Raw genomic sequence first — 141,200 nt, 5'->3', positions numbered from 1 at the left:
ATGGTCACTAAGGTGGTTCATTGCATATTATAAGAAAATATTCTTGTATTAATATTCTGAAGAGTTTACATAAAAAGTGCAGTTCCCATGCAGTTCAATGCTACTGACCCGGACACACTTATGAACAAGTGTTGCCCTTTCCACTGGGGTCAGGATTAATTTGTTCTGGTGTGGGTGTGTGTGACAGCCCCTAAAGTTCAGGAGGGGTCATATCAAATGGCCCATCGAGTTGAAGGAGATCATTAAAGCAAGAGATAGCTATGACGTTTAACCTTTTCCTCCCCCACACATACCACAAATACCACTCTACAAAATGTGCAGGGAGAAATACTTGTATGACCTGATGGGTGAAATGGAATACTGGCCAACCAGCAAGAGAAAAAGCAGGCTTATTGCACACGAGTTCGGCATTTTCTGCCTGTAGAATTGAGTACTAATTTGACTTTTACTTTGGAAGTATATTGAGGGAAGGAGGTTCAGTAGTTTGGTTTTAATAAAAAGTGATTCTAGAACCTTTATAAACTCCCTAATATTATTAAATCAAGCAAAATAGTGAGAGATGTAGAACTTTTAACAAAGAATGACCTCCACAATGGGATGATGTTGTTGCTTCAGGGAAGAGATAGTCATTTTGTACTTTTTACTCCCACACAAACTACAAGTTCCAAAGGAATATGTGTGTGTGCATGTTAAGCACACAAATTGGCATTGAGGTGTTTAAGATAATGTCAGGACAACCTAAATTTCTTAAGTAAAAATGGTTTATATATATATATATATATATATATATATATATATATATATATATATATATATATATCACTGTAGGACTTACGGTTTTCGAGGTATGTGCCAAAATGTAAAACACTTCCCTATAGTGCCACCATTAGGCCAATTGGACTCATCATATATATATGATGAGTATATATATGATGAGTATATATCTTAAACATCTTTACATATATATATATATATATATATATATATATATATATATATATATGTAAAGATGTTTAAGAAAAGATAAAGCAAGTGAGACTGAGAGAGAATGAGTGAGGTGCAGACATTCAGTCATTCATCTTTGAGTATGTGTGTGTGGCTGTTGTTTGTGTGTGTGTAGGTCACCTTTGACTGCAGACAGCCAGTGAGAGGAGGAGAAGCACAGAGTGAGATAGAGAGCAGGTCCTATGCGGTTTCAGGGTTGTCAGAGCAGTGGGAGAGCAGTGGGAGAGCAGTGGGAGAGCAGTGGGTGGGTGGGTGGGTGGGCTTGCGTCTTGAGCTGAAGCAGGAGCTGGAGGGGTAGTGATGGTCAGTCAAAGCCAGAAATCAGAGGGAGGGAGAAGGAGGTGTGGGAGTGAGAAATGAAGAAATGAAGAAAACACAAGACTAGAAGTTGAATGTATCAACCATGTATGGACCTTTTCTTGCCTTTGTATCCTGAAAAATAGAAAAATATGTATGTAGAGTTGTATTCCAATCCATTTAGACACATTTAGCTATAGAAAGCCTGGTTAAGTAATGTGCTAATTGAGACATTGGTTTGACACGCCAAGATGAGCCCAGACATGTTGAAGTCAAAGGCACATTTCAATACCTGTCCAAAGTGTCTCATACTGACTGGCATTTTCTCCACTTTTTTCATGCATCAATATTTTACAGTTTTTTTTTTACTTAACATTCCCTAAACTTTTGTGAAGTTGTTTTGGGGTTATTTTCTTTGAGGGTGGATGCTAGATTGAGCTTCATTTATCATCTGCCATCACCACATTACCTTCAGATTGTATGTTTCCCCAAAGAGGGTAATCTGTGAACAGAATAGATACACAAACATGGCATGTTTTCTTCTTCAGTAACACAATGCAGAAGTGGAACACTGAAGAGCATCAGAGGGGCAGGTGAAAGGATGAACAGATAAATAGGATGTAAGGAAAGGAGGCACACTTAGAGAGAGCCTGGGAAAGAGTGTGGGAGCAGATTTCCTAAAAAACCAAATAACTCATATAACAATTGTAGGTATCATATGTCTAAAACAGCAAAATTATGCTTGACAAATCAGCTGCATAATATGTACATTTGTAGTGAGCACCGCAACAAAATTGGCTTCTGTAAGTGACTGTACTGCAGTATCACAGAGTGTTCAAAGACAGTGTGTTCTCACTTTTTAAGTCTAAGACTCCATTTGTGAATAGTGTCATTGCAGCCCCCAGTTCTTTGGGCGCCAAGCACATAGTGCTTGGAACCTTCTTGTTTTCGTTAGTCCATTGGTCAGTAGGTAGTACTCCCTCCTGCTACTCAGGCAAGAGAGATGAGTCCAATTGGCCTAACAGTGGCACTATAGGGAAGTGTTTTACATTTTGGCGCAGTGATAATTCTTTTCCCAACGTATCCCGTGGGTTCTCCATAAAAAGGCCTATTTAGCTCTGCCACATAGTTTTCTTGCTAATTTGCATAATATTCAAAACCTAGGTTTGAGAACTTTAGGATTTTTGTCCTATCTTCATAATATGTGTTAAAATCCATATGTCTGCTGAAATTTGGTACACTGGATCTGTATGCTATCTGTAATCTGTAATATGTATCTGTAAGTGTATGTTTGATGACGTCCTGGTTAATTAAAAAACACAATCAGCTATCAGCAAACATTTGACAGGGTAAACATTGAGTTATTGTCACAAAACTTGAAAGTTTGGTCCCCATAAGAACCTCCTTGCTCAAAAGTCAGAGAGAACATTTTGTTCATTCTGATGTCTGATGTGAATATTACTTGAAGTTCTTGACCTATATATGCATGATTTTTTGCATTGTGTTGCACTGTGATTGTCTGATTAGATTGAGAGATATATGCTATGCTATAATCTCTATGCTAATCTGCAAGTGGATCTTTAATGATGCCCCTGTTACTTAAAAAATATGGCCACCATTGGCCAGTCAGATTTCAGCAGGCATTTGACAGGGTAAACACTGAGCTACTGAAACAAAAATTGAAAGTATGGTCCCTCTAATAATTGATACAGACTTACTCAACTTGGCCTCTGGGGGCATTATTCATGTTTTTGAACGTGAAAACAAGCATATCTTTTGTACATAGATAAATATAAATATAAATATATATATATATATATATAATATACTTTTGAGAACTTGTATTAGGATTTTTTGTCCAATCTTCACAATTTTGGTGTCGAACTACTCAGCAGAGTGTGCCCCTCAGTAATTCTCAGAAACATGTTGACATTTATAAACAACATGACCACCACATGTCAATCAATTCTAATGAGGTGGAGTCCAATTTACTTAATAGCTGGAAGGCAGGGTTAAAACTGAAATATTGCCACCAAATTTGGTAGGTAGGTCCCATATCACACGCCCTCATGAGGCAAATAAAATAACCCATACCCACCAGGAGGGGGTGCTATAATAAATGAATTTACCTTTTCATTTATATCTTCACAGAATAGAGTAAAATTTAAAAAAAAAAATTTAATTCCTGAGTCCTCCTGCATCTTTTTGCCATATAGTTTAATTACTTTTGGCTGATATACCTTTGGTCATCTTTAATTACCTAAAAAAAAATTCTTTTTCAAACTAGCCATTCATCTGATCTGCATAAAATAAATAAAATGAAATCTAGCAAGTAGAGAGTTTGTTCACAAAAACATACTGAAAGAATTTTGACTGACCAAACCCTTTGGCAGCTACAGGTCAATGAATTTTAGGCCATTGCATGCATTGCATTTGACATACGAAGATGAAATTTGCTGTGCTTTTTATTGATCAAAACTGAAAACTTTATTTCACGTTATTTTTCTAATTAATACATTTGGGGAAGAAATATAGCCTTCCAAAGAAATATAGCCTTCCAAAAACTACATACACAGAAAATGGCAAACTTTTGGACCCTGGTGTGTGTGTGTGTTCTTAACAGGAAAAGAGAGACATGGGAGTCTATGGACATGTTTGTGTCCATATTTATATGATCCTAATCTAGACATTATGGAACCATAATCTAGACTTTTGTGTTTTTTGTATGTAAAACTATCCAATATGTGCATGCGTAGAGTGAGGTTTAGGGACATTTTTATTTGAATCAGTTAACACCAATAACACACTCTGAAATCCTATAATACAGTAGTTGTACAAGAAAACTCAAAAGTTCATTGTACAGATTTTAACAGGGGATGGGATTAGATTCAAATAAATGTTTCTCAAGCCATAAATCCAATCAAGCAGAAATCTGCTGTACTGCATAATTGTGATAATATATCAATGGATTTTTACTGTTGACTAGGTTACTTCAAAAACATAAAGGACATTAGCCAACCACATTACAGCACACACTTCAAAGTTTTAGCATTAAGCTACTGCTACAAAATTTTAACGGTATTTTCATCTATGCTTGCTTTAGTGTTCTATGCAAGAACTAGCTACCTGTGGTGCAGTCTGCACATAATGCTTGGCCCCTGCTGATTGAAAAATAATAATTTATTATTATTATTAGGATTTTTCTTTTTTTTTCCCATATATATTTATTGGATTGGATCTTTCGTTAATAAACAATCTAATGCTGAGCAAAGAGCAGAGATTTCTTTGAGTTTTCTAGTGGATGGTTTTTTCTGATAGTCTTTTTTAGTTTGTTTCAGTTTGGCTTCCAGAATCTGCCTCTGTTCAGCTTTTTTACGTCTTTTGCTTTTTGTATAGGAGATAATAAGACCTCTAGAGTAGGCTTTGGATGTCTCCCACAACAGGGATGGGTTATCTGTAGAGGCTGCATTGATAGACAAAAACTGTTTAAATTCATCTGCAAAGTCAGCTACAAATTTTCCGTCATACAAGATGGAAGAGGCAAAATGCCAACATCTATCTTGAGTGGTTGGATTCCCAATACTACATTGAATGAAGACTGTAGCATGGTCAGATATGACTATATTGCCTATTGAGCTAGATATGACTGATTTCAACATATGTTTTGGGACAAAGAAATAATCTATTCTTGTGTAACATGTATGTACTTTCGAGAAAAATGTGAACTCTTTATCTAAGTCCTAGGATTTTTGACTGATCTTCACAAACCTGGAATCAAACTGTTCAGGAGAGTGTGAACCTCAATAATAATCAAAAACATGTTGACATTTGTTAAAAATATGGCCGTCACATATCTATCAATTCTAATCAGGTGGAGCTTAATTTAATCAAACAGCTGCACCTCATGAATGCCTGTATCAATTTGCATGAACCTTGAAAGGAATATGCAGGACAAGAATCTGAGGAAATGTGCAAAGATGGGGATGTGGTCATACACAGGTGAGGAGCTAAGGTCAGATAACTCTTTCTCCAGAACCATAAGTCAGATCAAGATGAAATTTAGTATGCTTAATCTATGTACTAATCTGTAAGTGGATCTTTAATGATGACCCAATTAGTTAAGAACATAGCAGCCACTGGCCAATCAGATTTCAGCAGGAATTTTACTGAGTTAACATTGAGCTATTGTTTTTGAAACTTGAATGGTAGGGTTAGGTTGTGACCCACAACTATCAGATGCAGTCTCACTCAAATTGGCCACTGGGGTCACTATTCATAAAAACAGCCATATCTTTACCATAATTGAATCACCACATTTCAGCCACCAAACAGCCAAAACTGGGCCAGAATCATTCCTTCGTTGTGCCAGCTCTAGTGTGGCTTGGTTTATTTAGTGTGATTTAATTCAATTTCATCCAAATTGATTCAGTTTGAATGTTGGATGACAACTTCCAAAAATGAATATACAAATCAAAATAACTAAAAGCCTCATGAAAGAATACAGAATACAAATAACCTAAAATACATTGATGGCTAATCACAATGCTGGAGCAAAGAGGATGCAGATCAAGTCAATAATCATTTAATTTAGAGGTTGACCTTTGGGGGGAAAAACAACAACAAGAAGATGTACAGTAGCCTGTTCAGTGACTGCCCTTTTATAGACTTTTGGTGAAAGCATAAGTATATTTAGAAATAGAATCTACAAATAATACATTTTGTAATAATAATTTTGTTAATAATATTTTAATAATAATTAATAATATTCATACTGAACAATGTTTGTAGCATCTAGACAAATAAAAATATTTAATCATGACTACTCCCAGTGACTGAAAAAAGGAGCATGCTATACAGGAAACCAAAGACATTTCATAAAAAGGATTCAGAGGAAATAAATGTCATAAAATAATAAATTTAAAGGCTATAGTAAACATATGAAAACAGAAAGAATATCTTTTTGAATTATTAAATTATACATATATGTATAAACATACCTAAAACCTTGTAGCTATTTAATAAGAACACAATATACAAATACATAAAACATGGATAGGCATGATTATTTGAATATTTGGATATAAGAACTCATCTTATTTAGTACTTATTTGTATTAGTGTACTTAATCTTATAGAGTTGGGTAGACTAGCCAAAAACTTTACTTAAATACTGCCAGCTAACAAATAAATCACCTAAGTAAATATAAACATTCAGAAAAATGTCTAATAGCTTCTAGAGTGAGGGTAAAAAAAATACTGAAATAATGCACATTACATGTTACTAGCAGGATCAGTTGATTGATGAAATAAAAAAATTGTTCTATACATACAGTACATAAAGGTAATTTACACTAATCTATAAACATGTATTACATCAAACAGAAAGTATGCTGTTTTTTTTTTATTTATGTACCCATGGATATGATCTTCAATTAATTTTTATGCAAAAATATTATTTCAACCAACCCAGTTAGGCTGAATCCCACATGGCTTCTTTTTTTACTACAAATGTTATCTACATATAGAAGTTTAAAGGCACTCCACCCTACATGTCACAATACTCGAGAAATAAAACAGCACCTGGGTTAAAACCTCAGAAAAAATTATCAGAAAGAATACAGCCAGTAAGAGTTCATATCTGTAATTAAAAGGGTGTTTTAGGCTCTATGTCTAAGTCAGTTTGAAACTTACATCATTGTTACTGCAGGACAAGATAAACCAATAAACTTTCTGTGTTTTTAACAACATGAATTATTTTCTTGTTCAGTTATTGACTTTAAACTATTTTAGACAATTTTTACCATGGAGATTTTCAAACAGTAATATGACCATCCCTAATGAAAAAGACTTCAAAAATAACAAACAGATAGCAATATAGTTCAGGCTTACTTTTTTGCCAGACTTTTTTGGCCAATGGGTATTTTTGTGTTCATTGTGTCTTGTAGTGTTCAGTGAGTATTTTAGGGTTTTGGAAACCTTAGACTTCTGCATTTTGGAAACCAAAACAGGTTTCAATATGTAGTCATTTTTTCCCCAAAAAGTACACCAACATTCAGAAACCAGGTGGGGAAAAAATAAGTACACCCTTCCTACTTCCACAATCATTAAGAGTGTAATTAGAAGCCAGGTGTTACAAAAGAAATGCACAAGATTAGGTAATCATCAACAAGTGTGACCACCTCAATAAAAGCAGAACTTTTGTCAGTTTGGTGTTCTGGAGCATTGAGGTATGTGTCTGCATCATGCCAAGAAGAAAGAATATCAGACATGAGCCATCAGAGAAGCAATTGTTGCTGCTCAACAAGCTGGGAAGGGTTATAAGTCCATCTCCAAACAAATTGAAATTCAACATTCTACTGTGAGAAGGATTGTTTACAATTGGAGAACCTTTAAGACAGTTGCAAATCTTCCCAGGAGTGGGGATCCCAGCAAATTCAGTCCACTTAATTTGCAGTCCAAACTGACACTATTTAACTCTTTTTACCAGAGGCCAAAAAATGGAATTTCTGCCTGTTAAGGGGATGCCCATTTTTGAATTTATTTGTGATATCACACTCCACAGTAGAGGTTACTGGCTCATTTGAAAGTAAACAAGCCACGGCCTAAAGAATTTGCAGTTTTTCAGTATTAAGTATTTTTTTACCTAGCCTTCTAGGTTTAAATATATTTTTTAATTTTATTGTGGCAGTTGTATACAGTGTTTAACTATAATAAAAAGCTTTATGCTTTTTGCTGCACGTTTTATCTCTGTACCATTGGTATTTTGAAGAGGTGTGAATTGTTTCCCATTGCGCTGTTCAGCATCAGCTAAACAAAGAGTCACAATACTCTATACACAGAAACCCAACACTAATCCTAGTCCAACACTAGTCCTGACTAATGGCGATAACAGACTTTTGGCGGTAAAATAATTAATTTGTTTATGCTAATTGAAAATGTCTGATAAGTCAATTTCCATTCCGCTGGCAGAATGGAACGGTGTTGTACTGTGAGAAAAGGTTAATGAAAAACCTAAAACCTATAAAGAAAAACCTAAGGGCTACATGATGTGATCTACAGGTCTCTATACATTAAATGTTTATGTTCATGACAGCACAACAAGAAAAAGACTGAACAAGTATGGCTTTCATGGAAGGGTGGCTAGGAAAAAGCCCCTTTACTCCAAAAAGAATTTGGCAGCCTGATATAGGTCTGCAAAACTGCATTTGAACAAACCACAAAACCTCTGAATATCCTTTGGACTGATGAGGCCAAGGTGGAGATGTTTGGTCATCATCATGGAGATGTTTGCCCTCAAACAGAAACTCCTACAGAAAACATTTACTTCAAGTTATTGCTGCTAAAGGTGGTTCTACATGGTACTGTATTATAGGGTGTACTTATTTTTTCCTGCCTGGTTTCTGAATGTAGGTTTACTTTTTTGGAAAACATAACTACATATTGAAATCTGCTGTGTTTTTTTTGTTGTCATCTGAGGTTATTTGTTTGTTTACAGAAGTTGGTCAGGACCACACAGTTGTTATTTAGGTGCTGGTAAATAAAAACATAGAATTGAAGGAGGGTGTACTTTCTTTTTCCTATGAATGTACATTGGCAAGGACTGGCCACTGGGGGCGATGTTTACTAATACTGCAAGGACCCCACAGATCACTCACAACTCAAATTACCATGTGTCTCATGGCCTGCATATCCTTAACATAATATGTGACTATTCAGAAAGAAAGCTGACCAATATTCAAAAGTAAGATTCAATTTCAGTTTACAGATACAGTCATGGGAAAACAAAAGTACTTTCTCCTTCATTTCTATGTTTTTATTTATCAGGACCTAAGTAACAACTGTGTGGTCCTCAGCAACTTATATAAACAAACAGCAAGGACTGGCCACTGGGGGCGATGTTTGCTAATACCGCTAGGACCCCACAGATATATATTTATATTTAGGGGTTCAAGTGCAAAGCACTAAAACCCTATTGTTTTTTAGGGATTATTATTATTATTATTATTATTATTATTATTATTATTATCATTATGCCCTAAAACTGATCGTGCAGACCAGGCCTAGAGACTTGAAACTTTGAGGGATGGTAGTACTGCTCCAGTCTACACAATGTCTTGTCCCAATCGGGCACACAGTGGTGCTATAACAATCAAATGAAACTATCAAGTTTTTCATGCACATAAATGGTTTTATATACTGCAGTGTTTCACACAAACACAAGTAACTCATACCATTTGATGGAGCTCCTCATTCTGAATAACTTTGCCTCAAGAACCATTGGAGTCAGTCAAATTGTTCATTAAATGTTTGCGATTAATTAAAAAATATACTTTGTGAACTAGTCCTGGGTCCCTAGAGGTCTAGTGGTTAGGCCACAGCATTCTCAGCGCTGCGGCCAGGGTTTGATTCCTTGCCTGGGAACCAACTCCAGCCACTGGAGTTGCATGCAACTGTGCGCTCTCTGTGCCAGTCCCAAGCCCAGATAAAACTGGGGAGGGTTGCATCAAGAAGGGCATCCGGTGTAAAAACTGTGCCAGATAGGTGGACCAGTGATCTGCTGTGGTGACCCCTAACGGGAGCAGACGAAAGAGAAACAACAGCAACATACTTTGCGAACTAGGTTTTTCACACAACCAAAATAAAACCAGTGCAGGACAATTGTGTGGACTCCTTAGATCAATAATTCTGAAATAAAATGTTCAACTTTTGATTTACTCTCGTGACGGCTCATCAAAACGTTTGAAGAGGGCGTGGCCTCTTTTACTGAAATGGCTATAACTCTTGAACAGAATGAGATATTTTCACCAAACTTGGCAGACTTATGTATGGGCTCAATCTGAGGTCACACGCTTAGAATGACAGAGCTTGGCCACGTGGTGGTGCTATAACAGGACAAAACATGTAATTGGCACTAAATATGGAACCATTGGTCCAATCAACTTGAGATCTTGTACAAACTGTCTTTGTCCACGGTACCATCAGTGTCTGTGAGGACAGTTGGGATTGAAAAATATGGCCACCATCCGCCAATCAATGTTTTGGCTGTTGGCCATTTTTAATTGTGTGTTAAGCTATATTTTACAAATGCATTGGAATATTGTTCCGAAACTCAGTACGTGTCATCATCCCCATGCCCTGAAGGTACTCAGAAAGTTTAGGGGCAGCTAAAAAAAATATAGAAAATATATGTTCTTATATTTAAAAAAAAAAAAAATTCTAAAAATGCTAATAACTTTTCATTTCATTAGCCTTTTGTCATGCACCCAGTCTGGTTATATTTCGTGGATCATGTGAAAAAGAATGATACCAAATATGCCTTTGTTGGCAAAAAAATTATTCAAAGATTTTTGATAGACCAACCCGTTCATGTATAACGTATCAACAAATATGATGGTGATCATGCCAAAATGAGTTATTGTCACAAAACTTGGTAATCATGTTCATCAATGGACTCTGTATTTTTCTATGTATCTTGTCAGGAACTGGCCACTGGGGGTGCTATTTGCCAAAAGTGATTGTTCCCCACAGATTGGCACTTGAGACTATATTTAGGGGGCCAAGGAAGTGAAGCATTTTATGTTTTGGATCTTGTCTTGAATATCATAAGTCCTACAGAGAAGTTTCTTTTTGTTCCTTATTCTTTGAGTTCTCAAGAACCATTTTGCACTGACAACTTAAAATTTTAGCTAATTTGCATTATATGCAAAATCTACTTTTGAGAACTTGTCCTAGGATCTTTGGCCTATCTTCACAAATTTGGTGTCAATCTACTCAGGAGAGTGTGAACCAAAAAAATTATCAAAATAAATGTTGACATTTGTAAGCAGTATGGGAGCCACATGTCACTCAATACTAACGAGATGGAGCCTTATTTACTCAAACAGTTGTAACTTATGAGTGCTTGTATGGATTTGCATGAAACTTGAAATTCGTGTACAGGAGGATATTGAGGTGATAGGCACAGTTTTGGGTGTGATCATACATAGGGGACAGAGCTAAAGTAATATAAATGTTTCTCAGCAATCGTAAGTCTGATCAAGCTGACATTTGCAGTGGTGCATCTGTACTGTGCTAATCTGTAAGTGGATTTTTTTTTATGATGACTTAATTCATTTAAAAACATGGCCACCATTGACCAATCAGCTTTCAGACAGGGTTAACATTGTAGCTTCAGGTACTGACCTCCTAATAACTAATGCAATATCACTCAAATTGGTCAATGGAGGTGCTATTCATATTTTTGCACAGTAAAACAAGTATATCTCTTGGACAATAAGGTACAGAAAGAAATTTCTTTTTTAGCTTGATTCTATTACTGAAACTATATAAAATTTTGTAGGGTGCATCTATGCGCTGATCTGTAAGTGGATTTTTCATCCCCCAATTACTGAAAAACATGGCCATCATTGGCCAATCAGATTCAGGGAGGGACCTACTAGTAGCTTATGCAGTCTCACTCAAATTGGCCACTGGAGGAACTATTCATATTCATAAGAGTTGGAGTTAACATCAAGTAGCTGTTTCTCAGGAACCAAAAGTTCAACTGAGCTGAAATTTGGTGTGCTGCATCAATCTGCATTTTAAACAGCTAACATTGATTTATCATCACAAAACTTGATAAGTATGTTCATGTATGGTCTCTTAATGGTTCTGTGTATCTTGGCAAGAACTGGCCACAATACACAGTGCTATTTGCAAGGAGTGCTTGGACCCTGCAGATCACAGCTTGCGGCTATATTTATTTACTTATTTTATTCTTTGTTAAAATGCGATGGGCACCCCATAAGTCATAGAGACATGAAACCTTTTCAATAGATACTAGTCAATAGTACTCCCTTCCGCTACTCAGGTAAGCGAGATGGGCCCCACTGGCAAAATGGTGGTGCTATCTTCATCTATTTTCACAAACTTTGCACTATACTATTCAGGAGAGGGTGAACCTCAATTATTATCAAGAACATGCTGAAATTTTTTAAACAATATGGCCACCACATCTCAATCAATTCTAACAAAAGCATTTGTCAATAGCAAGGTGGTATTTTACATCAACTACCAAGGGAACATAAAATTACAAGGGATGTTGATGTGGGTTAACAAGCTCTAGAAGTGGGCAGATGTTGGTTTTTGAGACCCTACCAGGTTGATACAATCAGACAGAAGATTTACTGTCTCTATGCAAGCTATGCGAGCCCAGTGACTCTCAAACCAGTCAGGATATGGGGGAGGGAATTAAACTATTAGGGATGACCAATATTTCCTGAGGTCTCATTGTTAGTAATAATAATAATAACAATAATAATAATAATAATAATAATAATAATATGCTGAATGGTTTGTTTTGTGGAAGAAAAAGAAGAAGATGAACCATAGCTACAAGCGATGATCATCAGGGTCTAAGCACTGTCAACATAAATATCGCCTCCCAGTTGTCAATTCTTGCCAAGTTACATAGAACAATATAAAGTCTATAGATGAACATACTTATCGAGTTTTGTGGGGATTGCTCACAAAAATTGATAAACATGAAATGTCTAAAATTGTGTAATAACCACCTTGACATTATCAAGGGCATAATGTCATCAATGCAAGAATTGTTGGCTGGCTTAACAGGGAAAGTCACCTCAAACCAAACCTGTCTTTTAGATGTCAAAGATAGGATTTATACACTGGATGACTCTGTGGGTACCCAGCAGCCTGTGATTACTATACTCCCAAGGTGAGGTTGAGCAACTACAAGCCAAATTTGACAATTTGGAGAACTGGAGCCAGCACAAGAATCTAAAAATAATTGGTCTCCCTGAAAAAACTGAGGGCTCTGATTTGGTGAAGTTTCTGAAAGATATGATGCCTGTCTAGATGGAATTCCCCATGGTTCTTCACCTGAATCTTCACTTGAACGGGCACATGAATCAACTATGAAGCTTTAAAATGCGCGTCCGGCACAACAGAACATCACAGTGCGTTTTCAAAGCTATAACGACAAAGACGCTGTGCTCCAGGCCACACAGGTGAAAGAACACTTCCTGTACAACAACAGCAGCCTACATTTTTTCCAGGACTTTTCAACAGAGGTAATGAAAAAGCATCAAGAGTTTGATATGGTAAAAAATCTCCTGGTTGGCCAACAGATGTATTGGGGCTTTGCTTACCCTGCAAGATTGCAGTGCTTTCACAAAAAATACATTTGTTCTTGACACCCACAGCGGCTCAAGATTTTATCAAGACCCTTGAAAATGCATAACCACCCAGGTCTGTGGAAAAAACACTGGAATAACTTTCATGTTTTTAACATGTTGAATGACAAATAAATGAACCTTGGACCTTGTACCTTGTAAAACACACTGGGGTGACTATTTTCACACATCTCTCTGGAACTGAGGCGTTGTGTACTAAATTGATCTGAAGCTAATCTGTTAAACTGGCTTGGTGGTTAACTCACGTGTCATTAGACACTTATTGAACATTTCTGTTTTATTTTGAAGTGCAAATGTTTGTTATTGTTATTGTTATATGTTACACTTTTTTTTTTTGTTACAACTTTATTAATTATTTCAGACTATAGTTACAACTTGTTTGAGGTATATGGAAGCCATCCTTATTTTTGGCTAACTATGGGAGATGCTAGATTTTATTTTGGCAGATGGTTGGAGCCTGTCTAAAAACCTGTGATTATCCTTTAGTATAATTACATCCCCCATTCCCCCTTCCCTGTGCCACTAAAGCACTCTGATTTTTCTGTAGTTAATGTGCCCCTAGAGGGGGTGGTGAGGGGTTCTATTCTGATGTTCCTTGTTTGCTTTACAAAATGCACTCTGTTCGATCTCTCACATGGGTAAGATTTAATTAAATCATTTGTTTTGGTTACATCAAGCCATGAATAGCTTATGTAAATTTGTAACTTGGAATGTGAAAGGGTTGGGCCATACAGTTAAGAGATTTTACCATTTTTGAAAAAAAGAAAAAATTTATATTGCAATTCTCCAGGAGGCACATCTTTCAGATAATGAGCAGCTAAAACTTAACAGAGATTGGTACGGGCAGTTTTTTTTAAAAAAAAATATCTTATTTCTTTAATATAAACAGACAAGGTACTTAATTTTGAACAAAATACTGCAAAACTGAACATCGGCTGAATGATCCTATACATATATACTGTATATATATATATATATATATATATATATATATATATATATATATATATATATATATATATATATATACTTGGTGTTTATGCCTCTAATTAAATTTTTCACCTAAATTTATGTCCAAAAGACATAAGAAGAATCGATTATGTTTTCATTCCATGCAGCTTCATTCATTTAGTACAATCATGTTATTTTGTCTTATGTGATCATGCACCTCCTTCTGTCTGATACCATATTTTGTTACTTAGCCAATCAATGGATTAAAGAGTACTGGCATTTTAATAAAAATTGTGAGGTCTCAGTGGGAAGCCCTAAAAGCCATGATACGAGCACACATGATATCTTACAACATAATTACAGCAAAAGATAATAACATTCCAGATTATTAATTACTTATTATTAATGCCCCATCACTCCTAAAGATATCTTGGAGGCTATTCAGTTAATGGCATCACAAAAAGCGCCAGGAACCAGTGGCTATCCTATTGAATTTTATAAATTATTTTGGCCTGAACCTCTGAACACCTGAATATTTAGCCAGTCATCACAGACCTGATCAGTCAAACTACAGTGCCTGATACATGGCTTAAATATGTTTAATACCCAAAAAAAGACAAAGACCCAGAGAATTCTGCCTTCTGTAGGCCAATTAGTTTACTTAATGTATGCTGCAAAATATTTGCCTTCCTTTGTACAACTATTAGAGGCTGCGTTGTCCAAGCTTGTTAATCCAGATCACCCAGGTTCATCAGGATGCGATATATCTTTGACAACATATGCAGACTGCTGAATATTATAGATCTTGTTCAGAAACACAAAGATCCTGCCCTTATATTCTCTCTCGATGCGGAAAAGGCATTCGATAGGATTTAATGGCCATTCCTATTTGCTGTCCTTGAAAATTTTAATTTGGGCCCCAAATTTATACGTTTAGTTAAATTACTATATTCAAACCCCTATGCTACCAGTAACACAAATGGTTTACTTTCGAAGCGATTCCAAATAGGTAGAGGACTGGCCATAGAATCGTTAGCAGAAGTAATAAGGCGTTGTCAAGACATCACAGGCATAGGTGCAGATGGAGAGGATCATCGAATCTTGCTATATGTGGATGATGTCCTTTTATATATGTCCCATCCAGAAATAATGACATGCATTTCACAATATAGTAGATTTTTGGCTACAATATAAATTTTTAAAATCCCTAGCCGTACCTCTTAATGTACCTTTTGGCTCGTCCTGGGTGGGCACATCCCCCTATCAGTTAGCTACGGCAGGCTTCAAATACTTAGGCATTTACATCACCTCAGATATTAAATTGCTTGCTGACAAGAACTATTCTCCCTTAGTTGAGAATATAAAGCATGATCTTAAAATATGGGATCCCCTTCCCGTCTCTGTATTTGGTAGAATAAATGTAATAAGAATATTCTCCCTTGTATATTATATTAGTTACAGTCAATTCTTTGCTATTTGTTTAGTATTTATTTATCTATTTATTTATTTATTTTAAGATATTGAGAAAACTCTTTCAAAATTTGTGTGGAATAACAAAAGGTGCCTGTGTACCTAACTTGCAGTTCTATTATTGGTCATCTCAAGTTAAGCATCTGATTAGCTGGTGTACTAACAGATTGGACTCCTGTCAGGTAACTATTATATCTGAGTCTCCCCATACCCCTTGAAAGTTTACGATTTATTAATATTATTATGAAAGTAAAAGGTATCTCTGAATTTTTTTTTTTTCGCTTTATACAACACCAATGCTTGGTGTTGGACTACAGTCAAATACTCTGGGATCTCTAAATTATTTTAATGTGTCTTCTCTCATAGCCCCCAATCCTGACTTTCCACTGCAGTTGAACAATATTGGGCTTCTGGCTTGGACTAGGAAAGGGATCAGGAAATTTTCATGTTTGTTTTCAAATCATTTATACAACTGCAAGAAGAATATGGGTTACCCAAGACAGATTTTTTTGTTTGTTTGTTTCAGATGTCTCCTGGGCTCTATCCTCTTGGTACACGGTCAACACACATATTTTGTTCAGACAGTAAATTCTTGTTCTTAATATTGTCATATTTGGCAAAAAAAAAATATTTTAACTTTGTGGGCCAGTCCGGATGTTCCATCCGGATGTTTGGATTTTCCATATTTCTATATTTTTGTATTATGGATTGCTTTAATTTTAATTGTGGGACTACCCTTCTTTACTCATTTTTAAAATTGTATGGCTTCCAACCAACTTGAATAATGTTAACTAGTGCATCCCTAGAGAAAACTAGCATTCCAGTTTCATGACAATAGATCAGGAGCAACACTGTTAAATGCCTGCTGAAAGTTGGTTGGCTGATGGAGGCCATGTTTTTTAAGTAATCAGGTCTTTATCAAATTAGGACATATATACACTCTACCAAAGTTCAGCTCAATAGGACTTAAGGTTCCAGAGAAACAGTTATCTGACATTAGCACTGCCTCTTATGCATGACCACACCCCAAACTTTGCACATGACCTCAGAATCTTGTCCTGTATATATGGTTCAAGTTTTGTGCAAATCCATGCAAAAAAGTAATGAGTTAGAGTTGTTTGTCTGTAGGACCTTCAGTTTGGTCTGTATGATTAGTTTTGATGAAGAAGAAGAAGAAAAAGAAAAATCCTAACACAAATAATAATGTTCCAAGCATTACATGCTTGGCCCCCTGAAAATCCCAACAAAAACAATAGGGTTCCAAACACTATGTGCTTGGCACACTAAAATAATGATATAAATAATGATATAACAATAGTGTTCCAGCACTTTATGCACTCCTTAAGCAATTAAGTGATGATTAAAGTTTCAGTTTCAATTCAGTTTAACGACTTGATGCAGTACACCAAATTTCAGCTCAAAAGGACTTTTGGTTCCTGAGAAACAGCTAATTGAACCTAACTCCACCCCCTTTCAATGACTACGTGCTAATGATATATGCCTTTGTCAGTCAGAGGTTACTAAGAGTAACATTGTGGAGGTGCGTAAATTAGCAAAGGTGATGTCTGATGAAGTAATACGCTCTGGCCTCACTGTAGCTTACAGCAGCCTATGGTTGCTGAACTGCTGGATGTCCAGGGGTGCTCCAAAAACAATGTGGGCTTTATAGATAATTGGAATAATTTTGAGGGCAAGGCTGGTCTGTTAGGGCGGGATGGTATCCATCACACTTGGGAAGGCGCTGCTCTCATTTCTTGCAGCATAGCTCATAGTCTCAGAACAGGCCTACCTGACTGGTGACAATCCAGAGCCAAGACCAGGCTGGAAGCGGGCTTGAGTCGTCAATCAGCTTCCACAATATTGAGATTGTGTCTCTTCCCCGAGCTAAACAAAAATGTAGAAACACTAAGAAAGTTTGTTTTAGTAACCTAATTAACATAAAATTAGATCATACTGAATGCTGAGCATTCAGTATGATCTAATTTTATGTTAATTAGGTCATACTGAATGCTCAGCCAGCATATTTGATCTGAAGCTAGGACTGCTAAATCTTTGATCTCTTACATCTAAAGTGCTTATTGTTAATGAAACTATTACTGTTCAGCAGATTAAAGTACTTACTTTAACAGACATGTGGATTAAACCAAATGAGTATGTAGCATTAACCAAAGGTAGTCCTCCCTGATACAGTTACATACATTAGCCTCATCTAAGTGGCAGAGGAGGAGGCATCACAGTTATTTATAATGATACCCTAGGCGTCACACAACAACCTGGACATGAATTCAATGCAACTGAAGTTCTTTATAATAACATACCATACATAGCCACAAAAAATAACTATACCCATTTGATTCCACTAATTATTATTTACAGACCACCAGGTCTGTATTCTGAATTTCTTTGTGAATTTGCAGATTTCATCTCAAACCTGGTTGTTTCTTTAGACAAAGCATTATTTGTTGGAGACATTAATATTCATTTTAACAGTCCACAAGACCCTCTGAGAGCAGCATTTTTGACCATTCTAGATTCAGTACGGGTTAATCAGAATATAACAGGACTCACTCTTAATGGTGGACACACTCTTGATTTAATATTCAATTCAATTCAATTTTACTTTATTTGTATAGTGCTTTTAACAATGGACATTGTCACAAAGCAGCTTTCGAGAAATATATAAGTTCAGGATATAAATTTAAAATTTATGAATTTATCCCTAATGAGCAAGCCTGAGGCGATAGTGGCAAGGAAAAACTCCCTGAGATGATATGAGGAAGAAATCTTGAGAGGAACCAAACTCAAAAGGGAACCTCATCTGAATCCTCATCTGGTTGACACCGGATAGTGGAATTATAAATTATTCCCTTCTCTGACTCTATACTATATGGTCAAATAGTGCAACTGTGTGAACACAAAAGTTCACACGTGAAGTCTATTTTGTCAAAGTTATTAACTGTTCACTGATGGAGACTTGAGTGCAAAACTATTCGTGGGAATTGCAGTCCTAAAGTTATCAAAGCAATTGTAGTCCTAAGCCATCATAGAAAAACTGTTCATATAAACTGAATTCCAAAGCCATCTTCATGGTTTCTGGATGGTACCATCCTCAGTAATCTCATGTAACTTTAGGCTGTCCGTTTGGGGCCATCCTCAGCAGCAGCGAGTGGTTTCCAAGTCATGACAAATCCAACCAGAAGTAGGGCATAAGGATCAGACAGGTCTGGAGAGCTGAAGGAGTCAGGATAACTGGCATCTCAGGAGTAGCATGTGTAGCCCGAGAGAGAGGGAGGGAGATTGTTAGGTATGCTAATTATCACATAATGGTTAAAGAATATGTACATTGTCTGCAGAGTGCAAGCAAGGACTCCAGCAAGACTAGCTATGACAGCTAAACTAAACAACTAAAAGAGAGAGCCAGAAGGTAACACAGACATGAGGGCACCCTGGGTGGCCAGCCCCTCTACAAACCTGAGTGAACACGTGAGAGTAGGGGGCAACAGCATCCAAACATCCCAGGTCACCACAACACTATATGCCTGTGAACCCTCCAGATCTGCTCCTTTACCTAAGAAAAAACTATTCACAAAAAGATGTAAATACTGAGACTGTGTCTGAGTTCCGTACACTAATTGGAAGGCTGTTCCATAACTGTGGGTCTAGCTCTGCCCCCTGCTGTAGCCTTCACTATTCAAGGCACCAACAAATAGCCTGCACCTTTTGATCGAAGTAGGCGTCGCAGATCATAAAAGACCAAAAGTTCGCTCAGATACCGCGGCACGAGACCATTCAGTGCTTTATAGGTCAATATTAGTATGTTATAATCAATGCAAAATTTGATTGGGAGCCAATGCAGTAAGAACTGCTGCATTCTGGACTAACTGGAGCTTGTTTATGCACCTACTGGAACATCCAGACAGTAAGGCATTAAATAATCCAACCTATAGGTAACAATGCATGAACTATTTTTTCTGCATTGTATGGTGTCATTATATTTCTTATCTTAGCAGTATTTCAGAGATGAAAGAAAGCTATCTTAGCAATATTATTTACATGAGCTTCAAATGAAAGACAGGGATCACTGATCACACCAAGGACTTTTACTACTACACATGATGAAACAGAAAGGCCATCCAGAATTATTATGCAGTCAGAAGGCTTACTTCTAGCTGCATGTGGTCCTAGTACAAATACTTCTGTCTCGTCAGAATTAAGTAGAAGGACATTAATAAGCATCCAGTGTCTAATGCCCTTCACAAATTCCTCAACTTTATTAAGCTGATTTCTCTCATCTGGCTTTGCTGGAACATACTTTAATGTGTGTTATCAGCATAACAGTGGAAGCTAATACCATGTTTATGAATAATTTTACCCTGAGGTAGCATATATAAAGAATAAAGCAGTGGGCCTAAAACAGAACCTTATAGAACACCAAACTTTACTTTAGTATGCATAAAGAAGTCAACATTTACATCTACAAACTGACAATGATCAGTCAAAGGGCCTTTCCCTTAACTGCACAATATTTTCTACTCTATCAAGGAGAATAATATGATCACTGGTGTCAAAAGCTGCACTAAGGTCAAGTAACACAAGCAAAGAAGACACAACCCTGATCAGAGGCCAGTAGTAGGTCATTTACCACTTTAATCAGTGCTGTCTCTGTGCTATGATGAGGCCTAAATCCTGAATGATAGATTATAAGAATGTTATTTCTATGTAGGTATGAGCAAAACTGCTGTCCTACAACATTTTCTAGGATCTTGGAGATAAAGGACAGGTTTGTTTTTGGCCTATAGTTGGACAGCTGACAGGGGTTAAGGTCAGGTTTTTTTAAATCAGGAATTTGATAACTGCTAGTTTAAAACATTTAGCTACATAGTCAGTGCTAAGGGAAGATTTGGTTATTTTTAGAAGAGGTTCAATTGCTTCTGGTAGTATCTGTTTGAAGAAATGTGTAGGTAAGGGATCCAGTACACAAGTTGATTTTGATGAAGAAATAAAAATATTCTAGTCACTGATCTGATATAGTTATATTGTTATCTACAGGGTTAGTTTGCCAACTGTCTGGCATTAAATTTATAGTCTGAATTCCTTGCCTGATATTTTCAATTTAGTCATTGAAAAAATTCATGGTGTCATCACTACTACATATTGACAGTGTGCATGCTTCTGTGGTGGTCTTACTCCTAGTTAGTTCTGCTACAGTATTAAATGAGAATCTAGAATTATTTTTATTATCTTCTATTAGGGTGGAGAGATACTTTGATCTAGAAGCACTAAGAGATTTTCTGTAGCTCAGGAGGCTCTCCTTCCATGCTGAAATACTACCAATTCAGTTGGATGACATTTACATTCTAATTTTCGAGTGGTATATTTTAAGGTGGGTGTGTGCTAGTTTTTTCCCTCTAATTATTTTTCCTTTTAAATGGATCTACATTATCTAGAATATAGAGGAATGTGGAGGCGGGGGCGTGGTCGAGCGATGGTTTCTGAATGGAGGGCGGCGCTGGGAAAAGTGAGTGGTAAGGATCTATACCTATAACACTTGGCAGCATATCCGGGGGCAGGAGAACCCCCCCCCTTTTCTTCTCCCTTTTTTCCCCACCCTCCCTGCACCAAGGAAAGAGGGGCCAATTCCCCCGAAACCAGCTCCGCAGTCCCAGGTCCCCAAAATAAAACAAAACAAAATAGAGGAGGCAGTTCCCTGCCTCACCCATCCACTGATGTTGGGAATGAATTGGCTGGCATTTCAGACATTGTTGAGGGAAATGTGTGTGGATGGGTCCTGCAGCAGTGTGGGGAGGGAGCAGTTGGCTGGGGAGGCTGAGCCAGAGCCGTCTATGTCAGCTCTGCGTCAGGAAGACGCAGAGGGTGGGGAGGGTGGGGAGGGCCCTTCAGGGGGAGATGAAACCCTCAGGCATGCCTTTGACCAAGTGAAAGTAATTGATGATCAGCAAGTTCAGCCTAACGTTGTGCTCTCCTTCGCTTATTTCATGATTATTAAAGAAGCTGTCAGGAAATGTGATTCCAGGCGGCTCACCATAATCTGATGGCGGGACACTTAGGACAGGATAAAAAGGGCAGGATAAAACATTGAACCGACTCATGGCCCATGGTGTGTGGCATGTCACGAATGTCAGCTGGTGAATCTGCTGGCCACACCAAGAGTGTCATTGCGCCCTCTTACATTAATCCACATCCCTTTCAAAAGAGTTGGTTTGGACGTCATCTGGGCCATTGGAATGGACTGCACAAGGGCATCATTTTGTGTTGGTCCTGGTGGATTACACAACGCGATACCCCGAAGCCGTGCCTCTTCGCCACATCTCATCCTGCAGTGGTGCAATGCCCCTATCGTTTGCCCGAACACAAAAAACAAGGGGTGCAGGAGGAGCTCAAGACTGTGCTGAATATGGGGGTAATCAAGGAGTCCCACAGTGACTAGTCTAGTCCGGTGGTCTTGGTTCCCAAGGCAGACGGTTGAGTCTGGTTCTGTGGGGACTTTAGAAAGGTACAGCTCGCTTTTACTTGACACTGGATTTGACAAAGGGATATTGGCAGATCCCCTTGATCCCATGTCTTGGGAAAATAACGGCCTTCTATTAGGTTGTTTGGAGCCCCAATGACGTTCCAATGACTCATGAACTGAATCTTCCGCCCACACATTGCCTATCTAGATGACATCATTGTTTATATTAATGATTGGCAGCGACACATTCAACATCCGAGGGCCGTACTGAGATCGTTGAGATGGGCAGAACTCAAAGCAAACCCAAAGAAGTGTGCAATTGAGTGGGTGGAATTATGGTATCTGGGCTTCCACTTGGGCCATGGGCAGTTTTGTCCCCAAATTGATAAGACCACAGTGATTGTGGCCTGCCCATACCCCAAGACCAAAAATGAAGTGAGACAGTTCCTGGGGCTGGCTGGGTATTATCGTAGGTTTGTGCCTAATTATTCAAATGTCACCAGCCCGTTGACTGGTGGTAAAAGCAGGTAAAAGCTGCACTCTGTGGCCTACAACTCTTACATTCTCCTGACTCCTCTCTCCGCTTTGTTTTGCAGACTGATGCATCGGACAGAGGGCTGTAAATCAGCCACAAGCTCTTGGTGCAAGAGAGTAAGTACAGCACATCAAGTGTATTGCCATCAAGTGGGTGGTCTTCACCCTCTTAAACTATCTGTTGGCATGGGCCATCACTCTGACCATACCCCGCTCTAGTGGCTCCACCGCATGAAGGAGGCCAAAGCACAGATCACGGTATCTGACACTTAAGTTCGAGGTGGTCCACAGGCCGGGGGCACAGATGACTGTGGCAGATTTCCTCTCTTGGCATGGGGATGGAGTCGGCAGCAGGCTGGACAGCTCCCTGGCCTGAATTGGGCGGTGGAGGTGGGAGCGTGGTCGAGCACTGGTTTGTGAATGAAGGGTGGAGCCAGGAAAAGTGAGTGGTAAGGATCTACACCTATGCGGGATTGCTCTAACGTGTTCTGTGTTTCAGTGGGTGGCAGCAAGGATATAGGTGGGAGAGACGTGAGCTGCGAGGGAGAGAGAGAGCTGAGCAGCACAGACCTGTGTGTGCATGCACACGTGTGTGCAGAGTGAAAGATAATCGCTGAAAAGCAAAAGTAATAGATTGGAAAATAAAGAGCCCCTTTTTGGGTTGTTTCAAGCCTGCCCCCCATCTCCTGCTCCTTTTCCGGACCACCCCGTAAAGTGTCACACAGAACTTTGACTCTAAGAATTCAGTTATCTGATCAAGTTCTGTGGGGTCAGACAGTGATCCAATCTAAATTGGTAACTCTGCGAGATTATTGATAAAACTATGTGCAGTAGCTGTATGTTTGACAAGGTAGTATGGCAAGGTGAATGTATTGTGACTAAGACACATTTTAAATGAGATGAGGTTATGATCTAAGATAGCTTCAGACTGTCGAGATACAACTATGTTTTCTATATTAAACCCAAACGTTAGTATTAGATCGAAAGTGTGACCACCATTATGAGTGGGTCCTATTACATTCCGATTAACCCCTACTGAATCTAGATTAAGATTAAATTATCATTATAAATAACTGCAACACCTCCTCCTCTGCCAGTTAGGCTGATGTACAATCCGTAAGCATTTTATTAGGAACACCTGTATACCTACTCATCATTCATACAATTATCTAATCAGCCAATCATGTGGCAGCAGTGAAATGCATAAAATCATGCAGATATGGGCCAGCAGCTTCAGGTAATGTTCATATCAACCACCAGAATGCGGAAAAAAAATCTCAGCAATTTTGACCATGGCATGACTGTTGGTGCCAGACAGGTTGGTTTGTGTACTTCTGTAACTGCTGATCTCCTGGGATTTTCATGCACAACAGTCTAGAGTTTACTCTGAATGGTGCAGTAAAGAAAAAACATCCTTTGAGTGGCAGTTCTGCAGACAGAAATGACGACTTGATGAGATAGGTCAACGCAGAATGGCCAGACTGGTTCGAGCTGACCGAAAGTCTACAGTAATTCAGAAAACCACTCTGTACATTTGTGGTGAGCAGAAAAACATCTCAATGCACAACACATCAAACACGTCAACATGTCCACTTCTGTCAGCCAAGAACAGAAAGCTGAGGCTGCAGTGGGCACAGGCTCACCAAAACTGGACCGCTGAAGACTGGAAAAATGTATCCTGGTCTGATGAATCTTAATTTCTGCTGAGGTACACAGATGGTAGGGTCAGAATTTGGCACGAACAGCATTAATCCATGGATCCACTTTGCTTTATGTCAACATTCAAGGCTGGTGGAGGTGGTATAATGGTGCTGGGAATGTTTACTTGCCACACTTTGGGCCCGTTAATACTAATCAATCATCGCCTGAATGCCACAGCCTATTCGAGTATTGGTGCTGACCGTGTGCATTCCTTCATGGCCACAATTTACCCATCATGTATTGGCTACTTCCAGCATGATAATGCACCATGTCATAAAGCAAAAGTCATCTCAAACATGGTTCATGTGAACAATGAGTTCAGTGTTCTTCAGTGGCCTTCCCAGTCACCGGTTGGTTTAGCCTGCTTGCTGCTGAAAATCTTTGAAACCCTATGCCTTGCCTAAGACCGTAAGAATACCTGCTACGTCTGGCGCCCTGGCTCTCAGTATACACCTAACCAAAGCTGGTGGTGCCCCTAAAGTCCTAGCTAATTTCACATGCCTTAAGATAGTGCCTCCTATAACCATAACGAAACTACGCTGCTCTCACTCTCACTAACCCTCTCTAGCATCTGGATGCGCACTTCTAATGCTGCAATCATCTGTAACAGAGAGCTAACTAATATACACTCTTCACAAATAAAGCTATTACTAATGACTATACATCCTGCAGTCAACACACTGAACAAGCTGAATGTTTGCCATGTTGAGTGTTAAACGTACCTTAGCTTCTGCTTGCTGTCTTTAGACCACAAAAAAAAAGTTCTTTGAGAAAATGCAAATGCGGCAGAAGCGGAAAGAGAAAAATAAAATAAACGATAGCACAAAATTATTGATTAAATAAACGGTATAGTCTAAATGCAGACACAAGGAAGAATCTACCGGCAGATTTGTAAACAGGAGCCACGTCACTCAATACATCACTTCGTCCCTCAAATGCCTAGGATGTAAAAATTCTACACACAAGATAAATCATGTCATGTATTCTCACCTTTAATGTGCAATTGGAGATTATACAAATAAAGTGAAATACAATCAGAAACTTTTTAGGGAAAAAAAGAAAAATAAAAAATTTACAATAACCTAATTGCATAAGCGTGCACAGCCCTAAACTAATATATTGTAGAAGCACCTTTTGATTTTATTATAGTACTCAGACTTTTTTGGGTAAGAGTCTATCAGAGTGGCACATCTTGTCTTGGCAATATTTTCCCACTCTTTCTTGCAAAAACATTCTAGACCCGTTAAATTTTGAGGGCATCCGCTGTGCATAGCCCACTTCAGGTCAGCCCACAGATTTTTAGTTGGATTCAGGTCTGGGCTCTGGCTAGGCCATTCAAAAACTTTCATCTTCTTTTGGTTAAGCCATTCCTTTCTTGATTTGGATGTAAGCTTTGGGTCACTGTCATGATGAAAGGTGTTGCACTAAAATCGACTGGTATTTGTAGCTATTCATTATTTCCTCCACCTTGATAAAAGCCCCAGTTCTGGCTGCCACCACCATGCTGTACCATGGGCGTATGCTTTTTTTGCACCTAACATAACTTTTGGAATTAGGGAATTTATTATAATTTTTGGAATTATCATATATTACTCATCAGACCATAACACATTTTGCCACATGGTTTGGGGTGATTTAGTGGGGCTTGCATGTTTTTTTATGAGAAAGGGCTTCCGTCTAGCCACCCTACCCCATAGCCCAGACATGTGAAGAATACAAGAGATTGTTGTCACATGCAGAGAGTAATCAGTATATTCCTGCAACTCCTTTAAAGTTGCTGTAGGTCTCTTGGTAGCCTCCCTGATAAGATTTTTGCCTTGGTCCTTTTGTAAATTTTGGAGGGACATCCTGTTCTTGCTAATGTCACTGTGGTGCCCCATTTTCTCCATTTGTTGATGATGGTCTTCAGAGTGTTCCATGGTACATCTAATGTTTTGGAAATTCTTTCATAATTTTCCTCCCCTGATTGATATTTTTCAACAAGTGAGATACAGAACATGCTTTGTAAACTCTTTGCGGACCATGGCTTCAGCAGTTAGATGAAACCAAGAAGATGTCAAGAAAATCTTACAGAAACAGCTGGTATTTATTTGGTATTAATCAGAATAATTACTTTTGAACATGAGATGATGTGAATGAATGTGAATGAATGTGATTGGTTCATTCTGAACACAGCCACCTCAGGGTGTGCATATTTATGCAACCAGGTTATTGTAACTTTTTTATTTTTCCTATTTTTCCCTAAAATGTTCTGATTGTTTTTCACTTAATTTTTATATGTTGTAATTTCACTTTGAGGGTGGAAAAAGTTTTGACATTATTTATCTTGGTTTCAATTTTTTTAACACTAAAACCTAAAATAACTAAAATCACTAAATCACTAAAACCTGCCAATTTAACAGGGGGTGTGTAAACTTTTTATATCCACTGTATGTAAATAGTTGTGATGCCTTAAGTATGGAATTTTAGGGAGACCAGCACTTTCCCGAGTGGGATGGACAGCCCTAAATTTTTAATAAAGTCTGCTTTTTGGAGCACTAATTAAACATCCAGCAGATCAGCAACCATAACCTAATTTACACATGTCTATAAAGCTATACTGAGTTACCACTGACTGCCACTGACTGATTAAAGCAAATATAATTAGTTCCTGCATTGGCTGTGGCCAAAGCCAGCATTCCTACAAAAGATGTTGACACTGCAGTATCTATAAACCTATCAGCCTATCTGCACTTGCATGTGAGAATATGCCCAGGCCAGCCCTTTCTCTGGCCCTTTCATGTGAGAGTTCTCAAGTACTATGTGGATGAGGCTATGTGGATGAGGCTGCCAGCTGCAGGTTACTGGGCTTCACTGTCTAAAGGACATTCTTGAACACACTTTTCCCTTAAATGCCTTGTAACGCTATAGCTATGCTATAGCTACCTCCAGGAACCATTAAGAGGAGTGTCACTTGTGAAGATGATATTTCTGAAGATTCACAAGATTTTACAGACGGAATGTTGCCTCAAACAATGTGGTCTCTGTTGAGTTTCAGTGGTCTTCACCCTCATTAGAATACAGCCTTAAGACTCTTATCCTCAAAAGTATATGGGCACCATGATTAATTTTCACCTGCAATAGAAACAAGTATCAGAATGTTGAGTGATACTTATCCTCAATAAAGAAGAGTACAAGAGTTATTTTCATCCACAATAACCTAACGAACAGTTTCAACACTTTAAATAGTTCTCTTCAACATGATGCAATATTAACATTTTGAGTTTGGTATTTGCACTATTTGTGACTACTATCTGTTATCATCTGGCAGGGGTGGAAAACACTTGAGTAATTACCATTTTTATTATACTTACATAATGTTTTTTAATATTTATACTTACATATTATTGCTTTATTACATTTCCAAGGGAAAAAAGTAACTTTTTACTCTTTACATTTTCAGATTCTCATTACAAATCACAAAGGTCTTTTCTCATCCATCAATTGAGTGTATGCCATATATCAATCACATTGGCTCAGTTTAGCAGCCAATCATTTCAGTTTATTAATGTAGGAAAAAAACTCTAGATCAAGAATCATGCTAATTTCTCATCTGTGGTAGTCTCATGCTACACAATGCAGTTAATTCTGTGGCTATCAGTGTGTGTTTGAAAATGGATAAGTGGTCTGCAGTGTTCAACTTGTGAATAAAATATCTGGCCCTTCCTCAGTAAAATATTTCAATATTAGACTGGAATAAGCAAAGACTCATATAAAATTAGGTGACTTCTTAGCCTCCCAAGAAGACATGAACTCCCCAATTTGGTCTTGCCAATTCCCACCCATTCACTAGCTAACTCTTCCCTATCACATGACAACTACCAACTGGAGAGGGTGGGGCAAGCATGTGATCTGCATATTTTTAGAACTCACAGTCACAGGGCAGTGTAACCTATTCTGCATGCATGAGCTCACCCACAGTAGGCTAGTGTTGCTCTGGTTGTCAGGGAAGAGAGAGTAATGCCATCCCTCCCACCCTGAGAGCACAATCAAATTTTCTGTTGCATCACTTGGGAGCCCAAACTCCATCAGTACATCCCCAGTGTGTGAGGGTATGGAGAAAGACTCGGGAGGCAAGCTGAATCTTAGCCAAGCTCTGGGCTTGTGTTTATTTGGTCTGAGGTTTCAGGGCACTTTCAAAAACTCATCGAAAACAGGATAACAAAAAACAGATCCATCCTGGACTTGCAGCTTTCACTCTGTCAGGTTCAAGTTCACTCTGTGTGTGCGTGTACACACGTCTTGCAAGCTCTGAAATCTTCACACATTACCTGTCATTTCGACCCACCTCCTCTCTGTCCACAGCTGATGCTCAACCACACCACCGCTGCTACATACCCCCACTACCCGTCTTGGGCCTGACCCGTCTTGGGCCTGACCCGTCTTGGGCCTCACCCCCCCCGCAAGCCAACTTGCATGGCTCCATCCACTGGTCTGGATCTGGTGCTCCCTTTTTAGTTAGGTCAGTTAGAGGACTAGTGACATTTGAATAATTAGTCACAACCCTACTATAATAGCCAGCCACCCCCAGTAACTGTCTCACCTCCTTTTTGGTCTTGGGCAGGCCTGGGGGTCTCACTTTGAGGACACACTTGCCCATGGCCCAAGTGGAAACCCAGATACCATACTTCCACTCATTCAATTGCACACGTCTTTGGGTTTGCTGAGTCCCGTCCATCTCAAGGATCTCAGGACAGCCCTCAGATGTTGTAAATGCCGCTGCCAATCATTCCTATTAATGATTATGTAATCTAAATAAGCAGCAGCATATGCATTGTGCAGGTGGAGTATTCAGTCCATGAGATGTTGAAATGTAACTGGGGCTCCAAACAACCCAAACTTAAGGATGACAAATAGATGTAACCCAAACAGAGTGGAAAAGGCCGTTTTTTTTCTCTCGAGCTATTGGAGTCAAGGGAATCTGCCAATACCCCTTGTTTAAGTACGGTGTCAAATAAAAGGGAGCCATTGGGTATACATCAAATTTAGACACTGTATTGACTTTTCTAAAGTCTAGACAAAACCGGTCTGACCCGTCAGTCTTGGGAACCAAGACCACCGGGCTGTTCTGATCACTGTAGGACTCCTCGATCACTCCCATGTTAAGCATAGCCTTGAATTAATTTCAAACCACACTTTTTTTGTGTTCAGGCAACTGGTTTTGGCAGCTGCATACAACCACCCCTGGAGGAGTCTCAATGTAGTGCTCTATGAGGTCTATGCAACTGGTTAATGGTAAAAATCCATCGGAAAATTCCCCTTGCAACCTGGCAACCTGTGCTCTCTGGGATGGGGAGAGCTGGTCTCCACAGGGTTCTGGGGTGAATTGGGCTGCACTTTTTAGACTTGCGTCCAGTCCCAGCTCCTTCCTCTTGGGAACCACCATCACCAGAGCCACAGGAACCACCTCTCTCCACGGTTTCAGGAGATTGAGGTGTATATATAAAGTGCATCACCTCTATCCATTTGCCTGACGTCATAGTTGACTTCTCTGACTCACTGTGTGACCTCAAATGGTCCTTGCCACTTTGCAAGCAATTTAGAGCTTGATGGGGGTAGTAAATGAGTTCCTTATCTCCCGGTGAAAATTCCCATAGTCAAGTACCCAGTCATACAGTCGGGATTGTCGTTCTTGGGCCTGACGCAAATTCTCCTGTGTTAGACGACTTAAGGGGTGGAGTTTTGCGCTCAACCTGAAGATTTTTTCTTTAGCCCCGAATAATTCTCCACTTGGAGGGGTTTGTCACTATGTAACTGAATGTCAGTAAAAGATGACGGGAGTGTTATAATTTTGTAGCTTCAGTGAACGGGTCAAGACCAATCAGACAGGCTTTACGGGAACATACGTGGAAATACTCATGTCTTATTGGCTGACAGGTCTCTGCCAAATTCTGCCAAACTCTAGCTCACACAGTCATTTAGTGGGAGGGGAAAAACAGATATATGCCGATTTTTTTTTTTTTTTAGCAGTAAAGGGGTTGAAACTGAAACACTAACATCATCTCATGCTGAGCCAGGAAAACAAGGTGTGTAAAATAGCCTAGTCTTGTTTTAGATAGCCAAAAAGTAAAAATTTTTATCGGTCTGGTAGTCCTACAAACAGTGATTCCATTTAATTTTAACTTTGTCTGTTTCCCTTCTCATATTGCAGCCTGGACAAGTTGGGTCGTAACAATACTGAAGTAGGCTAAATTTAACCAGATAATACAACTTTTAAAAGACAGAATTCAGTGATTGTCTTCATTTTATATTTAATATTTTCTCAAGCTTTACTATCTGTACCATTTAGGTGGGAATTGTAGTTCATATCAAGTAGGTCCATCAGCAGTAATTTTGCAACCAGATTATGAAAGTTTACTCTCATTCATGAAATTGTCATCGTATTACGGATTTTGAGGACATTCCATTATATTAGGCCTTGTAATAATGGTAGTAGATATCTGATATGATGCTGGTTTGAGACATTTGAGTGGCTGGATTATTCATGTTTATATGGTAAATCAAACCCTTCCTTCCTTCTCCAATCACATTTTTTAAGCAATTAACCCTCACATGCAAGAAAAAAAAATACATGGAAACAGTCTATTTAGAAATATGTTTTTAAAAGTTTTTTGATGGATGATTTTTTGGATGATTAACAGTCCAGCTAACACCCCTGGCCAAAGGGCTTGTGCCCGTACAATAATTCAAATGGGGAAAACCCCATGGAGGCTTGCGGGACCTCTCGTACTGCAAATAACGGGGTTCAAGCTACAACACTGCATGCTGTTGCACAGAGGCACTGCTTCCTGATAATGCATTGCATAATCCACCAGGACTAACAAAAAGCGATATCCTCATGTGCACCTTTCTAATGGCCTGACAAAGTCCATGCCAATTCTTTTGAAGGGGACCTCAATTAAGGGTAATCATCATAATTATGCTTTTGGGGTGGCCGGGGGATTCACCAGCTGACATTCGTGACATGCTGCATTATCACCTGTGAACAATCCCACAAATGCCCATCCAATAAAAACGAGCCATTAGATGGTTTAGAGTTTTATCCTGCCCAAAATGCTCAGCCATGGGATTATGGTGAGCTGCACAGAACAGAAGTTCCCTATGGCTTTTTGGTACCAACAACTGGATCATCCGGATCAGTGTTCCCACTTCCATGAGGGAACGCTGATCTTGGAAATGCCGAGGGATAAAACCGTGGGATAAAAAGGGAGAGAAGAGAGAGAACAAGAAAGACCAAGGACACCTGGACCAGGAATCTCCGCCAAATGATCCTCCACCAGGTGCACAGCTTGGTCCTCGATGACCTGTCCTACGTCCCACTCCTCTGCCAGCAACCACTGGTAACAGGAGTCCTTCAGATGCTGCACGTAGGGAAAGTGGCGGCTGACCTCGGGGAGCTGCAGCGACCGGAAGCATCGGTGCTCCTCAGGTGTCCGGCGAATGTGCTGCAAGACTGCCCCCTTGACACTGGAATAGTCCAGCTGTGTCTCTGGTGGCAGCTGCTGGGCAGCAAGCTGGGCAGCAAGCTGGGCTTCCCCCTATAGCAAGGGGAGGAGTCACAGAGCCCATTACCATTTAGGCCATTCCCACAGAACTGCTGAACACTCAAAAAACTCCAGGAAGGCCTCCGGACTGTCCGTGGAGGCCATCTTGAGGCCCGCCGGCTCTTGGCCTGCTCCTGCATGAGGGCTTTGAAGTGCAGCTTCTGCTCGTGGCACAGGTCGAGGAGTGCTTGGTGTTGGGTTTGGTGGAGGATGGTGAGTGATTTGACAACCTCGCAGAGTGGGGAGGCTTCCATGGCAGCATCAGAGTCTTCCTCCATTCCAGGTTTTGGCATCACTGTAGAACCCCTGTGTGTGAGGGTGTGGAGGAAGACTCGGGAGGCAGGTGGAATTTTAGCTGAGCTCCGGGCTTGCATTTATTCAGTCTGCGCTTTTCAGCACGTTTTCAAAATCTCAACAAAAACAGGACAACAACAGAAAATGGGTCCATCCCAGACTCGCAGCCTTCGCTCCGTCAAGTTCAAGTTGACACTCCATGGCCTGTGCGTGCGTGTCTCGCAAGTTCTGCCAGCTGTATGTCTCTCCCTCTCTCTCTCTGTCTCTCTCGCTGCACAAAAAAAAAAGCATAAAGAGACACCAATAAGTAGACTGGCAGTAATAAGACACAGGTGTGAATCATTCGATTCAATTCGATTCAATTTTATTTGTATAGTGCTTTTAACAATCATCACGTGTTACCTGCTGGTTCGATCCGCCTCCTCTCCGTCCACAGCTGACGCTGGACCATGCCCCCGCTGCCACACCATCTAATTTGAAAAAAGGCAGGGTGAGGTACTGTATGTTTCCATAAATTTGTTCGTGTTAGACAAGTAAGCCTGTTTTCTCTGCTATTGCCAAATTAGACTAAAATTGCTTCTCATAACTAACATATTTGACACAGCAGCAAGTCAAATTCTAGCTAATCGTAAATATTCATTATTTACATTATATTCTACTTCTGATTAATTCATTAGCAAACTGTGTATAGTCATGGATAGTCATCATTATTAAAAGAAAATATTCCCAGAAAATCATACAGGCACTAAAATGAAATCGCTCTTAAAGGACCCCATTTTGACTAGTAGCAGCATTGTGCCTTAGCTTCATAGTAGATTCTTATAGCATGTCCAGTGAACTTTTCTGATTGTTCTGAAATTGTTGTCAACTATAAACACCAATTAGAAAAAGACATTGTTGATTTGAAAAAGACATTGTTGATTTGAAAGATAGTTCCCCAGCAAAGGGCATCTGGTTGAGACCAATTATGAAACTGACTGAAGTAACTTAGGAACTATAGAAATTAATTTTTTTCCAGTGTTCAACTGTCTTGTGGATGATAGATAGATGCTTTAGACAGATGGATGAAGGATGGGTAGATAGATAGAAAGATAGATAAGCAGAGGGAAATTATGTAATGACACTGCAGATATAACAAAGCTGATTTTTCCCCCTATTTTTTTAAATTTAATTTATAATAGCTTTCCCAACATTGATCACTCACTTATTGATTCTCAGTACAAAGAGAATTTGTAGGGACATTAGTTCAAGTACCTGTTTCTCATATCTTTTAGTATTATGCCCAAAAGGTATTACCTTGATCTCATCAGACCATAAGACATTTTACCACATGCTTTGACAAAATTTAGGCAAGATTTGATGTTTTTTTTCATGAGAAAGTGTTTCTGTCTAGCCATCCTGTCCCATAGCCCAGACATGTGAAGAATATGAGAGATTGTTGATACATGCAGGGAGTGACCAGTACTTGCTAGATATTCCTATGGCTTCATTGTCATAGGTCTCTTGGCAGCCCCCTGATAAGTATTTGTCTTGTCCTTTCATAAATTTTGGAGGGGTGTCCTGTTTTTGGTGATGTCACTGTGGTGCCCCATTTTCTCCATTTGTTGATGATGGTCTTCAAAGTGTTCCATGGTACATCTAATGTTTTGGAAATTCTTTCATACCCCTCTCCTGATAGATACTTTTCAACAATGAGATCCTGTATCCTTTGCAGACCATGGTTTCAGTAGTCAGTTGAAACCAAGAAGATGGCAAGAAAATTCTATAGAAACAGCTAATCTTTATTTTTGGACAATCAGAATCAATTCTTTGATGACAGCTGTATAATAATTACTTTTGTACATAAGTTTGAATGTGATTAATTCTGAGCACATTCACATGCCCCATTATACCAAGGGTGTGCAGACTTATGTAACCAGGTTATTATAAGGTTTTTCTTTTTCTTTTTCCCCCTAATTATTTGTTTTTCACTTTATTATTATTTTTTTTGGTTTCTATATCACATAAAGATGGAAAAAGATCTGACATGATTGATCTTCGTTTTATTTATTTATTTATTTTACATCATGAAACAGGGTGTTTAAACAAGTGTTTATTTCCACAGTCAAAAGGCTCACTCAGTAATAAATATAATAACTTTGATGATAGTGGGTTGTGATTTTCCCCAATGTAAGGGATCCATTGGCTATGCAAAGACATGTCCACCTTCAGCCAATCAGCTTTCAGCAGGAATTTCACGGGGTCAGCATTGAGCTACCATCATGACACAAACAATATATTCATCTAAGTTCTTTTTAGTGTTCTATGTAACTTGGCACGGACTAGCCACTGGGAGCGCTATTTGCAATGGGTTCTTATTGGACCCCGCAGATAGCTGCTTTATTTATAATTATTATTTGTATTAGTAGCATTAGCATTAATAGTAGTAGTAGCAGCAGTAGTCGTCTTCGTCTTTTCTAGCATACTTTGTTTTTCACAGTGTGGAGGTTGGGCTGTGAGTTAAACTGGAGCTGTCCACGGTTTGACGTGTCTATTCACTGTGCCGCCGTGCGGCTGAGAGCGCGTGCTCGCCCTGCCTCATTTCCTGTGGCTAAGACTCGAGAGAGAGAGAGAGAGAGAGAGAGAGATGGGTTCCTGATACCGAAACGCGGAAAAGCAGGGGTGGGAGAGTTTGAGGGAAAAAAAAGAGACAGGCGGAGAGAACGGGAATTTTACACTGACAGGAGCGTTGGGTAAGAAACTGAATTTCTGAAATCTTTTGTTTCTCACACTTTCACGTTGAGAAATTGAAGCCCGACGCGTCGCCAGCGCTCGAACCCAGAACTCATGGGTTAACAGGTAGGCTATGCGTCTCACCCACCCTTTAACACTCGTTTTTACAGTAGTCTATTTGACCATAATACTGTTATCCTCAATGGTATCCGCTTATCGCTTTATAGCACACACATGGACTTCAGGGTCTGGACTTGAAATGTCAGGTAGCTACTCCTCGGACAAGGTGAAATGAAGTAGGAAGTCCTCACGAGGGATACGAAAATTGTCGTGAAGCGAGTTTTGACAGCTTATGGGTTTGTTCGTTTTTACCCGCGAAATTGTAAACTGTTACCGTCTCTCCAAGCAGCTTCTTTCCACGCTGCCAGGTGAGACGCTTGACATCCGCGCGGACAACAAACCTTTCTTAGGTGAGCGCAGGATGTTGGGCTTGTCGGTGGTGTTATAGCTGATCAGTGGACATTGTAGCGCAGCCTGTTTCCCTCTATTTATGCCCCTTCAACTCAACACATTCAACAGCATCTCTTCACAAGTTTAGATCGTATTGTGACTCTTTGGCCTCGCGGAGCTCCGGCGTCGAGTTGCCGGCTGTTCTGCTTCCGCGACTGGGAGAATGCGTGTCGGGCTGTCTCGGGGATTTAAATAAAAAGCTCGCGGCTTAGGGCTTAAACCTCACATCCCTTTCGTCTTCTCCCCTCGTTTAACCTAAATGAGGGGAATTTCTCCTGCTGGAAATTTCTGCTGCGTCAACACCTCCTACCTTAATGCACTGGACAGAAGAAGGGTTTTTTTTTTTAAAGACTCTTTTATATTAAATTTCCCCCCGCTTGCCATAATCCTTTTGTGTAACACTTCTCGCAACTTAATAAAGTGTAGTGTGTTGCGATAATCGCCGGGTAAGAATGAAGCATGGGTTTATGTGTTTTCGATCTGTATTCGGGCTATTGTGTGGGTAGTGTGAGTGTCTTTCTCCGCACGGTGTCCACTTAAGCTGGTCAGTTCCGTTTTCCTCCATTTTGTCGCTCGGGGTTGTATAAAAGGAAGCATGCCACTTGTTCAGCACTTGTTTAATTTCAGCCGCGACGTAAACCGTCGCACGCGTTAGTAAATGTACTTCCAGCAACGCTGCTGGTGTAACTACCGTACCGCAGACGGTTTAGTAGTGCAAGGATTATCTATTTTATGGGCGTGTCTGATGGTGCTAGAGTATTTAGAGAGCACTTTTATAAATAATAAAATTGTATTAATATTATAATGACCAAAAGCGCAACTGGTGCATTATTCTGACATCTAGTACTTGGTGGGCCTGCGGTAGCGGGTTTGTCTGTTCTGATTTTGTTTTATCGTTTCTGATGCCTTTCACGTTCTACTGGGACACTTTATACTAATAATGTCCCAATATCTACCGCTATCAAAGTTCTACATGGCTCACGCTGTACGGCAAGCCTCAGTACAGGTGCACCTTAATGGACGAAAGTATTTGGAGCCCTGAAATGTAGCAGCTGGTTGGTCAGTGTTTACATATTCTTAATAACTTTCATTAACCTTTTTCATTAAAGCCATAAATGTAAGTGCTCTATAAATAGTTATAATTTATAATTAAGTAGGCCTATAGTATTAGTATACATAGCCTAAGTGCAATCCTAAAAATATAATTGTACTTACAATAAGCTGCTGTTATTCTGCTAAACACAGTGTGGCACAGAAGTCTGAATGGTTGCACAGTCCAAAAATTGGTCAACTGGTTAAAAGCTGAATTGAGCAGACTAATGTAGCTTAAGGCAACTGACCTGATGCACATTTTCTAACATGGCATAAATGTGGCTGAAAGTAGACACATGAGGTTTCCACCTTTTTTTAAGATGTGCTGGGGTATATCTTTTTTTCTTAATCATGGCCACATCAGTGCATATTAGTATAAATACATTTGCACCATAGACACATCCTTCCAGTCTACAGTCCATCATAGACAGCTGAATGTACAGCTGATAGTTTTCTCTTGTTGAACAGGGGAGTTAGTATATGCTGCAGGCACATGTCTGTTAAAACATTAAGTGTAAAACATACATACTGTCCACCTTTCACTCCAAAACTGAAAACATAAATTCTGGGATGACTATCAGGGCAAAACAATTTGACTTACAGTCCCCCTCCAAAAGTATAGGAATGGCAAAGCATTGCTAAGACATTTGGGTTTGAGATCATATGATGAGTATGAGAAGACAGGTCAGAATTTCAGCTTTTATTTACTGTTATTTACATCTAGATATGTTAAACAACTTAGAACATGGCACCTTTTGTTTGAACTCACCCATTTTTCAAGTTTTCAAAATATTGGAACATGTGACTGACAGGTGTTTCTTGTTGCCCAGGTGTGCCCTATTATATTTATTTTTTAAATATTGAATAGCTCTAAATGTCTACTCTTGGTTTGAGTCCTGGGTGTCGTCTGTGAAGACTACATTTGTTGTCAAAAGGATAAGCCAACATGAAGACCAGAGAGCTGTTTATGGGAGAAAAGCAAGCCATTCTGAAACTAAGAAAAGAAGGAAAATCAATCTGAGCCATTGCACAAGCATTGGGCATAGCCTATAAAACAATTTGGAATGTCCTCAAGAAGAAAGCAGCTACTGGTATACTAACAACCAGACATTGAACAGATCGGCCAAAGAAAACAACAATTGATGACAGAAATAGAAATGAGAGCTGTAAAGAAAAACCCAAAAACAACAGACAGTGACATCATCAACAACCCCCGCAGGCCACAGGCAGGTATCACAATTCACCATTTGAAGAAGACCGGGAATATAGAGGCCATACCAAAAGACGCAAACCACCCATCAGCATTAAAGAATCAGAAGGCCATATTAGCGTTAGCAAAGAAATACATACATGAGCCACAAATGTTCTGGAACCAAGATTAACCTTGGTTAAATTGTGGAGAAAGAAAGGACCTGCTCATGATCTGCAAGACACAGAAGACATCGCTGAACTCATCATTCAAGCAGGGTGGAGGTAGTGTCATGGCTTGGGCATGCATGGCTGCCTTTAGAAAGTGCTCTCTAATCTTTATTCATGATATAACTCATGACGGTAGCAGCAGAATGAATTCAGAAGTCTACAGAAACATTCTGTTAGACAATTTACAGAGAAATGCATCCATTCTAGTTGAGAGGAACTTCATCATGCAGCATGACAATGACCCAAAACACACTGCCAACACAACAAAGTACTTAATCATGGGAAAAACAGTGGAAGGTGTTAGACTGGCCAAGTCAATCACCAGACCTTAACCCAATTGAGCATGCATTTCATGTCCTGAAGAGGAGACTAAAGGAAGAAACCCCCAAAACAAACAGCAACTGAAAGAAGCTCTGGTACAAGCCTGGAAAAGCATCAAAAAAGAAGAATGCAACAGTGATGTCAGTGAGCTGCAGGCTTGATGCAGTAATTGTAAGCAAGGGATATGCCACCAAATATTAAGTGTTGTTTACTTTAAGTAAACTGAGACTATTTGTTCCAATACTTTTGGTCACCTAAAAATCGGGTGGTCTGCTACCAAAGGTGCCATGTTCTAAGTTGTTTAACACATGGAGGTGTAAATATCAGGAAACCCACGTCTTCAGTGTATAACAAAAAAAAAAAAAACAGAATTGGCCTTACCTTTCCAATATTTCAGCGGAGACTTTATATTTGATTAAGCATTATAAAAACTTAGATGTTTTCTGCAATGCAGTTAACATGTTTCTGTCATTAAATGTCACAAATTCTTCTTTCTCTCATCCTGTCACCGTTTTTATGCAAGTAAATAAGAGTTTTATGCAGACATTTGCACAGAGATCACATTAAAACACAACAAAAGGTTTCAACTTAGAAGTATAGTGTGTAGTCTGCCTTAGCTGTCAGGGATGGTGTAGCCTATGCTGGCTGACTTCCTAGCAGGTGTGGTATTGGTGTGTCAACAGTGGACTTAGGAGTGAAACAGGTTTTCAGCATAAGGAGAGAAGCAAGAGGTTTTCACAAGAGAGAAATAGAAAAGACTGTCAGAACAATGCCACAACTTCTGAAGCATTATATATTGCTACATTCTTTAAAATGCAGCATTTTGTATAATGCAGTGGTGGTTGCATTATTGATATATAGTTTAAAAACATGGCATTCTAGTATAGTTTCTGAAATGACTTTTTTGTAAAAACTTTTGTGAAACTGCTGCAAAATGAGGTGTTAAAGGTGTCTATTCATGTTTGCTCAAAACAAAAAATACAAAACATTCTTGCTTAGACAATGTAATACTGCCTGAGATTTTATTCTTATGTTTACAGTCATTTTATAAGGAATATCAATGTGTGTGTGTGTCCTAGAATGAGAGAAGTCACACACACAGAGCATATATGTATCTGGAAAGAAGGCAGATAGAGTTGAATATAAAGATTAAATTTAGTGAGAGTGGTTGCATGTGATCATCTGCACAGTAAGGGGAGTGTGTGTAGGTGATCAGGGGTGAGGAGATGGAAATGAGAGAAAAGGAGAGACAGATATGGAAGCGGGGGTGGTCGGGCTGGTAAACTGGTCTTGTGTGTGTGGCATGGGCTAGTAGGATGGAGGTGCAGGCTGACACGACACACAGCTGAACTCTAAGTGTGTGAGTGGGTGGAGTGTGTGAGTGTATGTGAATGAAAGTTGCCCTCCCCAGGCTGTGGAATGAGCTGTGTGGATAACAGGTTAGGATGCCTGCTACAGTACTGACTTGAAAAACACATAAAGCACAAAGAGAGAGAGCGAGCGAGTGTGTGTATATGCAAACAGTCATTTTCTTACTTCTCTTTAGACAATATCAATGCATTTATTTCCTTACATTCACTGCATAGTATAAAATACAGTAGGGACTCCTGGAATCTATGTCTTACACTGTATACATTATATGGCTGAAAGTTTGTGGACACCTGACCATCACACTCAAATGTGGGCCTTCCCCAAATTGTTGCCACAAAGTTGGAAGCACACAACTTCTGTCCGATATGTGTACTCATCATTGTTTGAGTCATACCAGGGTAGTATCATCCGCAAACTTGATGAGCTTGATGTAGTAACTCTGAGAAGTGCAGTCATAGAGCAGGGGAGAAAGCACGCAACCAGTGTGGCACACCAGTGTTGAGGTAGAATGGGTCTGAGATGTGGTCACCCATTCTGATGTGCTGTTTCCTGTTGGACAGGAAATTGATACTCCAGCAGCAGATGGAAGGAGATATGTTGAGCTGCCTAGTTTATCCAAGAGAAGGTCAAGGATGATGTTATTGAAAGCAGAGATAAAATTCACAAACAGAATGCAGGTGTAGATGTAAAAGCTGTCCAGATGCTGCAGGATGTACTACAAAGCCACGTTTATGGCATCGACTACAGACCTGTTAGCGCTACATGTAAACTGGAGTGGATCTTGAATGGCATCAGTCATGGTTTTGAGGTGATGCAGAATCAGTCAATTATTTAAGCAGGAGATGTTTATTGGGTTTCTTGGGAGTCTGTTTCTTGGGAACTTGAGTGATGATGGAGGATTTGAAGTAGACAGTCATGATACACTAGGCTAGGGACTGATTAAATAGATCATTTAGAATAGGAGACAGTTGTTCTGAGCAGTTCCTTAGGCTCCGTTCACACCTGGCATTAACATTGCATCCTGGGTGATGGGATCGTAAGTGGTCAGCGTTAAGTACAGATGTGATGCATCGTGATCTGATCACCCAAACCACATTCAGAAGTGGACTGGGAATACCACATCATATTTGTAGTGTGACTGTGAATGTGCCTCAGTGCATCCCAGACAGCAGTGAAGGACCAACTAAATGACTGCATCATTACCCTAGCTGGAGAATATGTAATAACTGCGAAACTGTGTTGAAATCCACAATTTTGAACTTTTTCAAAAACAGTTTTTTCACTTCTTCTCACTTTTATTAGATTGTTGATGTATGGGATGGTTTGTCTATAACATACAAAATTAATCTGATGGCAAAGTCACCAAACAAGACGTGAGGGCATATCTCGGCAAGAGTGTGCAGTATACAGACCAAGATTTGTAGATGCCTGAAGGACCTCAACCTAAGGGAATCCAACAAGATTTGTCTAAATTCACCTCTAGGTTGTGCTATAATTCACAAATTCATAAAAGTGTTCAACATTAAATCAAGATTCTTCTGTCTGTTGATTGGATGGTCCCAAATGATTTTGATCTTTTGGTTTTACCCAGTGATCTGCCATTATCTGTCATTGAAACTGGGGGATTCCGATGCAGTGAAGACAATAAAATGTACATTACTTACAGCTGTACAGAAATGTTTTTCCAAAGTGAAACAAAACTCATTTGATCCAAGGTAAATAATGTAGCTAGCTAATGAACTTCATTTAAAATCGGCTAGCTAACTTTATAAAGAAGGAGCCTAGTAGCATATGTGTGTGGACATGCACATGTGTCCTTTTCATGGCCACTCTTTAAACTGGGGAAACATAAACAGAGGTAAATCAAGGATGACTGTGACAAAAAAAGGCCAATTCACACCCGGGTACATCACGTAAAGACCTCATTCAATTTCACTTTATTTATTTTATTTTTCATTTGCATGCTTGAGTGAATTGTAAAGGCCATTAAAAGAGATAGAAATCCACTGAAATCACAAAACCACACTTTTTTAAAAAATAAGTTGTACACTTTATTTAAAATCATAATCTACACCGATGTGCAGATTGTGCAACCTGTAGCTGCATAGCAAAGGGTTAGTATACTATGATGCTCATTTTACACCAGCATAGGGAAACAAAATAAACACTGTTTATTCACTTTCCCACCATCTCGATGTCTATGGACAAAATAGTCTGTTCTGTTAGCGCCCTCTTCATGACAGTTTGGCAGAAATGTTCAGTAATTAGTAAATTCAGTGAACTGAGAGTTTATCTCATCTCATTAATCTCATTAAACAGTTAATCTCTCTCTCTCAAAACAAGAAAAAAATCACTGGAAATCACCCACTTATAACAACTGAATGCTGGAGTTGCTGAAACAGAAGTGCTGGTTGGAGTTCTCATCACTTGGAAATCACTCGTTGTTGCTGAGGATGGCCCCACATGGACAGCCTAAAGATCAGTGATATTACTGAGGATGGTACCACCTAAGAACTAGGAAGATGGCTCTGGAACTGCAATTGATATGAACAGTCTTGCTACAATGGGTTAGGACTACAATTGCTATGATAGCTTAAGGGGCCGTTTACACAACAACGTTTTCAGCCAAAAATGGGAAACTTTTTATGCGTTTTGCCTGTTCGTTTACACGACAACAGCGTTTTGGGGACTGAAAACGCATATTTTTGAAAATGCCGCAGTTATCGTCTCCATGTAAACACCCAATACGGGAATCTTTGAAAACGGTGACTTCATGCGCGTGCGCAGTACGTGTCTATTGTAAAGGCAAGCGCGAACAACTACTGGCCTGGCATACGTAATACAGCGTTTTTGGCCGTTATCGCGGATATGTGTAAACGCGAATCGTTTTGAAAACATTGTCGTGTATACGTGAAACTTTTTGAAAACGCAAGAGAAAAACTTTTCCGTTCTTGACTACATTGTTGTCGTGTAGACGTAACCTTAGGACTGCAGTTCCCACGAACAGTTTTGCAGTCAAGTCTCCATCAGTGAACAGTTGATAACTTCAACAAAATAGACTTAATGTGAAAACTATAATGAATTTCTGATTTACACAGTTGCACTTTTTGACCATGTGTTACACAGTTATAGAAGGGAATTATTTATAATTGCACTGTTCATTGTCACCCAGATAAGGATGGGTTCCCTTTTGAGTCTGGTTCCTCTCAAATTTTCTTCCTCATATCGTCTCGGGGAGTTTTTCCTTGTCACCGTCGCCTCTGGCTTGCTCATTAGGGATAAATTTATACATTTATAAGTTTAAAATGTATATCCTGAATTTCTGTATTGCTTTAATGCTGCTTTGTGACAATGGCCATTGTTATAAAGCGCTATAAAAATAAAATTGAATTGAATTGAAGCGCAGTGTTGCTCATTATACCTCTTTAGTAAACGCCTTTTTTAGTAAACATTTAAAATGATTTTCCTGGACATAAATTGACGGTTAATCTATTTCTTTCTGTCTCTCTCATTGTCACCCTCCATCTGCTTAGTTTGGATTAAGATGAGGCTTTCTTGGTGTGGCCTAGTTTGCTTAGTGATTTTATTGCCTTGCTTCTTAACCTTTCTTTTTTCTGATAGTCCTTTTTTAGTAGTTCACCACACATACTCATATGCCTGATCCTCTGTCTTGAGCTGGATCACTTTTGACCGCATGTGGTTTTAAACACAGGATGTTTACACACAAGCAGGCATATTATAATCATTGCCAGTTCAGCTTGAAGGCTTTTTTTCTCCTCAGACATCTTACACATGGCAATTAGTGGTTTTTAGTGAGTGCACTCCATTTGAGATCTGCGATTATAAACTTCCATATACAAATCATATACTTTGATTTGGTATAATTATGCGACACCTGATATAGAAATGAGTGCAGTGCCTCAGTACTTTATGCTGAATTTGTATCAAATAGATAAGCCTTGTTCTCCTCGCAGTCAGCAGTTCCCAGAACCTCTATTTCAACATGGTACACATTTAGGTAAGTCTCTAAGTTGGTGACCTGTTAAACGCTATCTTCCTCTTATCCTCATCTATTTTATGAAAAAAAGGGAAACACATCTACAGTAAATTCACAGGTGAAGAATTATAGGATTGCATTTTCCACTGTTTTAGCATACATGGGTATCCTTGTTCATCATAGGCCCCACAAGCTTAATGGACAGTGGTAGTCTTTTGTCTTTTTAAATGCTTGGCATGATGTTTGATCCGCATTAGCCCATTATCAAGGGTTTGAAATCCAGGGAAGGGAGTTCATTGGTGAGTGCTATAGTGCTGTTAACAAGGCCTGTTTAACAATCAGCTCTTCCCCCTCAATGTAGTACAATTACACCGCAGCAGCTTTTAGCATGTGGAGTTTGCCCACATGTTTCTAACTGAGGGGATTGTACGTATGCCCCATCAACTTGTATTCATTAATTAGTTCTGTCTTAAAAGTGCCATCAGGACATGAAATATTCATCAGATTGAAGAGTTGCATTTGCAGAGTGTGCATGGTCGATGGATGAGTGTCTCATGATTATGTAAGCAAATTGCTAGAAATGAAGACCCTTGTCAAAGTTGTATAATTATTCTGTTTAATTTTTTTTTTATTTCAGGCAGAGTGCACATTCTTGTGAGATTGGTGTTGTCTGTAGTACAATATCCACCAAGTCAGCAGTTGTCTGTGGTCTTAGTGCTGTGCATTTGGCTTTTCAGATCCACCCTTCTATCCCCACTACCCTGCAGTCATTTTTCAGTTATCCCATCAAGGGGTGCTGAAAGTGGGACAGGCTCCCCATGTGGCCTCCAGTTTCCCTTTCTCAATTTTACAGAGGCAAAAAAGAGTAAAATTCATTCTGACTCCAGATTCCACACACTGCCACTGTTGCATTGCATCCCCCCCAACCAAAAAAAAAAAAAATCAGTCAAAAATGATTTTTGAAACTTGCTCCTTTGTCCTTTATATTCAATTAAATATTTAATAACCTACTCATGAGTGGCATGTGCATGATGACTGTGAAGACTGCGAGGTTAACTGAAGGCCAGAATACTCCAGGTGGCACTTTATAAAACTGAGCTGCACCCACATTCTCTTTCTGTGGGTGTAGTTCCTGGTCACATGGGTGTTCTAAGGTTGTTTCACATATTTGCTCTTACCTTGCACATTTTCCTCACTAACCATCCCTCCCCATTTCTACTTTCTGCTCATAGTGTATGTCAGAATGTTGGCTGGTCACTCAATACTGACACTTCTCAGTGTGGGATTGTGTTAGTTTTAAAATTAGGCTTCTAATGTAGGTGGTGTCATTTATAAGGTTGGCCCTTTTCTTGTTTTGTTTTTATTAGCAGTTTTTTTTTTCAAAATTTTGTTTTGTTCTATATTAGCGACAGGTTTAGTTTGACTGTAGATACTTGAGCTATTCCCATTAAGATTAAAATAAAGAAAACTCATGATAGCTCATGAGTGTATTTCTGGATAAACCAATGCCTCACATCCATGCTCATGCTACCAGCACAAGACTACACAGTATCATGGTACATTTGATTGAACATACGTTAATGAATACCTCACTTATTCAGTTATTCATTACCTGTCCATATCAAAACAGAAATTGATATGTGGTATTCTGTAGGTTTAGGGGGAAGGTATTTATGCCTTTGAACATATACCCATGGACATAAAAAATAGTGTTTGTGAATGCTGATCAATGGCTTAATTGATTTAATACTTTAGTATTTAGTGTATTGATGAACTTTTAAAATGTCCAGCTGGACTCATGAGCATTATAAGTATTGATTCAACACTGGGGATGTTGTCGTTTTCTGTCTGTCTGGTCATGCTTAATGTCAGTGTGCTGAATAATACGACCAATGATGCAAGATAATATAGTGCAAAAATTTGTATTGCAGAATTTTTAGATACGTATTGAAATGTATTGCCAAATCGCAACGCATGATACTTTGGTATGTTTAAGCATACCACATTGCCTATTTTTTTTTAAAACTGCATATTCTTCAGTTTAAAAAAAATAGCCTTCAAAAATAATGAAATTAAATGTTTTACATCAAAAAATATTATAAGAGCAGTAAACAGGAATAAATGACACAAAGTCAATATTTGGTGTGACGACTCTTAGCTTTAAAAAAAAAAAAAACCTGTAGTCTCAGGTACAATTTGTGCAGCTTTATAAGGAAATTAGCTGGTAAGTTTTACTGAGCATCTCGCAGAACCAGCCACAGTTGTTCTGGAGACTTTGAGTGTTGCACTTGCTTCTTATTTTTGCATGCAGAACCCAGCAGCCTTCATTGTTTTTTGTCTGAAAGTGATGTCTTATATAATATGCTGCTTTCTTTACTGACATACAAACATCTTTTTGTAACATTTAATTTTGTGCTGGAAACTAATGTTTGGAAAATGTTTTTGTACTGACTCAATAATGTAGAAGTCATAAAATAAAAATCTATAACAAAGTTTATAGCACAGTACTGTATATATGTATATAAACTGTACAGCATAAAACCACTGACAGGTGAAGTGAATAGCATTGATTATCTCATTATAATGGCACCTGTGGGATATATTAGGCAGCAAGGGAACAGTCAGTTCTCAAAGTTGAAGTGTTGGAAGTAGGAAAAATGGGCAAGTGTAAGGATCTGAGTGACTCTGATGAGGGCTAAATTGTGATGGCTAGACGACTGGGTTAGAGCATCTCCAAAATGGCAGGTCTTGTGGAGTATTCCCGGTATGCAGTGGTTAGTACCCACCAAAAATGGTCCAAGGAATGACAACCGGCCCATGGGGAGCGAAGGCTAGCCCGTCTGGTCTAATCCCACAGAAGAGCTACTGTAGCACAAATTGCTGAAAAAAGTTAATGCTGGCTATGATAGAAAGGTGTCAGGACACACAGTGCATTGCTGCAGCTTGCTGTGTCAAGGGTTCTGTAGCCGCAGACTGGTCAGAGTGCCCATGCTGACCCCTGTCCACCACTGAAAGCACTTACAATGGGCATAAGAACTGGACCATGGAGCAAGGGAAGAAGATGGCCTGGTCTGATGAATCACGGTTTCTTTTATATCATGTGGATGGCCAGGTGCTTTTGTGTCGCTTACCTGGGGAAGAAGCCAAGCAGGCGGAGGCAGTGTGATGCTCTGGGCAACGTTCTCCTGGCATTCATGTGGATGTTACTTTGACACATACCTACCTAAATATTGTTGCAGACAAAGTACACCCTTTCATTGCAACGGTATTCTCTAATGGCAGTTGCCTATTTCAGCAAGATAATGCGCCCTGCCACACTGCAAAAAATGTTCAGTTATGGTTTGAGGAACATGACAAAGAGGTCAAGGTGTTGGCTTGGCCTCCAACTTCCCCAGATCTCAATCTGATAGAACGTCTTTGGGATGTGCTGGACAAACAAGTCCTATCCAAGGAGGCCCCACATTGCATCTTATGGGAATTAAAGGCTGCTAACATCTTGGTGCCAGATACCACAGCACACCTTCAGAGGTCTTGTGGAGTCCATGCCTCGACTGGTCAGAGCTGTTTTGGTGGCACAAGGGGGACCAACACAATATTAGAAAGATGGTTTTAATGTTATCGCTGATCAATGTATATATATTTTAAATAAAGGCCAGTTCTTTTCTTTTGTAAAAAAAAAACAAACTATTGGAACAGGTAATCTTAAAGTAAGTAACACTTGATATTTGTTTGCATATCTCTTGCTTGCAATAACTGCATCAAGCCAGCGACCCACTGGCATCACTAAACTGTTTCATTCTTCTTTTGTAATGTTTTTCCAGGTTTGTACCACAGCTTGTTTCAGTTGCTGTTTGTTTTGGGGGCTTCTCCCTTCAGTCTCTTCTTCAGGGGGTGAAATGCATACTCAACTAGGTTATGGTCTGGCAATTGACCTGGCCAGTCTAAAACCTTCCACTTTTTTTTAATTTTTTTATTCAGTTTGTCTGGATTATGTATCATCAACAATAGTAATCAATTTTAATTTAAAGCCTGTCATTCTCCTACTGGGACTTTTGTAACAGTTTTGAATATAATTTGTCACACCACATGACATTGTCATATCAATGGACACCATAAAAAAACTGCGTAAAATCTCCTTTTGTTACTTACACTGTAATTCAACAAAAGTTTTATTAATGTAAATTCATTAAAAATCAGTAGAGATAAAACATCTTTCTAGAACTTTTTTTTTCTTTTTAAAAAAATCATTCACATCCATTATTACCACACACATTAATGACCATATACATAGTGAGGAAAAACAAACAAAAGCTAACCAAACAAGAATTTATTTTTTGAAAATTTAAATTTCTCCACATCCATCATATAGCCTGTAGTGTCTGAGACTCGCATTGTGTGTGTGTGTATGTATGTATGAAATAAATATATATTTATAAATTCACATACATACGTATGTGTGTATATATTATTCAGACCTCACTGAACAGTACCCAGTCGTACTTGGTGAACTGTGCAGCATGCTGGTGCGGCTCTGGCTCAGATATGGAACCAACAATTTCGTCTCTGCTGTAGAAAATGCAGTCTGTATGTGAACCATGATGTTATCAGCATGTACTTTTGTGATCTGGCCAATGAACAGCTTATTGTCATATTTCGCTATGACAAATATTCCTCTAGTGTACTCAGGGTCTTAATCATCACTGGGACTATCAGGATACGTCTCCTAGAGTCTTTCAGGATATGGGTGATGAGGCTGTGCATTGGAAGTATTGTCAAACCCGCACATCTCTGGGTAGAGGCAGACAGCTGACATCTCTTACCATGGCCCCTCTCTGAGTGGTTCGAACTTATGCGCTTGAGCCCCTGACTATAGACTACACTGCGTATGAGGAAACAGTTAGCTCTATGTTGATACTGTGTAACTGTGCCATCACTCAATGAAGGGTATCGATCTTGTGGGCTGAATTTTGCATCATATCATCTACTACAGATGGGATATTGGCCCATACAGCACTGATACCTGCAGCCAATTTCCCCCAAAATGAAATTACTGTATTTTGGAGAAGTGAACATGTAGAACCAATTCATTCTGTTTCATCTTTCAAATGTTTGAATATCTGCACCTGGTGAAGCCAGCTGAAATGACTAACAGCAATATCCTCCAGCTCTCTGTTGAATGTTTCAACAATTTGACCCACTGTGCCGGGTTCTGTGTTCTTCACCCAGTTTTTAAATGTTGTGTCCCCAACCACCACGTCTTCCTTTTGCCACTGTTCCCATTTTGCTCAATCATCTTGATTATACATTGTAAACTGGATTGTATGAAAGCAGCACATGGGACACGTTCAGCCCATGCACATAATGTCTTCTTATTACAAGTTTTGCTTGCAGAGGAGAGATAATAGGCATTTGTGGATTGTGATAGATTTTTGTCACCAGTGGTCTGTCTTTGGATAAGGTGTTGACTCTGTCTTCTGAAGTGCTACATACCAAAAGGCCCTGGGTGGGGTGTTCATTGACATATTCACAATCAGAAGTTTGATCATGTGACTGAGGTGACTGCCGAGTTAGTTCAATTATAGCCTTATTGGCCTTGTACCTTGCCCTACAACTCCTTTTTTGACATTGTCCATTTTTCTTGCAGCTGCGTTCTCTTTGCTGCGTACACTGACTTCACACTGGCTATAACAATTTCTCCTCATGCTTTTTTTCTCCTGATATCTGCAGAAAATATGCACAAGAAATAATGCAACTAATCATTGTGAGATAAGAAAGCATTTATGATCCTTGTATCATCTGGTGCCTGTTAAATTTATTTTCTGCATCTCTCTCTCAAGACTTCTTCTCTACTCCTGGGGTCTGCATTCAGCTTCTCCCTGTACTTTTTGTTACTCTCTTTACTGGTCAGTATCTGTCTGGCTCTCAAACCTCCTGCATGTCCCACAAACCTCCTGCCTAGCTCTTAAACCTCCTGCCAGGATCTCTAAATGAGTAAGCCAAACATAGTCTGAATATTTCACTTGTTGTATCCTCCAATAATGAGATACAGTATGTGTGTGGGGGGTGGGGGGTACCACACATATATCTACTAGGACATAGCTATCACACCAGTAGACATTTTCAGGTAAATGGTACATTTTCGGCCTATGCCAGGGAATCTTGACTGTCAATGTCACAGTGTCCTGTTTTAATTTACTTTTTAAAGTAAAACAATAAAAGTGTGTAAAAAAAAAAATCACACCATAGTTAATTGTGTCACACCAAAGGAGTGTGTAATTGATACCACCAATGGAAAACTGAAATATTTTGATTAATATTTGAGCTTAAACTTACCTTCTGTTCTGGTGATGTCTTCTGTACTTTCTGGATGAGGAAGGACCCTTCTCAGTAAAGGAATGCCCAAATTAATGCCTGATTCATATTCATAGATTGGGGTCACACTAGGTGACCCCAATCTATGAATATGTTTTACAGAAAAAAAAAATTAAATGCATCATAATCCTTTCAAGCGGAACATGAAGGCAACCTACACTTTTTATAGTTAACAGTGTTATTATATATATAAAAGTAATTTAATTGAATTGTACTTTTTTTTCTTTTTTTTTTTTTAAATACAGTGGTTTGAAGATAGGGAATGTTACCCTGAGCAGTCACACCAGGGGACTTGAATTGTATTTCTCATGAATACAACTTCACTTTAAAATAGCTTTTTAGGGGGTGTGGCAAGGTCATTTATGTAGCAACTCAGTAGGATACAATAAGTGTCCCAAAATGTCCACACAAACTCTATGTATATATATATACATATATGTGTGTCTGTGTGTGTGCGTGTGTATGTGTGTGTGTGTGTGTGTATTGTGTGTCTGTGTGCCAGATTGCTTACAGGAATGCAGTGCTACTGTGCACTGCCAGAAGGTTGGTTTGTTGTGACACCTCTCGAGGCGCAAGCTCCAGGAAGGTGTTAAAGATGATTTGTTGATTCGTGAGTAGCAGCAGCCGAGCTGCGGGGAGTCATCGTCGCACCATTTGGTGCTCTTGAAATGATGACTGTGTATGTGTGTATAAACTTGTAGGGATAAAAATGTAGGAGGGAAAAAGAAAGAGAAGAAGAGGAGGAAGAGGTGGAGATCGTGTTAGAATTTGACTCCTACTCAGTAGCGTGGCCTGATCCAAAATCATCAACCTTCTCCCCTCAGGAGAATTTCTGCGTGGTACCCAGATTGAGATACTCAAGTCACACTCTTTAAATACACCCTGCTATCGTACTGCATTCAACACTCTGTAAACATGTACATGCAGCACATAAATGTGTGACACCCAAGCCACCATGGACAATGACTGGATTCTCATTTATGATGGCTAATCCCCAGCCCTGTACTAATTTACATCTACACTCACTGTTTCAATTTCCGGATTAGTATCAGCTGCTTAAATCTATTGTAACAATGCAATATGTATAGGGTTTGGTATAGCAAAAAGGCTGGTTAACTATAATATATTTATATATTTTAATATAATTTTTTTTTTTTTACATATACTCAATTGAAGTATAAATACTGTTTACTGTCCAGCTCTTGTTTGTGTGTGCTGGTGTTTACTGTAGAAAATTCCAGTGGAATGCACCTGTTTATTTTACTGCCAAATACAAGTCTGACTTCCTCTGTACAGTGAAAGCTCTTATAACAAAAGACACTTTGTCAAGTTATTCTCCTAAAGCACCCCTCTTGCTCCCTCATCTCCTACAGTGGTAATGAGATGTTTCATTATTTGCATTTCACAGCTTTTAATAGTGAGTGAATTTAGGCTAAGCCCTGGGTTGTCAGAGAGGCAGCCTCCACTGACTGGCTTCAGGGTCTCTGAGGCAGTGAATAGCCCAGAAACAGAAGGAGTAAAAGGAAGAAAGGGGGAGCACAAGATAATGTCCATAGACTACACTGTCAAATAAGGTACTTACAAGAGGAAGTACCTCCACAATGTATGGTTTAGTGGGTGAACAGTTTAATTGCTTTCTATCTGACTTCAGCCTTTGCCACTCTCAACAAATGAAGACTAGAGAGACTTGGGGAATGAAAGAGAAAAAATGTATTATAAAGAAAGTCAAGGTGATGTCTTATTGCCTTTTTGTTGTGCAGAAGAAAGGGAAAAGGTGTGAATCTGACAAAATTTAGTGTCCTCAGCAGGTGGCTGTAAAGCTTAAAGGTTTTTTCATCCCCGGGGGCATCTCTGTAGTGAGAAAGTTGGTCAGACAGATTTCCGAGGAGTGAGAGCACAGCACACAGTCTTGCGCCAGCTAGCATTCAGGAGCATGGGGACAAGGCTTTTTACCATTGAGGCTTGTGAACAAGGGAGGATTAGAGGGTGAAGAAAAGGTCTGAAGCTTGATTTAAGTTTGCTAAGGAAAGACTTCAGAGTAAAGCTTTTGTATACACATAGATTGCATGTGTCCAGGCCTCACTTTGTTCACCCTCACTCCCTACTGAAGCTGACCATGGAATTTCATTAGTTTGAAATCGTGACCTTAGTATTATAAGATTATACCTCCCATTCATTCTTTACCCAGATAGAATCTTATAGTAATGTCACAGAATGTCTTGTTGTAGCATCGTAAGGCAACTAAACTCATTTTGCCCCTCATCTGTGAGACTTCATCATTTGCAATGCTGCTTCTATTTATTAATACTAGGCATTTCTGCCTAACTAAAACACATGGCCACAAGTCCACAAGGAAGCAGGTGCCTAAGTGGAGGTCTTAAGCTGTTCAATGCCTTTTAGAACCGCTCAGGTCACAGCATCTGTGGTGTGATGTGGATTTCAACTGTGTCATTAGCTTTATGATGACCTATAATGAGAGTTGCTCTGATGTATGTATGAATTACCAATTTTGTGTCTTTCTCTATCCCTCCATTTTCATGCAATTCTCAAGCTCCAAGGTTAGAATTTCTGTAATAATAATAATAAGCAGAAAAAGGAGGAAAAAGGTGTTTAAAAAAAAAAAAAAAAAAAAAAGGGCTTCACCACCACCAGTTTGTGTGTGTGTATGTTTGTGTATAAAGAGGGGCCATAGACATAAGCCTCTGAAGCTGACAGAGGTTTAAATCTAGCACTATTTACTCTGGCTCTGGTTTGGTCATAGCATGATATGTTTCAACTCTAGTCCGAAAGGCAGACACTGTGTGCTGAGCAATAACACATGCAATTTGCCTACTCATCTGGCAGTAGTGATCATCTACAACTTTTGTGTGATGTATGAGAAAATCTTCGCACAAAAGTCGTGAACAATCAAAACAGTATGAAATCTGTTTTTTTATTAAGAATATTATTGTTGTATTGGAAAGACATGGGTTTACATGGGTGTCCCTGACAATTTAAGAAGCTTGCTATAACCCTTTTTATTCAGCTGAGAGATGAGGTAAAATGTTTAGATTGAACTACTAGCCTAATTTCTTAAAAGTGTGTGTGTGTGTGTGTGTGTGTGTGCCCATGTGTGTTGCCCTAGATTAAAGTGTTTTCTTTCATTTTAACTTTTGTCAGATAGACATTTGTCAGAGAGGGAAACATATTCACTTGAGGATCAAATTTTGACTGATGACAACAGCCAACCTACTGAAATCAATCCAACATGTCTCAGTTATTGTGCTCAGTACTCAAAAAGACCCTAAAGTCATTCAAGGATATTCTTAAACCCAGGAAGTTCAACGCTAAGACCATTACCAAGATGATTAAAACCTCACTTGTATTTTGAACTTCCTCTTCTAACCAGAAAGGTGTATCTTATCAAGTGGACATGGGAAACATGGAGGATTGATTTAATCATATAAACCATCAAGTTGAAAAGAGCTTGCCTAAACACGACCTGAAGTGTGAAAGCCTGTAGCAAACACTGGTGTCACTCTGGAGAAACCAAGCTGTCATGCTTTACTCAGTCCAATGCGAGTCAGGAGTCTGAACTCCTCAAAAACAAATCACAGCTGCCATTTGATAATAGCTATGTTATTTACTCGTGCACTGTGCCATTGTGCCACTCTATATCTCTTTTACACTTCTGTAAGCATGGGTGTTTCAGTGTCTGTGATTCCTCTCTATACTCTGGTTAGTTTCTGAACAACTCATAAAGAATCCTTCTGCTACTTTCTGCTTTCTCTTTTTCTCTTTCAGTATGATTTTCACAGGTGTTCATTGTTCAACTAATAATGTTTTGTTTTAGCTTATTAGATTAACAAAATTACCCTGTGCCTGTATAAAACACCTTGACTAAATCAGTGCCTCCTCTCTGCAGAGCTCCCTATTTTTGTTTTGAAATGGTGAGAATTAATTAGCATTTTGTCAGTTAGTGGTGTGATGAAGTGGAAAATGTGGCTGCCAAACAAACGATTCATTTTGAGCAGAGATGTTCATGACTTCAGCCAAGCTGGCTGCCAGTCTTGAGCTTCTAGCACTGGCCAAAGCATGTCACTTGCATTGGCATTGCATTCCCACTGACACATCGTATGTCAACTGGTCCTGAAAGATATGGTGTATATGAAAAAGAGTAAACTTTTATTGAGAAGAATTGACTGTTTTTTTATGCTTGAAATGAAACTGCAATAAATGAATGTTGAATGTCGATTTCATAGCACTGTTTATCAGAAAAATATTATGTATAGGAACGACTGTAGTCTAAATACATAATTGCATTGTATGTATAGTACCTTGGACTACCCCGCTAAATGTGATTGACTTTATATTGGCAATAAAGCTGTTTCAGAGTGCAATAGTGATACATAGTGTTATGTATATTATGCTCCCCTCTCGCCTTCCTGATGCATACACTTGGCAAAGTATTCTGTTATGTATGTAGAGCTGAGATGGATGCAAATGCAGTTAAAGCATTTATTAGAAAGTCATGCAGACAAATCCAAAACGTGAATCAAAATCGTGAGAAGAGGCAAAGGTCAGGCAATCAACAGACAACAAAGACTAGGCAATACAAGGGCGTAAACAAGAAAACAAAACAATATCAAGAACCAGGAAATAGGAACACAGAACAAAGGCTCGGTAATGACAGATGGACAAACGCTGAACAAAACATCGGCCTCAGGCAGGAGCATGATGTGGAAGGCTGCACCGTTCGCCTCAGGCTTGAACTGGACAGTGGAGGCCGCGTCGTTGGCCTCAGATAGGAACAGAACTTGGGAGGCTGCTCCGCCTGCCTCAGGCAGAAACAGAACTTGGGAGGCCAACCTGTCGGCCTCAGACAGAAGCTGGACTTGGGAGGCCGCCTTGACGGCCTCAGGCATGAGCAGGTCTTGGGAAGCCTCCCCGTCTGCCTCAGGCAGGAACAGAACTTGGGAGGCTGACCTGTCAGCCTCAGACATTAGCTGGACTTTGGAGGCCGCCTTGACGGCCTTAGGCATAAGCAGGTATTGGGAGGCCGCCCCGTCTGCCTCAGGCTTGAGCAGGATATGGGATGCCGCATCATTGGCCTCAGGCTGGAGCTTGGGTTAGGAGGATGCCCCGTCAGCCTCTTTAGGGAGCTCGGTACGTGAGGCCGCCCATCAGCCTCTGGCTGGAGCTTAGGTGAGGAGACCGCCCTGTCGGACTCTGGAGGGAGCTCTGCAGGTGAGGCCACCTTGTCGGCCTCTTCATTTCCAGCCCACTTCTCCTCGTAAAAGCTACTGAACTGCCGAGTGGGTTCATCCGACAGGCTAGCCCTCCCCCAAAAATTTTCCAGGTTGAAGTTAAAGTTGCCCTCCCGGTAAATCATTCTCAGTAGACTAATGATTTCAGCCACGCTTCCAAGGCCGATGGTTCCCGTGGTTATCAGAAGCTCCGCCCACCAGCAGGCCCTGCCGGTCAACCAGGACAGCAAGAACATGATCCACTTCTTCTTTTCAGGCTTGGGGTTCAACAGGCTATCAAAATATATTTGGCTCTGAAGCAGGAATCCTTTCATGAGGTCTTCAGAGCCATCAAACGGGTCCGGAGGATACATGAAAGTCTGCTAGGGAAAATGGACTGAGTTGAACGCTGGAATTGTCATCCTGGCGTAGCTCCCCTCTTGCCTTCTTGCTGCTGATGAAGTATTCTATTAAGTATGTAGAGTTGAGATAGATGCAAATGCAGTTAAAGCGTTTATTAGAGAGTCAGGCAGATAAATCCAAAACGTGAATCAAAATCATGAATGGAAAACAGGTGGAGGACAGGTGATCAACAAACAACAAGGTTTAGGCAATACAAGAGCATAAATGAGAAAACAAAACAATATCAATAACCAGGAAATCGCAACACAGAACAAAGGCTCTGTAATGACAGATGGGCAAATGCTGAACAATACTTCAGACAGGACAAAGACACACGGGGGTTTAAATATACAAACTAATCAAAGGGAAAACTAAGAACAGGTAAGAGTGATAAAGACAGGTGAGTGACACAACCAATTACAATACAGGGGAGGAGACAGGACATGAACCAAAACAAAACACACAAGGCAAAGTAAAAAAACCATGACAACACAGAAACGCATGCTGTGGCGCTGAGGGCTGCTAATTCGCGCTGAGTGCCACGAGGGGGAAATCCCTGACATTGGATACCAGTACTGAAATACTACAAATATACTGAAAATGGTTTTAAAAAAAAAACCCTACAGCTTTTCAGTAACAGTAATAATTAACCTACTACTAAAGTCACTGCATGTCTGTGTCTATCATTAGGACAGACAGCATTTGGTTTAATGCCACTGTTATTAGATAAGCGCAGCTGCGTCGTGGCGACAGAATGCTATTAGTGTTAGATTCCAATCATATGTTTTTATGCCAGATTGTAGTTGGTCACATTCGGCAAACATGAGGTTCATTATCAATGACTTGAGCGACATGAGTCATTTAGCCATTATATTCCATTTTCTATTCTCTATCAATGGCTCTGGTCTTTTTGAAACCAGGTCTGTGTGGTAAAATTAGATTACAGGTAGTTACTATTTAAAACTAGCCCAGTGGTCAATAAAACCAGTCCAAATACAAAGTTCAAAATTGGAGGCTCTGGTGGCATCATACAATGCTTTTTCAAGAAGCCTTATTAAAACCATACTGTTTTCTAAACAGTTCTGTCAATACAATCCTAAATAAACGGTTCTCATATTATTATATGTAGCTATCGTAATAAATAAAAAAAGTGAGATTGAGTTATGAACCACTAACACTCAACAAGCAGATTTATACAGGAAAGAATACTCTGGTATTTTTCATTTTTCATATTTATTGGGTATAGCCTGAAGTTATGGAATTAAATTTGCTCCAAAAGTATTGAAAGTAACTTTTCAAGAAACGATCAAATTTATACAATGAGAGAGAAGAAATACACTCTGAAACTGAAAACAGTGAACTTGGTGGCAAAAATTTAGCATGGTCTTCAAATAAACAGCATTCTTTGTTAACAGTTTTCCAAGCTTCCTTTTCGCTAATCATGGTTTATGAATGCGCTGCCAGAGTTTTCGAATGCTTTCAAAGTTTTTGTTTACGCTCTGCAAGTTTACGTTGGGCTTAACAGTGATTTACTCTCATTGCTTAGTGAGATTTGGATCGACAACTTACCAACCTGGAAGTAGAGACGCGAATTTTGGAGAGCGTTCTGGATGCAGTTCTCTGTATAGTTTTAGTGTTTGAACTTTGTAGTGGAAATTACTTACTTACTTCCTTACTTACTTAGTTAGTATATTAGTTCATAATTAATATTTGAGGTTTGGGTAGTCTCATACGACAATTTTTTTCAAGGTGAGCTCTCAGGAGTTTCTCTGCTTCTAGGTGAGGGAGCTGTCGATCCAAATCTGACTAACCAATGAGAGTAAATTGCAAATGGCGAAGGTAAACTTGCGGAGCAAAAACGAAAACTTTGAAAAGGTAAATGAAAACTCTGGCAGCGCATACACAAATAATGATTAGTTAAAAGGAAGCTTAGAAAACTTTGTTAAAAAACGGACTTGAAGTCTAATCTAAAGAACTTTCCGAAGTCCACTCTTCTACAAAGCAACAATGGTCTTTACATGTCTCTACAAAGATAACACTTTACAAAGCCCATGGTCCTACCTGGAATGTCAGCCTACAGTAAGGAGGATCATGAGCCTAAGAGCCATGAGGACCCATGGCCAAATGACTACAGCTCACTTCAAGTCAAAGAGGAGCAGGGATCACCATCCAATGCTCAGGACAGGACCAGCCAAGAGGCACAGGGAACACCCATAGAGCAGAGCAATGGAGGTGAAGGGAGCTGGCAAGCACCTAGTTCAAGACGAAGGAAGAACCGAAAAAACAAGGACACAGTTAGGCACATCATGCAACAGAATGAGAGCAGTAGTCATGGAGGTTCTCCGATGTCTTCCATGATTTCCACAACCAGTTGGAGCTTCAAATAAAAGCTGTTTATTTGAAGACCATGTTAAATTTTTGCCACCGAGTTTTCAGTTTCAGAGTGTTTTTCTTCTTTTTTATTGTATATTTTTGTTCATTGCTTGAAAAACTTTTGTCACAAATTCCATATGAAGTCATCATGTAACAAAAAGTGAGCACACTGAAATACAAACACTGGGGTAGCATACAAATTCTTTGACCAATGCAGAGCCATTTTCACAATGTTTTCTTCATCAAAGAATCAGTGGTTATGCATCAGAAGTCGTAATGTTTATGCCAGAATAGCTACATCATATACCCAAAAGTTTGTGGACACCTGACCATCACACCCATATTTGCTTTTTAAACATCCCATTCCAGATTTAGTCCCCCCTTTGCTGTTATAATAACCTCCACTCTTCTTCTAACTTCTTCTAAATTCTACTAGATTTCTGAACATGGCTGTGGGAATTTACCCATTCAGCCTCAAGAGCATTAGCGAGGTCAGGCACTGATGTCAGGCGAGGAGGCCTGCGGCGGAGTCAGGGTTCCAGTTCATCCTAAAGTTGTTCAGTGGGGTCAGGGCTCTGTGCAGACCGCTTGTGTTCTTCCACACCAACCTTGGCAAACCATGTGTTCATGGACCTCACTTTGTGCACAGGGGCATTGTCATGCTGGAAGATGTTTGGACTAGACCCCTAAGTTTCAGTGAAGGGAAATTATAAAGTTACAGCATACAGAGACCTCCCATACAATTGTGTGCTTTCAACTATTGCAATAGGTTGGAGAAGGCCCACATATGGGTGTGATGGTCAGGTGTCCACAAACAAGGGGGCAGTGGTGGCTCAATGGTAAAGCTTCTGGGTTACCGATTGGAAAGTCAGGGGTTCAGACCCTAGCACTGCCATTGTTGGACCCTTGAGGAAGGCCCTTAATCCTCTTTGTACCATAGTTGACTCTCTGCTCTGATCCCAGCTTCTTAGGAAGTTGGGATACATGAAGAAAATAATTTCACTGTACTGTAATGTGACAAATAAAGGCTTCTTTTTATAAACTTTTTGCCATATAATGAAGGGAACGATTTTGTTCTTTTTCTCATCTTTTCTTGGGAAACAAGTTTAACAGTGATATACATTTATGATTTGCAGTATTTGCAATATGCATCCACTATACCTGGCAACCCTGCTCATGGAATAAAGATCAAGTTCATTAACATTATATGAATCGGAAATACACTATTCGTCTTTTTGTCAGTGGTTTGCTCCAGTAGCCTGACCAAAACACTGCCTTACTGAGCTCCAAATTCAAATCATATTTGAATATATTAAATATATTATACCATATATCTGTAAAAACAATAAAAATATTTTTATTTATAGAGCTGCTGCCCCATATAGCCCATGAAGACCACATGCTGTGCACAGGGCAGCATGTCTCGGCTGGTATCTATAGAAATAATCATTTAATTGATTTCAAAAATATAAACTTGTATGTTTATTGTATGTGTTTTTGTCAATCTTAAATGATCATTCGCCTTCTTGATTAAAATAAAATCTTCTCGGAAAATTATATGGCCATCATAATGAAATGTTCATTAAAGGATCGCATTTCAACTTGCGGAAGCACTCCAAATGTGTACCAGCCTAATAGATGATTCTGACTGTGTGTCCAGTGAACTTTTCTGGTCTTTTCAGGAATGTAACAAACCCAAAACTAAAGTAACTCTAACATATTATTCGACGGCTATCGTCAACTGTAAATAACTTTCTTGATTTGTGAAAGACATAGGCCCTGTTCACACTTGGTATTAACATCCATCCCGAGTGATCTGATCACAAGTGGACAGCCTAAACGCATCACTGTTTACACCTAGCATTTTGAACGCGTCTCCTGTGACCCCTTGTGATCAGGTTTCATATATATTATTGGTGGAGAAAGGGTGTCGTGCATTTATTATGTCAGTCTTCTGTTGCATTTGTTTTCAGGCAGAAATGTCTCACCAATCCTATCTCATGTACATGTATGGGCGATTTCAAACAATTTGATCATGTGGTCTAGTAACAAAACTTAATGAATAAATGAATGGGAAATGAGACAGCGAAAGAAGCTATGAAAAAGAGCTGATTTAGTCTCTGCTGTCCTAGCATTGCCTTTATCCATTGGCCTAACTCTGGAGAACTCTACCATTCAGCTCAATTTCCAAACAATCTCACAACAATTATGTATTTTCCTGCTAGGGTAATGATGCAGTTGATTAGGCGTCATTCATAGCTGTCTGGGACGCATCGAGATGCTTTTATGTTCAAAACTACAAATATTATGTGGTCATATGTGTCACAAACCACCTCCAAAGGTGGTTTGAGTGATTGGATCACAGTGTTTCTGTACTTAGTGCTGTCTGCTGATGATTGGATTGGTTGTCTATTATGGATCACCCAGGACACATATTAATACCAGGTGTGAACGAGGCCATAGTTGGGGTTGCTGACTCAGTCACATTAGATAGAAAGCTTTCCAGAGAAGTTCATCTATCCATCCATTTTCTGTACTGCTTATCCTACACAGGGTTGCGGGGCAGCCTGGCGCCTATCCCAGGCAACTTGGGGCACAAGGCGGGGGACACCCTAGACTGGGTGCCAACCCATCACAAGGCACAAACACACACATTAAGGACAATTTGGAAACTCCAATCAGTCTACAATGCATAACATTCTACTGGGGGAGGAAACTGAAGTAGTCGGAGGAAACCCCTGAAACATGGGGAGAACACGCATACTCCATGCACGCAGGGCGGAGGCAGGATTCGAACCCCCAACCCAGAGGTGTGAGGCAAACATGCTAACCACTAAGCCACCATGCCCCCAGAGGAGGTCATATAATAAAAAAAGAGTAAATAAAAACAAAATAAAATTGTTATAATTTGTGAATGAACAGTGGCATCTTTTTCCAGCAGCCCTTTTTTATTTGACTGTTTCCATGGCCTTAGTTCCAGTGAAAGGAAATTGAAATGCTACAACATACAAAGAATTTACAGTTGTGTGATTCCAACTTTGTGGCCACAGTTTGGGGAAGGCCTGCATGGGTGTAATGGTCAGGTGTCCCCAAACCTTTGGCCATATAGTGTATTATGTTTCATTATTATCTTAAACAGATATTCAGAATGGATGTTTAAGTTTCTCTTTAGTGCTATAATGCATTTCTTTATTTATGTATGTCCATTAACAATTTTTTTATTATCTTTACATGACTATTTTCTTGCTCATTGTATTATTTCAGTACTGGTATTTCAGTACATGATATCAGTAGTGCTGCTGTGCTAAAGACTCTTGTGCTAACTGGCAGCTGGTGGGTGCTTTTGTCTCTCCAATGCAGAATCTATCCAGAAGACACAGCCACTCAGTGATCCAATGAACAACCGTAAGGAAGATATGGAAATCGCATCACACTACCGGCAGCTCCTGCGTGAGCTTAATGAGCAGCGGCAGCATGGCATCTTGTGTGATGCTTGTGTGGTTGTGGAAGGTAAGATCTTCAAGGCACACAAGAATGTACTGCTAGGCAGCAGCCGCTACTTCAAGACACTCTACTGCCAGGTGAAGAAGGGAACAGAGCAACAGGCTACCATCACACACCTGGACATTGTGACAGCACAGGGATTCAAGACTATTCTGGACTTCATGTACTCTGCACACCTGGCACTCACCAGTAAGAATGTTATTGAGGTGATGTCTGCTGCCAGCTACCTGCAGATGACAGAGATTGTACAGGCATGTCATGGCTTCATCAGGGCAGCGCTAGATATTAGCATTCGTTCTGAGCTGGCTGACATGGAGCTGGCCAATATAGAGATTAGTGGCATGGTTGGAACGGGTACTGCTGGAGGAGCCTCTGAAGCACTGGTTTCCATGATCTCAGCTCGCAGCTCCTCACCATGGCTGGTACGTCGTACCAGTCCTGCCAACTCGTCAGGGGACTCGGCAATTGCCAGCTGCCATGAAAGTGGCAGCACCTACAGTAAGGAGGATCATGAGCCTAAGAGCCATGAGGACCCATGGCCAAATGACTACCGCTCACTTCAAGTCAAAGAGGAGCAGGGATCACCATCCAATGCTCAGGACAGGACCAGCCAAGAGGCACAGGGAACACCCATAGAGCAGAGCAATGGAGGTGAAGGGAGCTGGCAAGCACCTAGTTCAAGACGAAGGAAGAACCGAAAAAACAAGGACACAGTTAGGCACATCATGCAACAGAATGAGGGCAGTAGTCGTGGAGGTTCTCCGATGTCTTCCATGATTTCCACAACCAGTTGGAGCTACAACAGTCAGGCTGACATTCCAGGTAGGACCATGGGCTTTGTAAATTGTTATCTTTGTAGAGACATGTAAAGACCATTGTCACTTTGTAGAAGAGTGGACTTCGGAAAGTTCTTTAGATTAGATTTCAAGTCCGTTTTTATAAGACGATGTTCCACAATTCCACTTGCTAGAACTTCAGCGTGTTTGGAGAATTAGTTCAGTGATGGTGTAAAGACAAAGGAAATTCTTCTTTTAAATGTTGGACAGTTACAGCTGCTTATAGGTGGAATGGGGAGTGTATGGTTGAAAAACTTATCTTAATATCCAACAGACACATGAGACACAAGACAGCCGCATCAATCTAAAAACAAAAACATTCTGTCGTCTTTAGGATTGAGAACATGCTGTTGTGGGGAGAGAAGCCTTACTTGTCTGGGCAGCATTTAGCTGCTGGCGCTGGTAGTTATATAGATCATTAAAAGTGAGGCAATGCAAATCTCTAGTGTATTTAAGGAGTCTATAAAATTGGCACACATACTCTTTAGGAATACAAGATAATTGAATTGACCTTAGTGTCAGAGTGAGGATTAAGGTGTTCGTGTGTGCGCTTGTCTGTGTGAACATGTTTTATATCTTGCAGATGTCCCCACAAGGATAGGAATATTTAACAATTTTGACCTTGTGGGAGCATGTGGCTGGTCCCAATAAGGAAAACTGTTTTTTTATTCAAAAACCACAGCTTTTAAAAAAAAATAATAATAATAAAAAAGAGCCAGAGGATAAGGTTAGGGTTAGATTTAGGTGTAGGAATAGCATTAATTAGCTGCATTGATAATTATTTTAATGGAAGGTCCTGACAAGGAAAGTAAGACAAAAGTGTGTGTGTATGTGTGTGTGTCTGTGTGTGTCTGTGTGTGCTCGCTCTATCAGAAACCTGCTTTTTATGTCTGTGGCTTTCATTTTGTAAGTGGGTTGTTGGGTATACCTTCCCAAACTGTTTAGATAACAATCATGGTTTATCTGTTAATTTATAATTTATAGTAATTAATTTTATTTATAGCTGATGTCTTTGCTCTGTTGTGTGATGAAGCAAGAAGGGAGGAGAACAGACCATAACAGAACATGAGCTTTGTCCAATCTACCTGTTTACAATTACAAAATCCACTTTGGGAATGCTGTGTTATGACAGCCTAACAATGTACCCACAATCACTTGGTTACACGTTTCCTAAACGGTGGACTAATTTCAATTATATTTTGTAGAAGGTTTCCTTACCTAAGTAATACTCCTGTAATAACTCTTGTTAGAGGGTGTGAAGGACCTTATTGTTTAGGATTATTATTATTATTATTATTATTATTATTATTATTATAATTATTATTAGGGCTCAACCATGAGTGGTGTGAAGGGCCCTATTGTTTTGGATTTATTATTTTTTTGAGGCAATTTTGTGGTGCTTGCCATACTCAAAAACCCAGAGAATGTGGCACACACATCAGAAATGCTGGTCATCAGGGCCTCACGAAAGATTGGACCCAGGAGTCGCCCAGGTCCTCAATAGTGCCCCTCTTTGACATTTTTCTTCAGTATCAGCATGCAGTTTCACTTGTGTGGTATTCAAACCTGGTATGCATATAGGTCTTCTTAAGACAAATAAATTTCACAGTCATATTCAATGCTAAATTGTGAAGGAATTTTGATATCTTAAATGGTGTTTTCATGATGAGGTAATCAGTTAACATATTACACTGCACAAACAAGATTGGCATAAGTCCACTGTACATCATGCAGTGTGGCCCAAAGTTCATATTTATGTTTTAAAATGAGGCACACTCACATACACATGTCAATAATGTCATAGCGCCACCAGCTGGCAACAGTGAGGCTTATGAACCAAATTTTTAAATACTTCTTCTGGAGGCTTTATCCCATTCATACCTAATTTGGTTAGCATGATGGGAAGACATGCATAGTAATAAATTGCGAAGGACATGTCAATATAACGAACAATGTTGCCATGGCGAGGCGATGAAAAACATGTCATAACTCTCAGAAAGGAAGTGTGACATAATTACATTTTACATCACACACATTACAATGTGTGGCAAACCTTACATGTATGTCAAATGATGGGACATCATCATATACAGGCCCCTCCATAAGTATTGAGACAGCAAGGTCAGTTCTATTTTTTGGCTATACACTGAAGACATTTGGTTGAGATCAAAAGATGAATATAAGGTGATCGATCAAAATTTCAGTTTTCATTTCCTGAAATTTACATCTAGATGTGTGTTAAACAACTTAGAACATGTTTTCAGTGTATAACAAAAGCAAAAGAATTGGATTAGCCATTCCAGTACTTTCGGAGGAGACTGTACACAAGCCAACAGTTAGGCCCCCGGGCTCCACAGCGCCCAGTGTGACATTTTTCACCTGTATGCACCATATCTGGTATGACATAGACATAGGAATAAGTAAAAATCACATCCATTAACTCCATCCAACAGGAAATCTGTCTTTTTTGATTTTGTGAACTTTGATAGGTACCAAACTTTTAAAATACTCCTTCTAGAGGATATATCAGGTTCAAATCAAATTTGGATAGCATGATATCAAGATGTCCACAATGCTAAAAACTTTTTAACACTTCATCATCATATTTAAACTAAATTTGTTCAGCATAATACTATATATCCATGATGATACATTGTGAAGAATTTTTGTATCTTAAATGGTATTGCCATGGTGAGAGTATAAATTAATATGTCACATCATGCAATCAGGAAGTGTGGCATAATTCCAAAGCACTTCACGTAATGTGGCATAAACTTCACATGTATGTTGAGTGATGGGGCTTAGTTACATAGACATAGTAATATTAGTTCTTTCTGTTATAGTGATACCAGCTGGCATCAAGAATGGAGGCTTATAAACAAAACTTTTTAACACTCCTCCTACAGGGTTCATCAGCTTAAAAAAATGGTCTGCAAGATGTCATGATATCCGAGCTACAAAATTTTTGAAAAACACTGTGTTGCCATTGTGAGAGTATAAATTGATATGTATTGTCATGTAATCAGAGAATGTGGAGTAACTCCAGAGCGCCTCATGCAATATGGCATAGATTTCACAAATACTCCTTCTAGAGGATTCATCTGATTCATACCAAATTTGGTAAGCATGATGTCAAGATATACATCATGCTAAATTGTGATGGAATTTTTTTATATTTTAAATGGTGTTGCCATGGCAAGGCAATCAATTAACATATTACACCACACAAAAAGGAGGTATGTCATGATTCTACTTTATATATATACACTATATTACCAAAAGTATTCGGTCACCCATCCAAATGATCAGAATCAGGTGTCCTAATTACTTGGCCTGGCCACAGGTGTATAAAATCAAGCACTTAGGCATGCAGACTGTTTTTACAAACATTTGTGAAAGAATGGGCCGCTCTCAGGAGCTCAGTGAATTCCAGTGTGGAACTGTCATAGGATGCCACCTGTGCAACAAATCCAGTCGTGAAATTTCCTCGCTCCTAAATATTCCACAGTCAACTGTCAGCTTTATCATAACAAAATGGAAGAGTTTGGGAACAACAGCAACTCAGCCACGAAGTGGTAGGCCACGTAAACTGACGGAGAGGGGTCAGCGGATGCTGAAGCGCATAGTGCAAAGAGGTCGTCGACTTTCTTCACAGTCAATTGCTACAGAGCTCCAAACTTCATGTGACCTTCAGATTAGCCCAAGTACAGTACGCAGAGAGCTTCATGGAATGGGTTTCCATGGCCGAGCAGCTGCATCCAAGCCACACATCACCAAGTGCAATGCAAAGCTTAAGATGCAGTGGTGTAAAGCACGCCGCCACTGGACTCTAGAGCAGTGGAGACGCGTTCTCTGGAGTGATGAATCACGCTTTTCCATCTGGCAATCTGATGGACAAGTCTGGGTTTGGAGGTTGCCAGGAGGACGGTACATTTCGGACTGCATTGTGCCGAGTGTGAAATTTGGTGGAGGAGGAATTATGGTGTGAGGTCGTTTTTCAGGAGTTGGGCTTCTCCCCTTAGTTCCAGTGAAAGAAACTTTGAATGCTTCAGGATACCAAAACATTTTGGACAATTCCATGCTCCCAACCTTGTGGGAACAGTTTGGAGCGGGCCCCTTCCTCTTCCAACATGACTGTGCACCAGTGCACAAAGCAAGGTCCATAAAGACATGGACGACAGAGTCTGGTGTGGATGAACTTGACTGGCCTGCACAGAGTCCTGACCTGAACCCGATAGAACACCTTTGGGATGAATTAGAGCGGAGACTGAGAGCCAGGCCTTCTCGACCAACATCAGTGTGTGACCTCACCAATGCGCTTTTGGAAGAATGGTAAAAAATTCCTATAAACACACTCCTCAACCTTGTGGACAGCCTTCCCAGAAGAGTTGAAGCTGTAATAGCTGCAAAAGGTGTACCGACATCATATTTAACCCTATGGGTTAGGAATGGGATGGCACTTGCATCTGTGAGTGCATATGTGAGTCAAGGCAGGTGACCGAATACTTTTGGTAATATAGTATGTATATATATATATATATATATATATATATATATATATATATACATATATATATATATATATATATATATATATATATATATATATATATATATAAAATGCAGTGTGGCTCAGTGTTCAGTTTTATGTACAATGTCCCATATACATGCCGATATTGAGACCCCTGTACTCAAAAGCGCTCATACATTTTTCTTCAGTATGAGCATCTAATTTCACATCGGTGCACTAAATTTCATAGGCATATGGGGTTTCTTAAAACATATCCATTAACTCTGCCCAATATTTTTTTAGTTTGTGTGTTTTGGCAGGTACCAAACTTTTAAGTACTCCTCCTAGAGGACTGATCGGATTCAAACCAAATTTTATCAGCATAATATCAAGATCCACAATGCTAAATTGCAAAGAAATTTTCATCATGTCTTTAACAGTTGTTGCCATGGCGAGGCAATCAATTAACATATTACACGGCACAAACAGGAAGTGTGGTTGAGCGACATCCTCAGCCAAAGCAAGGGGGTGGAGTGACTTCCTCAGAGGAGCAGGAAGGCATAGCGATGTCTGAGGTGGAGCCGGGTGGCATAGCGCCATCTGAAGCTGAGCACGAAGATGGAGTGATGCCCATCGAGAGGCCGTGAGACTTAATGGCATCCTCTGTGGGACAGAGGGCCTGAGGGATGTCCTCAGCAGAACAATGAGGCAGAGCAACATCCCTAATGGGGCAGGGAGGGTGGGAGATGACCCCAATCTGGTCGCAAACCCCCTCCTGAAAAAATCTTTCAAGGGGGCGCATAGCTTCGAGCCAGGCCAGCCTGACGTTGAGCCATCCACTCTTTCTCTGTTGCTCCAACATCAGACGATTCTCTTGTAGGAAGCATGCTGTGACTCAAAGAATCCTGCTGCATCCATGGTTCAGTTGGTCTTTCTCTCAGTAATGGTAATGGAGGCAGATGCAAGTGCAGGTAAACATTTAATTACAGTGAAACAAATGCTATACAAAGACTATGAAACATGAACGTGAAACAGTGAGTCAAGACAATAACATGAACGTGGTACAAATAAAGGGTGTCAATGACTAAAGACCAACAAAGAGTGCTATACAATGCATGACTTAAATACTCGTTCTAATTAGACAACAACGTTACGGGTACTTGTGGTGATGTGACATGGTGTGTGCAATGGCTTGTGGGTGCTGTAGTCTGGTGCCATATCGGTGCTACCGTGACAAGAATGATGTTAAGATGCCCATTGACATCTAAATTGTGAAAGAATTTTTGGTATCTTAAATGTTGTTGCCGTGGCAGGCCAATCAATTAACATATTACACTGCATAAATAGGAAGTGTTGCATAATTCCACTCCACATCATGCTATGTGGCCCAAAGTTATATTATATGATGGTGCATAGTCACATATAGCATGCCAACAGTGATTCATTGTCATAGCACAACCAACTGGCAACACTTTTAAATACTCCTTTGAGATGAGTATCTGAGTCATCTGATGCATAAAAATTTGGTCAGCATGACATCAAGATATCCATGATGCTAAATTGGGAAGGAATTTTTGATATCTTAAATGGTGCTTCCATGGTGAGGCAATCACTTGACATATCATACAGTTCAAACAAGAAGTGTGGCATAATTCCACTATAGGCAATCAATTAACATACACTATATGGCCAAGTATATGAACAGCTGAGCATAACCCCAAATGTGGGCCTTCCCAAACATTTGTCATGTGGCATGTTGGGGCACATGATAGAATGTCTTTGGTGTAGCATTATGATTTCACTTCACTTGCCTAGCCCAAACATGTTCCAGCATGACAGTGCCCCTGAGCACAAAGCAGCGTCCATATGGACATGGTTTGCCAAGGTTGGTTTGGAAGCACTCAAGTGGCCTGCAGAGAGCCCTGATCTCAAACCCACTGAATAACTTTAGTAAGAATTGGAATGCTGACTGCATGCCAGGCCTCCTTGCACAAAATCAGTGCGTAACCCCACTAATGATCTTGTGGCTGAATGGGCAGATCCCCACAGCCACGTTCAAAAATCTAGTGGAAAGCATTCCCAGAAGAGTAATGGTTATTATAACAGCCAGGGGTGGGGGAAGGGAGGGACTAAATCTGGAGTGGGATGTTCAAAAAGCATGTATGATTGTGATAGTTAAGTGTCCAAATACTTTTGGCTATATAGTGTATCTAGTTATCTAGCCTGAGGTAATTTGGTATTTATTAGCAGTTTCCCCTTTTTAATAAAAATGAACATAATACAGCTAACAGGTAAAGATGTATGCCCGCATGTGTGGCCTAAGGTATTACTGTAAAAAAGTGAGTTTAAGCACTTAGAAAAAAAATTATGAATTATCAAAGGATCAGGTTACTGATATTACTAAATCTGATAAACCATCTGATAACCCATCTGGTAAAGTGACTCTTCTGACAAAAAATTAGTTCATATCAAAAATTAGTTCATAGCAGATTGGAGAGCTTTTTTTTTTTCTTTTTTAATTTCTTCACATGATTTTTTTTAAATCAAAATATGGCAAGGCTATGTTACTTCTTAAAGTGACAGGTAAATTGCCTGAAGTAAATTGACATGGTGAGGAGATCAGTTAACATATCACGAAGTGCAAACAGGAAGTGTGGAATAATTCTACTGTACATCATGCAGTTTGTCTCAACATTTACATGTATGCTCAGTGATGCGACATAGTAACACCTACATGCTAATACTTCCTGTTGAAACAGACACTGCTCCACCCTTGGTGCTTGGGCCTGTCAAATTCTGCTTGTAGCAATATTTATACTTAATTTCCTTACACAAGTAATACTTAGGACTTCAGTACCATTGACTGAAGATCTAAGTATTTCTGACACACACTTCACATGAATGCTCAATCGCCATATGGAAGTACATCAGTGGCTGTACAGTAAAGGCTATAGTTGCATTTTTCTGAAATAAAATTAAACAAAGAGAGAAAAAGTACAGAAAAAAGAGTACTATATTCAAATGTGAACCTGGAAATTACTTAATAAAAATAATGCAGCCTTGTTATGCCTGGTACTTTACAGAAAAGTTATATTTGTGTGGCTTGGAATAGCAGCATGAGGATAGGATGTTTATCTTATACTTTTGTACACCAGTGTGCTTTATATCTCGTTAAGATAACACAGTTTCAAAAATAAACAAGGTTATGCTTAAACCTGATGAACCTTTATGTAGCCCATTAGTTCATAAGTCCATTAGTAGGTTTTTTAGGGAGATTTTCTGGACCAGTGAACCAGAATTTAGTGAAAGGCCACAAGAAGTGTTACATATGGTATGATGGACCAGTGTGGCATTTAGTTCCACCACTAAAATGGTTTCAGAATGCTAGTTGCAGCACTCACTGATATGTGGAGAAGTTTCTTACGTTAGTTTGAGGAGAGAGATTTGCTGCATATGTTTTTAAAATACTATCATCTAAAAAAGCTGTCCTTATGATTTTTTTTTAAATTAAAGGTAAGCATCATCTCTATTTTGAGTGGGAAAAAGGACTGGGCAAGATGACAAAAGTATATTGATATAATAATAAATTATATCACAATATACTTTAATGAAATATCATAGGAATCATCAGTATTTTTTATAACAATTAAAAACTATGATTAGAAGCTGCTGATAAGAATTTAAAATATTGTACTGAATTTTTTTAAAATTGTAATTAAATAAATAAATTAATTAAATAAAAGTATATTTGAACTGGTATTTTGTCATATTGCCCACCACTTGTGGGACATTTCAATTATAGTATGATGTCTGTTATCTTTATATCTTCAAAGTTGTCAGCAGTTCAGGAATTGACAGTACTTATGTTTCAAATGTCCTCTTGCTGCTGAAATGGCATAGTCTTTATTAGGATTTGGATGTTTTTTAGGGTTGTGTAAGTTGGATACTGTGTGCATTAAGACTGGTATAATAGGTGCTTAACTGAGTTCCACATAAAGCTGGCTCCTTCACTGGGAAACTTATGTACAACATAAAACCCTCCCACACAACTGTAGCAGCAGAAAGAGACAACAGTATCAGCATTACCATATACAACTGTTATATACTACAGTTGATCTGAATTACATTTTTTCCATTAATTAGTTTGTTAATTGGTAATGCTGGTATTATCAGCAACAGTGTACATTGGCATTAGTATAGGATGTGTTAGTAAAGTTTGTGTCTAATAAACAGTATCAGAATTGCTAATATGCATATTTAAGGGGTTTTCTGTGGTTGGATGGGGAGCCAATTTTTCACCTTTGTGATGTGCTATCATGGGGGTTTTTCTCTCTACTCAGGATATGTCCCTGCTGACACACGTACTGTTTTACATCTCACTTCTCTGTCTTCAAAGTAGAAACTAACATTACCATGTCCTTCCCCTTTGCCTTTTCATAGAATATGGCACAAATTTTAAAAATAACTACTTGTCAATTTCAAGGTGGATGGTGGGTTTGAACAATTGGGAGAGGGGGTGGACCTAGCAGCACATGAAAAACCTATTTGAACCACTTAGTTAATAGTCTACTAATGAAATAGCCTAATTACTGTCACCAGAGGCTTTCTCAAAGAGTGGGCAAGTGGGGCTGTCTCCCAGGGCCTCACACGGACTATGCATCAGCTAAAATTAAAGCAACATTGAGGAGGAAATGGATGTTGAGATAAAATTCTGCAATCAGCATGAACAATAAAGAGGAGCTACTGAGGACTCCAACAAAATGTTTCTGGAAGCGGATTATTTTTAGTCATTGTACTAATATTACTTAGGATGTACAGAATGTACAAAAAAAACAACAACAGAGAGTGCACTCATTTTGCTTTAGCCAGGGACAAGCAATGACCAGTGGAGGGGGATATATTTCTATTAAAAAAAACCAACTATACAATAAACAAAAAATAAAAAATGACACATCCGTCAGAATTTGTAAAAGAAATTTTAGTGTTACAAATAATAGAGAATGAGTTGTCAATAGAAAGAAAAAACAATATCAGTAATCACCTGCTGGCTGCTCTGCTGTGTATGTAAGTTATACAGTAGGTTATTTGTATTCACTCATTTAATCATAATGTCCTTGTTAGGATTTAAACCCAGTTACTATTAAATGTCGGGTTAAATTAATAATCGATTAATATTGGGTTAAATATTTGTCCTGTCCATGGTCTTTCATTTGTCCTGTCTATGGTCTTCAATTAAGTCACGTATGCCCTGTCACGTATGCCCTGATCTTTAGGGGTCCAAGCACATTTTGTTAGGATTTCTTCTTCTTCTTCTTCTTCTTCTTCTTCTTCATTATTTTAGTATTATTCTGATTCTCCATGAGGTCTCAATTCATGCAGACCAAACCTTAAGTCCTACCTTAAGTCCTACAGATATGAAACTTGGTCAACAGGTAGTACTCTGTGCCCCTACCCAGGGTTAGATAGGCCCAATCAACCTAATGGTGATGCTATAATGCAAGCTTACATTTCTTGAGAACCGTAAGTAAAAACCATAAGTCACAACTCAAAATTCTTTTTTCTTTTTATAAACTTTGCTTAAGATGGATTTAGCCTACTAATTTCCATGATGGATTTTTTTTGGCCAATCTTCACAAAATAAAAAATTGTCGTTTATAAACAATTAAAAAAATAAGGGGTAGAAGGAAATTTCATTGTCTGATTCTGTTGATGAAATGAAAACAAATTGCCTTTTGGAACATATAGCCACACCCACTCAAATTTCTGATAAATTGTATAATATGCAAAACCCACCTTTCGTGAAGTAGTGCTAGGATTTCCTACCATCAAGTTTGGTGTCAAGCTACTCCTACCAAGCTATTTCCTACCAAGCTTGGTGTCAAGCTACTCACCAGTGTGTGAAACTCAGTATTTATCAAAAACATGCTGACATTTTTAAACAATATGGCCAGCACATGTAAATGAGTTCTAAGAAGTTGGAGACTAATTTACTCAGTCAGTTGTAATCCAACAATCTACACAGTAGGAATATACAGGATCAGGCCATTTACACTAATGATTTTCTTGTTCACAATCAGCTATATTCTGGTTTATCTGATTTTCTTTCGCTGTCTGAAAAATGCCTAAATATCTGTAATGTACAACAGCCAGTAAGTCATGTGTCTGTTTTCAGCTACTTGTATGCCAGTCTTAGATTGTTCAGTATAATAATTCTTGTATTTCCAAGCATACATTGTCATGGCAAATTGTGTCTTGTTTGTAAACCTGGCAGAGTTGAAGTGTATGTGCATGTATCTTCAGGATAAAAAGCAACTACAGTCTTTAATGGAATCATTTTACTGTACAGGTCTCTATTATGAACTTTTCTTGTCATTTTTGTACTCCTCTTTTCTTTGCTCCCCATGTCTCTGTAATCTAAAGATGAATGCTTGAAATAATGAGAGTGTACCCCCTGTGACCTTCTCCCTCCAGGACCCTCCTTATAGTATTTACACCTCATTAAACTTGAAAAAGATTTAATATTTAAAACACTGCCTACATATAACAACCCCCTTGCCCCTTTCAGCTTTGGATTTTTTTTCTCTTGGTTTTTTTTCCCCCAGTTTAGTGATCTACCTCACTATCTTCGGAAACACTTTACAATAACATTCAACAACTCATATGTGTCACGTCAATGCCAGAATCGTGTTACGCTATATTTCCCAGAAAACAACACGGCCTACAAACATGGCCACTGTGAACTACAACACCCAACATCTACAAACTCTGTCACGTTCACAGTCACCATCATAGTGATCACCTGTACCTGAACAGAATCCCAGCCCCCTTGACTAACATTATTGTGAAGTACACGCTCTGTGTCTTTGTTACCAGTTGATAACAAGGCTTTGTAATTGTGCTATTTTGATATACTGGGTTTGATCCCTTTTCTGGTTTTTGACTCTTGCCTTGCTTTGTTTGCCGATCGCCTGACCATTATCTGTTTCCTGTTCCTGATTTGTGCTCAACGAATTGGAATTGTTGCAGGCATCCTTAATAAAGCTTTGTGTTCCTGCACTTGCATCTGTCCCTGCCACCTGACAATAGGTAACTATGCAGGAACTATGCAGGAATGAATGAGTAGTTATTTATTAACAAGCAATAGTTAGCTAGTAGTTTTGCAGGAGAAATGTAAGACTCAGTAATTACTGCTTAGTTAATAGTGAACTCCTACTAACATACTTACTGAGTAATTAACTTACGCCTCTTAGTAGTAATAGGAGTAAGATATTAGGTGTTGGTGTTACTGAAAGACTACTCAGTCGTTCCTGCTTAGTTCCTCCATAGTTACCTGTGAGTTGTTGAACAGTATTGCAAAGTGTTACCTTTCCTTCTTAATATATTTCCTAAACTTTAAAACAAAAATAGATTTAACATTTCAGATATTGGATTTAACTCATAACTAATTTTAACTTAAAGTTTAACACATTTATTTCTCAGAGCCACACACTGTTAGTTGTGTGCACTTCTGTTTCTTGAGGAAGAGGTAATTTTACAGTCATCATCCTACCAGAATGACCTTCTGAGGCCTTCTCTCGCGTTCTTTCTTGTACACTACCTCTGTTTTCTCTCCCATGCCTCCCATGCCTGCTTTTTTTTTGTCATCACTGAAAAGGGCTGAATGTTTGTTTATTCTGGGCACAACTGCCAGAAAGAGTTTTTGTTCCACCTCCCTCTTTTACCATTCTATGCCTCTTCTTTCTCTTACTCCCTTCTTTCACTGCTCTATAAAGCATGTCCACCAATTCTACCTCCCTCCCACCTTCATCTTTGTCTCTCACACAACAAGCAACAGGCAGAAATATCCAGTCTTCTTTACAGTGGAGTTTTCCTTATGTATCTCTCTATTATTAACACGTTTTAGATTTATGTCTTATCAGTTGTGTCAATGTTGTGTAAAAACTCCCCCTTCCCACAACAAAACACTTTTGCTATATATTCACTTTAGCAATGTGAATTCCATGGGCTCTGGCCAGGAAGTCACTTTGCCTTGGGCATTGAATATTACAATGGTGTTGCAATTTTCCAAGACGTCATTACCCCCTGCCTCCTTTCCAGACAGCCACTGCTACCTGGCAGAGCTCAAGGAATGAAAAGCAAACAAAGTGGATGGAGAGAAGTTGGCAGTCCTATGCTGTAGCTCCACCTTGCACCTGCGCTGTGTTGGCATCTGTGTTCAGTTGATGCCAGGCTCGGCAGGGCACTGGATCAATGTGGCCATGGATGGCAGCCAAGTTCAGGGCCAGGTGGAGAGGATGTCCAGTTGGCAGTTGAACATTTCCTATAGTTCTGGAAACCAGGAGAAGCCTCTTAAGAAAGACATAGGCCCTTATTCATCAAGGTTGTGTAGGATCAAGCACAGATTCAAGCACACTGAATGACCGAGTGATTTGAGCACAAATTATGAATCAGTTGCCTGGACACAAGCTCCCACCCACTAGTCCCTTATTTACATGTTATATGTAATTTGCATATACAGTACTGTGCAAAATTCAGAGACCTATTTAATTTTTGCCTAACAGTAATGATGTGAAAATGTGTGGCACATTGATTCCATTTTCAGTCATTTAAAGTTCAATATTACCAATAAAATATTTACAGATTTATTTATTTATTTTTACTGTTGTGTTATTTATGAACAATATTACTAATGAACAAAAGTGATGGGAAAATGTATTTAACAGAAAATCACACAAAGGTCTTTAACAGCAAAAAACAGTATGAAATCTGTAAATATTTGTATTTGTAATATAATCCCTAATTTATGTAGGTGTTGTGGTAGTGAGCCAATAAAGGGAAGGCACTCCGCAAGCTACAGTTTTTCAAGATACATTAAGTAATTAAGTAATTGGATGTCAGCCGGCAGAGACGGCCACAGTGAATGCTTTTATTAAAAAGAAAGAATGGGAAGCACAAACAAATTCAAAGTATAATATCAAAGACTGAATCCAGAACCAGTCAAAGGGTCAGGCGATGTACAAACAGGTATTCAGAGGATCATGAGAAAACAAACTAGGGGCAACTCCAGAAATGGCGTTCAACTACACCACCCACAGTACAACGCAGCCTACAAACATAGCCGCTACGGACTACAACACCAAGCACCAACAGAGACGTTCAAGTTCAGCATCTTACTGGTTACACACACCTGTTCACTATTACAGACCACAGTATATAAGGACTTTCTGTCCACACTCACCTTGTGAAGTATATGATCTATGATTCTCTGCAGTTGTTACCAAGCCTTTGTATTATTATAGTCTTTCCAGTTATAGATTTTGTTTTGTGCTTCACGTTTTTTTTTTTGCCTTAGCCTTGCCTAGTTCATGCTGTTTGCTAATCACCTGACATCTGCTTGTTTTTTGACTATGCTCTTTCTTTATGTTTTGGAATTGTCTGCCTGTGTCTTCAATAAAGCTGCTGTTTACCTGCACTTGCAGCTGCTTCTGCCTCTTGACAGTATGCCAGTTACGTGAACAGAGCTGAATGAATACTTGGCAAAGTCAAAGTGCTGTGAGCTTGTTTATAGCTTGCCTATTGTGTGTAGTGGTGATTGAGTCCAAGTGTGTGCAATCAAGGAATTGGATAACTTAAGCGTGTGAACTGGGAGTTGGAGTTCGTGGTAACCATGTTTGTAGTTGGAAGTGCATTCTGGGAAATGGAGTCGGATGTCGAATTTGGCATTAACATGACAATGGAGTGGGGGAAAACATCAAAGCATCCCATGTCATTGACCCCACCAGATCTATACCTTTACATAAGAGAAAAGGCATTAAGAGAAAAGTAATTCCTGCCTGAACAAGTAGATTTTCTGAATCAGGATTGGGGGGGGGCCTAAAGGGGACAAAGCTGTTCCCTGAAGGCCCCTGCCGTAGTTTTCATTATTCTAGGTACTGATATAATAGACCAAAATTTTGCTCATATACTGTGGAGCAACATCATTCAGTGCTTTGTAGGTCATTAGTAGTATTTTATAATCAATGCAAAATTCTCTGGGAGCCTATGTAGTGCAACATGATCTTACTTGTACTAGTAAGGACTATCCAAGATGGTGCCAGTGAGAGGTGACGTGTTGGATGTCATTCTCCACAGCTCTGTTAGTTTTATATTCATTTTATTGCTTATATCGTTGTTATGCCATGTATATCAAATACTTCTTAAAATTGGTGGAATAGTTCAGCAAAACACATTTTTGAACAAAACTGACTCAGACGTAATACCTACAGTCACCTACAGGTGAGGTGACTCACCTGGAACAAGGCAAACCCGAAGAACGAGACAAAGGAAACGAGGCCACAAGGTAGGAATGCGGGCTGCAGTAAAACACTGTGGGCTCCGGCCTCCGATGCTCAGCATTTTCCTGGCTAATATCGAGTCAATAAACAATAAACTGGATGATCTCAAGAGCTGAATTAATTTCCAAAAGGCAGTGAGGAAATGCTGTGTCTTTTGTTTCACGTAAACATGGTTGTCCCCAAGTATACCGGATCACATAGTTCAGCTGGAGGGTTTTTCCATTCACCACTCTGATTGGACTGAATCATTCGGTAAGAAAAGCAGAGGTGGTGTTTGCTTCTTTATCAGTAATGCTTGGTGTACAGATGTGGAAATCATTTCATAGAACTGTACTCCGGTTCTGTATTTATTGGTCAAGTGCAGACCATTCTGTTTGCCCAGGTAGTTCTCTGCTTTTCTCTTAGCCGCTGTTTACATACCACCACAAGCGAACACAAACAATGCCATGAGACAGCTGTACAGCGTCATCGTCAGCTGTGAAAAGGCATACTCTGATGGTCTGGTTATCATCCCAGCCAACTTTAATCAGGCCAATTTTAATAGTACCTACCCAAATATCACCAGCAAATCTCCTGTCCAATTAGGGGAGTTAACACACTGGATCACTGCTACACGGCACACAGAGGAGAGATTACCAATCACTAGTGTGCCCGGACCTCAGACAGACAATCTCTGTACTCTTGCTGTCTGCTTACAAGCAAAGACTAAAGCAAGAGGAACTGGTGATACAAACAGTACAGTGCTGGTCAACAGATACAGAGGACAAACATCAGGACTGCTTTGAGCCTGTGGACTGGGACATATTCAAGGACTCATTCGCTAACCTGGATGAGTACCCCACTGTTGTTACATGCTTTATCAGAAGCTGTGTTAATGACTATGTGCCCACAGAAACATTTAATTCATACCCCAACCAGAAACTGTGGATTACACCAGAAATACGGAGGCTGATCAAAACCCACACTGGTGTTTTTTCCTCTGGGGACAGGAGAAAATGCAGGCTTACAGGCTTACAAAGAATGTAAGTATGATCTCTGAAAAGCCATTAAACACACAAAACAGGACTACAGCCACAAATTGGAACTGCAGTTTGACAGCACAAAAGATGTACAGTACATCGGATGTGGCAGGGAATCTATACACTCATGGACTACATACCCCAATCACCCAATTTAACAGCTGCTAGTGTGTCACTTCCTGACTAACTTAATGCTTTTTATCGCCACTTTGAGCTTGAGAACAAAGACCCCCCCCCAACTGCAAGCTCCCACAGCATTGCAAGAAATTATGCCTGTGGTTTTTATGAATTATGTGAGGAAGCCTTTCAACAGAATCATTTTACTGAAAGCTGCTGACCCAGATAAAATTTCAGGATGTTTATTGAAACCCGTAGTAACCAACTAGTGACTGTTTTCACAGACATTTTAAATCTGTCTCTAAGCAGTTCAATAGTACCTACCTGTTTTATAAACACCACTAGTATCCCTGTGCCAAAAAAAAAAAAGACAGCTGTCTTAATGACTACTGCCCAGTAGCTCTGATTCCCACAGCAGTGAAATGCTTTGCGATGCTGGTGCTGAGACACATTAAAAACACATCCCAGAGATTCTGGACCCAGTTTGCCTAACGCCAAAATACATCTCCTGAGGATGCAATATCCTTTGTACTACATACAACACTGGCTCACCTGGAAAACAGAAACTGTTATGCCAGACTGCTATTTGTGGACTACAGCTCAGCAATCAACACAGTCATTCCAACTCAAACACAAGCTACTGGATTTAGGACTCGGTCCCACCCTGTGCAACTGGATTCTAGACTTCCTCACTGGCAGTCGTGCAGATAGGCAAGAACACCTCCTCCTCTCTGACTCTCAACACGGGCACCCCAAAAGACAGTGTTGAGGTCCTTCCCGTAGTCCCTGTTCACAAATGATGTGTGGCTAGACACAGCTCAAACAACATCATAAAGTTTGCTGAGTACATCACTGTAGTGGGTCTGATTACAATCAGCAATGAGGTAGCCTACAGGGATGACGTGAGACTACTGGCAGAGTGGTGCCTGGACAACAACCTCTCTCTCTCAATGTCAGCAAAACTAAGGAGCTGATCATTGACTACAGGAAACAGGGAGCAGTGCACACACCCATCTATATCAGTGGAGCCACTGGGGAGAGGGTTAACAGCTTTAAATTCCTTGGGGTTACCCTCACTTCTACTCTCAAGTGGACACAACAGCTGCCATTAAAAAGGCCCTCCAGCACCTACACTTTCTGAGGCACCTGAGGAAAGCCTGGCTGTCCACTGGTGAAGACTGGTGGTGAAGACAGCACAAAAAAAAAAAAAAAAAAACACACACAGTCGTCAAACATACAGGACAATTATTCCACACTCTGTGTCACAAAGGCAGGTCGCATCATGAAAGACTCCAGCCATCCAGCACATTCGCTTTTTTCCTTTCTGCACTCAGGTAAAAGATCTCCTCAAGCACCTCAAGACTCATGGATAGCTTCTACCCAAATACCATAGGAAACAACTTTCTCAACTTTCAACTTTCTCCAATATAACACAAATAAGACCTGCTAACACTTCACTGACAATGCCAGGACATTATACTTGTCACTTTAACAATCATTGCTGCCGCAGTTATTTTTTATATAGTTATATTTTTAGATGTGTACACATTTGCGTTTTTTTATACTTGCGGATTCTCTACTCTTATTTTTATATACCTCTCTTATTTTTATATAATTTTGCCCTAAGCTATATTTATGTAAATGTTAATGTCATCTGTCTTTATATGTTTATTGTTATTGTATTGTTATTGTTTACTGTCTGTGTGTTTATTGTCTGGTCTTGGCTGTGGAGAGGCATTCAAGAAAGAATTTCATTGTGCTTGGTACGCTGCACTTGCACATATGGCAGTAAAACTTTGAAACTTGAATCTTGACTCTGGCGTCTGCATTCTGGACTAAATGGAATGGAAAAAAGGCTATCCTACTAATATTATATACAGTGCAGTGAAAAAGCATTTGCCCCCTATCTGATTGCTTCTACTTTTGCATATTTGTCATGCTATGCTGCAGAAATTCCAGAAGAGATGAGAAAGAAAGTTATTGAAATATATCAGTCTGGAAAGGGTTACAAAGCCATTTATAAGTCTTTGGGACTTTAATTCTGCTCTCTACCAGAAATGTCTGGTCATCAGTCCATGATCTGAAGCTTACGCAGAAAGAAAAGATCTGAAGTGCAAGTCTACTTCTGAATGGCTCAGAAGAAACAAAATTGGGCTGGTCATAGTCCCAACCTGAACCTCATTGAGATGCTGTGGCAGGACCTTAAACTGGCAGGTCATGTATGAAAGCCCTGCACTGTGGCTGAATTAAAGCAATTCTGCAAAGAAAAGTGGGTCAAAATTCCTCCACAGTGATGTGAAAGACTGATCTCCAGTTACCAAAAGTGTTTGGTTGCAGTTGTTGCTGCTAAAAGTGGCACAAGCAGTTATTAAGTTTAGGGAGGTAAATCCTTTTTCAAATGGGTGATATAAGTGTTGCCTTTTCTTTCAGTAAATTAAACTGTCATGTAAAGGCTTTATTTTGTGATTCCTAATGTTATCCTTGTCTTATATTAAATTTTGTTTGAAGATCTGGAAACTTTTAGTGTGACAGATATGCAAAAATAGAGGAAATCACGAGGGGGGCAAATACTTGTTCATGGCATGTGCTTCAAATGAGAAACTGGAGTTAATAATCAGACCCAGGTCTTTCACTGCTGCACATGATATAACTGAAGGGACATCAAGAATTGCTACATAATCAGAAAGCTTACTTCTTGCCAACTGTGGCCCTAGTAGAAGAATTTGTGTCAGAATTTGGGAGAATTAATTCACCTGGCTTCACTGAAACACACTTTGAGTACATTGCTATCTGTCTTCTTCTGCATGTATGCGCTCACAGATGCCCACAATTTGCAAGTGTAAGTTTGATTGACAAGGGTGAAAGAGTAATGCCATCCCAGTTTTGCTCTCTAGACTCCTGGCCACAGATGGCTGTGGCATCATTGGAATTCGAACTTGAGGAGTTTATTATTTTTAACAGAGGTTTCATTGCTTCTGGTTTGTTTAAGAAAATGCATAGTTATCGGTGTCCAGTACACAAGTTGCTTATTGCTTATTTTGTGGAAGAAATTAAGTCATTCTGTTTGGTCAATTGGATTAAAAAGATTTAGGTACAGACCAATTAGTTTCAAGAATTCAACAGTGCTGTGGTATAAATCTATTTATAGCTAGGTTTCTATTCATTTTAGAACTTGAATAGATCAGATTTAACTGAAGTCAAATTTAAATCTTTATTTAAAAATATAGGTAAACCAAGTTTCCATCCTGAACCCCCAGCTTGTGCAGCCTCTAAAAGGAAATAACAGTAGATGACTAAAGTAAACAAATTCTTTTAAAAAATAAAATACTACTTCCGTGTTGTCATCCTGGTTTTTTTAAGGTGCCATGTGCAATTTATTTTGGTTCACGTCTTGTCTCCATCCGTGTCTTGTCATTGGTAGTCTCCCTAGTGTTTCATGATTACTTTCATATATCCATACTTTATATTGTATCTTGCTATTCTGGGTTTTGATCTTGCCTTGTTGCCTATTTTTTTGGATTTTTGGTTTTGCCCATGTTGGATTTGTTTTGGTTTTGCTAATTGCCTGACTTTCTGCCTGCTCTTGTTTTTGGTTTTTGCTTCATGTGTTGGTACTGTTTGCCAATTTTTTTTTTTTTAAATATAAAGCTAACCTGCACTTGCATCTCCGTTGCATGAAACAAGTACACTTTAATCAACTGGGTAATAAAGATTAAAGATAAAGATTAAAGGATAAAGATTTATGTCTGTGAAATCCTAGTTACATTTACAATTTACATATCACATGCTGACACTAAACTACATTGCCTGTATTTTAATATGAGGTTTCCACATGTGCCGTTATGATTATTAATGTGATTAGCTATTTTTATTTGGATTTTGGCCTATACTACTCCACTTACTATACTTGCTTTAATTAATGATGATATAGATTTTGATTTAGCCGCAAATCAAGCATTAATGCATTCATGTTGTTTAAATATATACACAAATTTACACACACTTTGCCAGACACGAGTATGATTGATCAAATTCCAAAGATGGAATTGATGAATAGGGAAACTGTTGGTGGAATTTGCATACAGTCAGGTGTGACCACACACAAGTTTGAATAAGGGGCATCGTGCTTTTGGTTTACCAGGAAAAGTGATTTTATGTATATTAAACTGTTACCTTGAATTCACAGTGATTGCATTGCATAAGCGTTGTGTCAAAATCACATAAAACATTGTGTCATGACCTCAGTTGTGTTTCCAAATAAGCTACTAGCAGGAGGAAGAGCAACAATAACCTGTGATTTTTTAAAGAGAGATTAACTTTTGAAGGAATAAGCCTAGATAGAGAGCTACCAGAGTCCCTTGCTGACAACAATGCCCCCTTCTCAGCCAACCTATCGAATTCTCATATTTACTAATTATGCTCACCTGTTGTGGTATAAGAGGAATACTATCGCCAGTATAAAAACTATTCAAAATACTATTTTAAAGTTTGCTTATTTTTTATTTGTTTATACTTCCCATATCCCTGATTATAATCCCTGATTATACATAATACATATCTATTCAATTCAATTAAATTCAATTTTATTTGTATAGTGCTTTTAACAATGGCCATTGTCACAAAGCAGCTTTACAGAAAAATATAAATTCAGGATATAAATTTTAAATTAATACATTCATAAATTTATCCCTAATGAGCAAGACAGAGGTGATGGTGGCAAGGAAAAACTCTCTGAGATGGTATGAGGAAGAAACCTTGAGAGGAGTCAAACTCAAAAGGGAACCTGTCCTCATCTGGGTGACAATGGATAGTATATAATTAATAATAATAACCTTATAATAATGTTATAAATAATTCACTTCCGTAACTGTGTACTACATGGTCAAAAGTGCAGTTGTGTAACCAGGAAATTAATCATAGTTTAATCAAAGTTTATTTTGTTGAGGTTATCAAACTGTTCACTGATGGAGACTTGAGGTCAAACCTTTTTGTAGCAGTTGCAGTCCTAAAGCTATCATAGCAATTTCAATCCAAAGCCATCTTCATGGGTTCTAAGTGGTACCATCCACAGTAATCTCATGTATCTTTAGGCTGTCCATATGGGGCTATCCTCAGCAACAACGAGTGGTTTCCATGAGATGAGAACACCAACCAGAAGTAGAGCATCAGGCTGGATCTGATAGGTCCAGAGAGCAGAAGGGGTCAGGATCTAGCACATCTCGTACATATATAAAGACTTTTATTTATTATGCAACCATCCAATCATTAGTGCAATTTTGAAAACTTGTTTGAAATTGCTCTAAATCCTTTTATATTTTTATGTTCCATATTTGGCATAAATTCTGAAGAGTTTTGTATTACTAACCATAACTGCAAAGCATTTCCATTTTATACTTTTTTTCGTAATACACTGTTGTTTGAAGATGTTCACTGTATGAAATATCATCTGGTGCGACCTTGAAGAAAAGATCATTTTGAGACTTTTCACAATTGACTTTTCACAAAACAATTCAGTGACAAATAGTGACATAGAGCACCATATCAAGGATCCTTAGAAACATCTAGAAGGCTTGTAAGACTTTTTGGAAAAACATTGGAAATTTGGAAAACGTTCAGCTTCTTATGTACAGCCATATATGGCTTTCATGTGGTATGACCTCAAGAAAACAATGAAAATTAAATTATATCTTTAAATCTATAAAATTTATTTATATATTATATAATAAAAAATATTTTTATTGCTATTTTATGATGGACTTATATGATGGATATATGTATTTCATTAGCTCTTTCTGTGCTGTTATACTTAGTTCATGAATTATATACACTACAGAAGGCATCTGAAATGGTTGCCTAACTGTTGTGACTAGTTTTTATCCTGACAGTTGCCATTGGTGACCGTACCTCACAAAAAAAATAATAATAATAATCAAAAATCCATGCAGTGAGCTTTAATTTTGTGATGGACTCTCTCCTGTCCTGCATCTGCCTGCCCTGCTTTACAATCACATGCACTCCTGTACTGTCTTACTCTGTCCACAGTGAATGAACTTACTTGGATGCACATGCAGGGAAGCAGTTGGTGAAGTGAATTGCAAAACAACAGAAGATATTAATTTAACATTTAATTGGGTAGTATAATCTGAACAGTGTTAACGTTATTAAAGCTGTTAAGTATTTTCTTATTTATTTTTAAACTCAGCAGCTTATGAAACTCGCCCAAGGCCAAGGCCATGCTAACTAACGTGCATGATGTAGCTTAGCTATCTAGCCGATGTTAGCTAATGTTAGTCAAGGAATATCAACAACTGACAAGAAATCTCAATGGCCAAACAAAAAATCTCAGACCTTTCCTCACTCCCTGCCTGTCCAAACCTTGTCTCCTCTACATCAGATGCCAACAATACAGAGACTGACACAATCACTGAAAGTTCTCAGGTACAGTCATCCCAGCCGGGCTCAGTCAGAATTCAGTCAGTGCCAGATAATGATAGTGAAGCACAGCTAATTGAGTCTCCTGTGCCTGCAGCTCCCCTACTGCAGGGGAAGGCAACTTAAATCAGCGTGGCTACAGGAGATCACCTAGTTACACTATGACAAAGGGAAAATTCACTGCACCTTATGTGCTCATGCAGGGCATAAGATAGGTCTATAACCTTCTGCAGCTGGTGTGGAAAATAGATCATTTGAGTCCCAAAAGCAAGCGCGAGCTGAATGCAATAGGTGCAAAGTTACGCTGTCTTCCACATATTTATTGGGCACTCTCAGTTTATGCTACAAATTATGCAACAGGGCAGGGGCAATATACTGCTGTGCATTATCATGTGTAGAACCTTGCAGCCAGATCCAAAAACACTGACATAAAGGGAAGAGCCAAGCTCATTGTGCAGCAACTGGAAACCTGTCTTTTGTTGCCTTCTTTCACTTTTTGCACAGCCTTTTGTTTGTGAGGTCTCAAAACTGAGCCAGGAATTCTTACTGCACATAGGGTATGATTCTAAGGTTGAAGGTACAGAGCAGCAGGAAGTACTGCCAGCAAGCAGGAAGGGGAAGCCTGCAAGTAGCCACACTGGCATAACCTTCCAAAATGTCAGACTGAAGGGCCCCCAAAGTCTTGCCACTTTCAGAAATTATCTGAATGCAACAACTGAGAAAACAGTTGACAATATTGTTAAAGAACTAGAGAACAGATTTGGAAACATGATGACAAATGATACAAAGCAGAAATCTTAAAAAGGATCAGAGATAATCAAGTTGTTTTCAGTGTTTTGTCATGATGCATGGCCAGAAGATGTTGTTACCTATGGCAAGGAGGAGGTTGACACACTGATTAACACACTGTTGACACACAGTGAATTGGTACAAAGAGCTTTTGGCAAAGAATGGATGTGATGTTACAGCTGTGCAGAGGGAATGGAGAATGCTGAAAACATTAGTGAAAGGTCAGTTCGTGAATAAGTCGTACACTGAGTTATGGAGAGTGATGAAGGAGCCATACTGCACAGAATTTAAGAACATTATTCATTTAATTGAAATTATGCTGGCACTTCCCATATATGCAGCTCAGAGTGAAGGAGGATTTTGACCTTATCAAGTCAAAAGTGCGCTGTTCCCTTGTGGCGACACTGAAAGACTTGCTGAGGTACAGAGGGCCCTTCACTTGAGCTGTTCGATCTGAAACGCATTGTGCAGCATTGGTTCTCAGACTGCAAAAGGAAAAGCAGACCAATCTACACTGGTAAGGTAGTAAGGTAACCCAGTGGTCTTGTTTGGTGACACTGACTCTGGACCTGAGGAATAATCAAGAACCTCCTGTACATAGTTAACAAGCAGAACAGACCAGAAAAGGACAGCAGTGGAGGCAGTGAAAAAAAGACTGAAAAAGCAGTGGGAGAAGGTAGAAGAATCAAGGAATTAGTAAGTGTGAATTGTTTAGAATTCATTGATATTACATGATTGCAGTATTCATACTTTGATATGTTATTTATTCTTGTTTATTTATTATTATGTATAAGACCATGCAGAAGACATTGCAGAGAATGGGAGGTAGAGTAGATGTTGGCCAAAAGTATGTAGACACCTGACAATCACTCCCATACACTGGATTCAGAAATTATTCAGACCCCTGTACTTAATGTTGCACACTTTATTATGTTGTGGATTTGATTTTGAATGGAAATAATTGCCATTTTTCCCTGTCAATCAACGCTTAATTGCCCAAAATGATGAAGTGACAACACGTTTTTAGAGATTTTTGAAAATTAATTAAAAATCGAAAATCGAAATCTCTTAATCACAGATATTATTCAGAATCTTTGCTGTGGCATTCTCCTGTTGCAATTTGAATTGATTGGACATAGTTTGGAAAGGCACACACCAGGGTCTGTAAGAGCCCACAATTTACACTGCACTGTCAGGACAAAAACCAAGCCCTGAAGTTCAAGGGACTGGCTGTGATCAAATTGTGGCAAGGCACAGATCAGAGGAAAGATATAAAAAAAAATAAAGCTTTGAGTGTTCCCAGGACCACAGTCCCAGGTCTCAATAATTTTGAAATAGAAGAAGCTTGGCACAACCTTGAACCTTCCTAGAGTTGGCCGTCCAGCCAAATTGGGCATCCGGGAAAGAAGGGCCTTGGTCAGGGAGAAAAAACCCAACAGTCACTCTAAAAGAGCTCCAAAAGTCCTATGCAGAGATGGGAGAACCTGTTGGATGGACAACCATCTCTGCAGCACGCCATAAATCAGGCCTTCATGGCAAGACGGAAGCCACTGTTGAGTAAAAGGTGACAGCATAAAGGACTCTGGCAAAATCTGGGAAAAGAAAATTGAACTCTTTGGGCAGAACAGCAAGCACTATGTCTGGCAAAAAACAGGCACTGCACATCATCTGGCTAATATCTATGGTAAAACATGTTGGTGGCAGCATCATGCTATGCTGCTGTGGGGGTGCTTCTCAGCGGCAGGGACAGGGAGACTGGTAGCAATTGAGGGGTGGCTGAATGCAGCCAAATACAGGAATATCCTTGAAGAAAACCTCCTCAAGAGCACACGCAAACTCAGACTGGGTCAACAGTTCACCTTTCATCATAACAATGACCATAAGCATACAGCCTAAACAAAACTGGAGGGCAAGTCTCTGAATGTCTTTGAGTGGCTCAGCCAAAGCCCAGATTTAAACCTCAGTGAACATCTGTGGAGAGACCTGAAGATGGCATGAAATATAGGATAAACTGACCAAATCCAGCTGTGCCAAGCTTTAGAGACATATCTGAGAAGACTTGTAGCTGTAATTGCTGAGGCTTATACAAATTATTGAATAAAGGGTCTGAATACTTTTGTGAATAAGAGATTTCAGTTTCTGATTTTTAATTAATTTTTGAAACTCTCTGAAAGCATATTTTCACTTGCTCACCGAAACTGGACAGTTGAAGACTGGAAAAAGGTGATTTTTTTTCTAACCTTCAGCTGTCCAGTTTCAGTGAGTCTGTGCCCATGATAGCATCAGATTCTTGTTCTTAGCTGACAGGAGTGGAACCCAATGTGGTCTTTTGCTGTTGTAGCCCATCCACCTCATGGTTTAATGTTTTGTGTGTGCTGAGATGCTTTTCTGAGATGCTTTTCTGATCACCATAGTTATGAGTAATTATTTGAGTTACTATAGTCTTCCTGGCAGCTCGAACCAATCTGGCCATTTTCCACTGACCTCTCTTATCAGCAAGGCATTTCCACCCGCAGAACTGTCAATCATTCAATGCTTTTTGTTTTTCGCACCATTATGTGTAAACTCTAGAGCCTGTTTGTGTGAAATTCCCAAGAAATGAGCAGTTTATGAAATACTCAAACCAGCCCTTCTGGTACCAACATCCATTCAACGGTCAAAGTCACAGAGATCACACTTTTTCTTCATTCTGATGTTTGATGTGAACATTACCTGAAGCTCTTGAACTGTATCTGCATGATTTTTTGCATTGCACTGCTGCCACATGATTGGCTGGTTAGATACGGCATGAATGTGCAGTTGTACAGGTGTTTCTAATAAAGTGGATGATGAGTGTATGTTAAAGGATCTCTGGGCTGATTGGCTGTCCTGTATTTCTAAGATGAAACATTCCTTATCACTTCAGTGTAAATGGGCATATATAAATGGTTATGGACTAAACGGCAGTGATCTGTTAACTAGAAGTAATTAAAGGGCTTTGAAGTATGGTATAAACCTATGGAATGTATAGATTGGGGTAAATTAAAATTCGAAAGTGTTTGCCTACTACATCAACCTTATTTGCTTGCTTATTTCAAGAAGTGCAAGAAAAAATGGTTTCCCGTTTTTTTTTTTTAGTAAAATATTTTAAAAGAAAGTTTAAGGTTAATGTTTTATCAGCTGTTTTCTATATCACCATTCGTGGTATCCTTATCATTTGGTGTGACAATCCATCATGTGGTGTAACCTGGCAATGACTGTATTTATTTTTAAGCATATTAAGGAAATATATTATTTAGAGAGAAACTCATGGTTGCACCACATGGCTGATTAATGTGGACAAAAAAGTGCTAAATTCAAATGCTTGATTTTTATATTTTAAAATTGGCCTTTCAAGATCCTTATACACTGATCATACATAACATTAAAACCACCGACAGTGAATTGAATAACACTGATTATCTCCTTACAGTGGCAACTGTCAAGGGGTTGGTATATATTAGGCAGAATGTGAACAGTCAGTTCTCAAAGTTGATGTGTTGGAAGCAGGAAAAATAGGCAAGCGTAAAGATCTGAGCGACATTGACCGGGCAGGGGCCAAATTGTGATGGATAAATGACTGGATCAGAGCATCTCTAAAATGGCAGGTCTTGTGGGGTGTTCCCAGTATGCAGTGGTGAGTACCTACCAAAAGCGGTCCAAGGAAGGACAACCGGTGAAACGGAGACAGGGTCATGAGCGCCCAAGGCTCACTGATGCACGTGGGAGGCGAAGGCTAGCCCACCTGGTCCTATCACACAAAAGAGCTACTGTAGTACAAATTGCTGAAAAAGTTAATGCTGGCTATGATAGAAAGGTGTCAGAACACAGTTCATTGCAGCTATTGATTGCAGCAATTGAAGAATTGTGGCCTGATCAAAGCAACTGTGGCCTGGTCTGATGAATCACATTTTTTTTATTACATGCACTCTGGGAAGAAGGCAAGCCGGCAGAGGCAGAGGCAGTGTTTTGGGCAATGTTCTTCTGGGAAAGAATATAATGGGGTACATGTCAAAGTAACATCCACATGAACCTGGCATTCATGTGGATGTTACTTTGACACGTACCACCTACCTAAACATTGTTGCAGACTAAGTACACCCCTTCACGGCAACGGTATTCCCTAATTGCAGTGGCCTCTATCAGGAGGATGATGCACCGTCACACTGCAAAAATTGTTCAAGAATGGTTTGAGGAACATGACCAAGAGTTCAAGGTGCTGACTTGGGATGTGTTGGACAAACAAGTTTGATCCATGGAGGCCCCACCTCTCAACTTACAGGACTTAAAGGATCTGCTGCTAATGTCTTGGTGCCAGTTACCAGATACCTTCAGAGGTCTCGTGGAGTCCATTGCCTCAACAGGTCAGGGCTGTTTTGGCCCTACTCAATATTAGGCGGGTGGTTTTAATGTTAAGGCTGATTGTTGTACATTGATGGCCCATACACAAAGCTTAAAACAAGAGTAGTGTGGCGCTCTGTGGTGTGTGTGTGTGTGTGTGTGTGTGTGTGAGTGAGTGAGTGAGTGAGTGATGGGGAAGGATACCAGCAAACGGACATAGTTCCCCATGGGCCAGTTTGTTTTCTGGCCCAGAGAGCTACTGTTCTATTTTACTCTGCAGCTTGTTTCTCTTCTAGTTTTATGGGGGATTTCTGTGCTTTAGACTTAACCTTCTCCACCCTTCATCTGACAGCTATCTCTCCTCTCTCAGGGTGGAGAAGAGGAATGGAAGAGGAGGATGGGGAGAGGAAGAGATAGAGAGTTGGGACAATCAGACAGCCCAGGCAGGATGTGAAGGTCTGCTGCCCTCTGGGTGTGCCTGCTTGGCCCTGTCTTACACACACACACACACACACACACACACTCTCTCTCTCTCTCTCTCTCTCTCATAACCCGTGCTCGGTGCCATGTTAATGAAGAAACTGTAGGACTGAGCTATGTTATTGCTGAATGAGTCAGTGCTATAAGTAAAGGTCTTGCTATATATATTTGATTATGTTGATTTATACATGAATGTAGGGTCTGGAGAACAGACACATTCTCCACAGTGAGCAGCATTGTGGAGAATGTGAGTCACTAAAGGTGCAGTGGCTCAACTTAAGGGTGAGTAGAGAAGATGTATATTATCAGGACACCATCTGACGCATATATCAAATCATGCCTTTTTGTAGGTGAAGTGACAGTGGGAAGACCACAAGTGTGTGTGTGTTTATGTGTGTATTGGGGAAGGGGGGTGGGTTGGTTGATAGTTGTTGTAGTTTTAGGCCAGATGGGTTTGTCCTTTGCTCTCACACATCCCTCAACTGCCCCACCAATTCACATAGTTACTTCTGCTTTCTTTCAAATGAGTATATTATTTTTATTTTGTATACACACACACTCAAACCTGAGAGAGAGAAGTAGCGTGGCTTACTCTGTGAATACCCTTCCACTTTACACTTAAGTGTATTTGTGACTGGCATTGGTAGTGGTAAAGAGAGAAAGAAAGAGAGAAAGCATTACTCATGAGGTGTGCATGAGGGTCGGGACCTGCACCAGATTAACTCTAAACATTTGGGCACTCTTAGCAGGAGAAGTTCCTCATTAGCACCCTGGAAAACACACATGAACAAATCTCAGCAATAATCCAACTACAGATAGAAAGTGAGGGAGTAGGAAAAATGAGAAAAAGAAATTAATTAAACAAGGGAAATAGTAAAAGGATACAAGTACTGTTCCCATGTTGTCCACAAGATTCTTTCTTTGCCATGGTGATTGGTGAGAGAGGTGGTTCTCTAACCTGTGTTGATTCTGAAAATATTCAAGGATGCCTCTCTCAGTCTCTTTCTATCTGTGCCCTTGTGATAAAAAAATCCAGACATCACCATGAGAGGAAGAGGAGGAAGAGAGGACCAAAGACTAAGTATGGAGCATAAACCAGGGATAGAAGTGAAAGAATTGTGTGGGACCCAGAGGCCCCACTCTCCCTGATAAGTGGCTCCAGTGTCTGTGGGGGTTAGAGATTCCTGTCTGATCTGTTGGACACACCACCTCCAGAAATGTTCAGATCTGCCTGTCTCACATTCCTGACTAGTCTAAAGAAGCAGCAGATTCTCTACTCCCAAATGATCCCTCTTTCTTTATCACACACTTCTCCCTCTCCCTTTAGGCATCTGCCCATCCCTTTTTACTCCCTATCTCCTCCTCTCAAAAATTTCTTTCCTCCCTCTGCTCTCTGTGACAAGTTTCACTTTTTCCACTCTTCCCATCCAATCCTTCCACCTCAGGAATTGGGACTGTTTTATTCCTCTCATTTCAACCTCAACCTCTCTCACTCACTTGTTTTCCATGTTTGCTCTAGCTCACACCATTGGGGTGTACAGGATGTCTGACAATTTTGGCCTTATGGGAACATTTGGGTTCTTCCTTAGGAGAAAAACAGACATATAGATAGATAGATAGATAGATTTATTATTTATTTATTTATCTCTTATATCCAACTGCAGCTTCAGTCAAAAATAAATAAATTAATAAATAAATAGCCAAAAATGTTTTTTTTTTTTTTATTATTTTTTTTATTGACATCAAGGTTCTTGATGGAGTTCTTTTGCTGCATTAATAATTGTGTTAATGGAAGGTCCTCAAATTCCTCAATGATAGTAAACGTGTGTGTGTTATGAAGGGCTCAGCTCTGTGTCTCCTGCTGTGCACAACAGGACAGTAAAATGTCAGCAAACGTACAAGTTGTAATGACATCATTTCCTACCTCCGCACGTTTGACGTTGGACATGGATGCCTCCACGAAAGCATGTCTTTTGTTTGCTCTGTCACATAAAGCTCATTAAAAGCTACTTTAACCACACTTTACCAGTGACAGGTCTGAGTGTCTATTGGTACTCTTCTACTATAGTGAACATTCATGCAACATTTTGGACTGAAATTGCAGTACAGCAATATTGTGCAGTGCACAATAGTGAGTAGTGTTAGCAACAAGCTAGCAAGCTAATGTTAGTTATATGAGTGATAACTTTAACATTGATTACCTTCTAAAAACAGTGATTAGTATGGTCAATTTTAAAGATTTAACCAAGGTTTGTGTCTGTATATTAATTGAACTAAAGCCAATACTGCTGTAAACTAATTTAAAAGTAGAGAAGGGGTACTTTGGACTGTTCACTGTGTGCACGGCCATATTGATTTGATATCACTCTGTAAACAGTGTAGGAACTGGTAGTTAGACTAGCCCAAGTGGACAAGTTTAAATTTCAAGGTGATGGGGTGTTTTCTGTGGATTTTACTGGTTGGAGGCAGGGAATTGGAAGGAGCAACATTGCCTTGGATGGATGGATGCTAGGTGGGGGGAGGTTGCCATTATTTGCCAAGGTTTTGCAGATTTGTTCATATGCATTTAATTTTCTCCGAGTAGCCTCTTCTCTGAGCTGCCTTTCTCTCTGTTTCTTTCTGTCTCTCTTGCACACTCTGTTGCTCTTCACCCCCCCCCCCCCCCCCCCCCAAAAAAAAAACCTCCTTATCTTCTATTTCTAGATCACTTAGTGTCAGTCACATTAACCATGTACACTGGGAGTCTGGCATATTGCACATGCGCATGCATACATGCACACATGCAGTATTCATTGTTTTTGTGAGGGAAATCAGCTTCAGCTATGTTTGTAAAAAGATTTTACCTTTTACCTGGCTGACAACATCTAGTTGCCATGGTGCTTCATTGACCATTTGGTGATCTAGAGTATGTGTAAGGATGTTGGGACTATGGTCGCCAATAATGTGACAATTCCTTAACATGTCAGAAATAATGGGCACTGGCCTTCATTTTTTCATGGAACAGGAACATTTTTTCATGGAACAGAGTGCGGCAGTAAAACAAATGGCATGGAATAAATAAAAATAAAATGGAAATAAATTAAAATGGAGCAACTCATACATTTATATGAGCATCCATTTTAGACTGCAGAGATTAAGCAAAAGTCAGTTGCCAGATAAGAGGTGTATTAGATGAAAGATGACTCTCTCCTTGGTTGTAATTCTTCATGTGTCCCTCTTTAGAGATCGAGCCAGTGTTAATGACAGTTTCTATCTGTTGAAAACTGCTGATTTTCCCTTTTCCCATTCTCTTTCTGTCTCTCTCCCTAATTCTCTCTTTCTGCTGTCTTTCCACCCTGGCCTCCATGTTCTCTATTGTTCAGTGCAGAAGTTGCCAAGGATACGGGAATATAGGCGATACACTACGTGATGATTCAGAATAGATTCTAAGAGGAATCGGACACACAAACACAAACATGCTAATAGTATGTGTTTGCACCTGTTGTGTTTGTGGCATTATCCATACCAAAAGTCCTTACATACAGTAGAAACACTGAAAAAAAAATTTCTTTCATTTTCTTTTATTTATAAAACTTACACATTTTCAAGTACAGTGTAGCATTGTACTTGAATACTGGGCACAAGGCAAGAGAATTCAACCCGGATGGGACACAAGTCCATCACAGGGCACCATGGACACAAACATTCACACACTTATTTATATCTAGGGGCAATTTAGTGTAGCCAATCTGCCTATATGCATGTTTTTGGACAGCGGGAGGATATCAAAGACCCCAGAGGAAACTCACATGAACATGGAGAGAATATACTAATCTCTGCACAGACAGGAATCCAAGTACAGGATTGAACCAGGGACCCTTGAGGTGTGAGGTGGCGATGGATGGATGGATGGATTTTGTTGATCCTTAAGGAGAAATTTATGGTTGCTACCCACTGCATCACTGTGCTACCCCAAAGCATTTATATTTTTTGTGAGTGGCTGAAACTGAGGTTAGGACTATTTTTTAACTCAACTGGACTCAGTCTAAGACCTTACAACTAGAGTAGCACATAATCGTGTGTGTGTGTGTGTGTGTGTGTGTGTGTGTGTGTGTTGGGGGGGGGGGGGGGGGGGGGGGGGGGGTGTTTGACCATCTGTATGCTTGGATATAAGAGAGTTTGCCAGCTCTGTAGGCCCTGTTTTCTGGCCTGTTGACTTGTTTTGGAACTAGACGCACCCTCTGCACAGCCTGCTTTTAGCACAAAGCCCTGCGTGTTTGCTTCCCTTCCCCACCCATCATACCATTTCCCCTCACCCAACCTCACTTTTTTCTTCTTCTTTATTCTGTCGGTCATATTCAGCTTCTGTTTTCCTGGCTTTCACACCATTTCAGCTCTCTCTCCTCATGCCACTCACTCTCTTTTTCTCTCTTCTCAGTCTCTCTGTCTTGCCTCACTACTGTTACAGGCCTGCTCTGCGAAGATGCATTAACTGCCCAAATTATCTTGAACTTTGTTCTTCCCAAATCTAACCCCCCCCCCCAGGCTCTTCATCCCAAATATTTGCTCCCTAAACCCTCTGCTGTTACCTGAACCTCTCTTTCTCTACTCTTGTTCCCTTCTTTCTTCCCTTCCTAGCAGTCAGGGATTTGTTTTGATTTATTTTTTATTTCCACCTTCTGCCTATCTCTCTCCATGGAGGCTGTGACCCAGCTCAGAGAGAGAGAGAGAGAGAGGAATAACAATTTCTTTTTTACTTTCAATCCTCCCTCCTCTCACTTCACTCTGTGTTTTTTTATTCCTCCCTCCCACACTGCTTTTAAATTGCCTTTGAATTCTTGAGCTTTTTCAGTTTCACTCCCTCCTTCACTGGAAATTACTTCTTACCCTTTCAAAGTTTGTGTGCAAGTCAGACCTTCCCTCCCCCTGCTGTGGACACTGGACATGCACATTTACACACACACATACACACACACACAGATATGTAAGATACCTCTTCTCACCTATCATTGTATGCTGCATGTCAGTGGAAATGATGAAACTGCCCAAGTGATCATGCAGGCATGTTCAGTGTGGCCAAAAAAATCTGTCCCCCTGCTTTAAAAAACAAACCCCTCATGGGAAAGATGGAAACAAAGATGTCTTTGTGTGTGTGTGTGTGTGTGTGTGTGTGTGTGTGTGCATGTGTAAGATAGTGAGAGAGAGAGAGAGAGAGAGAGAGAGAGAGAAACTTAATCTTTGTGTGATAGGGAGAGTGCATCTAGAGATACAGTGCAGCACATAATCAGCCATGCTATTGAACATTAAAACATGCTCACACAGACACACATAATACACACTTGCTTATTGGACGCATCAATACATTGCATTTGTTAATTCACATACATGCACTGACATACACATTTATACTGTGGAAAACATACAGATTCATGTCCAAACTGGAGAGCACCCACGCAGAGGTACACACACACACACACACACAAAGCCATTGCCATGAGTCCGCCTATTTGTGTCTATTCTTAAAAGGGTGTTTTATTTAGCATAAATGTTGAAGCCAAGTGTGCCTGGCTGCCATGGTAACCAAATTAAACTGAGAATTTCTTTGCAAGGAGGCATCAAAATTATTCAGACCTCTCTTATGAGAGAGAGATATAACAATGGTCTTCTTTATTCTTTAAACTACTATTGTAATATGTCTGTGTGGCATGATAATGAAACAATTGCTCATTTAACCATTGAACATAATACTGATGAACAAAGGATAGTCTTAAGAGAAATGTAACTGTGCATATTTTAACTAACTACAGATTTCTAAATACTCCATCAAAAAATAATCGAGTCACTTTTCAAGTGTGCCTCATTTACATTACACATACATTATACACATACATTATACATACATATAATTCTTAAAAGTAGATTAAATGTTTTTACCTACTAGCTGTAGTCTTTGTGTGTGTGTGTGTGTTATAAGGGTCACTGCAGTATTAATTTTGTGAGTGTATGGCGCTTGTGTCGTTAAGAGTAGATCTGTTTCACTGATTGACTTGCATGCCCCCTACCCCACAGATGAAGGTTGGACTCCTTGAATTTAATGAATTCTTCCAATCCTGCGCCCTTTCATCCTAACTCCCCCATGCTTCTACCTTAATTAACTCTCCATGCTTGTGTGCATGTGTGTGTGTCTGTGTGTGAGTAAGTGAGACCTTAGCTTGTTTGCTATTGCTTCTTTCCTCTTTTTTTGTTTTCTTAAATGATGCTCTGAAAGAGAAAGTACTCATTTAGCAGGTTGTTCCAACATAAGCTGAATTGTAACAAATGTATTGTTTGAAGAGCTGAGAGAAAAGTTTTGGAATTTCATGAAAAGCTTCTTAAAAGTCAACCCACATAACCTTTTTTTCATCAGCACCCTTTCAAACATGCATTTACACAGGTACTGCAGGTGAATGAGTTAACTAATGGAAGGTCATTTATTGCTTCAAAAAGATGCTTCCGGTATATGGCAATCAATCCATTGCAGAGGTTAGAAGGATTCCTCTACAGAACCTTTAAGTCTCTGCAATCTTTTCCATTTTATGTACATTTTAAGATGATACACACTTTAGGGCACATTTGTCAAACACAAGTGCTGAAACTCTCATCAAAATCAACACCTGTCAGCTGCACTTGATGTAAGTCACACTCACATCTGAAATTAGGAAAAACTCAGGAAAAACATTACAAAATCCAGAAACAATGGGCCTAATTTATCAGTAAATAAATTTACCAATAAATTTATGCCAATAAAAATAGATATTATTTAACAGCGTAACAACCAGTTCAAAAGGCCATTTGGAGGCAAATTACAGAAAGGGTGAAGTAGATGTGAATTAAGGGAGCAGAAAAGAAAATGATTTGACATGAAAATGGAGAAAAAATATATCTACTATATCCAGCTGATCATGGACACCAAGCACATCATGCAGGGACACCAATTTTTTTATTCAAAGCAAAGTGTCTAGCAGACAGCCAAATCATTTGGCTGCTAAAGATCAATGAAATTGTAGGCCATTGCATGTATGTACTAAAAGAGCTGTATCTTCTGAATGCAAACTCCCATTTAAAGGAACATTACAAGTCATTAGGATAAATAAATTGGAACTTTTGCTGTGGACTCCATTGGATTACATTTTGTTTGTCTGCCTGCATTTTATCTGTTTTTGCTGAGCATTACTAATTATGTTTTCAGTTTTATTGCAAAGTTATTTGTTGCAACATCTCCATCTGTTGGCTATGTTTACATGCAAATATTTTCACCAATCCGGATGAATTCATTCCAAATGCAGATTTTAAATGAACTGTTTATATCACTTGTCAAACTCAAGGCCCCACGCGTTCTGCACAACATGAAGAGAAAAAAGATCTACACTGTATCCAGGTGATGATGAACACCAACCACATCACAACTGCTATTTTAAAATTGTTTAAAGTGTTTTGGCTGACGTGCTGGAAGGGTGAGTTAAAAGAAGATGCTATGAGAAAAACAGAACCAATTCATAAGCCAGTTTTCATTCCTCTGGAAAAATCATGCTGGTTGTTACACATCATTTCCCTCATAAGCTTGACCTTCCGTCAGCTGAGGCATTTGCCCAGACAGACCAGTCCACCCACCGTTTATACGGTGGCATTTCTTTTGTTATAATTGAATGGCTAGTTTTATTCGTCTTAATTTATGGGTTCATGTTGGCTTGCTTTCTTTATTTTTCATATTCTTTAATTAATGCCAATAATATAAAATTGACTGGGTTTCATAAAATCTTCTTGATGGTACTCTTAGTCCTTGACCCAGTGAACAAGCATGAGGATGTGTTTTTCAGAAAAGAAACTACAAAGCATTTCTATAAGTAGCTAAGGATAAGGATGTCTTCTAAATGCTGTAAAAGTAATTTTAATAAAAAGCATTTTGAACTTGATAGTATAATCCATATATAAATATTCAGTAATCCATGCAAATTATATGAAGTCTATCAAGTCGATGTTTACATTAGTTAGTCATCTTATGCATAAATTTACACTGACTTCGGAGCATAAAAAGGATACGAATGTTTTTCCATTTTCATGAATAGCTATTTTCTTGTGTAAATGCTCCTATGAATGATTTAGGAATAAATTTCGTTTCACACCCCTCTTCATCTCAATCCACTGGCTTCCTATAGCCACCTGCATCAAATTCAAGGCCTTGATGCTCACATGCAAGACCTTGTCTGGAACGGTACCCCCTACCTCAACACTCTCCTTTATGTTTATGTTCTTTCCCACAACCTTCGATCAGTTAACGACCGACGCCTGGTAGTGCCTGCTCAGTGAGGCATGAGGTCCCATTCCAGAACTTTCAAACTGACTGTCTCTTCAAAAAACAGTCTCTTCTACTGACTATCTTCAAAAAACAGCTAAAGACCCACCTCTCCCATGAACACTTAACTAACAACTCTACTCTGTGCACTTTGCTCCTCTGGCACACAATTAAAAATCTTGTATGGTAGCACTACTCGATATATCGCTTTGCTTGTATTTCCTCATTTGTAAGTCGTCTTGATTAAAATCGTCTGCTAAATGAATAAATATAATGTAGATGTAAATCCATGTGTAGTCAACTTGATAAATGAGTCCCATTATCCATTGGTAAAACACAAATATAGTCCAAAGCCTTTCCTCATTTTCTGATGTTAGCAATATTAAAGGCAACTGTTTGGGAATAACTGCACAGAAAATAATGACTTTATCAAAGTTGTTCCCCTTGTAACCTACTTTTTAAAGTTTTTCTACATTCTCACTGTCTGACAAAAATGCTGAACTTTACTGAGGTCTATCCACGTCTGGCATCTGCCTCAAAATATTAGTTTGATGCCCGTCACAATTTTAAATAGATTAAAATCTGCAACATCATAATTTTTATTTTCCCACAAGGACATGACCCAAATGTGCATACACAGACCACGGGTGCTGATTTTGATTGTAAAGTAATCAGTTGTAATGGTTTACATGGTTATTATTATTCTAGTTAACAGTTTATTATGCTGCATGTAAATGTAACCAATCGGAATAGAGTAAACCAATTAAGAACAGTGTGAATTAATTTTTATCAAAGTGGATTGATATTATTTTAATAATCAATTTAAATTTAATTACTTTCAAAATTGCAATCAATGTGTATGTTCTGCATGTGTGTGTTTGAGTCATGGTGTGGTCCTTCTACAATACAATGGTCATATAAAAAAACAATTTATTTTACCGACTTTATTTAAAATAATTGTGAGGTTGGATTTGTGATGCAAGGGGTGTCAAACTAAAATTATGAGGCAGATGCAGGACGCGGACTGACCTCAGTACAGTTCAGTGTTTTTGTCAGACTTTTAGTGAGGATAAAAACCTTTCTTTCTTGTGCTGTTATTCAGTGGCCTTTGATATTGATAACATTAGAAGATGAGCAAAAGCATTACATAGCTGCTTTACTGATGGATAATATGTGTTATTTTTCAACAACCAGAGCATCCTTACGCCTGAATTTCGGGCAAATTTGAATTAACGAATTAAATGTTTATTAACTTTACACACAAACTCTCTCACTCTCTGTTTAATGATCACACTTGGATGACTATAATAAGAAGGGAAATAGATTTAAAAAATGTTAAAACACAAGCAGTGCAATTAATAAGCATGAACACGCTAACCAGATTCATGTACTCTATGTCTTTATGGCAAAGCAGTCAGTATATCTTGCTCCCTGCATGCTCGTAATTTAGGATTGCATTACAGATAACATCCAGTTTGGGAAACATATTAACAGTGCATTCAGAATCTGCAGTCAGAATGAATTAATACAGATTGGCAAAAATCTTTGCACATAAATGTAGCCAGTGAGGTGTTTACTTGAATCTTTTCTGTTTGAGCTCTCAGTCAGGTTATAAACTAGTAAAACCCTGGCTTGCTGTTCTGACCACCTGGGTTTGATGCCCTCTTAACTTTTGGCTTTTGAATAAAAGCTCTAACTCAAAAATATCTGTAAATTGCTTGAATCTCTGATCCTCAATAATGATCAACATGTTGAGATTTGTAAACACCATGGCCACTACATGCTAATTAATTCTTCAGTTACTCAGCCAGTTATAACACATTTTTAGATGATTTTCCACAAAATTGAAAGGCTTATTCTGGATTAAATGCTGAGACTGTGTGACCATTCACAGTGTGCAGGGTTAAATTCAAATAACTATTTCTCAAGAACTGTACATCTGATCAAGCTGAAATTTGGCGTACTGCATCGATATAGTAATTTGGGAGTGGATTTCTACTTTTACCTTTTGTTGCTTCAAGAACATGACCACCATCAGCCAATCAGGTTGTAGCACACATTTCACAGTGTTGGCACTGAGCTACAGTCACATAACTTGAACAAGATTTTCATTTTGGCGAGAAATAGCCACTAGTGGTGTGATCTGCAAATGGTGCTTGGCCCCCAAAGATCACAGCTTGCAGCTGTAGTTATTATGATTAGGGGTCCAAGCACGTAGTGCTAGAACATTTTTTTTTTTGTTCGGATTTTTAGGGGTCCAAGCTTGAGTGCTGTAACCCTATTAGATTTGTTAGGATTTTTCTTCTTCTTCTTCTTCTTCTTCTTATTATTATTATTATTATTAATCTGATACTCCCTGCTGAAGCGAATCATGCAGAAAAAAAACATAAGTCATACAGACATGAAACTTGGTGAACAGGTAGAACTCCATGCCCCTATGTAAATAAGCAAGATGGGTACAACTGGCTTAAATGGTGGCACTGTAACTAAATGGTGGCAAGTGTTTACCTTTTGGTCCATATCTCATGAACTGTGAGTTCTATAAGCAACATTCTTTTTCCAAAAATTCCGTGGGTTATCCCAAACAAAAAATCCTGTAGGAAGAATTTAGCTTTGCCCACTTAAATTTTTTTTTTTTGGTAATTTGCATACTATGTGAAACTTACTTTTGTGAACTAGGATTTTTTACCTTTCTTCACAAACTTGGTGTCAATCTTCTCAGGAGAGTATGACTGTCAATAATTATAATAATTATAATAATCAAAAACATCTGTAAACAATATGGCCACCACACATCATTCAATTCTAATGAGGCAGAGGTATTCTAATGAAGCATGGATTCGGTCAAAACCTCATAGGGGTACACATTCATTCACGTTCATTGCATTGCTTAGGCTAAACCTAATTTAAACATGTTTCAATTACAAAACTGAATTAGTACAGATAGGACATAGTACAGGTACTATAACTATAGTATTTAAATTACCATGGTTACAACGTGTGGTAGAACGGTGCAGCGCTAATGTGGTTGTTGTAAAATACCAACACCTTTGGTTTTATCCTCAGCTCAGGTGAGCATGCGGGTTCACTGAGTTTTTTTCAGTGTAGAAGGTCAGTTCGTGTGTGCACGAGTAGATATGAATGACCTTCCTCAAAGTACCATTGAATGAATTCCAGATTTAAAGTTTCACTATTGAAAAACCTGGTTTAAAGTGAACACAGATGTCCACACACTGAAAAAAAAAGCTAACTGAATTTACTTAATTCAACAGCATACATCGGTTCCATGTGATTGAATTGAGTTACATTAACGTAATTTCCATTATGTTAATGTAACATCCATACATCCGTAATATCCATATTGTAAACCATACCTAATATTTTTTCTTAAATCTAACCGACCACACATTCCATTTTTTTTCAGTGTAGTTAAAGTTTATTGTACAATACCTGTACTGCGCACATGCTGATAAAACATTAATAATTCAGTTATTAGTAGTATTTTTACATGTTTGGCATGTAAATTTGATTTACATTCATTTAATTTACATTTGAAGTTTGATCATTGATGCATAAATACATGCATTACTGTAGCACTCAGTTTTATTTTGCTTCACTTTACTGTGTTTAGACAATTTTAGTCATAATTTTTGTCTTTTGATGAAAATATCATTTAAATTTAGTCAACATTTTGTCATGCCATATTCATTCATTTTTGTCAATTTTACTCTAACTAAAATTTTAGTCGAAAATAACATTTTAGTTGACAAGAAAGTGCAAAATTAAAACAAATATTCAAACATTTTAAGTATTAATTTAAATAACATTTACCAAATGTGTTACAGAAAAAGCATATTCACAATGTGATTTACACATCCTGAAAAACTGCGTTTATGTTGTTTATGAATCTGATTAACCTCTTATAGGATCCATTTGGGTGAGTTAATTAACCTGCTAATAAATTGCCTTAGTTTACTGGTTTTCATCCACTCAGCTCATGCAGCTCATTCCTGCTGATATCTATATTATTTCTTTATTCTTTATGAGTGCACAACAATAACATTCTTTCTGGATTTTTTTAGTTGTTAGTGTGTTGATTGTTAATCTTTATTTTTTTGTCATATTTTCGTCAACAGTATGTTTAAATTAAAAACGAGTAGTCATGATGCATATTTTTATCTGGTCTTCATTATCGTTGAGAAAAAAACCCTTTGTTAATGAACATTTTCGTCATTTCGTTTTGACGAGATTAACACTGCCATTCAATCTAAAGGCTTAACATGGCGTAATGTAGCTACTAAATACAACGACCAGGAAGGTAAAACAAATTTTATCACATGTACCTTGTCTTTTGCAATTTACCACCAAACAAGGACACTGTAATCCAAAGAGAAAAATTATATTTTTATGTTAACATTTTCTCCCTATGTAATATTAAAATCCTACTAAGACAGAGGTCGAGCCAATAATCTAAAAGGAAAGTGCAAAGTAAAATTTTCATACGTTGTAGCTTTATATTGTCATGCCTGTTTTTTTTCCACTTCAGTACAGTGGTCTGCTCATTGGTAATGCTTAGATGATCGATAATAACACATGTACTGTAGCATATCCTATGTAAACATAAACATAAAAATAAGCATTAACTGCATTTAGTTAATTATTATTAATAGTATTTTAATTTGTAATATATTAACAGTTATTAGTTAATTGTAGGCAGTGTATCTTTTATTGCTGTATTAATATTTTGGTCATTCAGATTTCTAGTCCTAATTACAGTCCCTCAAGTAAATCCACTGATTAGACTACAGTACATAAATCCCATCTAACAAAGAAACAGCACAATCCATGCTACAGTATGGTGCGATTAGTACAAAAGATGAACCACCCCCACATCTTTATCCCCACCACTTTTCAAAACAAAGTGATGCCCATGTATTGCCTTAGCAAATAAATTACTGATCACTTTTCAATACAATTAAGCTTTTATTAAATATAATTTGCAAAGAGTATACAGTAGTTAGTATCAGAATTATTTTAATCCAGTGATTTTAGCAGTAACTGCAGTATGTTTGTTAAATGGATTTAAAAGATGGACTGAAGTCAGTCGTCTGTTTTGGAGAAGTTGGATAAGTCGATCTCTTTACACCTTCCATTCACGGGGTGTGAGGTGGAATTTCCGACCAACTGGTTTTGCTGGTTTCAGTCGCCCTGAATTGGGGGCTTTATTTCCCACAATTGCAACTTTAATTCTTGCAATTGTGAGTTTAGGCTGCATCTCACAACTGTGACGTTATGTATTTATTATTACTTACTTGACTTTATAAGTCACATTTTTCATCACTGTGTCCATCTTTGCAACAGACCTTGTAGAGCAACTGTTCAGACGTGTCATGCTGTATCCGAAATCACTCACTAATTTACTATTCCTTATATAGTAGTTGTCACAGTATTTATGTTGACTTATGTTTGGCATGCATGTTTGATAGTTGATAAATATAAATAGGGGGCTACACTCATTACTGTAGCACTCAGTTTTATTATGTTTCAGTTTAATCTAATAAATACAAAAATACAGCAAAATTGCTATGCCCATGAAAAAGTTTATATTTATTGGAAAGTGGTCAGAAATGTACAGTGTTTTCATTTTATGGCATTATACTTTAGCCAGTACATTCCAGTGTGTCCATCCTGATGCTCAACCACTGCTGGAAGAACTTCAAGCAGTCTACTTATGTACTTGTTGCATGCCGTTACTGTAAGCTCCTCAAACCAGAATTTTTTTTTTTTTGGCAGCAATTAAGTCAGACTTTGTAGTTGGTTTTGCTTCTTTCTGAATATAGTCATTCAGAGCATGCCACATCATCTCAATGGAATTCATATCAGGGGATTCTGGTAGAGTCTTCACCCAGTTTATACCCTGTGCAGCAAGGACTCTGCTTGCAGCAGTCTGTTTCAGGTGATTGTCTTGGAAAAAGTGGTGATGGACTCTGAAGTTTTCTCTATTGTAGGGAGCGGCAGATTCTTAGCATCTTCAAAGAAAGACCGCTCCATTATCCCTTCAAAGATTACAATAGGTCCTGGTCCCAGTCTGGATATTGCTTCCCAAACATGAACTTTCAGTGGGTGTTTCGCTTGGATTTGGACATGCGTCGGCCACTCTTACGAAATGACATGGTGGCAAAGTGATCCAAAGCCACTGTTGTTTCATCAGTGAAAATGATGTCATTAAACGTCTCCTTCTCATCAATCCATATCTGGGCTTGTTGGAGACGTATCTCTTTGTTTTTGTCTCTCATCATGGGACAATGTTGAGTTTTACCCTACTTCCACCCAAGTTTTTGTCTGATCCTCAGAATGGAACGCTCACTGATGTCCACTCCATTGTCACGCCAGAGCTGTTTTTTTCACTGAACTTGCCAGCAGTTCATCATTATGGCTAGTGATGATGGCTATGGCTGCGACAATGTCCCTAAAATCAATGGCAAACATAAAATAAATATTTGACGCTTTAGGCACGGCCAACATATGACATTGCAACATATTTACATTTGTGATAGCATCATACTGTATGAAGTGGGTAATTTATTTATTTTGTGAGGATTAGGTATGCGTGATGTTCGTTCTTTTTAATGTCTTCTAATGGTGCTCAATATAGCATGTACACCAGTGGAACTCAAACGGTGGTGTATTTCTCAAGTGGAACTTCCAGCAGACTTCATCATCCTAATGTCTTGGGAATGCAGTTTGCTGATCTTGGTCATTTTGAGATGTCCTTACATCTGCATTTATTCATACAGATGTCAAGGTGTCGTTGTGGGCATGAGCAATAAATTATGGGTTGTAGATACTGTAGGCTAGGTCTATCTATCAGGCCAATCGAAATGCTTAATGCTGCGTAACGTACTAAAGACAATGAGCAGGAAGGTAAAGCAAATTTTATCAAATGCTCCTTGTCTTATGCAGGATGTACTGTGAAACAATGACACCGTAATCACCAACACCACGTGGCATGTGACGCTAAGTTACAGTCTCAACATCCTGAAGATTTTGTGGTAATTACTGGAGACTTCAACCATGTAAATCTGGATTCCACTCTCCCAACTTTCCACCAGGTTGTTGACTGCACTACATGGGAAAACAGAAGACTAGACCTTTTGTATGCAAATATTAAAGAAGCATACAGAGCTACTACCCTACGCCCACTTGGTAGATCAGGCCATAGCCTCACCTTGTTAACACCCCAGTATGTTCCTTCATTTCAAAGGCAGCCTGTCTCCACAAGGATTGTGAGGAGGTGTACTCAGGAGGCCAGTGTGGCCCTGCAGGACTGCTGTGAAACATTTATCCATACAGATATCAAGGTGTCATTGGGGAAGTGGACAATAAGTGAGAATGAGTTGTAGATACTGTAGGCTTGGCAGGCCTATAGCAGGCACGAATTGGGTAAATTCATGTGATGAACCAAAGTTATTGTAATTAATTTTTAAACTGTAAAAAAGCTGTCCCTACCCCAAAAAAGCAATATTATAAAGCATATTTTTGAGCAACTATATGCTGTTGACTCAAAGTGTTATTATTATTATTGTAATATTTTAGTCAATCTTATTGTGCTCATTTCTCTCTTGCGCTCTGTCTGTTTGACACACATGCACATCTTTAAAGTTTAACAACAACTCGGTTGCTGTTATGACAAATTGTTTTGCGAAATGGAAATATGCGCATGACTTTTAACTCATAATATTTACAGATTATATAAAAAAAGAGTAAAATGTAAGTTATGCGTTGGAGAAAAGCATCTCTTATGCACATCAAACAACACAAGCACTCGCTGTATTGTCTTGTTTTTTGGCTTGAGACTAATGCGTGAGAAATGGCAACTCTGCAGTTGGTACTTTATGTCTCATAACTGTCAATCGGCGCACTGAATTGAGTAATATTTATGTACATATTATCTTGTGAATACCTGCAGAGAGCGCAATGAAGTGTGCCTTTACAAAGCACATAAAATAATGATCCAGTGCATTACACTCCTGCAGTCATGTGTAAATTTTCCAGTGTCCGTATTACTGAATATCTGTGTCCATTATTAAGCTATTTTTTATTCATATTTTATTGTGGGTATTTTATGTTTTCTCAAAATCATAACATTAAACGTGCAGTTAACAAATTATCAGATACTATCAGAGAATGATGTTAATTCTATTTTAAAAATATATTGTAATAATCCATAAGCCTAGGCATATTTAAAAATCGACTCATTGCCAAGTTGAAGTGGCCAAGAGCAGTCTGATCTGGGCTGTGAACTTCTATGTTCACTTTAAACCAGCTAGTGAAACTTTAAATCTAAGAAAAGAACAAAAGTTTCCATTGGCAAGAAAGGAGAAAATTGAATTCATTCATCGCTACTTTGAGGAAGGACATTCATATTTACTCGTGCACACATGAATTGACTTTCTACACTGAAAAAAACTCACTGAACCCACACTCTTACCTAAACTGAGGGTGCTGGCATTCTACAACAACCACAGTACCGCTGCACTGTTCTACCACACGTTTTAATCATGTTAATTTATATACTATAGTTATAGTACCTGTACTGTACTATCTGTACTACTTCAGTCTTGTAATTAGAAACTTATTTAAATTAAGTTTAACATAACCAATGAAATCACGTTTCGATGAGAAACATAAAATTTTTGTGGAAATCATATGGAATATTTTTTCTTAAATCTAACCGACCACACATTCCATTTTTTTTCAGTGTACTGTGTGTTGAGCTACAGTATGTTGTTCCATGCGCCACCTGGTGGATATTGTGTGAAGCACAACAAATGAACTTAAATTCTAAGAAGCATGCCTGCAGGGTGCATGACGAATCGTGTAAAACCACGTGAAAAAATGTGCATTCTTAAAGGCCACATCTGTACAGCTCCAGCTTTGTTCAAATCAATATTATTATTACATTCCAATTTGGGCATCTGTTAGTCTGTTTTTTTGTACACAGCTATTTATCAAATAAAGGGATTTTGTATACAATTGTACTGTGTATTACGTTTACAGATAAGGGCCCTATTGCCACTTGTCCACCTATTGTTCCCCAGCTTGGGGTGGCGTAGTCAACACAGCACATATACTAAAATTGGAACAATACAGAGAAGATTAGCATGACCCCTGTGCACGGATGACATGAAAAATCTTAGTCTCACCCGGCTCCAACGCCTCCTTTTGTGCAGACGCCACACACACCATTGGTAAACCACAACTATAGCCTAATATCTTTACTCAAATTTAAATGTTACCAATATTAAAGGTCACAGTCTGGAAACAACAGCACACAAAATAAAGGGTTTATCAAAGCTTTCTTCTTTTTTTTTTTTTAACTATTTCTACATCCTCACTAAATATCTGCCAAAAATGCTGAACTTTACTGAGGTCAGTCCATGTCCTGGACAATCAGTATGCAGAACTCACTGTGTTAATATTGAGCTACCACCACAAAAACTGTACAGTATGTTTATCTATGGTTGCTTTAGTGTTTTTTGTGACTTGACAGGAACTAACCACTAGCAGATCACCGCTTGCAGCTATATTTAGGGGTCCAATCACTGAGGGTAATTGTATTTATTAGAATTTTTAGGGTTACACACATACAAAGTTTGCGCTGAATGCAAAGTTAAATTTGTACAAAGTTTACAATATATACTCAGTAGGACACTCATTCATAACATATTTCATAACAATTGGCCCATAGGCTATAATAAAATAGAATAAAAATATGCATATATCTCCTAAACTGTTACATGCAAAGATCAAATTTAAAACTTGATGTCGTTATTTTCCTAATTCATACATTTTAGGCAGAAATATACCCTACCAAAAACTGCATACTCAGAAAATGGTAGACTTTTGGACCCTTGGCTTTGTGTGTGTGTGTGTGTGTGTGTGTTTGTGTGTGTGTGCTTGTGTGCATACATCACCAGGAAAAGACAAAGATGGGCGTCTATGTTTGTTCTCAGCTGAGATAATAACATGTATTAAAGAGGTTGTGAACTCTACATTCAAACTCAAACTACATTCTGACTGTAAAAAGTTGAATACTCTTTTCTCTCTGATTTTTTATGAACATTTGAGGCCATTCTGATAGCGACTCATGTCAAATAATAATTTTAAGTTTTAGTGTATAAAAAGGCTATAAAAAGTTGGTGGCATTTTTGTGCTGATTTAAAAACAGTACGCGGCCACCAAGGTCTTGTTGTAAAGCAAATAATCAGAATTAAATCAAACCTATTTCAACAAAGGGAACATTTAAATGCAGACAGTGTAGACCTACTCTGCCCTCTATCTTCTAAAGCTAGGAAGAAGAGAAAGTGGACGAAGTCACAACTTGACACAGATCTTGTCTCTTACCGTGCTCTCCTGTCCAAATTCTCATCTGAAGTGACTTCCGCTAAGACTGCCTTCTACAAGGAAAAGCTGGAAACATCTGGACACGATCCTTCCAAGCTCCACAAAATCTTTTCTTCACTGCCAGCTCCTCGTACTCCATCCTCCCTGACTGTTGCCACCTTTTATGATGGGAAGATTGACAAAATCTGCCAGACCTTCACTCCTACCACAAATCCTACACAACACACTAGCAACAGAACAGATCTTGCAAGTTATTTTGTCCTGCAATCCTACCACCTGCCCATTGGATCCAATCTCTTCCACAATGCTCCAGACCATCTCACAAGACCTCCTCCCCTTCATCACTACTATCATCAATGACCCATAATATCTGGTCATGTACTAATTGCATTCAAGAGAGCAAGGGTTATTCCCATCCTGAAAAAACTCACTCTGGATCCCACGGACATAAGCAACTACCGACTGGTATCACTTGTATCTTTTCTTTCTAAACTCCTCGAATGCACTGTCTACAATCAATTATTTCTCTATCTCTCACAGAACAACCTTGAAGATCCTAAGCAGTCTGGCTTCAAGGCGGCACATTCCACAGAGACTGCCCTTTTGGCTGTCACTGAGAATCTACATGCTGCTAGATCTGCCAAACTGTCATCAATGCTTATCCTCCTAGACACAGTCAACCACAAGACTCTCTTGTCCATCCTCATGAGTCTTGGAATTCATGGTACAGCATGGCAAAGGTTTGCTTCAAACCTGGAAGGTCGGTCATATCAGGTGACGTGGAGGGGATCCACATCTGTTCCACACAGACTCTCCACTGGTGTCCCACAAGGCTCAGTGCTTGGTCCTCTTCTGTTCTCCCTCTATACTCAATCTCTTTGTGAGGGCATATCCTCACATGGGTTTTCATACCACTGCTATGTAGATGACACTCCACTCATGCTCTCCTTCCCTCCCTCAGACATTCATGTTTCCACTCAGATCTCAGAATGTCTGGCAGACATCTCATCTTGGATGGCAGCTCATCAGCTGAAACTTAATCACAGCAAAACTGAATTGTTGTTCATCCCAGGTGATTCATCCCCAGGTTAAGATCTTGTGATCTCCCTGGACAACTCTCTGATCTCATCTTCGGTCGCTGGGCGCAACCTTGGGGTAACCGTGGACAATTGACTATCTTTTTCCTCTCATACCGCTCATCTGACACGCTCAGCTCAATTTCTTTTTTACAACATCATAATGATTCATCCTTTTCTATCCACACAGACCACTCAGGTACATGTTCAGTCCCTTGTCATTTCGAGACTGGACTACTGTAACTCGCTTTTGGCAGGTCTACTACTGAGATCCATTCGACAATGATCCAGAATGCAGCTGCACAACTTGTTTTCAACCTTCCTAATTTCTCCCACACCAACCCCATTATTATGCTCCCTCCACTGGCTTCCTGTAGCTGCCTGCATTTAAAACACTGATGGTGATTTACAATACTGATGCTTGCCTGCAGAGCCAAAACCGGACCAGCACCCACTTACCTCAAAACACTTATCACACCCCGCACTGAACCAGGCTCCCTCTGATCCTCTAGCACTGCTTGACTGGTCCCACCATCTCTCAGGGTACAAGGAAGGCATGCATCAAGACACTTTTCTGTACTGGGACCTAGGTGATTGAATGAACTGCCCCTAGTTGTCCAACAGCTGAGTCATTGGCAGTCTTCAAACAACGGCTAAAGATCTATCTCCTCTGGAAATGCTTAAATTAGCACTTTAAAAATTGTGTTGTCTGTGTGCTTATCTTACTATATTACCTCCCCAACAGAGTTTTTCATTTGATACTATTCTTAGTCCATGACCTAGTGAACCAGTATCAGGATGTATTTATTGATAGAGACTTAAAGCACTTCTGTAAGTCGCTGTGGATAAGGCCGTCTGCCAAATGCCTTAAATGTAAATGTAAATTTAAACTAGCTACCTATGTTGCGGTCTGAACATGGTGCTTGGCCCCCGCAGATTGCCGCTTGTAGCTATATTTAGGGGTTCAAGCACTGTTAGGATTGTTAGGATTTTTTAGGAATTGTTAGGATTTTTTTCTCTTTATTATTAATCTGATCCTTCAATATTATGCGTTGGGCAGCCCACACCGTAAGTCACAGAAACACCAGATTTTCTCAAAGAGTGCAGAATATCCACTTCCCACCACTACTCCGGGAAGGAAACGGACCAGCATTGGCCTGAAGGTGGCGCTATAGCACAAGCATTTACCTTTTGTCCTATATCTGCTGAATTCACCTAGACCCTGACCACTTAGTTCCACCATTTTTTTGGTTTTGTTTTTTTTGCTAATTTGCATAATATCCCAAACCTTTTGCAATCCAGTCCTAGGGTTTTTGACCAATCTTCATAAACATGGTGTCAAACTATATAGGAGAGTGTGAATCTCAGTAACAAAAACACGTTGATATTTCTAAACAGTATGGCCACCACATGTCAAGTGTGAAGGTGTACCTCATGAATACTAGTGTGCATCCAGACAAAACTTGGAAGGCCTATACAAGACAAGATTCTCAGGTCATTTGCAAAGTTTGGGTTGTGGTCATGTTTAGGGGTGGAGTTAAGGTCAGATAACTGTTTCTCAGGAATGGTAAATCCGATTGAGCTGAAATTTGGTATGTTTCATCTATGTGATAATCTGTAAGTGGATTTTAAATAATGGCCTAATTATTTAAAAAAACATGGCCTTCCTTGGCCAACCAGTATTCACTACACATTTGAAAGGGTCAACATTAAATAATCATCACGAAACTTGAATGTTAGTTTTGGGTAGGGACTCGCTACTATCTGACGCACTCAAATTGGCCACTGGGGGGTTGCTCTTCATGATTTTGCACACAGAAACAAGCATATTTCTTGCAATAAATTTTGGTGAATAAATTCTGCAGTGAAAATTCTTTTTTTGTTTAATATGTTTCCTCCCACTGTCAAAAGTGCCTTTAGCTCTGCCCACGTAAATTTATGATAATTTGCTTATGTGAAATTTTTGTGATCTAAGCCTAGGATTTTTGGTCAATCTTCACAATATTGATGTCAAGCTATTCGGGAGAGTGTGAAACTTAATAATTATCAAAAATATTTTGACATTTATAAACAGTATGGCTGCCACGTCAATCAGTAGTAAGGAGATGGAGCTGGTTTACTCAAATAGCTGTAATTCATGATCAGTCATACGGATTTGAACCAAAATGGACATATCGGTTCAGTTCAATATTCTGATGTCGTCTGCAAAGGTTGGGGTGTGATCATACATAGGGGTGGAGTTTACAACAAATAGCAGTTTCTCAAGAGCCATAATGCCTATCAAGCTGGAATTTGGTAAGGTGCATCTATGTGCTTATCTGTAAGTGGATTTTTCATAATCCATAATTACTGAAAAAAACATGACCACCATAAGACAATCAAGACAAAAGTTTTAGTAGGCATTTGACAGCTTTCCCATTAAGCTACTGTCATGAAACAGAGAGCACCATTCATATTCATCACCCAGTCAGCTTTCAGTAGGCATTTCACACATCTAGCATTGAGCTAATAACAAAATTGCATAAGTATGTTGATGTATGGTCTCTTTAATGTTCTATGTACATTGGCAAGGACTGGCCACTGAGGGCGATGTTTCCTAAGACAGTTTGCACCCTGCAGATTGCTTCTTACAGGTATATGTATTATTTTTTTCTGATAAAACGAATCGTTCAGCCTAAACTGTAAAGCCTATCACATGAAACTTGATGGGCAGATGCAGCTGCTACTCAGAAAAATTAAATAGCACAAGTGTTTACGTTTTGGTCTGTAGCTCATGAACAATCAGCCCTGCAACCAAAATTTATTTTCCTCCTGATTCCTTTGGTTCTTCCAGATTAAAAAAAAGCTTCAAGTACCATTTAATCCTGCCCACTTAGATTTTTGCCAATTTACATAATATGCAAAACCTACTTTTGCAAACTAGTCCTTGGATTTTTGGCCTATCTTCAAAAATCTGGTGTCAGACTGCTTAGCAGAGTGTAAACCCCCAAAAATAATTATCAAAAACATGTCGGAGATTTGAAAACAAGATGGCCCCCACATGTCATTCAGTGCTAACAAGGCGGACCCTTATTTACTCAGACAGCTATAACTCATGATTGCTTGCATGGACTCACATCAAACTTCACAGTAATGTACAGGACAAGATCCTGAGGTCAATTGCAAAGTTTGGGTCATGGTCATATAATGGGGCAGAGCTAAGGTCAGATAGCTGTTTCTCAAGAACTGTAAAACCGATCAAGCTAAAATTTGGTATGGTGCATCTATGTGCTAATCTGTAAGTGGAATTTTTGGAGAATGACCTAATTACTTTTTGATTTTTGTCTCTCAAGTTTGGTTCAAATCACCAATCATGAATTACAGTTATTTGAGTAAACCAGTAGCTATTTGAGTAAAAGTAGTTCCTGAGAAAGAGCTAGCTGACCTTAGCGTAATTTGGTCATTTCATTTTTCTGAGTATGTTTCTGGGTGTCGTACCGCATCTACCAATCAAGTTTCATGTTAAAACCCTTTATGATTTAGGCTGCACAATTAATTTTATCTGAGCAAAAAGAAGTAAAAAAATTTTAATCCGTACAAAAAGAAGAGGGTTCCAGTACCTTCAGTGCTTAGACCCTTAATAATAATAATATTAATAATAATAATTTTACAGTAAAGTGTGTGCATGTGTATATTCACACTGCGGGTTTGTCCCGTCCAACAAGAAATCTGATTGGCCTACTTTCTCTTGACAAGCTCTGATTGGATTTCTCTATATAGGTGTCCTGAGATATTGCCTGTACAGACTATGATCTGTACAGTTTTAGAAATCTTTATTGCCAACATTTTTACCCTGTTTACAGAAATATTTTAGAAATGAATACAAAAAAAGCATATATTCCCTGCCTGATTTGCATGTGCAGTTCAAATTAGACACAGATTAGGTAGCAGAGGAGTTTTTGATTCCAGAAATTGACTGAAAATCATCATCTGTGACTTCTGGTACAATCACTGGTTTGGTGGGAAAATAGTATTTTTTTTTATGAGTATCATATTACTTAGAAATAATAAAGCAAGAAAAAATACACTTTTGAAAATATAGGTAGGTCAGAGAATATAATTTACCTATAGGAGACCCATAACTTGGGTTAACAACATGATTGCACACTAAAAATAATTAAAAAATAGTTAAAAGACTTAATGAAGCGACTTCCACAAACAAGTAATCAGCCATTGGCTACTGCCTAGGCAACAGGTGATTATTGTTTGTGGAAGTCTCTTCATTCTACTATAAAGAACAGTAAACTGTGATAAACTTAAAAAAGTCAATATTTGGTGTGACAGTTCTTTGCTTCTTAAAAATGCATCATTAGTCTCACATACACTTTGTGCAGTTTCATAAGGAATTTGTTTGGTAAGTTTTACTAAACATCTTGGAGAATATGCAACAGTTCTTCTGTGCACTTTGACTGTTACACTTGTTTCTGTTACTGCAGGTAATACATTACAGCCAGCATTGTTTTTGTCAGAAAGTGGTCTGTTATGTAATTTGTTACTTACCTTACTGACATACAAACATTTTTGTGTAACATTTAATTTTTGTTTGGAAATCTACAATGTTTTGTGCTGACTCAATAATGCAGAAATCATAAAATAAACATTTTATACAAAACTTTCTATAAAAAATCAGGGTGTCTAATTTTTTTGCATGGTACTTATATATATATGTATAACTTTGGATAGAAGCATGCTCTCTGTTTCATCACTAAGACCTGTGGCATACAAGTGTTTGTTTTAGAGTTGGAACTTGTTGTAAACCTGTTTAATGTTTTTACTTTAATCCATTCACCATAACTATCTTTCTTCCTTAGGAGCAGATGAGGCTGAGCCCAGTTCAGATACCCGAGACCAGCGGATGGACTTTTTCATGAAGCAGGAGGAAGCACTAGCTGGTGAGCCAGGCTTCCATGGCTCCTCATTGGCCAGTGACAGGGAGGAGGTGGTGGGAGAAAGTCAGGAACAAGGTGGTTCTGTGGCCAACTTGCGGGCAGCGCTAATGAGCAAGAACAGCCTGCTGTCTCTTGGGACAGAGATGTTTAGTGAAGAAAATACCCTGCTGTTTGACTACTTGCCCAAAGGAGGACACTCTCTCTCCCGTAAGTCATGGCTTATTATTTTGCTGTATATCTGACACCTTCTTGGAGTCTGCACACTCCTGTAGGCCCAAACGTTCCATGGGTTTCTGTAGGGTCATCAGGGCTTCCACATAGATGTGCTCGTGTAGGCTTCCTAGATTGCTTAATAGTCCTTACAGACACTTACATAAGCTTATCTAGGATCCACAGTTAAAGTGGTGACTCTTAGATATATTTCCATAGGTTAAAAAAAAATTTCCATTATGCCTATGTAGTTGTGGTGCAGGTGGCTTGGTTATCTGTAAACGTGTTAGAATGTGTTGTGACCTTAGGCATAGTTTCGTAGAGTGCATGGTAGACATAATCGTGGTCTGACAGTAGTTGATTATTGTGTGAAAAGTGAGCTTTGCATATTATATTGTAAACAACTATGACTTTATCTTCTTAGTAAATTTTGCTTGGTAACAAACCATTTATTAAGGTACCAGCTTATTAAATAGACCTACCAAACACTGGGCATTTGATCAGGTATATCTACCATATACCTATAGGTGTACATTGTTGATGGGCCGTTGATGAATAAGGATTTTGAAAGGGAAAATCAAATTTCCGGAGTTGTTGAAATATTTGAAATGTGGTGAAATGTGGAATTATGTAAGGACATTTTACATGGAATTACGTTTAGGACATTTTCATCAACATTAATGGCCAAGGTCTTAAAAATGTTCATGTGGTGCAACCATAATTTACCCTCCAAATAGTATATTCTCTTATTCTTTATTCCTGATTAATATTTCAGGCCCACACCACAGATGATTTATTGTTAATTTTATAACAGTTATTGCAATTATTGTTTATGGTCCCTGGTGGACTAGTGGTTAGGCCACGGGTTCGATTTCCGGCCAGGGAACCATGCAACAATGCTCTCTCAGTGCCGGTCCCAAGCCTGGATAAAATTGGGGAGGGTTGCGTCAAGGGCATCCAGCATAAAAATAGGCAATTTTAAATGCATATGATAGATAAGAACAAAAGTCTAAAGTGCCAATATCATAAAACTCAAAATTAATTTAGCTTTTTTGAAATAAGAAGTTAATGTACCATATAAGCATTGTCAAAGTGTCTTTCATCCCCCCTTCCATACAGTCTATATTTGTACAGTAAGCTGCAAAACAGCCATAATTCATAGTTGGGACTTACATTTACATATCCCTGCTATTCAGTCCCTAGCACTTTAGACATGGCCAATTACACTGAAGTGATAAGAAATGTTTCATCTTAAGATGTACACAGTACAGACATCAAAACAGAGGCCATATAAAGCCACCGTAAAAAAAAAAAAGACATTAGAAATACAATTAGAAATACAATAAGGAGGTGTTACATATAACTACAGCTTTTGCTTTTAAGTTAACCCACTTAATTCACTTGATCAGTGAATGTGTGTGAAGTGTATATATGTATATATACACACACATTCATACACATACATATACAGTGCCTTGCAAAAGTATTCACCCACTTTGCCTTTTTCCTATTTTGTTGCATTACAACCTGGAATTTAAAGGATTTTCATTTGGGTTTTATGTAGTGGATCTACACAAAATACTCCAAGTTGATGAAGTGAAATTAAATAAAAAACTCATTTAAAAAAAAATTTTTAAATAAAAAACTGAAAATTGGTGTGTGCATTTGTATTCACCCCTTTTGCTATGCAGCTCCTAAATAAGTTCTGGTGCTACCAGTTAACTCAAGAAGTCACATAATTAGTTAAATTAAGTCCACCTGTCTGCAGTCTAAGTGTCACATCATCTCAGCTTACATATATACCTGCTCTGAAAAGCCCCAGAGTCTGCAACACCACTGAGCAAAAGGCAGCATCAAGCAAGCAGCACGATGAAGACCAAGGAGCTCTCCAAACAGGTCAGGGCCAAAATTTTGGAGAAATATAAATCAGGGTGGGTTACAAAAAAATATCCAAAACTTTGAATATCCCACAAAGCACCATTAAATCCACCATAGCAAAGTGGAAGGAATATGGCACCACAGTAAACTTGCCAAGAGAGGGCTGCCCACCAAAACTCACAGACCGAGCAAAGAGGGCATTAATTCGAGAAGCATCCAAAAGACCAACAATAACCCTGAAGGAGCTGGAGAGCTTCACAGCAAAGACTGGAGTGTCTGTCCATAGGACCACTATTAGCCGTACACTCCACAGAGCTGGGCTTTATGGAAGAGTGGCCAGAAGAAAGCCCTTGCTTAAAGAAAAAACCAGGAAGAACGTCTTGAGTTTGCCAAAAGACACATGGGAGACTCCCCAAATGTCTGGAAGAAGGTACTGTGGTCAGATGAGACTAAAATTGAACTTTTTGGTCATAAAAGAAAACGCTATGTCTGGCGCAAACCCAACACCTCTTATCACCCCCAGAACACCATCCCCACAGTGAAGCATGGTGGTGGTAGTATCATGCTGTGGGGGTGTTTTTCATCAGCAAGTACTGGGAAACTGGTCAGAATTGAAGGAGTGATGAATGGTGCTAAATACAGGGCAATTCTTTAAGAAAACCTGTTTCAGTTTGCCCAAGAGATGAGACTGGAAAGGAGGTTCACCTTCCAGCAGGACAATGACCCTAAACACACTGCTAAAGCAACACTCAGTTGGTTTAGGGAGAAACATTTGAATGTGTTGGGATGGCCCAGTCAAAGCCCAGATCTCAATCCAATAGAGAATCTGTGGTCTGACTTAAAGACTGCTGTACACCAGCAGAACCCATCCACCTTAAAGGAGTTGGAGCAGTTTTGCCTGGAAGAATGGGCAAAAATCCCAGTGGCTAGATGTGCTAAGCTCATACAGACATACCCAAAGAGACTTGCAGCTGTAATTGCTGCAAAAGGTGGCTCTACAAAGTATTAACTTTGAGGGGGTGAATAGTTATGCACACCCAAGTTTTCTGTTTTTTGGTCTTATATTTTGTTTGCTTCACAATAAAAAATATTTTGCATCTTAGAAATTGTAAGCATGTTGTGTAAATCAAATGTAAATCATTTGAAAATCAATCCGTTTAAATTCCAGGTTGTAATCCAACAAAATAGGGAAAAGGCGGGGGAGGCGGGGGAGGCGGGGGTGAATACATTTGCAAGGCACTGTATATATATGTGTGTGTGTGTGTATGTATGTATATATATACTTCATTTGAAGCACCTGTACACCTACTCATTCATGCAGTTAATCAAATCAGCCAATCATGTGCCAGCAGTTCAGTGTATAAAATCAGGCAGATATGAGCCAGCAGCTTCAGGTAATATTCACATCAACCATTAGAATGGGGAAAAAAATGTGGTCTCAGTGATTTTTGACTATCAGGATTGTTGGTGCCAGACAGACTGGTTTGATTATTTCTATAACTGCTGATCTCACACAACAGTATCTAGTGTTTATTCAGAATGGTGCAATAAAGAAAAAACATCCAGTGAGCGGCAGTTCTGCAGAAATGAATTGTTGATGATAGAGGTCAATGGAGAATGGCCAAACTGGTTGAGTTGACAGAAAGGCTACAATAACTGAAATAACCACTCTGTACACTTGTGGTACTCGGTAAAATCTGCTGAGGCACACAGATGTTAGCGTCAGAATTTGGCACCAGCAGCATGAATCCATGGACCTAACCTGCCTTGTGTCAACAGTCCAGGCTGGTGAAGTTGGTGTAATGGTGTGGGGAATGTTTTCTTGGCAGACTTAAGGTCCATTAATACCAATCAATCATCGCTTGAATGCCACAGCCTATTTGAGTATTCTTGCTCGCCATGTGCATTCCTTCATTTCCACAATTTACCCATCTTCTAATGCCTAATTCCAGCATGATAATGCGCCATGTCACAGAGCAACTGTCATCTCAAACTGGTTTCATGAACATAACGAGTTCAATGATCTTTTCCAAGTCACCAGAACTGAATCCAATAGAACACCTTTGGGATGTGGTATGTGGTAGAACTGGAGATTCGCAGCATGAAATTGCATCTTGAGAGCAAAGGGAGGCCCTACCTAGTGTTAGTATAGTTTCCATAGTATAGTTTTATATATATATATATATATATATATATATATATATATATATATATATATATATATATATATATATATGCCCGAAAGTATTGGAAAGGCAAGGCAAATTCTTTTATTTTCGATGAACACTGAAGACATTTGGTTTTGAGATCAATACATGAATATGCAATTATAGATCAGAATTTCAGCTTTCATTTCATGATATACATATATAGATGTGTTAAACAACTTAAAAAAACACGGCACCTTTTGTTTCATCCAACCCATTTTTCAAGTGATCAAAATATTGGAACATGTGACTGACAGATGTTTCTTGTTGCCTAGGTGTGCCCTGTTAAAACTGATTGTTAACACTTAATAGCTCTGAATGTGTACTCTTGGTTTGAGCCCTGGGCTTTGCCTGTGAAGACTGCATTTGTTGTTAAAAAAGATAAGCCAACTTGAAGATAAGAGAGCTGTCTAGGGGAGAAAAGCAAGCCATTTTGAAGCTGAGAAAATAGGGAAAATTGATCAGAGCCATTGCACAAGCATTGGGCATAGCCAATACAACAACAAAAATAAAATTTCCAGATAGAAAGGATGTACTGGTATACAAACAACCAGACATCGAACAGGTCAACCAAGGAAAATAAGAGCAGTTGATGACAGAAACATTGTGAGAACTGCAAAAAAACAAAAAAAAAAAAAAACAAAAACAGCAGTCAGTGACATCACCAACTCACCAACAACCTCCAGAGGGCAGAGGTGAAGGTATCATAAGCTTACATTTCAGGAAGACTTTGATAGCAGAAATCAAGAGGCCATACCACAAGACGCAAACCAAACATCACTGCCAAGACAACAAAGTACTTCATCGGGGAAAAAAGTGGAAGGTTTTAGACTGGTGAAGTCAATCATCAGACCTTAGCCCAACTGAGGATGCATTTCACCTCTTGAAGAGGAGACTGAAGGACCCCCTTCAGAGACACCGAAAAAAAAAAAAAAATATATATATATATATATATATATATATATATATATATTTGACAAAAGAAGAACATATTGAAATCATTCTCACGGCTGGATCGGGAAGCTGTCACAAGGTTGCGATGGACATGCAATTACATGCATAACGTCAGATGTGTCAATATGAGTTCACCATGAGTGGGAGAGATGACTCTGTGTGTGTTTACAAAGAAATGGCAATCATGTAGAAGATGTTTTGTAAATAAAGTTACATTTTGCTAAAAGTGTTAATTTCTCCTATATATAGAGACTTTGGGATTAAATATAAATATATGTATATATATATATATATATATATATATATATATATATATATATATATAGCAGAAGCAGCACAGTGAAAGCAGTGAAATTCTTTTCTTCGCATATCCCAGCTTGTTAGGAAGCTGGGGCCAGAGTGCAGGGTCAGCAATGATACAGTGCCCCTGTATCAGTGGAAGAGAGAGGGTTAAGGGCCTTACTTAAGGGCCCAACAGTGGCAGCTTGGCAGAACCCCCAACCTTCCGATCAGTAACCCAGAGCCTTAACCCCTGGGCCACAGGGTGTCCTGAAAGTGTGTGTATATATATATATATATATATATATATATATATATATATATATATATATATATATATATATATATATATACACACACACACAAACACACAGCAGTGAAAATGACATGGTAGTATATGTGTTGCATGGGTACAAGTTGCACTTATACAGTCTGTTGCAGCAATTTGCAGCAAGTTGCTGCGATTTTTAAACACCTCAGTGTCATTGCTAAGCTGAGAACACAGTTCTATTTTTAGTCTGACAGCTAGATAGCAGTTCTGTGGTCAGAAACTGACATTAATGAAGGGCTGTACATGGAAAAATAACCTCTAGTTTCACCTACTGTACACCTACAAGGTGAACCAATGAGGCAAGTGTGTCTAATAAAGTGGGCAGTTGGGATACGCAGCCATTGCTGCTGTGTCTTTTACAGACAGCACACGCTTATGCTGCATTCGACTTACCTCAGAAGTAGGAACTCAGAACTCGAAATTATGTAATTTTTGACCACTGAGCAGTCAAGCTACAAAGTGGGGAAAATCCATGTTCCCATCCCTGTTTGTCTTTTGTTAGCAACAAGCTAGTGCTGAGTCACTGGCTGTCTTCAAAGGAAGACTAAAGACTACCTCTTCATGGAGTACTTAAATTAGTATGATGTATTTATTGATAGAGACTTCAGCGCACTTCTGTACATCGCTCTGGATAAGAGAGTCTGCCAATTGCCATAAATGTAAATGTTCCTCTTCTATGAAGTCCTTCTGTCCCTGCTGCTGCTTGTATTGACAGCTGATAATGGTTCCATAGTTTAATTAGAATATCTTTAAATGGTATAAAGCAAACATCCTTTCTTTTTTATTTTGGCTGGAAATGTTAATGCATCAATTTTTATGGTGTTGGCCAACCACCTGTTTGTGTCATATATGATGGCAAGCCAGTCTCCATTCTGAATGACACCAGGGACAATTTCAGTTGTTGTGCCCTTGGGTCATTTGCTGGGCTCATTATCCATGGCCTTCATTAACATTGCCAAAGGACTCAATTTACGTGCTTCAGCAGCACTGTAGAAATGTTCACATCAAACATCAGAATGAAGAAAAAGTGTGATCTCTGTGACTTTAACCTTAGCATGGATGTTGGTATCATATAGGTTGGTTTGAGTATTTCCAAAACTGCTGATCTTCTGGGATTTTCACACACAACAGTCTCAGTCACACAACAGAGTTTACAAAGAATGGTTGGAAAACAAATAACATTGATTGAGTGATAGTTCTGTGGGTGGAAACACCTTGATGAGAGATCAGAGGAAAATGGCCAGATTGGTATGAGCTGCCAGGAAGGATGTAGTAGCTCATATAACCACTCTTTACAGCCATGGTGAATCTGAGGCTACAGTGGGCACAAGCTCACAGAAACTGGGCAGTTGAAGATCAGAAGAAAAATCACCTGGTCTTTTTTGCTGATGATAGCCTCAGATGCTTTTCTGCTCACCATGGCTATAAAGAGTGCTTGTTTGAGTTACTATTGCCAGCTTAAACCAGTTTGGTCAGTGTCCTATGATCTCTCTCATCAGCAAAGTGTTTCAGGAAACCCAGCATTTTTAAATTGATAAATGCCTCCTACAGCCTGCGATTCCCTCCAACAGCACTCTTAGACAATGCCAAGATAAATAGGCACTTCACCGAGGAATAAGCTCAGAGATATGGAATTGGTAAGAGTTTGAAAAGTGACATGAACAACTTTATTTAATGTATACTGCTACATCCAACTATATTCAGCACGTTCACTTCACAGACGAAGTGGAAAAAATAGACAGCTTCATGTCTGTCTTTTGGAAGCAACAAGTTAGCCAGCTAACTATGATGAGTATAGTCAATATTTTAGGTTTAACAAAAAGAATATGTCTGTATGTTGAGCGATCAAAAGCAAATACACTCACCGTCCACTTTAACAGGAAGACCTGTACAACTTAAACCAGCCCATCTGGCACCAACACCCATGCCACAGTTAAAGTCACAGAGACCACACTTTTTATTCATTCTGATGTTTGATGTGAACATTATCTGAATCTCTTGTCCTGTATATGCATGATTTTATGCATTGTACTGCTGCCACATGATTGACTGATTGGATAACTCTATAAATGAGCAGGTGTATAGGTATTCCTATTAAAGTGGAGCATAGCTCATTTAAAGCTACTGTGTTTACTGCTGATGCTGTGCGCAGGAATGTTGATTTGACATCACTCCGTAAATGATGTGCAAATAGTGATGGATCGAACAGTGTGAGTGTCCCGACATTGCTCAGCGAGTATCAAATACAGGTGCTAAAACCTGATACCTAATACCAAACATGCTAACTCATTTGCAAAGACATCACCCAAATGTATCAGCTACCAGAGCGAGGAGAAAACACGAGTATTTAAGCAGCTATTAAGTGCCAATTTGGAATAAGCAAAACAAATAACTCTCTCCATAGGTATGCTTATAGCTTCCAATTTCCAGCTCAACTAAGTTGTAGAGAATCCTGGAATCTGCAGTTTGCTCGGAGTGCTCAAGCCATGTTATACACTTCCTTCTCACACTCATTTCAGCTAAAAGATAATAGCCAAATGAAACACAAGATCAGATTGTAAATCAACTGGCTGATGCCAGTTTATTTTATGTCTTCTAAGAAAATTACTTGTGCCACTCTTCCCTTCAACAGGCAGTGTTGTCTTTTTGTTGGAATGAAAAAAAAACAATAATAATAAAAGCACAATTTATGTTGCCGTTTCTTTTTATTTATATTTTTCCTCATGGCCAGTTCCCACCCATCAGGGAACTCTTCCCTATCACACGACAGCTACCAACTAGGGAGGGCGAATGCTATCATGTACTTTCTCCAAGGCACATGAAGCCAGCCAACCACATCTTTTTGAACTGCTGCTCATGCAATGTCAGGGGGTGGTGTATCCGCCCCCTTCTGCATGCATGAGCTCACAGATGCCCATGATTGGTTAGAGTCACTGTGATTGAATGGGGAGCGAGTATGCCACCCCCCTCCCCGAGCATGGCCAATTTTGCTCTCTTGGGCTCCCAGCCTTGAATGGCTATGGCATCACTGTGATTTGAACTTGAGGATGCTATGGCAAACGCTTTTCTGTTGTGCCAATCAGGAGCATGTTGCCATTTCTTTTCTAATTTTGTATCGAAAATGTATCATATTGAGGTGCAGAAACAAGAATACGTATCATGTCATGAAATTTGTGCATCATTACACCTCTAATGTTTACAAATTTGGGACAGAATTTCAGTAGGCTAAAAATTAGATTAAAAAAAATTTCAGATTTTGATGCTTATTAATATAACTTTCCCAACTTCTTACCTTATAATGAGTAATTTTCATTTAAATCACTTTTAATTCCTTTTGAATATAATAGGATAAAGGTTTTATCAGATTCAGTACGCATCTTAAATTGAAAGTCCCAGTTCTCCAGAATCACTGATGTCTGTATGTCTGTATGATTGATCTAAAGCAAATACTTGTATATACAGTATAAGTTAAGAAGTGCTACTGTGTGTTTTGCTGATGCTGACGCTAGTGCTGCATGTCGGGATAGTGAAATACTAAAATAGCATGTACACTCTTGATTTAAATGTGGCTTGATTGACTGCGACTCCCAGTAACATTTCAATATACAAAATCAGTTTTTATAGTTAGAGCAGTATTTCCTATATTAATTTGTAAAATCAATGAACAAAAGTGGAGATAATGAGTTTCTCTTGTGAGCACATTTGTAAATCAGGTCAGCTACAATCTCTTTACACTCACTCAGATACCAAATGTTTGATTCACCTTAGGTCTACATGTCTCACTTTTTCATGAACTGATCTATAGATTATGACAGTGAGTTGCCAACCTGTCTACACAGCTGTCACTAGTAACATCTCAGGGGAATTTTTGCTTGCTGATGCACTCAGATCCTGATTATATCCTGTAGTTTGTGTGGGAGCTGTATTTCATGGGATAGATACAGGGTTCTTAGACTGATGGTACTCTTGACCTAGTGAACTACCATGAGCATTTGACAGAGACTTCAAGGCTTGGTCAGGGTTACGGTGTGAAGTGTGTGTCTGTGTGTGTGTGTGTGTGTGCTTTGTGAGCACATGAATTTCAGATAAAAATGGCACCCTATTTTTTTTTAATACAAATTTTGTTATACATGTTTATTTTATTTTTTTTTACTTCTGCATTATTGAGTCAGGACATGAACATTTTATATTTCCAAGCATTATTTTTCCAAGAAAAAATTACTTTTTTTTTTTTAAATAAAAATGTTTGTATGACTGTAAAGAAAGCATCATATTACATAACAGACCACTTTTCAGACAAAAAAAAGCAAATAATGAAGGCTGCTGGGTTTTGCATGCAATAAAAGAAGCAAGTGTGACATAGTCTCCAGAACAACTGTGGCAGCCAATTTCCTTATAAAACTGTACAAATTGTACCTGAGACTACAATTTAAAAAAAACAAAAGCAAAGGGTTGACATGCCAAATATTGACATTGTTTAGTTTATTACTGTTTACTGCTCTTTATAGTATAATTTTATTATTTTTGAATGCATCTTTGCTTTATAGCATTTTGTTGCATATGCCTAAGACGTTTGCACAGTATGACTTCATGGGAAGCCTGGCATCACCTAAAATTTCATTAAAATGTGGCAATTCATAAAAATGGCATTTTCAAAAATGAAATGCTGCAATTAATCAGTCTTGGTGGAATTCAATACTAGCAGATGGGGTCAGAGCATCATAGTAAGACTGGAAATGGCAAAGGGTGGATAAAGACAGATTATATGAGAATCCACTCATGGTCTCATGACCTTCCCTTAGCAATAGGGATGAGGAGGGGACAGAAAGAAAAAGGTTTATGAGGCTGCTTTTATTTGAAAATGTGAATACCATGTTTGTGTGTGAATCTGTTAGATGAATGTCTTTGTATATATCTGTACATTTGGGTGGTTTGTTTGTAGATTATCATGAACAAAAGCACACAAACTGTAAGCATTGACACAAATATATTTGGATTCAAACTTCATTCCTTTCATTGCAAAACCCTACACAATCATATAGTTTAGCAGTGCTGAAATGTACTATCGCTGTCAAAACATACAAGCTTCGAATACAAACTACAAGCCAACATCAAGAAATCACTATTCACGCTTTTTGAATTTTATCTAAAACAAGCAAATAACCAATATAAAAAGTAAATAAAACTTTACCTCTTTGTCATTTCAAATGATCAATATCCTGGATATTATAAATTCAACTCTTATTTTCTCCTTGAATGTCAAATAACGTTTTGTGTTTTTCAGTATAACTGAAATGACAGATTTCAGGCATCTTTTCAAAACCCTTTTTTTCACTCTCATAAATGAATGCAAGCAAGCAACTACAGATACAATTACACACATGACCACAGGGGAGAGATGGAAAACCAGAAAAGGAGACAAAATTCAACCCCTAAACCCACTCTACTGCGATTACTTTATTCCCTTATTCAAATAAAATTTTATTTAGCGCTTGTAACAGTGGACATTGTCACAAAGCAGAGTTACAGAAATCTGGATATACAATGGATATAAAATGTCTACACACCCCTGTTAAAAAGTTAGGTTTTTGTGATGTAAAAAAATGAAACCAAGATAAATCATGTGAGAACTTTTTCCACCCTCAATGTGAAATTATAACATAAAAATTAAGTTAAAAACAATTTAGGGAAAAATATGAAAAATAAAAAAGTTACAGTAACCTGGTTGCGTGAGTGTGCACACCCTTTTATAACTGGGGATGTGGCTGTGTTCAGAATGAACCAATCACATTCAAATTATCCTACACCTGTCATCAATAAAATTATTCTGATTAACCCCAAATAAAGGCTAGCTGTTTCTGTAGGATTTTCTTGACATCTTCTTGGTTTCATCTGACTGCTGAAGCCATGGTCCACAAAAAGTTTACAAAGCATGTACGGCATCTCACTTGTCAAAAGATCTCTGTCAGGAGAGGGGTATAAAAGAAATTCAGAAACATTAGATGTACTATAGAACACTATGAAGGCCATCATCAACAAGTGGAGAAAATTGGGCACCACAGTGACATTAGCAAGAACAGGACATCCCTCCAAAATTTACAAAAGGACAAGACAAACACTTACCAGGGAGGCTTCCAAGAGACCTATGGCAACATTAAGGAGCTGCAGTAATATCTGACAAGTACTGATTACTCCTAATTTTCCCCCTAAAATTAATTCTTATTGTTTTTCACTTTAATTTATTGGTTTCAATTTCACAATAAAGGTAGAAAAGATTCTGACATGATTTATCTTGGTTTCTTTGTTTACATCACAAAAACCTGCCATTTTAACAGACTTTTTTATATCCGTTGTAGATTTAGATTTATCGCTATTGACCAAGCCAGAGGCAACTCCCTTATTCCTTTCCTCTGCTCCCTATCTGGTTGTATAATACAGTTTTTGGCCCCAGACTCCCCTGACTTTCAAACCCCCGACCAACCCAATCCCCAAATTCCCCCCTGACCCCCGGGCTATGTGGACGAGGGCGACTGATCTGAGTGCAGGTGGGTGAGACTCCTTTCCTGTGCTCCCCAGGCTCTCACTGCTCCAGTGGTGGCCATAGCAAACGCATGGCGTCTTCATCCTCTTCTCCACCCACTCTCGCTCCTCTTCTTCCTCTGCAGCCCCCAGGGGCTTTCAACCTGCCTCTGGCCTGGGGCTCCTCAGAAAATCAAGATGTGGAGCAGGACACAGAGCCCTCACCCTCTGAGGTAAGTGGTTGGAGCAGCACAAACACTTTATTCAAGAGGCCCCTCTCACTATTCTGCACTAATACTCTGTCTTTATGTTGCATTCATATATAAAATTAAACTGCATTTTCTCTTCCTCAGCCTTGCTTCCTAACCCTAACAAAATCTGCCTGAACATCACCTGGCATATTACTAGGCACTGAAACTGTACTGTGAATGTACTATACATTCACTGTACTATTGCACATGATTCTTAGCCTAAAGGAAACCACAGAAGATCTACTAGAGCATGTGAAAGGGTGCAGATAAGCAGAGGGGATAGGTGATGGTGGGAATCAATAGTGTTGGACAGTGAGAGGGGAAGGGAGGCTTTTCTCTTTTCTTTTATTAGTCCAGGACATTGCATGTTCCCAATGTGTGTTAAGGTGGCATTTGGTTTCACAGAACCTCCCTTCCCAAGATGCCACACCATGTCTGTGAACAAGCCATCTGTTTGTTTAGAGTGTAATGTGTTTTTTTTATACAAAGTATGGTGTGTTTTTATGGAGAGAGAAAGAGACAGAACATGAGAGTAAAAAAAGTAGGGGCTCCAAGGATAGGTCAGACCTACATACATTCAGAGCGAGAGTGGAAAAGCAAAGTTTATCTGTAATACCACTGTCCTCTGATACTCACACACACCCCTTCAAAATCAAATACTGTATATTTTCTTGTGTCTATTGAGACACCACAAACTATACCCCTAACACACTAAGTACCTCACTATGCCCCTCAAATAGATTACTTTTGCATGTGTCTTTGGTTGTCTTGCTTAAGATTTTTTTGTTCAAGGAAACTGTTTTCCATTTTTCTGTTTCCTTTTTGTGTTTGACATCAGTCTGGATGCATTAAGAGTAAACTCCACTATACATGTTATGTATCTATCAGTTGGCCTTAACAGTGTGTGCATGTATTCTTACAGGAAGAAATGCAAGAGGAAGAAGATAGTCAAAGTAACACTGCAGGTATTTGTGTGTATGTGTGCGGATGAGCTTTTCTTGTCTCTCTTACCTTATCTGGCCTTCTTTCTATGCATGTATATTATTTTTCCCATAAATAAGACCAGGTCCTTGTGTTAGTTCTCATTTTCTTTCTCTTTTTTCCTCTCTATTAGGCAGTAGCCAGGCTCCTGTAGAGGTGGATCAGATTGCAAAGGGGCAGCATGGTGTGTGTGTGGCACAAGAGCTGGCCTGCTCCCTGTGCAAGCAACTGTTTAGCAGCCTGCTCCAGCTGAGGCAGCATGAGTACCACCACACATTCTCGTTAATGCAGCTCTCTTTGGACTGCTTTGAGCCGCGGCACCCCCCCAGTGCCCGCTACCGGTGCTCACACTGCCCAGCCAGCTTCACACTGAAGTCCAATGCTGACCGCCACGAGAAGACAATTCACTTCAAGTGCAAGCTCCTACAGTGTACCTACTGCCTCAAGCACTTTCGTGACCGCACTGATCTCAATCGTCACCTGGCATCTGTTCACTCAGGAGAGCGAGGCTATGCATGTCCGTCCTGCTCCCGTGCCTTTGCAACACAGAAGAACCTCGTCACGCATGTCAGGCTCTGCTTACAGGTGGATGCCCCTTCTGCCAAGCCACTTTCCAGCCCCCATAACAGAGACTGACCCTGCCCTTTTTTATTTGCCACCTAAATGGTAATTTTAGCCTGTAAGCTATAATGAATACAGCAAAGCATCGTCATCATCATCTACTCAGGGGTCCTTTTTTGGCAAGAGCAGTGAGATTTGTACAAGCTCTGTACCAAATACATACCAGACATATACAAAAGTAACATTTTTGTACAAATGTTAATTTGTGAATTAAAGTCTATATTTCATATTTTCAAGTCTTTTTATATGATTACTGTACATGCACATGCACCATATGTATAAAGACAACTTACTATGCAAAGACAAAGTAACTAACTTATAAAGACAACTTACTATGCAAAGACATATGTAATAATTACCTTATTTTGTGGCCATGTATATGGGTTTTGGCAATTTATACTCTGAAAACACAGTATTTGTACTGTAGTAATGAGTACTCTCACTGTTTGGCTTTGTTCTCAAACCACTCATCCTGCTCACTTTGCCTCTCTTAAAAAAGTAAAACAGGTTTCTGCCTCAGTAGTTCTACCTCTTAGGGTGCATCTAAGGGATTCTCACAGGCTCATGCAAAATAGATGATCTTCAAATCTATGGATCTTAGCCATAAACTAAACTGTACTTATGTGTGCATTTTGTTTGTTTTGTTTTCGTAGTAGTCATTCCAGCTAACTGTTAACAGTAGATAGTGATGGGGAATGTTTGTTAATATCTGTTACTTTCTTAGGTTACTGTCTTAGGATATTGCTTTAATATATTGCTTTCTTAGGTTAGGATGGCTGGTGATTAAATATTTGTAGTCATTACCAACTATATTTTCTCTGCAGCCTAATCATTGCTCAGTCCAACTTTATTATCTTTTTCATGGGTTGGTTCCCAAACTTTTTGGGCAAACAACCTCAAATGGCCATTACAAGTATTCAGCAACCCCCAGGGACAGTAGCTAGACTGTTAATCGTCCGGGACTGAGCCCAGATTCTTCTCCAGCATGTGAGTGTTAAAAATTGTGTTGAAAATTGGAGAAGGAAGCAAGGGTTTGGATTTGATTTAACATATAATCTGCATATGAATAATCCGGCCACTCGAATGTCTCAAACTAGCATCATATCAGATATCTACTACCATTTGTACCAGGCCTACATGATGGGAAATCCTCAAAACCCATAATACAATGGCATAATACAATAGCGCAGCTAGTAGCCTAAAGTTTTGTTTTATGGAAGCTGTGGGAACTTAGCTGTCAATGTATGACATGGTCAGACAAAAAGTTGGATTTATCATAAAACTTGCCTAGGGTGTTATCACTGTATGTAGGACTTCCAGATTGATAAAATATAAACCAATCCACTCCAAGTGAGGAATTGCCAAATGCCCAGGCCAGGTTATGTCCCTGGCAACCCCAAGCCTTGACCACCCTGTATTTTTTTTTAATTCCAGATTTACAATTTCAGACTACTGTAACTTTTGAACACTTTATGATGTCAGTAACATATTGGTAAAATAAGTGACTAAAATCCAAAAGAATATTCCTTGAACTGACCTACCAGTCTAGTACGAAGGGTGAGCTTGCATTTCTTGGCACAGCTTTACAAAACGTGTGTTTGAAAAGGCGCATCTCTTTTCACTGTCACATCCAGTTTCAAACAATAGATAAGAACAAAACATATAGTACATAAGTATGAAATTTGAGACACAAAACTCGTTTGTTTGATGGATATCAATGGATGGGGGAATTTGTTCATTTTTTTGCTGAATTCATGGTGCTCACTAATGCGGCGTGACAGGAAACACTAAAATAGAACTCTTTTCATTTAAATGTCTTGAATGAATGCAACTCCCAGTAACATTTCAAAATCAGTTTTCATAGTTAGAGTGATATTTCTAATATTATATTGCATATAATTAATTTTACAATATTGTAAAATTAAAAAAAAAGAAAAAAAAACTTTCTCTTGAGACCCCCATTTGTAAATCAGTTGACCCCACATGAGGTCGTAACCCCTAGTTTGGGAACCCCTGCTCTTTTATTTGAAAGGAAACCTGCCCCCCTACAGGAGGATAGTGTAATGTCCAAGAATTCAGGCTTAAGGAGGCTTAAGGGTAGACTTTAAATCTGTAGGTCAACAATGTCCTCTCTCTCTCTCTCTGTCCATCTGTCTGTCTATCTGTCTGTCTGTCTGTCTGAACAACCTCGGCATTTGGCTGAGCTTGACCTTCACCGTGACTCACCCTTGGCCTCTGAGATAAAGAGTATGTGGTAGGAAAGAATTAGAGTTGTGAAGGCCATGGATAAAACCCCAAGTAAACCCCACAATCCTTGCTGACCTTACTGTAGAGTTTATGTAAGAACTATAAGTGGAGGACTTTTAGGAGGAATGGTTGGCCAGTAGTGATACACTAAATCATGTCCATGGTTTTGTCTGTTCATGGTTGTCTTTCAGAAACAAGGACTGCTGTGGAACAAATATGTTGCCTAATCCTTGCATTGAAGTTTATGTTAAACTACTTACAACATGCTTTTTTAACTATAATGTATGTAATGTAAACCAGACAGCCTCTCTTGTTGGATCACATGAGCACTTCTGTTTGAAGACCATTTTTGTGTTTCCTGAACACTAAGAATTCTTTATATATGATTTTCAGTTGCAACATATTTCAATTTAATATATACAGTATAAAAACCAAATATATATACACTATACACATGGCCACAAGTATGGACACCTGACAATCACACCCATGTGTAGGCCTTCTACAAACTGTTGCCACAAAATTGGAAGCACACATTTGTCTAGAACATCTTTGTATGCTGTAGCTTTAAGATTTCCCTCCACTGGAACTAAGGGCCTTAGCCCAAACCTGTTCCAGCATGACAATGCCCCATTTGCCAAGGTTGGTGTGGAAGAACTTGAGTGGCTTTCACAGATGAATTGGAACTCTGACTGCATGCCAGGCCGTCTCGCCTGACATCAATACCTGACTTCACTAATACTTTTGTGGCTTAATGGGCAGAAATCCCCATAGCCAAATTCCAAAATATAGCATAAAGGCTTCCCAGATGACTGGAGGCTGTTATAGCAGCAAAATGGGAACAAACTCTGTGTTCCCACATATGATTGTGATGGTTAGATGTACACATATTTTGGCCATATAGTGTACATAAACTGTATTAGATACATTATATAGACATTCACAGTTGCTGAATGGCTGTATATAGATGACAGGAAATGAAATGCCTGTTGTAATTGTATATTCATGTGAGCCAGTTCTGCATTTACTTTCAAAATAATTTCATGACTGTAATGTTCTAAGACCACATACATTGTATGTGTAATCATTTACTTTGGATAAGTTACTGGATCTAAAACCACAATAACGGAGACAGACCTGTCTATGCTCAAAAACAATTTACATCCAATTTACATACAAAAACCTTTTATATCCAAAATTATTTGCTAGGAAGCCTACAGAATATAGTCCTATAAACTCTAATCTGTCCTAAGTCATGGGTAAGTCAAGTTATTTTCTCTCAGAGAATGAGAGAAATTACTGAGAGAATTTCTCTCAGTAATTTGTGGGCTTCATGATTTTTGTGTGAACTTTGCTTTCATGATTTACAAAAGTATTTTGGCAAATTTTTCCATGTTTCCATGATTCCATGCATAAATGTGATAAAGCATGGTGTGGGCAATGTTAACTTGTGCTAGACCGGTTATCATGTACTCACTGTTTTATCTATTATTAAAAAAGGAAAACAGGGGAGTGTCACGTGAACCGAGAGCAAAATGGCTGCCTGAGAATTTGTTGTTTCTGAGAATCTGTGGCACTGTAAAATTAAGCATTTTATTTTATTTTCCTTCAATTTACACTTTCAGTAGGGCTCAGGAGAGACTGGGTAGGCCAAATTTTTTTCTCTTCTTTTAAGTCCAATAAAAGAGGTACTGCTATCCTTATAAACAAAAACACTCCTTTTGTTCTTGAAAAGGAAGAAAGTTACCCTAGAGGCAGATACACCAAAGTTACTAGTTTTATTCTTGGCCAGCATCTTACCATTTTAAACATATATGCTCTGAAGGAAGACTGCCCCAAATGTATGTCTTGTATGGTTCTATTATTTTGTCAGCACTGTAAAGGACTGGGTGTTTTAGTAGGTGACTTTAATTTCATATTGAATCCCAGCTTGGATAAATTATCTTTAGCTCCTCGAACAAATTCAAAATCATTTCATACTCTCAAGTTCATGTGTCAGGATTCAGGTCTTATAGATGTATATATGGATGGAGAGAATTACATCCCATTGACAAAGATTATACGTTTTACTCCTCCTAAGTCATACACCAAACTGGACTACTTTTTCATCCTTTCCAACCTTATAAGTGTGGTGAGAGGCTGCTGGATGGACCCTGTTGTGTTGTCAGATTATAGCCCAGTGTATATGAAGGTCTTTCTTGACATGGCTATTCCAAGAACAGCCAAATGGAGACTAAATTCCTCATTTTTAATTACGGAACTTTTTTTTCAGACACTCAAGGCAAAACATCCCAATGGACCGGCATGATAATCAGCATTCAGCCACCTCTTCTATGATCAAATGGGACACCTTATTGCTTATACATCTTTACAGGCAAAAATACAGGCACCAATAAGAAAAGAACCAGTGTTATGTTATGCAACAAAAACATAAACACCAACTCAAACTGGCTAGAACTTATTAACAAATGCTAAATTAAAACTTAATATAGAGTATACAAATCATGCAAAAAAAAAGCAGTCTGTTTCTTTCCAAACAAAAGTTATGAATTTGGAACTAAATCAAGCCGTCTCCTAGCATATCAGTTGAAATCAGGTGCAAAATGGAAGCTCTATTAAGGCAATAAAAACATTATCTGGTGCCATTAGATATGAACCTATTATTATTATTATTATTATTATTATTATTATTATTATTATTATTATCATTATTATTATTAGGGGGCCAAGCACCGAAGGTGCATAGGAGCCCTATTGTTATTCTATGTATTTTTTTTCTTCTTCTTCTGGCTAGGGGGCCTAATTTCAAAGTATATTTATGGTCATAACTTTTGAACCGTGTGTCCTGGATTCATCCCTGGATTCCCTGGGTCGAGACGAGTTCAATGCACCCTATGACATCAATTTCTGCCAAACATGCCAAAAATGCTTACATCTAACTGCCATTTTTGCTACTTCTCATCATCTTGATACCTGTCAAAAGTTATCAAAGGAATTTTTATATTCAAATCCGTTCTACTGTAACGCGCTGGCATATGAAAAAAAAAAAACAGGATGTGAGGGTGTATCTCAGCAATGCATCTACGTATCATCACAAAACTTGATAACTATCTTCAGGACCATGCCCTGAATGTACCCAAGAAATTTTATGACTGCACCACCTGTAACAACTTTCATTTTTTTCTTCTATCATTTGAAGAGTTTGTGCTAAATTCACAGGTCATTTTTCTTATAATTCCCTGGAGTATGCAGAAGTGAGTGCATGCCATCTGAACATCTGAAATTCAAGTGTATTTCCCGTCAAACAGCTTGGATTTTGTCAAAAACTGTTTTTTTGCTACTCCTCCTACAAATTTTCTTCAATCATCACCAGATTTGGCAAACGTCATCTTCAGAGTAAGCGACACAAAATTTATCAAAAGAATTTTGAATGTTCCAAATGGTTTGTCCGTAATGGGCCAACAAACAGGAATTGAGGCTGTATCTCAGCAACAACCTTGCAACATTTGCTGCTATAAAAGCCTCCTCTCTTCTGGGAGGACTTTCCCCTATATTTTGGAATGTGGCTATGGAGATTTGTGCTCATTCATCCACAAGAGCATTAGTGAGGTCAGGCACTGATGTCGGGCAGGAACGCGTGGTGTGCAGGCAGCATTCCAAGTTACCCCAAAAATGTTCAGTGGGTTGAGGTTAGGGCTCTCTGCAGGCCACTCAAGTTCTTCCACACCAACCTTAGCAAATGATGTCTTTATGGACCTCGCTTTGTGCACAGGAATATTGATATGATGGAACAGGTTTGGGCTTAGTCCCTTAGTTCCAGTAAAGGAAAATCTTGATGCTATACAAAGACATTATAGACAATTGTATGCTTCCAACTTTGTGGCAACAGTTTGTAGAAGGCCGACGTAAGGGTGTGATGGTCAGGTGTCCACATACTTTTGGCTATATAGTGTAAGTCATTAGGACATTTGGGTCACTGTCACTTGTAGATTTACTAGTTTTGCTTACATGCTCTTTTTAGTTTAGTGTATATGGATTAATTATTAGGACCACTGCTTCATTCCAGTCTCTATATAAATTGTTCTTTTATGTGGCCTAAATAAAATATTTAAAAAAGAATTAATATTGTAAAGCAATACAGCATGTGTCCAATTGGTAAAACCTACCCTAGTGAATTCTCATGCCTCCTTTACACTATCTCTAAATGTTTTTCTTTTTCCTCTCTGCAGTAAATGACTTCACAGTGATCAGGAAGAAATTCAAGTGTCCATACTGCAGCTTCTCTGCCATGCACCAGTGCATCCTGAAGAGGCACATGCGCTCTCACACAGGCGAGAGGCCCTACCCCTGTGAAATCTGTGGCAAGAAGTTCACCCGCCGCGAGCACATGAAAAGGCATACACTGGTGTGTTGAGAGCTGTGCAGTGTGACAGGAGAGTCAGCAGGGGGCAGCATTGCCAAGAGCACAGATTCACACATGGAAAACATTTACATTTCTTAAATTAGTATGATTTATCCAAAGTGACTGAAAAATGAGGCAGGATATTATTACAGCATACAGCTGTTCTAACTGATGACAGCGATACATGTGGCAGTCTTTCGTTCATCTGAATGAAATAAGAAATAAGTGTAAGATGCTTACAGACATAACAGAAAAAGCTAGTCAAAAGGCAGTCACTCAAACTATGAATGATACAATTTTACAAGGCTAGCTAGCAATGTAGTACAAAATAATTAAGATAGCCATAAGCAAGAAAGTTTGTTGATTACCATAACAGCTAATAGGACATCAAAGAAAACACCAAGTGTTTTCCAGCATTCAAATGTTTACTGTCAGCATAACAGTGCTCTAAGAGGAGGTATGTTTGTAGTCTTACAAACAAATATGTTTGAGGTTTAGGTTTAAGATCCGTATAGTGGGCAGTTGAGTATTTTTCTGCCAACACTTGCTGTGTGAGAAGTTTTGACTAAAAGACTCAGAATTGGTAAAATTGTGTTTTGTATCACTTTCTGTTTCATGTTTGGAATATTTTTAATTACTCTTTGAGTTTTTTACCAACTTGTGTTGGTGGAATATTCTTGCACAATAGGCGCAATAAAGAAAATATACTTAATATACAGTGTGTAATAACTATTGAGTCGTTTTTATCTTGTATGATTATTTATAGAAATTGAATCAAATACCACCCTGTGCAAAGAAGTAAAGTGTATTTAAATAAGAGAGATAGGTCTTTCAGCATCTCTCAGAGTCTTTCAGCGCTTCATTATTCCCCTCTGTTTCTGATTCTCATGCTTATCTAAGTGTGATTATGCAAGTGTGGCACAGAAACTTCGTCACAGAAATGTGAGGAGCAGCTAGAAATCAATTGTGTAGATATTCCTTATACGTAATCAGTAGTGATCTGGATTGTCTGGTTGCCTGGCTATCAGTTTTGCTCTTTAAATTTTTTCAAGACTATAGATATCCTTGTTATTTATCCCTCCTCTAATGATAAAAAAAATAGCTTCGCTGTTTTTGCTAATGATCATTAGGTTGTAAAGTCAAATTTCCTGAAAGGCCAGAGTTCCACTGTTGTGTAAGACCCTCCATTGGTGCTGTACAATGGCTGATCTCATGGGAGATAAATAAAGTTAATACAATTTGTATATCCTGTTTTTCCCAGGTGCACAGTAAGGATAAGAAGTATGTATGTAAGGTCTGCAGTCGGGTCTTCATGTCAGCTGCCAGTGTAGGCATCAAACATGGCTCCCGTCGCCATGGTGTTTGTACAGAGTGCTCAGGTCGTGGTATGGCCGCCCTGCTGGACCACAACGGTGAAGAGGAAGAGCTCCTCTACCCTGGCAATCACCGTTTCCCTGACGATGGTGAAGAAGAGATGATCCCAGAGGCGGAGCTCATGGAAGAAGCAGGTGAGGACGGAGAGGGCACAAAATGGCCGGGCGACTCAGGTATAGCACAGCGCAATGAAGGTGTCACAGACGATGCCAAGGAGGAGAGTGATTCAGTGCAAGAGGGTGAGACCAGGGCAGGCATTGATAAAGAATTTGCATGGATTTCCTAGTTGCGCACCAGGAGTCTGGTCCATCCTGACACACCTTCTGACAGGCGTGTGCCAGTCTGAAGTGCCAGAGTCAGATCTCTGTGTGTAAAGGGAGCCACAATCTCACACACCAATCCTAGAAATGAAGATTTGGCAGCCAAACAAGAGAAGGGAATCCTCTCTCCATGCTGCAATGTGTGTCTGAGCCAGTGTTTGCTTCATCTTCTTCCTTCTTTCATCCTAAGGACCAGATGAGTTGGGACGTTGGTGTTTTATATAATTTATTTCTGACCAGAGAGAATAAAAGTGTCTTGGATGTTGATGTTAATCAATCAAACTGTGTTGATGGCTTGGAGAAAGAAAGCATATGACTGGCACAATCTCCTTATGCAGTCACCACTGGCTGCTGTCTTAACTATTCCAAATCTGGGTATGTCAAATGACTTTCAGCAGTTTTGAGCACATTGTTTTCTGCAAACAAAAACTGCCACAGATTTGCACTTTAAATATTGACTGTCCTGTCAATTCCTTGTTTTTGTGGTTTACATTTTTATTCCAATTTACAAATATGGTGACCGCTCCTACCTTTAAATATACAGTTTCTCAAGACTGTTATATATTTGTGCAGAGTGTGCTGATTATAATGTATGTTTTTTAAATATTTTCTTTCTTTGCCAATTAAGTTTTCTTAAATCATGTGCACATAAAAACAGGAATGCGTATATTTGATTATTTGTGTTTATAAAAGACAATGGATAGAAAAGAGAACACTATGCAGAAATGAATTTGTCAGCTGTAGTTTTAGTTTCTCCTTCAAGGAAGTCCTTCAAGGAAATTACAGTGAGACAGAGATAGGGGTTATGGTTGATATTTGAATTAATTGTTAATATTACTTTTTTATCCTTAATATTTCCATATAACTTGCATTCCATGTCTCTTAGTCAGGGGAAATGCTTGATTTATTAAGAGAATAACCAGTGAGAGGTGGGTGATTGTGTGTCTGTCTGAATGTATATGCACATGTGTGAGCTATATAGGATCCCAAGGTTGTGGCATTGTTGAATATGTGAAGCCAATTAAAATAGTCATAAGTCTTTACTGCTATTGATCACTTTTAATCATTCTCTGAGTTGTCACTCACTAGTTTATTGTATTTTACTTTTTCATTCTTGTACTGAATTTCACCATCTGCCTCTGGAATCTTGAAACCTCTGTAATTTGACAGGGAGTGCCATGCCTTCCTCAAAAGTATTTGTTATATCTGGACTCAAAAATGTATGCATTGTTTTTTCTTTCATGGATCACACCAGATATTTGATCTTCTATGATATTTCTTTTTAATATCATTCCTTCTTCTACTTTTTTCCATTCCTCTTTAAGACTGTTTTTCTCCTATTATTGGTGTCTAGTTTGTTAAAAAAAAAACTGTTTAAAAGGTTTGTGTTGGAAATACCTTAAGTCTGGCGCATGCTTTAAGTGAATTTTGTCTGTTTATTTTGTTTGATAGGTTATTTATTAACCATACAATTACTCATCTATTTAGATATTTCCACTCTTCTGTTTGTCTCCAGCTTCAAGAGCACAAACAGTAAAAATGTATATTTTTATGGATGACAGCGATTTGTGAATGTTTTCAGTGTTTGTGTGTTCTTGCTATGAGTACCTATTATTATTATTATTATTATTATTATTATTATTATTATTATTGTCATTAAGTGCTTTATTGGGAATTTCATTTAGCTATTTTTTTCCCTCTTTGACGAGAGCATAAACTCTCAGATTTGCCTTGTTTGTGGGCAGTAAACTGTGTGGCTTTTTATTATGAGTGCCAGTTGCATTTCTACTTGATATTTTAAATGACATTTTGTTTTCATGAGAACAGAAACCTGCAGCTTGGCTAACACTTGGTTAGATGTTGTCAGAGAGAGATATACTGCACATGTTTCTTTATTACAGACATACACTAAAGTAATGAATATTATACCAAAAAACTATCTAGTATACTTTGTATACATTACATGAAGTGCTTTTATTTCAACAATGTGCAGGTGTGAAGCTTTGAATAGTGGTTTTCTTTGTTATCTTTTTTTCCACTAACTCTAGAATGCACAGATATTTGGTGTCATTATATAAAATAAAGGGTGTTTTAAGTTTTGTTAAGATGAATTTAGCTTTAAAAATGTTGCCCTTAGAGACCTGCTCAGAGTTTCATTCATATGTGCTACTGTATGTTTTCACCTTGAACGTAGCAGTCTAAGACTTGGCACTGGCTTGGGAATTATGGGAAATGTATAATTAAGTGAGAATTTATATACACTTGTGTACCTTAGATCCCATCAGCCAAAGTCTTGGCTATGTGTTACATCTAATGCCTCCAAGACTGGGATATTTTGCTTGGTTTTCTTTGTTTAATTTATTGTGATCCTCAACTTTAAATAAAATGTAAAAATCTTTTTAAATTAATAGGAGGAAATTGGATGAAATCATTTGGATTTGGCTTTTTGCTTTTTATCAGGATACTTCTCAAATGTGCCTAAATGTATTTACATATACATATGTGTATATATATATATATATATATATATATATATATATATATATATATATATATATACACACACACACACACACACACATACACATATATGCGTGCGTGCGCACACACACACACACATATATATATATATATGTGTGTGTGTGTGTGTGTGTGTGTGTGTACATACACATAAAAGAATGCTTTGTATGAACTCAACTTATAACTTATATTTTATGGTGTGAGCCATATTTTCTATTGTATAACATTACAATGAATAGTTTCTGTAGAAATCACAAAAATTGTATAATTTGGTGTTGTGTATGTTTTTGACACATTGCTTTGACTTTTCTGCTCATGACTGTTCACCTGCATTTGTCTACAAGTTTAATGTGGGACAAATATCAGTCCTGATGAAAAACTGCAATCTGTTTGGGTACATGATTAAATGAAAAAAGTATGAAGCCATAAGTAAAATTTAGACTCAACTTAAGGTTCATAATGTTCTTGTTTCTTTTCACTCACACACACACACACACACACACACTCACACACACGTGACCTTTTATTTTTTATTTGCCTGAATGAAACATAATTTAAAAACTACAAGGTAATTTAGAAAACCTTATTATTAAAGTGTCATCTTACTTTCAACAGGACAAAACTGAACTCACAATATATAAAATAAAACTAGGAAAAAGATGAACAAATACGTTGTAAATAGATTAACAAATATATTGTTTTTGTTTGTT

General features: G+C 38.8%; 1 protein-coding gene, 1 non-coding gene and 1 pseudogene across 4 annotated transcripts; 2 read left to right on the top strand and 1 right to left on the bottom strand.

Moving 5' to 3' along the window:
- Positions 1-34,936: 34,936 nt before the first annotated feature.
- On the top strand, positions 34,937-140,378 carry zbtb46 (zinc finger and BTB domain containing 46). Of its 3 annotated transcripts, none has more exons than XM_026920467.3 (6): positions 34,937-35,232; positions 61,655-62,620; positions 115,319-115,603; positions 127,832-128,007; positions 128,948-128,990; positions 129,140-129,856. In XM_026920467.3, the coding sequence occupies exons 2-6, from the start codon at positions 61,690-61,692 to the stop codon at positions 129,640-129,642; spliced, it is 1,938 nt and encodes a 645-aa protein (XP_026776268.1). In that variant the 5' UTR covers positions 34,937-35,232; positions 61,655-61,689; the 3' UTR covers positions 129,643-129,856. The 3 variants fall into 3 exon arrangements, with proteins under 3 accessions (XP_026776268.1, XP_026776266.1, XP_026776271.1); XM_026920465.3 differs by having other exon boundaries at positions 34,939-35,338; XM_026920470.3 differs by lacking the exons at positions 127,832-128,007; positions 128,948-128,990; positions 129,140-129,856 and adding exons at positions 136,104-136,279; positions 137,538-140,378 and having other exon boundaries at positions 34,975-35,338.
- On the bottom strand, positions 100,926-106,501 carry LOC113530370 (uncharacterized; annotated as a pseudogene).
- On the top strand, positions 108,098-108,200 carry LOC113530990 (U6 spliceosomal RNA). The gene has a single exon (XR_003403204.1). It is a non-coding gene; the product is annotated as a U6 spliceosomal RNA (small nuclear RNA).
- Positions 140,379-141,200: the final 822 nt, after the last annotated feature.

The sequence above is a fragment of the Pangasianodon hypophthalmus genome, chromosome 16, assembly GCF_027358585.1.
Source record: "Pangasianodon hypophthalmus isolate fPanHyp1 chromosome 16, fPanHyp1.pri, whole genome shotgun sequence".
Classification (NCBI taxonomy): Eukaryota; Metazoa; Chordata; class Actinopteri; order Siluriformes; family Pangasiidae; genus Pangasianodon; species Pangasianodon hypophthalmus.
Note: the sequence above shows the minus strand (reverse complement) of the source record. Positions and strands in the feature narration are given on the sequence as shown.

Bases quoted from the DNA above. Each gene is read 5' to 3' on its own strand.
- zbtb46 (XM_026920467.3), top strand. From the start codon at position 61,690: ATGAACAACCGTAAGGAAGATATGGAAATCGCATCACACTACCGGCAG. The intron at 128,008-128,947 runs GTAAGTGGTTGG...GTATTCTTACAG, and splicing joins CAGAGCCCTCACCCTCTGAG to GAAGAAATGCAAGAGGAAGA. The intron at 128,991-129,139 runs GTATTTGTGTGT...CCTCTCTATTAG, and splicing joins TAGTCAAAGTAACACTGCAG to GCAGTAGCCAGGCTCCTGTA.